Genomic DNA, 144,179 nt, shown 5'->3' on the forward strand with positions numbered 1-144,179 from the left:
AAATCAACAAGCCAGACTCCGTGTGTGATCATTGTTAAACGGTTCTTTATGTGTGTGGTGGTTTTATTGACTTTGTGTGTGCATATTTCTCGTTTTCACGTGATGACTCGAGGTTTAGCTTAGCATTAGCTTTCTCCGGAGGCTCTGTGCATCATCAAGGCCCAGCGCAGAACCAGACACTGAAATAAGTGTTCTTGTCACCGGTTTTAATCCTGGGTGTCCTCGGTAACAGAAACACTGATGTGTGTCTTTGTAAAAGTCTGCTGTAACTCCGGTTCACAACACATGAAGCTAATCCTCCATGATGACTCTGTTTACATCTTAGGGCTAGACACTGCAGGGAGGGGGTTCTGCTGAGGGGCAGTGGTTGGTTACTCGGCTGGTGACGAAAGGTCGGAGGCGTATCCTGGAGGTTCGAGGCGTTCCCTGAAGGAATCAGGCGTTTTATCCCTAAAATGGCCGCCATCAGAGTTTTTACAGATTACTCGAAAATACGTGAATGTGCCAAGGCAACACTTCAGGCATGTTTTTAATGAGGGAATGACTTAATAACATGATGTAAAGCTTGAAAAAGTCGATTTTGCATAATACCCCCCCTTTAATGCTCAAATTCTGTATACGGACAAATGCAAAAAGGTGAATATTTTATTTAAGGTGAGACTTCAACAACATGAGTTTGAACAAAGCCTTAACTTCAACATAACTCACAGTAATTAGGGCTGGGTACCGTTAAACGATCCCAGTCTGGTGTCAAAAGCAGGAACCGAAAAAAAAATCTTCTCTCTTTAGATCCAAGTTTTGACGCCGTTGGTCGAGGGACAGCATTAAAGAACTGACTCGGTTGTTTCAGCTCAAATAAATTTTTATTCCCCAGTTTTTTGCCCATTTCTATTTTTATTTTCAGTTTTTTTTCAGTTTTTTTGCCCCAATTTTTTCTACAAATATTTTCCAGCCATTTCCTCCCAAATTATTCCCCATTTCCCCCACGTCATGATTTTGAAGATGAACCCGATATTGTAAATGTGCGGATCTTCCACACATTATTGTTCTGTTTTCTGGTTCTAGACCAGTGGTTCCCAACCTTTTTTGTCCCATGTACCCCTTGAGGCATTAATTTATACTCCGAGTACCCCCTAGCTCAAAGATCCTGCCAAAATCTTAACAAATTAAGCAACTAAACATGGATTATTCAGTATTTAGTAGAGTGTAATATTCAAAACACAGCAAAAATACTCTCAAAGTCAAGCCTTTTACTCAAAATCATAATTAAAACTAACTTTTCGTTGAAAGTAATGTTGAAACTATCTCTTTCCCCCTTTTGAAATCTGAGGTAAGTCCAAGTACCCCCTGCCAAGTGCTCAAGTACCCCAAGGGGTCCCCGTACCCCTGGTTGGGAAACACTGTTCTAGACGACACATATTTTAGTATCAGAATCGGCATGGAAAAATAAAGTATAACGGTACCCGGGCCTAACACTAACAGTCACTGAAACAATGTGAACCAAACACAATTCTTCTTTTTTAACTGAAAGTCCATGTGCAAATACAACTGGCACATGGTGAAACATCCAAGGCACAGAAAGGCAGCCACAGCCCCATCAGCCTGCCCCAACCGACGGCTTTATCACTGAAGGAGAGATGCTGCAGGTGAGCTGGGCAAACACAAGAATGTCGAGATGTCACTGCGGCACTCCTGTAAAGCTCATTAAAGCGACAGTCTGTAAGTTTGCAAAGTGAGGAGGGATTAGAGTGAAATTTGAAAGCAGACAATTCAATTCCTCTCCTCTTTAACCAGGAAGCCCATCTTGGTTTGTTAAAATGAGGAACAGAATTCTCCAACGATCAAGCCCCTCCCCTTCTCTCCTGATTGGACCTGACAGGCTGGTTCACAGGAAGCGCTCGTGTCATTGGACGACGCGGGAGGATACTGGACTCTGATTAGCTGGTTTGGATCTGGGAAGGAGGGGCTTTAAAAAATATATTTACACATATTATCACTTACTTTACATCAAAATGTGAGATCAGGTGGCACACTTTAGAAAATTAGTAAAACACGTAGAAAGAATTCGACAAATTTTCGTGTGAGCCTGTAGGAGCGACTAAAGTGCAGATGTTGTTCAAGAGTGGAACCAAAACCTTCATCTGACTGAGATCAACACTTTTTTTTTCTTTCAAACTCAGCCAAAAACAAACAATGAACAGAACTTATAAAAGTGTGGACGTTACATTTTTGTTAAACATATCCTTAGTTCAATTTTAGTCTTGTTTTGCTCCTGATGTAGTATTTCTTTAAGTCTTTTGACACAATTTACTGAAAAACTAGTTACTGACGATTTGTGTTTAATTAGAATGGAACATGTGTGTTGAAATGGTTTTGAGAAAATTTCGCAATAATATCGTAATATAGATACAGACGGCATCTCTGGAATCGCCCATATATGGTCATGTTTGAAAACGGTTAAGGGGGAAAACAATTTGGAGAAAAATCTAAACTTTCTCAAAAAACGACTTTAACAAACGCTGAATTATAAATATAGTTTCTACTAAAGAAAGAAACAAAGACATGGAGAGGAGCAAAGTGGTTCAACAGCCCATAAATACATAAAAAACAGAGAATGCTAACTTGATGCTACATGTTAGCATCGGGCTAATGCTAACGGTTAGCTAGCGCTAGCTACAACTGCAGTTTTTTCACTTCTACTGAACAATAAAATATCCATAAGGGCCCGATTTACACCTGACGTTATTTATGGGATAAATAAGTTGATATTCCACCAGAAAATGGCTTAAAAGAGTGAAAAATTGTGTTTCTCTAAAGATTCTATTTTCTCCCTCAGCGAAGCCACGCCCCCTTCTATGACGAGATGCCGTCGGTATCTATCAAGATATTGAACAGTCTCCACTAAAGATAACATGTCAGTATTTGTGAAGACGTCAAACAAAACATCATCAAATAAACACCGTAAAGGTAGAGTTTGTTTGTGGTTTTTTTCACTCTCCATGTTTCCGCCTGCAGCGTCTCTCTCTGCCCCGCGGCGGCTGTGGCGGCTCTACTTGCTGGGGCAGAAGGGGCAGCTGTTGCTCTTGCTCGACTGCAGCCACACCTGGATGCACTCCGTGTGCACCGTGTGGCTGCACTTCAGCTCGAACCGGGCCACGGCGTCCACGGGCTTCTGGCAGACGAGGCAGGGCTTACGGGGCGCGGCGGGGGGGGCGGGGCCGGCGGTCGGAGCGGGGGTCTCCGCCTTCAGCCTGATCTGCTCCACCACCTCCTCCATGGAGAGTCCGGCCAAAGTCCCCCTCTCGCTCTTCACCTGCTGCAGGAACCACGTCAGCTGTGCCCTGGAGCAGCGCGGGAAGTGAACCCCCAGCTTCTCCAGCACTTTGTCCAGTTTCCCCGCTGCACCGACAGGGGGCGCAACAGCAGGGGGGGCAACAGCAGCGGGCGCAACAGCAGGGGGCGCAACAGCAGCGGGCGCAACAGCAGGGGGTGCAACAGCAGGGGGCGCACCAATGGTAGTAGCTGTTTTAACGTCATCATTGTCAGGGGCGTGCATTCGGTGGGGCAGGCCGTGGATGGGCAGCGGGGGCATGTGGAGGTGGGGAGGGGGCAGGACGAGCGGCAGGTGGGGGGGGTGGTAGTGTTGCTGCAGAAACGGGGCGTGCACCATGGGGAGGTGGCCGTGTCTCGGGGGCGCGTGCAGGAGGGGGGGCTGTCTGGGGTTGAACATGGCGGGGGGCGGGACGTGGGGCGGGGCTGGCAGGCGGGGCGCCATCTGCATGATCCGGTGGAAGTACAGCTCGGCCTAAAAAAAACAGGAGACAAGAGGGCAAAGCGTTTGATACAGTTATAGATACAGACGGCATCTCTGGAATTGCCCATATATGGTCATTTTTGAAAACAGTTAAGGGGGGAAACAATTTTGAAAATGATCTAAACTTTCTCTAATTATACAAAAACTACTTTAACAAACGCTGAATTATAAATATAGTTTCTACTAAATAATGATACAAAGACATGGGGAGGAGCAAAGTGGTTCAACAGCCCATAAATACATGAATAACAGAGAATGCTAACTTGATGCTACATGTTAGCATCGGGCTAATGCTAACGGTTAGCTAGCGCTTGCTACAACTGCCGTTTTTTCACTTCTACTGAACAATCTGCTGTGACAAAATATCCAAATGGGCCCGATTTACATTGGACTTTATTCATGTGGGATAAATAAGTTCATATTCCACCAGAAAATGGCTAAAAAGAGAGAAAAATTGTGTTTCTCTAAAGATTCTATTTTCCCCCCCTGCGAAGCCACGCCCCCTTCTATGACGAGATGCCGTCTGTATCTATACCTGCCGTCCACCTGTAGGTTGTGTTTTACTCACACAGACACGACATAGATTTTCTGAAACTACGAGGTCTGCACTGGCCTGTAGGCTGGAAACAAAAACACAACAAAAGAGCGCCAAAACCGCCACAAATATGACAGAAAAAAGTGTCAAAAAAACTACATAAACACAACAAAAAAGCAACAAAAACCCAACAAAACAAATGTTGCAAAAACATGCGGGAAAAGCAAGCACTAATTCAACAAGGATTCCTCTGTCCATAATAATAAATAATTTCTGACATAGGGCCTCATTTCCTAGTTATCCAGAGTGTTGGTACCTGGAGATATTTTTTTTGTAATTCATGCAGTTCTTATGTTTGAAGAGTTTCTTGTCGCTAGGCTAGTGCAAGGCTAGCACATTTCTATGGTATCAGCTAGCCTGCATTAAAAACAGTGTGACCCGCTCCACAGAGCACCTGAGGCAAATCACTTATAACACCAGACTAACCATAGAAATGTCAAATAATTTGAACCATTTTGCATTTAAAAGACCTTATATTTGAGCAGCCTCAGCTTCGTGGTTGTATAAGCTACACGGCGGCGGAGTGATCTGCTAGATCACATTCATGTGATGCAGGTCAGTTATATTCCAAAAATTATTCTATGGGCACAGACATTTACATGGTTAGTCTGGTGTTATAATGATGTGTTATAAGTGATTTGCCTCAGGTGCTCTGTGGAGCGGGTCACACACTGCAAAAAGTAAATATCAAGCATTGGCTTAAATAACTTGAACTGAGGAAATGTATCCTGTTTTTGTCAGTTTTCACTCATTTAGACACTTTTCCTGATCGGACCAAGTTTGCTTTGCTTGTTTGAGGACATTTCAGACCAGTTCTAAGGTAAATCTCGCTTGAAATAAGAAAGGAAAATTGCCAATGAGATAAGACCAATTTTCTTACCCCACTGGCAAAGAAAATGAAAATCCTTATGAAATAAGGACGAAATGTATCGAAACGAGTCAGAAACATCTCAGAACAAGTGAAATAATCTAGGACAAATGCCCAACAACTTCTTAACTAGTCAAAACAACTAAAATGTGGATTATTATGCTCAAATTGAGATGTTTATTCTGATCTAGTTAAATACTTTTTGCAGTGCACTGTTTTTAATGCAGGCTAGCTGATACCATAGAAATGCGCTAGCCTTGCATTAGCCTAGCGCCACGAAACTCTTCAAATATAAGAACTGCATGAATTACAAAAAAAATATCTCCAGAAATCAGCAACACTCTGGATAACTAGGAAATGAGGCCCTATGTCAGAAATCCTGAAATATCCCTTTAAACAGTGGATGAAAGACAACCAACTGTGCAACCATTTTAAATCCAGCCTCTTACTTTTTTTATGCCTTCCTGTTATTGAATGTAAATGTAAGTTTTAATTGTTTCTGTGTCACCTGCCAAGGGACTGCAGATGGAAATGAGCATGTTTGCTGTAATCTGGCATATTTACACAACAGACGTTCATTAATATGCACTGTCCCTATTAAATAAATAAATAAAAAACTCACTAATGTGCAGGAAGTAAACAAACTGGTGTGCAGGCCCAGAGGGAACGCTAATCCAACCATCGTTAACTTTGACACAGTTTTAGCCACTTTTCAAACCTCCTGGGACTATTTTTGGACTCTCAAGGATTTGAATAAAATCAACATCGCGTCTCCATGTGCAGGTCAGTCCCACGGCTCAAAATGATTCTCTCGGGTCTGTTTTATGACCAATCACAAACGCTCCATCTAAACTCGCCTTTTAACAACAAGTAAAGCAAGTCCACGGCAAAGCGAAAGTACAGGAACCTGCTCTGGCATCGGTGTCAGTGTTCCGCTAATAGCAGCAAAACGCTTCCTGTCGTCTTTTACAAAATCTAATCTGTCAACGTTCCAACAGCTGGGAGATTTTTACTGTGAAAGAGTCAGACAGAAGAACATCACTACGACAGGAGCAGCAGGTTTAGGCCGATTATAGAGAATGGACTAACACTCAGGCTGTGTCCGAATGTCCAGAAAGAAAAAAGTAGTCCACTCGAAATTTCCCACAATGCATCTTGAAAAGTAGTGAGCATTGATGGTCACTAAACGGGTCAATATAGACCACAATGCATTGCGAGAGTCGGAGAAGAGCCTGACAGCGACAGGTCTTTGAACTAAACAACACGACTGAATGAAATCAGCTGCTTCAGTCGTGTGTTTGTGTTTGTCATGAATAAACGGCCAAAATATAACCGGTACGGTGAAAAGATGCTAACGCTAGTCGCTTACCTTTAGCTTGAGCTGTTAAATGACCGACAGCTTCCCCTCGAATAATCCAAGCCATTCATGTAAAATCCATGTTAAATAAAGCGTATCTGACTTGTATTTATCCATAAATATTCCACTGTCTCATGAGTCTGGTTGGTCTTTATCGCAGAAATACTTTATTCCCGGAGTTTCGCGAACTTTTAGCAGATGTAGTGACTCAATTTGCTGGCGCTTCGGACACCGGCCTGTGACCTACTTTCGGCGTCTCTGAGCTCACGCTGGGGTGACTTTTTTTTTTTCTTTTGTGATGATAGTTTTAATTTTAATTTAAATGTCAAATAAAACGTCTGTAAAAGTGCCAAAACAGTCGTTCTGTTTCATAAAATAAACGTTTGTAACAATAAATAAATTCAGATAAAAAAATAAAAAACATATCTGCAGCCGCAGCGCACCTGACGTCACGCAGCGCGGAGAAAGTAGTGGCTTGTGTCCGAATCGCCAACAGAATCAGTGACTATATAGTCGGGCCTATGTAGTGAATGAGGGGTTAGGGACTACCCTAATCCAGACTCACCATGGGCACCTGTGGCAGGGCAGGCAGGCTGATTGGGGGCAGGTTCTCCAGCTCGTGCCGGTCCAGCTGCTGCAGGAGCTCGCTGATCCTGGTTTGCAGCTCCGCCTGGCTCCTCATCACGGCCGCCTCCCTCCGATCCCACAGCGGCTTCTCCTGTCGGTGTCTGTGAGGCAGCTCCACCCTCAGCCCGTCCAGGTACACGCCCACCTGCACAGTGTTAACGCCAGAGTCAAAAACAGACCAAACTCTCCCAGTACAACCTTTATTTATGACGATTTGTCCACTTGGGATTTTGTCTGAAATCATGGCCACACTCCTTTTACCTTCACAAATACTGACATTTTGTTTTACTCATAACTACTTTACTTTTTAAACATTTGCGATCTCTACACATGTTTGTGTTTACATAGAGCGGGGCAGGTGAGGTTGAGGGGTGTGGGGGGGGGGGGTGGGAGGTCCAGTGCCCGTCTCCTTATGTGGTACAAAGTTGCCTCGCCTTTTGCGACAGTGGCGCATCTAGTGATGTAATGTGGGAATGCAACCATGCCGGTCCGGCACAACGGGGTCGCTTAGAGTAGCGTTAAGTACAGGTGAGCATCTAGGTCTATAATTACGCAGGCCAATGTTAATTATGGAAACGTACTTCTTAAATACTGGAGTTACCGTTAGATGGAGTCTGCAGAGTCTTGAAGGACCTGCAGCACTCGGTTACAAGATAAATCTAAAGACCAACATGTCCGTGTGCCGTGTCCACACGCACTGTGCATTACGGCACTTCAACAGGCTTTTCTCAAACCGTGCAGCACTTTAAACATGTGAGTTATCCATGTATCATGAATAAAATGAGACATGTAGGTCATTGTTGCAAGAGAGGGGGAAAATGTGTTAATAGTGAGTTGGCGACAGAGTTTCCCTGCTCAAAAGAAGCAGGTTCCTGACGATAGTTTCTCTTTGTCAGCTGCTCCTCTTAACGCCTCCTCTCTCCTCCATCAGAACTCCTCTTTACTGTTAGGATCATCTTCATTTTAACTCTAGGGTCTGCAGTAAACACGTTTTCGGTCCCGGAGATAGATCGTAGTTGATTCCACGTGACTGCGACGGGCCGCGGTGACAGTGGAGAGAGAATCCACAGCTCGCTCAGATCAGCTGAATATGTGCGTAAATAATTACGTAGGTACGACTATATGTTGAGCACTAACCGGCAACATCAACTAGCGGCTAGTTGAGTGATGGTGTAACACTGTTACCACTGAAACACAGAGCAGGGGTTCCGCCTTGACATTAATGTTAAAAATAGGCAGAGAGAGAGAGATTAACACACGACTAATCAACTCGTCTAAAATGAGGTCTGTCCTAGTGTGCGCATACACCTACTTTAGTGTGCAGACGTCACAGGATATGGGTCTATCAGCGGTAGAAGTATTTGCGGTAAAAGTATTTGCAGTAGTAGCCTGTTACCTGGTTGATCCAGACGGTCACCATCTCGTCGGCTGTGTCGCGGTGCTTCTCTAGCGCCGCCCTGGTGTCCCTCTGAGCTTTAGCCTCGGTGCTGTTGTCTTCTTTCTGAGCGCGCTCCGTTTGCCGCCGCAGGTCGCTGAGGTCCTGCTCCCACTGACGACGCTCCGCCTCCTGCTCCAGCTGCAGAGCGGACAGACGCGCCTCGGCCTCCGCCAGATCCTCACCCAGTCTGCACACAGGCCAAAAAAAAAAGGTTTTCCATGAAACTCATGGATGGTATCGTGTCTCGGGGCTCTTTGAATCACTGACATTAATCTCAGAGACCTGGGCTGATTAGTTTTCAGGTTAAGCCCAGTTAAGGGAAAAACTACTGAAAAAGGATGTTCCACATTATTAAGCAGATCAACATTTTCAAGCAATATGAGAAAGAAAAAGGATCTCTCTGCTGAGGAAAAGCATGAAATAGTTGAATGCCTCAGACTAGGTATGAAAACCTTCGATATTTCATGAAAGATTAAGTGTAATCATCCTACTGTTAAGAGATTTGTGGCTGATTCAGACACACTCGGGTTTGTGCAGATAAAGGCACGATAAGGACGGTTTCTGCCAGACAAACACATCAGATTAAGAGAACAGATGCTACAAAGCAGCATACAGGCATTTGAAGCTGCTGGTGCCTCTGGAGTCTCCCGAACATCAAGGTGTAGGACCCTCCAGAGGCTGCAGTTGTGCATAAACCTTCTATCCGGGCCTCCCCTAAATGGTTAATTGAAGCTGATGAACAGAAACGGCTGCAGTGGCTCAGAAATACATGAGGACTCATTTTCAAACAGTCTTGTTCACTGATGAGGCCGTGTGACCCTGGATGGTCAGATGGATGGAGTAGTGGATGGTTGGTGAATGGCCACAATGTCCCAACAAGGCTGTGACGTCAGTAAGGAGGGGGCGGAGTCATGTTTTGGGCCAGAATCATGGGGAGAGAGCTGGTCGGGCCCTTTAGGCCCTTTTAGGATCCCTGAAGGTGTGAAAATGACCTCTGAAAAATATGTGGAGTTTCTGACTGACCACTGTCTTCTATGCCACAAAAAGAAGAGCCGTGTTTTCCCGAACAAGATCATCTTCATCATGACAACGCACCATGTCCTGCTGTAAAGAAAACCTCTGTATCATTGGCTGCTATGGGCATAAAAGGAGAGAAACTCATGATGTGGACCCCCTGCTCCCCTGACCTCAACCCTGTTGAGAACCTTTGGAGCTTCAAGATAAACATCTATGAGGGTGGGAGGCAGTTTTCATCCAAACAGCAGCTCTGGGAGGCTATTCTGACATCCTGCAAACAAATCCAAACAGAAACTCTCCAAAAACTCACAAGTTTAATGGATTTCAAAATGTTGAAGCTGCTGTCACACAAGGGGTCCTGCGCTAAAATGTAACTTGACTTGTTAAGTTGTTTTTAGTTGAAATTGCTTTTGATTTCAGTAAATATGGCCTCCTTGTATTGAAACGCTGTTGTGCATAATAATTCTGAACAGTACATTTCAAGTTGTTGATTGTATTTCTTTTTTGAAAAAAAAAAATACTGTTGTCACTGGGAGGTTTTTTCCAATCACATTCAAATGATCCTCTAACAGACTTTAAAATTATTCTGACTCATTTGAGTTTAGAAAATCTGAGAAAAAATATCATTTGCATATTGACTGTGAAGACAGTGTTGTTCAACATGTATAACTACAGTAAATATGGCTGTTAAGACATATCTTTTTGCCATTACCAAAACTAATATAAGCTTCTACAAAGATAGACATTATAAACCTGACCTTCTATTTGCCGCCCGCATTCATTCTCGCTAGTTTATTTTATTTTAAACATAGAACAAGATGGCAGCTGAGACATTATGCAGATGAAAAAAGTTTAATTTCATGCAAAAATATTTACAAGTAAGTCCCGCCCCCTCACCTGTCCCTCTCCTCCTGGGCGAGGCTCTTCTCCGACGTCATTTCCTGGATCTTGGACAGGAAGTTCTTGCGTGTGGCTTTGGAGTTGTTGAGCTGTAGCTTCACTCGCACCGACTCCAGTTTCTCCAGGAGAGCCTTAAAGACGGAAACAAACCGCCAGATCAGAACGGCTTTAAGTCTTCGTTGGTTTCAAAAATGCAATGATCGAAAACAGCCCAAAACTAAATATCCTCTAGTTAGAACTTACTGGTAATTATATTCAACCCACTAAAAACACGTACAATAGGTTACTCCTCCAGCCAGGTGTTTCTGAATGATACCTCCAGAACCAAACGTGATACGAGACTTCACGTATTTTAACACATCCGAGCATTAAAGCAGAACTAAGTAACTTTTTTACCCTCTGGGGCCAATACAAGTGTTAATGGGATGACTGTTTTTTTCCTTTATCTCCCCCGTTGTCTCTGGCCATAGAACCACAATTGCAACTTCGCTGCTACCGGTTAGACGTCTCCAATACACACTAATGGAATCACGAAGAAGAAGCTAACAGGCTAACGGGCAAAGCTAACTGCGGGCTAGCACCACTTAAAAAGTATTTACTGCCAAGCCCGAGTGAAAAAAAAATATCTCCATTGTGTAATTGGATGAACAATATCCCTCTGTGCCTTTGTCTTTTCTGTCAGTGTAGTATTTACTCTCACGGACAATTAGTGAGTAAAAAAACACAACATGCTACGACACCTGCAGTGGCGCTTATGGCCTCTAGGGGCATGAGTTACTTAGTTCTGCTTTAAAGAAAGCCCTTGTGCCTTTGCGGAGCTCCAGACCTGATGCTGCTTGACGGCCTGGTCTTTCCTCTTCTGCACGGCGCCGCGGCTCTTGTTGAAGTCCAGCTCGTCCTGTTGCTGCTGCAGTTTCAGGGCGTTAAAGTCCTGGCTCAGTTTGGAGCCAGACTCCAGCACGGACCGGAGCTGCTCCTCCCAGTCGGCGTCCGTGTTCAGGTCCACTGTGCAGCGGCCGCCGGGCTGAGCGTCTGCACCGACAGAGGGGAGCGTTAACCACCAACAGCCGGGAACAGGTCAAAGGACACATGTAGAAAACCTTTATTTAACAACAGAGAAGGCTTTAAACAAGGGGCTCATGTTAAAGTCATCCTTTCAGTCTCTCTTTTATTTTGAATTGATTTGACCAAATATTTCTTTCACGAACAACAGTGCTAGACCAGTTTGCCAAGTCTAGCTAATGCTAACTAGCATGGAGGCACAGGCTGATCACACTGGATCTACATTCCTTAAAGATATTTCACCTTGTTAAAGATGAGACAGGTGCTTTACAGATTACAACATTTGATATGATATAATATGACCCCTACATGCAGCAGAAGTCTGAAGTTCTGTCTAAAGCAGAAGCTCCATGACTTCCTTCTTCACTTCTCAGTCTGTGACTGAAGAACAATGAGGCCTCAGCCTTTTTACTGGAAACAAAGAGCTCACTGTATTTAGTGTCATGTTACTGTCACTCATGGTGTCTGACCTAAAGTCTAACTCTGAAGAAAGTCAATTCACATTTACACTGAGAAGGTTGGAAGAGCGCCCCCTTGTGTCACCCTGCATCCATATGCCCGGAACATGACAGCGGGTCAACATGACAGCGGGTCAAAAAGACCCGCGAAGGCCACACGAGGGTTAAAAAATATTTTCCATATATTATGTTTTTACTACAGATTTGAGTTTCAGAATATGATCAAATCAATCAAAACTAAACTTTATTTATAAAGCGCTTTTTATACCGAAAGGTATCACAAAGTGCTTTACAGATTACAACATTTGATATGATGTAATACGACCCCAACATGCAGCAGAAGTCTGAAGATCTGTCTAAAGCAGAAGCTCCATGACTTTCTTCTTCACTTTCCCGTCTGTGACTGAAGAGCAATGAGGCCTCAGCCTTTTTACTGCAAACAAAGAGCTCACTGTATTTAGTGTCATGTTACTGTCACTCATGGTGTCTGACCGAAAGTCTCACTCTGAAGAAAGTCAACTCACATTTACACTGAGAAGGTTGGAAGGGCGCCCCCTTGTGTCACCTTGCATCCAAATGCCCGGAGCATACCAGCGGGTCAAAAAGACCCGCGAAGGCGACACGAGGGTTATACACAATGGCCGTATAATAACCCACTGGCATAAGAAACAATGAATAACAAACTACAGAAGCAAATTAAAGGCACAGGCCATGGATTTTCCACACTGAGATATGTTCTTACCTGAGCTTAGATGAGTTGATGTGTACCTGTCTGGTCTTTGCGCGTGCGCTCAGTCACGCAATAAGACCAAAGATGTTGTTAGCATTTAGATTAGTGATATCTTCACTTTATTGCACGAACGCTGAAGTGCTCCTAAGGTGTTATTACGCCTTACAATATAGTTCCCCTTTTTTACCCGCTTAAAAAATTGACATGTTTAATTTTGTGTAGTTATACTTGGACCGTGTAGCTACTCACGTAACCGTATTCAAATAGGGGAAACGTGGAAGAGCTTAGTCGCTTCTAACTTCACCCCCGTTTGGCCCCATAGAGGAGAGGAGGAGAGGCTAAATGCTAACAACATGTTCAGTGTTTTTGCCTGACTGAGCGCACGCACAAAGACCAGAGAGTTACGCATCAACTCGTCTAAGCTCAGGTAAGAACGTATCTCAGTATGGAAAAATGGTGGCCGATTCCATTAAAATTAAATATTACATAAAATGATTATTTTATTTATTTTCTTTTTTTAGACAAAACGTAATAATCTACAGATGGAGAGTATGAAAATAAAAATATATATTATATATATTTTTGGCATAATTTTTTTTTTTTATATAAGAATTTGTTGTTTTTTTGTTTGTTTTTTTGCAACTTCATACAAAATGAAACTAGTGTTAGTTTTCACGTTCTTGTTCTTGTGTATGTTTATAGCTTAAGTGATATTGTGAGTGAAAACTAAATGACACATTAGTTCACTTCATTCCCCCGTGTTGGCTAAAGCCCCACTGTCCCCGAGGAGCCTGGCCGTTACCTTCCGCTGACAGCGCCTCCAAACGCGGCCACAGTGTCCGCTCCGCCCCGGGGTCTGCGGAGCTCAGCACGTCCGCCATCACCTCCATTAAATAATGAAAAACACTAACTTCACTTCAACCGAGCAAGAAACGAGTTCACCTGAAGACATTCGAGCATATTTCGCTTTAAAGGATCGATGTGAAGCTGAAGTTTGCGGTTTGTTTTGGTGAACGTGCAGAAGGCGGAAGTAAACGCGGTCCGTCGCTGAAAAGGCCCCGTACTTCCGGTTTGCCCTGGACAGCTCCGAAGATCGTCTATGGAGGCGTTTCACTCAGTCTTTATTATTAGGATATTTTTTAACAACATGAAAAGTTCGGTGTTTCTCTGGTTCAGGCGGGAGATTGTCATTGGGAGACTCTCCACCATTACCATTTAAGATCAAGGCATTAATTTCAACATTTTACTCTAAATACAAAATGTTATATCCTTGAATGGGTGTAACATGTTCGACCTATAACAAGTTGACACGCTGTTTTTGTCATGTAAACATTAGATGACAAAAAACAAATCCAGTTACACCCATGTGTTAAAACAGAGGTCTCCCTGGGCCTGTCATTCACACTCCAATTCCCCCCCTGCCCAGGATGGTGCCAATATTATTATTGCTTATTAGTTACAAAGTAAATGACTAATACTCTTATTTATTGGGGGGAAAAACATAATTAAATATAGAATGAAGTTTTATCTTCAAAGTACCCCCTGCTAAGCCTTCACATACCACTAGGTTGGGAAACAGTGTGTAAAAAAAAATCTTTTCAGCAGCTTCTTTCTTCCCCCTTTTTTTTCCATGAATTGCAGAATTTCATGGCAGTGGTCATTTTGTCAACATGATGACGTTTTTGTTTCGTGTGTTCCAGGCAACTGGTAACTGGTATTTTTCCCACTTGAAAATTATGACTTAAAACCTCAGACTGTCCAGGTGAATTTACCAAACCAAGTATGTAACCAAACGGCTAATGCTAGCAGTTAGCTCATACGATGCTAACAGTTAGCTTAAATGAACGATATGTGGAGAGCGCTGACAAAAAGTAACGTTCATGTCAGTGATGCAGTGGTTTTGTTATCGTTTTATCATTCACTGCTCCTCCACTGGGGGGCGCCATTATTGTCTTTGTGTCCGAACTTGTAGCAGTCTGGAGTTCTCCGAGCTCACAAATTGTAATTTCCAATTCAAGTGGCTCCAAGGCATTTTTCCAAGTGGGAGGTGGGAAATAGGTGGCGTTCACGTGGTGTTACAACTTTCTAAAGAGCCTATGATGGAGCACCTGAAAATTCTATGGCGGTAACTATGGTAATTGTCAAAATGTAGATTTCTAGTCTTAGTTTGTTGCTAATTTCTCGGTAATCCCTGGTCCAATTCACATGAAACAAAAAACTATCCCAACGTTCAGAGTCTTATGAACTATGGTCAAATTATTTCTTCATAAAGGCGTCCAAAAGTGGAGACAGAGACAATATTCAGAAACATGTGCGTGATGTTGGTCAGTAGAAAGGACAGTCAGCATAAGAATAATGTGACAGATTTGTGAAACCAATCACTGTCAAATAATGATCAGGGAAAACATCTTGATATTTCCTTTTGGGATGTTTCTTTCAAAAAGTCTCTCCCATTGAGTTGTATTGGCACCTGCTCTGCCTGAAACAGAAATCTACAACATGAACACGACCTATTTACCAGTTACCAGTTGCGTAACACACCATTAGTCTGTGGACAACATCTTTTAGTCACAACAGCTCTTTTTAGTTTAGTCTGATTTTGGTCGACAAACAAATCCTTCTAAATCCATTTTCAATCAAATTTGAGTCAAAGAAAATAGGACCATTTGATTCACTTTTTAACCTCTTAACTCCCGCCTGAACCGAGAGGATCTTTTTCCTCACGTCATCAGATTTTTTTTCCATCATTTTTTTTTATCATCATCATTTTTTGATCATCATCATTTTTGTAGCTTTTTTGTCATTTTTTCGTCAATTTTTATCACATTTTTTTTGTCATTTTTTTTTTTGTCATTTTTTTGGGTCATTTTTGTGCATTTTTTTGTCACATTTTTTTTTGTCCATTTTTAAAAATATTTTTTTTGTCATTTTTTATCACATTTTTGTCATTTTTTGTGACATTTTTGTGACATTTTTGCCACTTTTTCATCAATTTTTCGTCATTTTTTTGTTGGGTATTCAACTCATTTTTGTCACTTTTTTGTCATTTTTTCGTCAATTTTTATCACATTTTTTTTCATTTTTTTGTATTTTTTTGTAATTTGTTGTCATTTTTTGTCACATTTTTAGCATTTTTATATCAATTTTTTTTTAGCAATTTTTTTGTCATTTTGTATCCAATTTTGGTCATTGTTTGTGACATTTGTGCCACTTTTTCATCAATTTTTCGTCATTTTTTTGTCAATGTTTTCTCACTTTTTTGTCACATTTCCATCATTGTTTTCGTCTCAGTTGTGTTGCTATTTTCACAGCTTTTTTCCAGAAGCTTTTGGACTGGGGTAAAGCCAAACTGTGCTCGGTTCAGGTGGGAGTTAAGGGGTTAAACCAGTCTTGGCAGTTGTTTGAGTGCATAACCGTGGTATTAGCCCATAATCACGTAATAACGATCCTGCAGAGCGGTGCGGAGTGACACCTCTGTCCGCGCTCCCCCCCTCTCTCCTCCCCCGGTCACATGACACCGGGACCGGAGCAGCCTCCTCCTCACAGCCGCCTGCCCGCCGCTGCTCCTCGGCCACAGTCGCCCAGGTCTGTCCGCTGTCTCTCCCGCTGCACCTCCGCACACATCGGGCCATGGCGCAGGACCACAGCGGCTTCCAGGAGCTCGATGACGGGGATGAGCTGTTCCCGGAGCCGCAGGTGAGGCCCGGGGAGAGGGGGGCTCAGCAGCAGGCCGAGGATGGAGCCGCTGGGCTGGGCGTGATGCTCCGTAAACAGCGGGGGTTTGTCTGGGGTGAAACACGGGAGAAATGTGGCCCTGTCCTTGAACTGCCAAAGTCCGCTGTTAGTCCTAATGCAGTCCTGGTTTAGTCCGGGTTTCGCCCATTTTTAGCCCTCCTTTTAGGTAGAATCGATAGAAATATGCCGTGTTTACTTGTCGATCCACGTTCTGAAGTAGAAGTAGTTGTTTTTGCATCGCTACAGGAGGACGTGAGGTGTGTCAGGTGACTGTCACAGGTGAACAGCAAAGCGCAGAGCTCAGATACAGATACTTACCCACTCAGTATACAGATTTTAGCGGAGCTGCAACAGAAAAGTGTGTTTGTACAAGAATATGCCATTTTCGATGAAGGTGGAGCAGAGACCGGGGCTATTTGTCACACTTTCTTTTCTAGAGTTGGCTGAACATCAACAGAAAATACCGCAAGAGTCAGACCTGCGGTAAATGAAAGCTTTAAAGGAACAGGCCACCACACTGTGATATGTTCTTACCTGAGCTTAGACGAGTTGATCCGTACCTGTCTGGTCTTTTTGTCCGTGGAAGAGCGCGGTGGCTTCCAACTTCACCCCCCTGTTTGGAGCCATAGGAATACGCTGGGAGAGGCCAAATGCGAACAACATCTTAAGTAGTTTTGCGTGACTGAGGGCACACACAAAGACCAGACAGGTACGCATCAACTCGTCTAAGCTCAGGTAAGAACATATGTCAGTATGGAAAAACGGTGGCCTGTTCCTTTAACCCTCGACCTCACTTCATTATTTCTGTCATATTGTGATAAATAGTTAATTAACCGTCAAACACAACCAAATCGTCTGTGACAATGTGCCCCATGTGCAGTTTCTCATTATTAGCTTGAAATGTGATAAACCTATGTAACTTTTTTGCCTAAGGAGATATAATATGTTTTAAAACAGTTGGCAATGCAATGCCAGATGTGTCCATAACTATAGAAAAGATAATAATCAGTATTATTTTTTATAATCATTGTAATCCCGATTATTTGAACGATTATTTGTTGCCTAAAAAGTCTATCTTTAATTTCTGTTTTTATTCATCAAAAAAAGACACTAAATATTTTTCTTTGAACAGTTACAAAAATACAGATGATTTCAAGTTTGCCTCGATTGAGAAGAGGTTGCTGTTTCACACCTGCCCCCTGCTGGCCAGACCTCACACCTGCGAGAGAATACTGAGCCGCGCGGCCTGATGACATCATCACACAGCGCTGTTTGTTTTTATGTCAGGCCAAAGCATGAGCCGTGAAATGCGAAGGGAAAGTAGTCCCAGCGGCCTGAAATAATGTGAGTTTGCTTTGCTTCGTGAGATCTTCTGCAACACAGCCTGACTTAAGGATATGAGAGGCTGCAAAACTTATGTTGCTCTTGTTGAGCTCCTCTTTCAGCAAAAGGTGTGCACTTATCGTAAGAGCCGCTTTTAACTCATCGACTGCCAGCCATTTTCAAATCAGAGAGCTCCCCACTGCTAGAGGGTTTTCAGGATTTTGACTGTTTTTTCAAGACCCACAGAAAATGTAGGTTCAGGTCTATGTCAACACAAAACCCACCAAAAGAAAGATTAGACTCTCTTCTTTCATCTAGAAAAAAAGTTTGTTTGTACCTCTTTCCATTCTGTAGTAATCGTCCGTAGAAAATAGGTGAAATCACCCAAAATGCTGTTTTCTGACCAAAAAGCTGAGAAAATGAAAGAGCAACGCTGCCACCTAGTGACTCAATAAAATAACTTGTAGTTCTGTTATTGAGTCACTAGGTGACAGCACAACTAAGATTTTAACACCAGACATGCTCAAGGCTTTGCTGCAGCTGTTCCCAATGAAAAAACCTAATTGACGTCTATAAACGTCATTGGCAGTCAACGTTCAGATTTCAATTGCCGTCTATAGACGTCATTGGCAGTCAATGAGTTAAAGATGATTTACATTTCTTATTTTGCCGTTCCTTTACGCCGCGCTTGTAGTTGAGTGGATCAGACATTCTCACAAACAAACTGAGCAGGACGGACTTTACACGCTAATGGGATGGACAAGCGGGAGGGCATCCTTAATAATCGTTTTTTCTTGATGATGCTATTCCTGTAATCGTTTAGTGTATTAGTCAAAATCGTCATTGAATTCATTGCACAGCACTCGTTTCGACTTACAGTTGATTTTTTTGCTCAACGAGGTGTAAAATGTACGAATTCATCAAACAAACGGCCTCTATAAAAGCTCATGTTAAAATAAAGAGGTCAGAAAAACATATCAGGCACAAAAGAAAAACATTTCCCACCGTTTATGCACAATGTGACAAATAACCCCTCAGTCTGTGTGACAAACAACCCTGAGTGTCCACTTTACGAACAATGTAAGCTAGCTAGCGAACGGCTTTTGCATGTTAGCTCTAAGACGGCTCAAACCAAAGCTAGCTCTCTGTGTCTTTTGTTTATGGCACTAACATAAGGAAAGCTCTCACTACAAAAATAATCCAGACATTAAAGTTTGGGCAAAGGCATAAAAACAATTCAAATGTGTCCTGTCGTCATGTCTTCAGTCCAAATGACAAAATGATTATTGGAAGAGAACCTACTAGCTAACAGTGTGTTCCATAGGCTAACATTAGCTAAAGCCGTATCGAGAGTCACTACTGGTTAATCCATCTAAACCACTGTGTATCCAAATGTTACAATATGAACAATGACAACTTTGTTTTCCATCACAGTGATCTTTATGATGATCCAGGATTATATTCTTTAGGGTTTCTCCATCTCCATGGTTACGCATATATTCCAGTCAGGGAGATGAATATGCTAAATGTAGAGCTTTTCTCTCTTCATCAGGCACCCAAAGCACCACCCGCCTAAACCAAATGCATTCTGTCCTCTTTGGCTGTTATATAAGTCTGTGTAACACCTCATTTGAAAGCTAAGACCCACAAAACTGATCTTTTTCCTCGCGTTGTTGTTGTGTCACCTTTTGCATGTTTTTTTTCTTTTTCTTTTTTTTTTTTCATTTTTGTTGAATTTTTGTTGAATTTTTGTTGAATTTTTGTTGAATTTTTGTTGAATTTTTGTCACATTTTTGTTGAATTTTTGTTGAATTTTTGTCACATTTTTGTTGAATTTTTGTCACATTTTTGTTGAGTTTTTGTGACATTTATGTTGAATTTTTGTTGAATTTTTGTTGAATTTTTGTCACATTTTTGTTGAATTTTTGTCACATTTTTGTTGAGTTTTTGTGACATTTATGTTGAATTTTTGTTGAATTTTTGTTGAATTTTTGTCACATTTTTGTTGAGTTTTTGTTGAATTTTTGTCACATTTTTGTTGAATTTTTGTCACATTTTTGTTGAGTTTTTGTTGAGTTTTTGTGACATTTATGTTGAATTTTTGTTGAATTTTTGTTGAATTTTTGTCACATTTTTGTTGAGTTTTTGTTGAGTTTTTGTTGAGTTTTTGTGACATTTATGTTGAATTTTTGTCACATTTTTGGTTGAGTTTTTTGTCACATCTTTGTTGAATTTTTGTTGAATTTTTGTCACATTTTTGTTGAATTTTTGTCACATTTTTGTCACATTTTTGTCACGCCTTTGTTGAATTTTTGTCATATTTGTCGCGTTCACATCCTTGTTTTCTCCTCATTTTTTGTGGCTATTTTGGTGCTTTTTTCCCCCAAGAAGCTTTTTGATTAGGGTAAAGCCAAACTGGAGAAAATGAGATCCGTTCAGGTGGGAGCTAACAGTTTAAGGAACTGGCCATTCATACACCAGTGTCAGACAGTGCACGGAAGGTGGGGGGGGGGGGGGAGTGCCTTGCCCAAGGACACAACGGCCGTGTGCACCTGCGGGACGTGACCCACCGAGCCTCCGGTCACGAGGCGACCCGCTCGGCCCAAACTTTGTCACTTGATTATCGCTCTCATGCGGATCATGGGGGTTGAGTTTATCAAAAATCAATGTTTTTTATGCTTTGTGGTAGCAGTAATAGTAGTAGTAGTATCTGTAGCAGGCTGTGTGGAAGTGCGTTGTTTTTGAGGAAGTGGCTAACGGCCGGGAATGAGCTGAGTCAGAGGAACTGGGAGCTGCTTATGTCACAACCGTTAGTTACTGCGACTGCTGTTGTGCGGTATTACTCCTACTGAAGTACTCCGAGGCGCTCATGGAGGGCCAGGGCGAGCTCCCGTACCAGCAGATCCGCTTTCACCTGCCCTTCACCTCACCGCGGTCACGGGCAGAACACGCTTACATTTGTGACTGCAGTTTTGAAATAACATGGAGGTAGCGACACAGTTGGCTCGGTCACATGAGTGGCATTGTTGGAACGCTCCAGGAGAAGAGGCTTCTACTTTCTGCCTTTTACGAGGTCACTTTTAAAGCTTTTAGTTAATGAACAGCTCACATCGACTTCACTGCTCACCTGACACTCACCTGACACTCACCTGTGTACTACTACTACTACTACATCTACTACTACTACTGCTGTTATCTGTGAGATCAATAAAGTATCATCTTATCTTATATTACGACCACTACTATAGACGCACTAGTCAGGGGTAGGCAAGTTTGCATCATGAAGGGCCAATTTTCATCATAGCCAAAACACCAAGAACCTCACTATTGTAGGGCGAGGGTCAGGCCTAAAGTTAAGAAGTAAAGAACCATTTTCTGCAAATGTTTTACATCAGTGGTTCTAAAGTGGTCCGGCTCCGAGACCCGCCATTACCTTAAATGACACTCTGCGACCCAAATAAAACGGTAATTTGTCATATATCGTATAAAATATTGCATTTACCCCACGTTTTTATTGAACAAGCCGTAGCTTTGCTTTGAAGACTGAAATTATGTTCAGAACAACCCAATAATACACATTTTAACAGTTTCCGTGCAGTTTCAGATGGAAAATATTGAAAATAAGTTCCCTATTGGCTCGCGACCCACTTGTTTTACATTATATATGACCAAGTGGGATGTTCTCCAAAGACATTTAAAAAATACACCATAAAAAGACACTATTTCTCGCATTTTTAGTGTATTTGATCCCTTATATTCTCAAAATCATATTGGGGGCCAGAGGCTATGTGCTGGAGGGCCGGATTTGGCCCCCGGGCCTGACGTTGCCTACCCCTGCACTACCTTATCGTAGAGCTGCGCAAATGACACAGATGACATTAGAAAGTGAGCGACCTGTGTACTGAGAACACAGTAGTAAGAAAGGGCCACGTGGCAGAGATGAGGGTTTTTCCCTCATTAAAGGGGCTGGATGCAAGTTAGTCATTTTATACTCACTGCTGCCACCTCTGGTCTTACGCGTAACTGCACCTTCTATATTAAGCTCGTGCATGACGGCACTTCAGACCCGAATGAACACCTTTTTCAGTGACAGTGCAGGATTTTAGAGGCAGTTGTGGTGATCAGGTCTGGGCTGGAACATGTAGGGGGAGGAAAATGCTTAGTTTTAACATTTTTAAACTCCGTATAGTCCCTTTAAAGCTTGAATAAGGTAATTCACATTATAGGCTACTTTATTTACCTAGTGTAGAGTAGCCTGCAGAGGAAGATCCTCCTCCTGAGCCTCAGAGGATCACATTACGACAGGAATTCACCAGGACTCATTTATGTTTCCAATTAATCTGACTCATTGAAATAAGGGCCTATACAGAGGCATATCCTGGTATTTTGAAAGGGAAAAAATCTATTATGTGTATTTATAAGGCCTCTTTACTTATACAGGCGCATCGTGGCCTCTGTGTGGTGATGTGTGTGGTATCGTGAGGTACTTTAGGTATTTTAGTCCTAATCTGCCCCTGGTTCATCTGTGTGTGGTTTGTGATTTTTCCGTTAGATCTCTGAAGGTAAATTGTGCTGACTCTGCTAAAGCTCAGAGAGTTGGTTTCCTGTCTCCTCTTTCCTTCTTCCTCTCTCCTTCACTGCTTCCGTCCTGTGCGGTGTTGGTGAGGGCAGAGTTCAGTCCAGGACCCTCTGCAGAGGAAGGGCTCGGCTCGTGGACCTTTGAGTTCAAACTTTGTCCTGGTTTTGTTTAAAGATGTTTGTGCACATCTCTGATCTGTTGTAGGAAGAATGTTTTTAATCGAAGTCATCAGTGACTCATCAGTGACAACAGCAAACTCAGCAGAATGAATGTGGGGACTTCTCGTATCTGCGCTCAGCGTTTTAATCTGCAGCCACTTCCTGACCGTGATCTTATCACCAAGTTCCACCTTGAACTAAAAGAAGGTCAGAAAATCACCGTCAAAACAAGGCGATAGAGCCGTCGACTGGGGCCGGGGATGATGCACTAAACCAGTCTGGCCAGAGGGTCGGGTCATCAATTATATTGTTTTAGCAAATTTAATGGTTAAAAATCATTAAATATGACGGACAAAGGAAGTACGGCACGTCAGTCCAATGTCAGGTTGTTTGTTTAATGCTTATTGGCCATTAGTTTGGACTGGGGGAACCACTTAGGTTTGTTTATATGGTTAGTCTGGTGTTATAAGTGATTTGCCTCAGGTGCTCTGTGGAGCGGGTCAGACTGTTTTTAATGCAGGCTAGCTGATACCATAGAAATGCACTAGCCTTCATTAGCCTAGCGCCACGAAACTCTCCAAACAGAAGAACTGCATAAATTCCTGGATAACCAGGAAATGAGGCCCTATGTTAAAAATCCTGAAATATCCCTTTAAAATAAAGGTTTCAATCCTAGAACTATATAGAAATATATTAGAGGTGGGTTTTCCTGAGGCTGATGTCGATCTCCACCCACCATATTTTGTGTTAATATCTGGTCTATAATCCTGTGTATGAAGCTTCTGAACGTGTTGAGCTGTGACAGCAGGGGGCGCTGAGGGGCATAGGGCTGATTTATTCAGGACATTCATAGTCGGTACTTTCGACAGAGCTTGTCATATATCAGCAGATTCTAAAACTAAAAACAATGAGTCTCTATCTTGTATGATTCCGAAATTATAAGCGAAACTATAAAATAAAAAACAGGTGAACAAACTTGAGGACCCCGAGGAAGTCGCGAACACTTTCAGTTCCGGAGATATCGGCCCAATATATCGGTTGGGCTCTAGCTCAAATATTTGTCATATAGAACCAGAAATCAGAACAATAATATTCATTCATTCCATAAATTAGTATCATTTATTTGAGCTGAAACAACCTCCAGCGCTGTCCCTGATTATGTGTGAAACTGTTTATTTTTCTTTTATAAGAAATGAAATCTAAAGAGTTTAAGATGTGTTTTCCTCACAGCCCTGTCAGAATCCTTCATTAATCCGTGTTTTCCTGTGGTTTCTCCGCTGCAGCCGGCTCCGGAGCAGAGCACCAACGGCCCGAAACAGAGCGCCGTGTTGGAGGAGGATCCCGACGACCTGTTCGCAGGTGACTCCCTTATTTTCACTTTCCCACAGGACCGGCTCTTTCCCACAGGACCGGCTCTTTCCCACAGACACAGAGCTGCAGCGTCTGGAGAGTCAGGATTACACAGGCTTAAGCTAAACACCGCTCTGTGCGTTTACGGGACATCACAACATTCTAAAGAGCCTATAGTTTAAAACGGAGGTGGAGGGCAACTGGAAATCCCATGATGGTAACTATGGTAACTGGCAAACTGTAGATTTATTTGGTCTTAGTTTTCGGTTAGTATCTCAGTCATTACTGGGAGAATCTACATGAAACAAGAACTCTCTCAAAGTTCATTGTCTCCTCTGTCCGCACCATAGACTGTAGAAAAAATGGACGTCTTCTGCTCACTCCTCCCCGTTTACCAGAATGACCACGGCCATGGGGGAATTCATGGAGGATTTACAGACTCCCCCTCCCCAGCTCTGACGAAGCATGTTCCTAAAAAGGAAATATGAGCGGGATTTTCACCGTAGACTCGGCCCTTGCGTGACGTGTAGCTCGCGCTGCTCCAATGCGAACAGTCCGAGCCTCATTAAGTACGAGATTTCTAAAATTCCTATTACGAAAACCAGCCTGGTTTCATAAATTGTGATTAACCCAGCGTTATCTCAGGAGGAAGATCTAGCCTAGTCTAGTGTTGGAACAATTGAAACCAGGCTTTAAAGTTGTTTTTAACGTGTCTAAACTCCAATGCTTTTCAATGGGGGCCTAGCGGCGATATGGAGGTACTACAGCAATGGCGGAGCAATGGCGGCCCCCACGTTTGTGGTCAAAAAGCAGGGCAGCCAGCGGCCATTGGTCCGCACATATGAACTGACAATATTCAAAACATGAGCGTGATGTTGTCCAGTAGAAACGACTTTCAGGCATGAAAATAATAGGTCAGGTTTGTGAATCCGATCACTATCATTAATTTGAGCTGAAACAATCCTCAGGATCAACAGCATCAAAATGTAAAGATTGAAGATTTTTTTTGGCTACATGCTTTCGATGCTTTTGTTTTTCCGATACCAGTAGGACCTAAACTTATTTTCTGATGCCAGACTGGTATTGTTTAACGGGCCGATCTCACTGGAGGAGAATCACGGTAACGTTGCCGCAACCGGGCTCAGCAACTGGGATTGATTGACGAAGGGCAGGGGCGGACTGGCCATATGTCCATTCTGGAAGAGCACAGAGGGGTCGCTGGCTCTAGGGCCACCGGTCTGGCCTCTCACTTTACATTACCCTTACCCCCGGGCGTAACCGAGCTTTACCCAAATCTAAAAGCTTAAAAGAAAAGCATCCAAAAACAAAAATGTGCTGGAAAAGCAACAAAAAAGTGACAAAAACACGACAAAAAGTGACGAAAACGTGACGACAAAGCAGTGAAAAAAGCGATGAAAAAACAACAATAACGTGAAAAAAACCCCCGAAAAACAAGAGACGAAAACACAACGAAAAAGTGACAAAAAAGTGACAAAAAAGTGATGAAAATACGCCAAAAAGCCACAAAAAAGTAATGAAAAAGCAACAAAAACATGACAAAAATGCAGCGACAACGTGACACAAAGCTACCATCACTTTTCCAGATTTCAAATGAGGCGTTACAGTGTTGTATGCTCTGGGTTAAGGCGGGGGGTAAGAGGTTCACATATGTATTTGTGGAAGTGTCACATTTACGCTAGTTTGGGCCAGGCTGACCAGAGTCCAGGCCTGTTTTTCAGTCCCAGTCCGCCCCTGACGAAGGGCCCATCTCATCGGCCTGGAGACTCGTTACAGAGTTGCTGCTGGTCACAGAGATGTCTCCGAGACGTCCCCCGGGCATAAGGCGAGTCTCCAGGTCGCGGGGCTGCGCAATTAACCTTCATCGAATCCAAATGGAGGTTTTAGCGACTGCGATGACCACATCTCAAGCCAATCAGAACGATGGAGCCTCACGTCCTTTGGCTGCTGCCGATCAGAAGTGTCATCATGTTTGTCTGATCTGCAGTCGCTGAAAACCAACTCCATGTGTGTCTCGCTCAAACTGCAAACTCTTCTCACGCCCCTTAAACAAACAACGGGTCGGGCTGTGTCACGGAATCATAATTTGTTTGTGTAGAGGGTTTAAAAAAAAAAAAAGGCGGATTTTCATAAAACAGTTCAAACTAAACACGTTTTTCTGACTCGATTAAACGCCTCATTGCCTCTCGCAGATTTGTATCTTGTTGCTGATGAAGCTGAAATGTAATAACTGAGCACCGTGATGTTTAACAGCAGACGTTTATCTGCAGCTCCGTAGCATGAAATGAAAACATAGGCTAGACGAAAAATATTAACCTCTTACCACCCACCTAAACCAAATGCATTCTGTCCTCTTTGGCCATTATATAGGTCTGTGTAACACCTCATTTGAAAGCTAAGACCCACAAAACTGATCTTTTTCCTTGCGTTGTTGCTGTGTTGTGTCACCTTTTTTATGTTTTTATTTTATTTTTTGTCACATTTTTGTTGAATTTTTGTCACATTTTTGTTAATTTTTTGTTGAATTTTTGTCACTTTTTGGTTGAATTTTTGCCTTTTTTTTTGTTGAATTTTTGTCTTTTTTGGTTGAATTTTTGTCACTTTTTGGTTGAGTTTTTGTCACATTTTTGTTGAATTTTTGTTGAATTTTTGTCACTTTTTGGTTGAATTTTTGTCATTTTTGGTTGAATTTTTGTCACTTTTTGGTTGAATTTTTGTCTTTTTTTTTGTTGAATTTTTGTCACATTTTTGTTGAGTTTTTGTCACATTTTTGTTAAATTTTGTCACTTTTTGGTTGAATTTTTGTCACATTTTTGTTGAATTTTTGTCACATTTTTGTTGAATTTTTGTCACTTTTTGAGTTTTTCTCACATTTTTGTTGAATTTTGTCACTTTTTGGTTGAATTTTTGTCACATTTTTGTTGAATTTTTGTCACATTTTTGTTGAATTTTTGTCACTTTTTGGTTGAGTTTTTCTCACATTTTTGTTGAATTTTGTCACTTTTTGGTTGAATTTTTGTCATTTTTTTTGTTGAATTTTTGTCACATTTTTGTTAAATTTTTGTCACATTCTTGTTGAGTTTTTGTTACTTTTTTGTTGTGTTTACATCCTTGTTTTCTTCTCATTTTTTGTGGCTGTTTTGGTGCTTTTTTCCCAAGAAGCTTTCTGATTAGGGCAAAGCCAAACTGGAGAAAATGGGATCCGTTCAGGTGGGAGTCAAGAGGTTAAAATCGCATCTGTCAGATAAATTTAGTCAGCTTTTTTGTCAAAATCGTGCAGCCCTAAAAACCAACAGGTTCAGCCGAGTCTCCACATGGTCTCCGAGACGTCTCCGCGGTCTCCTCAACCCGTGAGGCGTTCCTGTGACGTCCCCGCAATGTCTCCGAGACCTGACGGACGCCAAGGGGATCTGGCAGTCTCACCTTCTCTGAACATGATGCTGGGTGTTTCCTCAGAGGCCACGGAGGAGGTGTCGCTGGACAGTCCAGAGCGAGACGTGCTGCTGTCGGACGGACCGTCGCCCGCTCTAACGCCCATCTCCCCCCCGAGCTCCGGCCTGGTCCCCAGACTGGCCCCCGACATGTTCACACACTCCTCCTTCGACGAGGTACGTACGAGCAGACTCATGGGAAGTTAGAACAGTGCAGGAGTTAGCTGTGCTGCAGGTGGACACAGAGATTCTTCACACAGCGGTCAAAGATTATTAAGTGTATAAAAAAGAAAAGACCAAACTCTCCATTTACTGTGTTTACTTTTACAGGAAGTAACCCCAACATGGCTGTGGTGCTCCCTGGTCTTTCCCACGCTTATTCATTCCCAAATACTGACACGTTTGGTATCCACGTGTAGCACGAAAGGCTGTGACTGAGATGAGGCTGTAATCCAAATATGGTCATTTCCTTTGTGGGAGACACAGGGCACATGTGCAGACAAAATGACTAAACTTTAGAGCCGTTTTCATTCCGCTCTTTATCAACATCTGACTGTGATGGGGGGCCGGGTCGGGCCGGGTCGGGCCGGGTCGGCTATAACATAGACTTGTAGGACCCAGAGCAAAAGGCCTCATTGTGAAGTAGAGATGACTCGCCTGGCACAGTCGTCCCCACTACCATATCCACAAGATACACTTGATTCCGGGCACATATTTGTTTAGCTGGAGTGGTTTGCAAAAATAGCTATCAAGTCTTCACACTTTGTTTTAATCTGAAATACCACAGGGATTCCATTTATTTTTATTTTCACATAAACATCATTGTGTAATGTGACCAAAGTAATAACTGCTTACACTTGTATTGTACTTTACAAGCCTGTGTCATTATTCATTCACTCCACACTCTGCAGGGGTAAGCTTCATTTACCACGTGGCTATAATGTGTTGCTTATGTCCTGATCTCTTAGGTCAGTGCCCCCTGCTGGACACGTGTGGTATTCTTTTTTTATTAATTTAAGTTGCCCCCTAGTGGCTGGAATGAGTATACTGGTGATTTAGTAAAAAAAAACAAAAAAAAACATTACTCTGCACAGGAATGGGCTTGAGACTTACTACATACTCAGGGATTTGTGCTCTACATGTCAGGGGCCGGGTTAAATCATCTCGTGGGCCGGATCTGGCCCGCGGGCGGTAGTTTGAGGACCCCTGCTTTACAGGCTCCACTCAACCACATTTGGATGGATTACGACTAGTGTGGACATGCGGACACACATATGTGTCATATGCACTTTATACTAGATTTCGTCACTGACAATCTTGGCAATTATGGTCTTTTAATTTTATTTAAAAAAATACACAAAATTATACGACTTTTTTATGTGTTCATTGATATATCTACATTTTATGTATTTTTTTCCCTCTTTACCCGCAGCGCCTCACCTTCAGTTTGAACTTCAGCCTCAATTTGGTGCTGATTTAGTTTGTTGGTTATGTAATATAATATGCTGTGAAATAATGGCAGCGACATCATTACCGTGTTTGGACTACTGTCGGTGTGAGAGCCTGAGATCCTCTTTTTTGGGGGGAAAGTTTATTCCTCTGCCCTCACGTCGACACACTCACCTTCTCCGACCTTTATCTGCAGTGATGTGTTGTTTCTGTGCAGGTGGAGGAGGAGGAGGGCGGAGACTCTCTGGACATCCTCATCTCGGTGTCAGACCCAGAGAAAGTCGGTCAGTTTTAGCCATTACAACAAACTTTCTTGATAAATGATGACGGTTAAAATACAAAAACCTGGTCCGCTGCAGTTTGTTTGCTCACGGCGGGACTCCTCTCAGAGATCGTTGTTTGTGTGTGACCTTTTTGAGTCAACATTATGGAGACAGTTTGAACAGAGACCGGCCCGACAGGTCTGAGCCTGGGCCGTGTCTTCAGTCATGTTTACCGTAAATTCTCTAATACTGGCCTGTATTCCATTAGCGGCCGGGTCTCTAACAGAGTAAGTAAGTAAGTAAGTAAGTAAGTAATCTTTATTTATATAGCACCTTTCACAGGCAAAGGCCACAAAGTGCTTCACAACACAGTTAAAAACAGAAGTTACATACAATATAAAAAGGGGTCAAAACAACACAGAAATCACAGCAGCCCAAAAGTAGCTAATTAAAAGCTTGAACAAATAAATGTGTCTTAAGTTCGCATTTGAAAGAAACAACAGAGTCAATACAGTGCAAAGAGGGCGGAAGATCATTCCAGAGCCTGGGAGCAACAGCCTGGAAGGATCGGTCACCTCTAGTACAAAAACTTGTACGTGGAACCTTTAGCAGGTTCTGATCCACAGACCTCAGAGCCCGGCGAGGCCGGGTTCGCGGCTGGCGGAGGCAAATTAAAGCCGGTCTCTAAAACAGGCCGGGGCTTTTATTAGAAACTATAGCGGTAGAAATATTCCCCATGCTAGGAATTTGTCTCATACTGGAGTAAATGAAAACTCACGTGCAGGGAGTAAACAAACGGGAACCCGGGCCGAGGGGGACGCTGCGGAGGAGCTGATCCGAGCGTAACTTTGACACAGATTTAGCCACTTTTCAAACCTCCTGTGACTATTTGTGGAAACAGGGCAACAAATGTTTATGACCCTCCAGGGTTTTAATAAAGTCTCCATCGCGTCTTCAAAGCACGTCTAGCTGCTCCGTGTGCAGGTCAGTCCCACGCCTCAAAATAACTCCTCCCATCAGCGCGAGCGTCTCGTCTTCTCTCGGGTCAGTCTCATGATCGATCACAAACACAAACGCTCCGTCTAAACTCGCCTTTTACACAAGATAACAACAAATAATCCGGTCCGCGGTAAAAACGAAACAGAAACCTGCAGTGACACTGATGTCAAAGCTCCGCTAACAGCAACAAAACACTTCCTGTTGTCCCGACAAAATAAAAGGCGTCAATGTTCCAGCCGCTGGGAGAGGGTTTGAAATGTTAATTAATAAATGAACCTAATATTTTAGGTGCAAATGGACACAAATCTCGTTTTTCTTCGTTTTCCTGGTCGTCCATTTTGCTCAAATAGAAATAAAGGCCTGTCTCTAATTGTGGCCTGGTTCCAATAAAGGCCTGGTCCTAGATGCCCTTGAGTAAATAAAGGCCCCGGCCTATATTAGATAATATATGGTATATCGTTTTGAAACATTCATTTGTGGACATTTGTGTGTTTCCTGCAGGCGACGGGATGAACGCCTACATGGCCTACAAAGTCACCACTAAAGTAAGGACTCATTCAGCTCTCTACACCAGTACAGCTCGATTCATTTGACACCAGGTTTATGCAAAGAAATCCACAAGTTTGACCTCATAACCTCCACCGGAACCGAGCACATTGTCTCTAGTTTAGCTTTACACAAATAGCATCGAAAACGAGGATGAAAAGTGATGAAGAAGCAACAAAAGAAGCCACAAAAAAAGATCGACAAACTAGTGACAAAAAAGCAACAAAGAAGCAACAGAAGATAGCACCAAATACTGGGCCCTGGGTACAAACTATCTTGGTGGACCCCCCCCCCCCCCTCATATTTTATGTTCTTTAACCACATAACAGTGACATTTGACAGTGCAGTTCATTTATTTTCTATTATAACTTTGTTATATATAGCCTAAAAAATGCTTCATATACAAACACATATTCAATCCAGATTTGTCCTGGATACTTTGTTTGTTTTTTGAAGAAATTGAATAACATTTAATCCCGGTAGTGATAGACATATTTAAATTGGTGGTGGAATATTCTACTGTCATTGGGCCAATTGAAATTGCTGGTTTTAGGTAGAGCATAATGATTATTATCAGACCACATTAAACAGGAGGACTGCACCAGGGACATGGGATATTTGTGCAGTAGAATAACAAATTTGTGACTTAAAATGCTATTTTACAAAAAATAATGATACCATATGTCTCTGTGCCCACAGGCCTGAACAAGCCACTCAAGGGCTTCAGCCTCATTTAGTCTCTCACCATAAATGTCAGCAAATTCTTGTTAAAAAAAGTTAATAGTAATAGGCTACATGGCACGAGACGTCCACCTTTTCGCTGGAATCACGTTGACTCATCTCCAAAGCTGCGCATTTATAATGTGAGTCTCCAAATGTGAGCGGCTAATTAGCATAATTTGTTTGGTGAAAATGGCGTGAGCGACCTGTGGCTTTTGTCACTGTGGCCTGATGGCTCAATTATAATAAATATGAGGAAAGAGAAACTTAAAAGGCTAAAACGAGGAGAGAAGGAGCTCTGACTCTGACTCTGCACCGTCCACTTCTCAGCACAGGCAGAGGCAGGACTCGCCTCACCTCATGTTTAACTGTCATTTATGACAAGAAAGTTGCCTCTAAGGTCCGCTAGAACAGGCTAGTGTTAAATAAACGCACACAAGAGCGAAGTCAGACTAAAGTCTCTCTTTCCTAGCTCTGTGTCATTGCATTGCTGAGCCCACGTCAACAAAGTCACTGTTTGTTTGTGCTAAATTCTCTCTAGCAACCATTGTATTTCTGCCTGGTTGTGTTCAATTCTTATAGTATCAATGATGATGAAATTAAGGCTATATCCACACGAAGGCAAAACGCTTATATTTTCAGAAACTTTCTTTGTAAGGATGAAGCAGCTCAGTAAATGTGTGCGTCCACATGGGTCGACTCAGGTCTGTGAAAACGGCGCAATTCATCTTCCAGGCCTGTGTGAGGCGCTGTGACGCTAACACAGATAATAGAACAAGATGTAGAGGCGCATGTGCAGGAAACTTATGTGGAATGTAAACAGTGAAAACATCCCACTCTGGGACCTAGTTTGGAAAATGTTCGTTTACAGACCCCCAAAACACCGGCTCGTATGGACGATACACTGAAGTGATAAAATATCTTTGCGTTTGGTCCTCAGCTTGACTTCGTGTGGACAGGGCCTTAGAAAGTACAATACAGAAGGCTTTTTGCAGCACTTTTGAGGGCCCCTACCCTGCTCTGGGCCCTGGGTACTCAGTACCCTTTACTCCCCCAGTCCGACGCCCCAGTGTAGTTTAAAAGGGCATAAAACACAATTTCACACGGCTTCACAGAAACCCAGTGGACTATGATCTTACACACAATTTCGAACTACAAGGTCTTGTCTTTCAAATGAGGCATTACGCTGTTGCTCTCCAGTCGAGAAGCTTTTAGATTTGGGTAAAGCTGAACTGGACACAAAGTGGGGGGTCTCCTGGAAGTGCATGCGCTGCAGCTTCAGCTTCTTACTTCAGTCCCTTGTGCCGCAGACGTCTCTGTCCGTGTTCCGGCTGCAGGACTTCTCCGTCAAGCGTCGCTTCAGTGACTTCCTGGGCCTCCACAGTAAACTGGCCTCCAAATACCTGCACATCGGCTGCATCGTGCCGCCCGCCCCCGAGAAGAGCATCGTGGGTAAGAGCCGGGGCTGACTTGTTATGAGGGGGGAACCTGCGGGTACCTCACGATCCGATACAACACACGATACATGGCTCACGATTACGATAACCCTACGATACGCCCATACTGCGATAAAGACAAAAAAAACTACATCACGATTGTAGAGAAACATGCGATTGTGGAATAAGGGAATAAATGATCCCTGACTTACTGTCATCACACTGTAGGAAGAAGTCTTGAAATAAGTGTAATTCCCTTGAAATAAGTAGGCCCGGGTACCAGTGCTTTTTTCTTTTCAATACCAGGACTTTAATGATACTTGGTTTTCTAAACCGATACCTGAACGATACCTTTTCCGATACCTATACTCAAATATTTGTCATCTAGAACCAGAAAACAGAATAATCATGTGAGGAAGATCTGCACATTTACAATATGGGGTTCATCTCCATTGTCATGTGTGGAAAATTGGGAATAATTGTTGGAAAATTGGGAGAAATTGTGGAAAAAATAAGGAAAATTGTGGGGGGGTGGAGAATGGGGGAATTTATTTGGAAGAAAAATTTGGAAAAATGTGAAAAAAAGAGAAGATTTTTTTCGGGTCCTGCTTTTGATACTTTTATTTTTTCGATACAAGACTGGTATCTTTTAATGGTACCCAGCCCTAGAAATAAGTTATTTTGTCCTTGATTTAGATGATTGATTGAGTCTAATTAAAAAGTTTCAAATTAACCCTTAATAACACCTTTAAAAAAGTTGTCAAATCAAGGGCAAATTTACTTATTTCAAGAATGTTTCACTTTTTTCAAGATAACTTGCAGTGCACTTCATTTACCTTTAAATAAACAAGAAACCACAGACTTGTTTCAAAAGGAATAAATCTGCCACAAATTAATCCTTAAAATCGCATCGTCCCACAAATGATTGCGATATAACACAAAGTGGATAGATGTCGTCACTATTTGTAACTGCTCTGGTCCCGTCCTCAGGGATGACGAAGGTGAAGGTGGGGAAGGAGGACCAGTCGTCCAATGAGTTTGTGGAGAAGAGACGCTGCGCCCTGGAGAGGTGAGGACGCCACAGGGAGCCACAGGGATCTATCCCCCATCTTTTTGAGACTAGTATTTACATTTTTGTCTCTCGACCAATTTGGGAAAAATGTCCGTCACCTGGAATAAGAAATAAATCAGTTAAAGTAATGTCGGGATAGTGCATTCAGCGATACTTGGACCAGGGCTATCAGCCAATCAGAAGTGAGTAGGCGTGTGAGAGGGGGCACTGGGCTCTCGATTAATTACAGGTCTGTCAATAAACAAAACACGTTTTTGCACCTAAATTATTCAATAATGAGAAAGAAACATGAGTTCAACAACAAATGTATTAATTGTAGTTCAAGTAACTGAGGCAAAGTGCATTTATAGATATTTAGCTTTCAAGTGTTTTAGGAACTCTGATCACTCATGTAACTTATAGAGTTCATTTAACAGTAATAATAATGCCACATTTATATAAAAGTAAAAATAATATTAAGAGCAAAAGGGCCATAAAACAGCACCTTTAGGTGTTTAACAATTGGCTTGTTGCACAATGTGGCTACGCTAGTTCCTCTGAGCTGAAGTTGTGGGCGCTAGTACTTCCTGTTTATATTAATTTCCATCAAGATTAGCTTAGACCCGTTGGAATCATCGTATTTCCTAGAGATTCTGTGGTGGACAGTGAGTTCCTGGGAGATGATCACTTCCTGCAGGTGAACGAGTTGTTGTACAGTGTAAATATAACCGTAAAGGAGACGTCTGTGTTTATAAGGATCAGTGACTTTGTCTTGAAGCTAAAGGCTAACATCAATTTCATGCATTATACAATTTGAAATATTGCCTTTTATTTAAAAAAAATGTATAGCATGTTAGCCTTTAGCTTCAAGAGAAACTATCAATCATTTATGATCACAGGTGTCTCCTCTGAACTCACATCCTACATCAAGATTTGAACACACTGTAAACGATACTACCAGGACCTCACTGCCCACAACGTAATCTTTAGAAAATATGATTATTATTCCAGGAAAAGAATACAGACAGGAAGTACTGGCGCTCACAGCTTCAGGTCAGAGGAACTAGCATAGCCATGCCGTGCAACGAGCCAATTGCTGTAAGCATAAATCAAAGTGCCATTTCTTATCCTGACAAGGGTTAGGGTTATTTTGGCTCAAAGTGAGCTGGAGCGCTAACGCTAACATTAGCATCGAGGACGGCAAGCTCTCTTTAAACACAACCTGCACACAGCCGTGCAGCTGTCTATCGTCCCATCAGGACGGGCCGAGCGAAGCATGTTGTGGGTGGATGTGCGTCAGATATACGGGCGTACCAGAAACACACAAATAGAAAGGTTCCGGCTCAGGAGTTCCGGCTTGGCGGGAAATTGTGAGAAATACGATTAAGTGCTTTAAAAAAAATTAACACATTGAAATCTTTGTAATTAATTAATCGAAATGAATGCATTAAAGTCCCACCCCAAATTGTAAAAACATTAGCGACTTTCGAAACCTTCGAAGCTAAAGCGAGTGGCTGCTCCTATGTCGGCGTGGACCAGACTCACTGCTGATGGAGGGGGCGGTGCTACAGACTGCGCTCCTTTAGTAACTTTTAAAGTGGGTTCTGTGTGACTATAGGAGGAGGCTGTGTGAGAATACGTGTGCACTCCGCTGTCCCACATTGATGTAGTGATATCACTGGGGAGGAAACCAACGCAGACACGGGGAGAACATGCAAACTCCACACAGAAAGGCCCCGTCCAGGTGGGAGTGGAACCCGGGACCTTCTAGCTGTGATGCACTGTGGAGCCATGAGCTTTGAGAAAAAACCTCCGGGACGCGATGATGACTTTACTAAACTCCTCGAGAGTCACACATTTCTTGGTTGCCCTGTTTCCAAAAATAGTCCCAGGAGGTTTGAAAAGTGGCTAAATCTTTCTGCTGCAGTTTATTAATGGAAACCCCTGGAGGTCGTGCAGCGTCTCGTTTGCAAAAGCCTTGACTTTGATCAGCCACATTTTCCCGTCTTTGTGCGTTTGACGTGCGCGCGGTCAAACGGCGTAAACCTCCGGAGCGCAGCGGCGCCGGCGGTTACTGACGTTTTATCGGGAAAACGCTGTAGTTTTAAAGGTCGCGCTCGGAGCTGAAGGTCGAGGCAGAAATATGGAGTTGATCATTACGACGACACGTGTTGCAGTTTGTTAACATGACGCTGACATTTGGCTCCGACGGGGAACGAGCGGGAAGTATCTGCTTTCTCTGACCGCGGCGAGGGGTTTACACATTCTAAACAGGGCCAGAGTGTGTAGTGTTTTGGATAGACAGATTCGTTCCAGTGCAGTAAAAATATAATGTCAGTAAAACCTGTTATTGTGGTTGTTTAAATTAATGTTTCTTGTATCAACGTTGTGTGCTTACAAGTTGACATAAAAAGAAAAATGAGATAGGCTTTGTAAAAAAAGAGGCCAAGATAGAACAAACATGAAGGAAACAATAAGCAATAACTGCTCCCCTTAGTGGTTGTTAATGGTTTTACATCCCACCTTTTGACTGCTTTGTCCAGTTATTATACATAGCTGATTAGCCGGCGTCGTGCCATTAAACTCTTAATAATTGACTTTTTCGAAAAGTCAATGCTAAAAATATTTTTTTTGTGTCGGACCCCGACCCGTGACCGGGAGTGGGTGGGACTGTGGAGCTCTATTTGTTTTAGGTTTGGTTTTCCATTTCTCCCACTTTTGTTGACCAATTGTGACCTGCCCTCTTATCACTTTCCTCCACTTATCGATAGTTGACACTGCATACTAAATATACAGTAAAGCCTAAACTGAAATTTAAAAAAAAATGTTATTTTGATTTGAATTTTTAAGTTGTTGACAGGAGGTGACATAGACAGAGGCAAAGTTTCACAGCAGTTTGACTCATTCATTTGCCATAGATACAGACGACATCTCTAGAATCGCCCATATATGGTCATGTTTGAAGCAGTTGAGGGGGACAAACAAATAGGAGAAAAATCTATACTTTTTATAATTACCACAACTATTTTAACAAATGCTTTGACTAAATAAAGACAAAGACGTGGAGAGGAGCAAAGTGATTCAACATCCCATAAATACATAGACTAAATAACAGAGATTGTTATCATGTTAGAATCATACTACATGCTAACGCCGTGTTTTTTCCACTTCTGCTGCCTCTATTTATGTCACTTCCTGTCAGTGTAATAAGGAAGTGAAACTATAAAGCTCCTCTAAGCGACCCCGTTTTGCCGGACCGGCATAGTTGCATTTCCACATTCCATCGCTAGATGCGCCACATTCACAGAAGGAGAGCCACGCCACACCTCCCTCAGCTCGCAGCACACCCCCACCACACGCCTCACCATGTAAACACAAACATGTGGAGAGATTGCACATGTTTGAAGCAGCAGAAGCTGCTAGTTAACAGCTAACACAGTCATCGAGACGTTTACAAAAGAACGTGAACTGGTAAACATCGGACCGACCTGCTCTGATGCAGCTGAAATCCTCATCAAATGTCTGTTTGTTTAATATTTCAATATCTACAGGAGCTGTCAGCTCTTTTTTTCTCTTCATAGGTGAGTTCTGCCAATGTGTGGCGTTTGAGGGTTGTGGGGAAAAAAAGTTCGGCATTGTAAACTTCATTTTAAATTTTTGTTCTAAATGCCAAAAAAAAGAGACTTACATGAAAGTCTCTTTTTTTTGGCATTTAGAACAAAAAAAAAGAGAGACTTACATGAAAGTAGCAGTTTAGCAAATAATAAAAAGTCTTAAAATGGAGCGAGCAGAGCGGGTTTCACTACTGACATACTGACAAAACAAATTCAAAAAGACATCGTTTAGGGCAGCTAAAAATAAAAGACAAGGGTTTTCAGGATAGGAAAGGTCAGTCACTCTCTGATTGGCCCTGACCCTAACCCTGACCCTGACCCTCCAACCATGACGTCACCTCAACAAAACAACGCTATCTTAAACTAATTTAAATTAACCGTAAACCTGACCGTAACCCTAAACTTAAGGATAGTAGACTTTACAGGTGTGAGCACGAATCTGACCAATCAGGGAGTCGATATGCAAATCTGGCCTTTCCCATCCTGGGCAAAAAAAAATGTGCGTCCTGGGACACAATTAAAGGAAGTGACTTGGTTGTTTCAGCTCAAAAAATTATGCAAATTGAAATTAATTAGTCTCTTATTAAATAAATTTAAATAATCAATCTGTTTTCTGGTTCTCTTTGACACACATTTTAATGTAGGTATCAAAAAAAGTATCATTCAGGTATCAGTAAACTATGCATAGGTAAAGTACCGGTATCTAAAAAAAATAAAACCGGCTGCATTAGACACAAACAACATCCCGTGGATTTTGTTCCTGACCAATCACCTGTCCTGCATGCAAGAGGCTATTTAGCATGTTTGTTTCCACGGTTCACTTAGCCGCTGCTGTTGCTAACGTTAATGAGCGAATCCTAAATGAGGCGTAACACTGAGCACGTTCATTCAGGCGGAATTAAAGAAGTCACAAGGGGCGGATACACGGCCACCAGGAGGAGCTGTTTCCCCATGATGTCCACTGACAGAGAGAACAGTCACTGGCTCTTACATCTACATTTCTCAGGGAAATAATGACACGCGGTTCATTTTGCTACACACTCTTTTCCTTTTGAATTTGAACATTTCCCCTCACGGATTCATTTGGAACGTGGTAGTGGGGCTTTAAAATGGGGTTAAAAAGTCAAGTTGACATGATGCTGCCTGTATTTCTATTTCTATTCAGAACTAAACAGAAACTATACTGTCTCTGCGCAGATACCTGATGAGGACCGTGAAGCACCCGGTTCTGCTCAAGGACCCCGACCTCCTGCAGTTCCTCGAGTGCCCAGAGGTGAGTCGTCCCAGAAAAAGGAAACGTCTCAGACACAGTCTTCTTTACCGGGGCGTAGCGATCACAACAATTGTTGTTAATGACATTTCACTCCGAGTCGTGGCTGCGCGGGTCCTTTCATTCAACTGGAGTCTTTGTTGTCCAGGAGTTTTCTACAGTTGGCAGAGTTTTTTGATTGATTGATTGATTTGATTGATTTGATTTTTGTGTCAGTGACTAGGACTGTGCAATTAATCGAAATTCGATACAATTTCGATTATTACACTAAATTATTACAAAATTAGCATAATCGGAAAATTTCAATTATTTTTTTATTTAATTTTTGTTTTTTATTTTTTTGCAAAGCAGACTTGCATTATTTCACGGCGTTGGGATTATTTTCCCTTCGCATTTCACGTGCCATGGCTCAAGCTTTTGCCTGACATAAAAACAAACAGCGCTGTGTGATGATGTCATCAGGCCGCGCTGCTCAGTTTACTTGCGCAGGTGTGAGGGCTGGCCAGCAGGGGGCAGGTGTGAAGCAGGGACCTCTGCTTAATCGAGGAAAACGTGAAATAATTTGTACTTTTATGACTGTTCAGAAAACAGAAAATATTCAGCATAGTTTTTTTTATTAATAAGTATAAAATAAAATAAATACTTTTTCTTTAAAGGCAACAAATAATCGTTTGAATAATCGTGATTTCAATTATGACAAAAATGATTGTGATTATTATTTTTTCAATAATTGAGCAGCCCTATCAGTGACTTCAATGTACTCATGCTGTAGCAGTCTTTTTTAATCAAATAAGACTGGACGGACTGGATCGTTTAAAAGCGGATTGGGTTGGGCAGACAAAGACAGTTGGAAAATATGGACCGGAGTCCTAAGAATGTATGTTTCTAATGGATTAGCGGAATAGATTTGTTAAAGACGCCTGTTATATCCATCTGTGATTAGTGATCGGGATGTCCTGATCTGCTTTTTTGAGCTCCCAATCCGATATTATGACACATGCTGGCCGTTATGGATCCGATACCAATACAGTCTTTTAATATGATTATGATTATATTTTTATATGATATATATAATTATATATCATATAATGCACATATTAATGATAAATTTTATATATTAGATCCATACATTGTATACCTAGTTTAGGATTTAGCTTTGAATTTGGAATTAAAAAGTTTATAAGAAGCAGGTGTTAGCTGCTTGTTAGCGATAGTAGCCTAACTTAGCAATAGCATTAAGGCTGTGAATCTGCTGTCTGCAGCGGCTCCAGTCTGCAGGTTTACATCTGTGCTGCGGCCGGAGCCGCTGCAGATCCAGGACTGCAGATTCACAGCTGTCTTTTGTATCGGACCTGATCCAGTCATTAAATCCAATGCAACACTCTCAAAATGCCTGGATCGGCTATCGGCTACACAGATGCTGAATATCGGATCAGGACATCCCTAATTAACCCCTAGTCGTCCTGGCCCCGCCCTGTCTGAACAATGAGTAGGTAGAGTAGGTCCGTGACAAAGCGAGTACATAGGTGAGGCGTGCGGGATACAAGCGTGTTATGTGAAACCGCGGCTAAACGAACTGTTTTCAGACCTCAGCCCAGATGACTTCTTTTGAAAACCTTTGCCTCCATCCTCTCCGTTCCTTCGCACAGTTCCTGTCTGCCTCCACTTGTCTCCCGTAGAACCTGGAGAACAAAGTGTTTGCATCACTGTTCCCATAAACCGTGACGTTTGCAGTTTTGACTGAATGTGGCGCTGATATATGCATCACTCCGCGGCCGGTCCAGCGAGCGTGGATTAAGTGCTGGAGTGTCCCGCGGGGGGCGCTGCGGCCTCAGTGCGGCGACAGTGACGGACGTCGGCGTTTGTCCCGGCGTTGGCTCTAATTAGATTGTCCCGCTGAACCCAAACTATTAGAAAACCCCACAATTGGCCGAAAACGTGTCTGAACTCGTTTCTCCCCCTCTCTCGGACTCTTTATTTGTCCCGTGTCGGTTTCCGCGGCGACCGCAGTCAAACGCCTCTCGTTTTGCGGGAACGGCCTCATTTCTCTTCATTTCTCCGTGAAAACCCGTGTGTTTTCCGTGACAGCCGTAACTCGACGCGTCCCTCGGGGGGGGGGGACCTCAGACCGGGAACAATTTCAGCCAATTTGAGTCTCAGGCGGAGTGAGCGCTCCATCAGGCCCCCCGACCCCCGCTGCCGCCATGTTGGAGCGAGTTACTGGGACAGAGTTTTACAAAGAGAGAGAATTTCAGGACAAAGAAAATGGCTCAATTCACTTTAGGCGGAAAAAACACCGACGCTCTGACCCTGGTTTGGATTAGAGTTCTGTGGTTTGGAGATTTGTTTGTCTGCTGCTGGGGTTCCCAACGGGGGGTCCGGGGCCCTCAGAAGTAATGTAGAAGGGCCTACAAAACAAGTACATCGTCTAGAAATAAACTTGAAAGGAAATGTATTTGCTAATATTCACTACTTAAAGTCAGTGTAGGTCACGTTTATGTCGTTTTTTTCTGGAAATGGAGATAAACTCTCTCCTCCTCTCTCCTCTCTGGACTGACACTAATGTTATATGAAGAGGCAAATGCCCAATTATTTCCGTTTCAAGTCAATTTCAACGACAACATTGTTGACACGTATGGCGTGTGCATTTGAACAGCCTGGTTCTGGATTGAAGACTTTAACAGGATGTTTCTCAGACGTCCTTGGACTGATTTTGACCATTTAAAAACTCTGAACTGTTTCAATCTGTACATGTAAAGCCGCTCTGCTTTGTCAAACGCGCTCCAGAGAGCGAGAGTGAAATGTCAGGTTTAATAAAAATAGTAATAATAATGTTTTTTAAATTAAAAACGCAAAAACAAGTTTTTCTGTTTTTGGCCCTCAATGTGTTACTTTACCTGTGCTGTGAGAGGAGACGCTGGACTTTGGTACAGTTTTTGTTTCATGTGGATACAGTATGTCCAGCCGCTACAGAGAAATTAACCATAAACCAAGTCCAGAATTCAGCATTTTGTAAATTATAGCCGTTTACAATGTTGGGACGTCACGTTCGCGCCTATTTAACAACAGTCACTTTAAACAGCTAGTTTTTTTATATGCAAAAGATACAGACGCCATCTCTGGAATTGCCCATATATGGTTATGTTCCAAGCAGTCAGAGGGAAAACAAAGTAGGGAGAAAAAAGTTACTTTCTTCCATTTCTCCAAAACTACTTTAACAAATAGTTAAAAATAGCAACAGGGGGCGCTGCGCTGGGTCATACTGCGTAAGAGAAGTAAAAACAGCCCTTGTTTCAGTCCCACAGCAGGATCCTCGTCAGGGCATAAACAATTAATTTGGACATGTCATTGTCATGTGAACAGACCACATGGAATTAATAAAAGATGTATACAGTGATATATACAGTCTGTATAATGTTTTATGCCCTGAGGAAGATCCTGCTGTGGGATCGAAACACATGGTTGTCCCTCTCAAATAAAGGACTTTTAAATTCACCTTTTGCCCATTTCTGCACGACTTTGCTAAGGGCCTCTAGTATTTTCTACTACTTTACCAAATGCTGAATTATGAATATAGTTATCCACCAATAAAGATACAGAGGAGCAAAGCAGTTTGTCAACCTATTATTACATAAACAACTGAGAATGCTACATGCTAACGCTAGCTACGACTGTTGTTGTTTTTTCACTTCTATGGAACAATCTGCCGTGAAATAACATCCATAAGGACTGATTTAGACTTGACTTTGTGTGTGAAAAACAAGTTAGTCTATATAGTCTATAGTTTGTGAAAATTAACTTTTTTTTCTTCTTTTTTGAAGAACAGGGACTTAAAAAGCCAATAAAAGCTAATTCAAATTGGCATTGAGCGTAAATGTCTTGGAAAATAATGACTGTAAATAATAATTGTTCAACTTAGGGCAGGGCGATAAATCCAATTAATTCATGCTTTTAAAAACAGACGATTTGAAAAATGGCTAAATCATAAAATCGAGCATTTCAGCTGCAGTTTTAGCTAAAATTGTGCCCAATGTTTCGCTCCCGTTGTGTCCCACTTGTTTCTCACGACTTCCCGTCATTCCTCTGTTTAATGGAGCGTTTACAAATCTTGATGAATCGAATTGAATGAATTGAATGATGCTTTAAAAGTATAGTATTGAGACAGTGAGATGTTGAATTGTGAACCCCATGTTCATGTATTCGAGTTGTTCTGACAGACTGGATCCTCATAACTGTGTGTTTTGGTGCAGTTGGCTCGTGCGGTGAGCACTCAGGCTCTGAGTGGCGCTGGGCTCATGAGGATGATGAACAAGGCTGCAGACGCCGTCAACAAAATGACCATCAGGATGAACGAGTCGGACACCGTGAGTGAGGCAGGAACCGTCTTCACACACAACCCTGGGCGTTGGTAACAGTGTTTGTGCTGGTGTGGTTGCAGTGGTTTGAGGAGAAGCAGCAGCACTTTGAGAACCTGGACCTGCAGCTGAGGAAGCTCCACGGCTCCATCGAGTCGCTGGTCTGTCACAGGAAAGGTGTGTGTGCCTTTCTACTATAAACACACAACACACATGAGATTCACCGGGGCCAGGACGAGGGATGGGTGTCATTAAGGATTTATCGATACTCCTTGTTGATCCAGTACTTTAACGGTGCTCTTATTGGCTCGTTGCACAATGTGGCTACGCTAGTTCATCTGAGCTGAAGTTGTGGGCGCTAGTACTTCCTGTTCATATTAATTTCCATTAAGATTAGCTTCGTTCGAATCATCGTATTTCCTAGAGATTCTGTGGTGGACAGTGAGTTCCTGGGAGATGATCACTTCCTGCAGGTGAACGAGTTGCTACAGTGCAAATATTTCCGTAGAGGCGACGTTTATGTTTATAAGGATCAGTGAGTTTGTCTTGAAGCTAAAGGCTAACATTCATTTCATGCATTAAACAATTTGAAAAATTTGTATCGGTATTTATTTTTATTCAATTTTTTTTATAGCATGTTAGCCTTTAGCTTCAAGACAAACTATCAATCCTTTATGATCACAAGTGTCTCCTCTGAACTCGTTACATCAAGATTTGAACACACTGTAAATGATCATCTACCAGGACCTCACTGCTCACAACATAATCTTTAGAAAATATGATTATTATTCCAGCAAGTCCGAGCTCATTTCTATAGGAAAAGAATACAGACAGGAAGTACTGACGCTCACAACTTGCGGTCAGAGGAACTAGCATAGGCATACCGTGCAACGAGCCAATTGGTACTTTAAAAGGCACAAAAATAGCCAATCTATAGAGGGAGATGCTACTGTATATAAAGGAAATAGCCTTTTTAATACTCTACATTTGGACTAATTTATTTCCACTTTGTGCATACACTTAGTATATGTAAGGTATAATACAAATATAGACCAGAATGTAAACCTTTCTTTTTTTTTTCATTATTTAGTAAATGAAGGATTCAGTCTCGTAAGTGTTTTGTTAATCACAGGCTGTGAGCTCTTGGACTGAGCCTAAATGAAAACGTATTTGTGAATGACCAACAGTGTGTGTGGCTCGTCTGTCTGTTTCGTTTCTAAAGCAGCTCGAGGGGTTTCTGATTAGAATAAGCACTAAATAATGCACTAAAACTACATATTTAAATAATAGAAATGTAAAATACAGTTATAGTGATTTATTCATCAGAGTGCATTGTAACATGAGCAAAAAATGCATAATATTGAGGAATTTATTAAAGATGTACATATATCAAGAGAAAGAGCAGTCCTATGATGGGACATTAAAGAGTTCTAATGAGCGACATGGACCTGCCTGGTCTGTAAACTCCTTTAACGTGACAGATCTAAACGTACATCAGTCAGACAGCTGCGATTGGAGTTCTTTAATAACAACTTAATAACAACAGTGAATGTGCTTTAACCGTGAACTATCTTTATTAAGGGATTCAATGATTTCCATAAGCCGTTCTTCTCGACATGGATGCTGCACATGGTGGTGTCACTGTGTTCTGTCTGTGCTCAGAGCTGTCGTTGAACACGTGTCAGTTCGCCCGCTCCGCCGCCATGTTGGGGAACAGCGAGGACCACACGGCGCTGTCCCGCGCGCTGTCGCAGCTGGCTGAGGTGGAGGAGAAAATGGAGGGGCTCCACAACGAACAGGCCAACCAGGACTTCTCCCTCCTGTCAGAGCTGGTGGGAGACTACGTACGGCTGCTGTCCGCCATCAAGGTACGGGAGACTGACCGCCAACACCAGAGACTGATGTCTCTCTTTATCTGCACAGCACGTTTACACCTGAGGTTCACCAACAACTGGGGAAACACAAACGATGCATGATAGAATTCACCAATTTCTATAGAATAAACATAACACCGTCTTTGTTGGGCTGCGTCCCTGAACGCCTCATTTAGGGTCATTATTTAGTCAATGAGGAGCACAAATGTGCACATACAAAGGCCTATCTCACCGGCCTGGAGACGAGTTGGAGACTGGAGTTGCTGCTTGTCACGGAGATGTGTCTGAGACGTCCCCTGGCAATAAGGCGAGTGTCCAGGTAGTCTCAGTGTAATCGAACATGTTCAATTTCCTTATTGCCAGGGGACGTCTCGGAGAAGAACATGTTGGATTTCCGCGGAGTCTCCACATGGTCTCATGCAGCTGTGGCACTGTTGTGGACACTGTTGTCCTCAACCAGGGAGGCGTTTCTGTGACGTCACTGCAATGTCTCAGAGACCTGTCGGATACTAAAGAGATCTCAACGACGTTTTTGTCATCCTCAACCTGTGAGACGTCACAGAAATGTCTGAGGACGACAAACAGTGTTCACGACATTGCGGCAGCTGCTTGAGACCTCTCGGAGACCATGCGGACTCCGCTGAAATCGAACCTGTTCGTTTTCACAGAGACTACCTGGAGACTCGCCTTCCCTCCAGGGGACGTCTCGGAGACCTCTTCAGGGTCCTCGCCAGTGCAAGGCACTAAACTCCAGTAATAATGGATATCTGCGAAAATCAGTGACAGTTTCATTTTAATCATAAATATGAGTCAGAGGACTTTGATTTAACATGGATTTGACATTAATGTTTAATGTTAGTGGCTTTTTGTGCCACGTTTGTGACGACTGTAAAAATATTGTAGATGAAAATTAAAAAAAAAAAAAAAAAAATCACATAATTATGTTAATCCACTTTGAAAAAATATCAAAATGTTTAACTATTCTGTATTTATATTTTAAAACACCCTTGGGTTTGTCAAAGATCAGTAACAACTTTCATCTATATCATTTTTAATGTTTACATAAAGTTGATATTCTGGCCTGGGGTGGGGTGTAGGTGTGTTGGGGGTATGTTTTGGGATATGTGTGTGTATTTTTTATAATCTGTGTTTAGGTGTGTTTTATAGAGAACTTCTTGATTACAGCCAAGAACAAACAAAATCACCTGACAACTCCCCTCACTATGGACAAGCACCCCAACTCATATACTCTCCAACACCCCCAGCACCTCCACACACACCTCCCCCAACGCCCCGTATAAGCATATCCCCCCAGAAACAGCCTCACTGTGATCTTAGGTTATTCCCATAGAAATGCACTTTCAGGGTAAATCTTTCAACTAAAAAAATCACAAATGTTTCTCCTCTGATCAGAAGAAACCACAGATAATGTTTAATATATGATTTTAAAGTGTGACGACAGAGCAATGAAAAACTGAACGGGGCATGAAATTCCACTAACGGAACATAAGGGCAGGAACTTTGTACGGGCCGCATTAGTGACAAATACAAAATTGTAAAAATTCTGTTTTGAAAATGTTGGTCAAAACTTTGTAACAAAAACGTATTCAAATATCTCATATATGGAAAATGTTATGGTCAAATTAACAGAAAAAAAATGGCTAAAAGTGGCTCAAAATGCCGTCTTGGATTATTCTCCTTTTTTCCTGAGGGGGGCACTATCCGCCACGCTCAAGCTAGGTCAGAGCTAACGTTAGCCTTTTCACCGTATTATTTTGAAGTGGTTTAAAACTGCTGTTACACTCTTTCTGTTCGGTTTATTAGTTTATTTTATTATTTCTATCAGAGAAAATGTACGTCTGTCTCAAATTTGTTAAATAAACATGTGTAACAAAAGGTTGGTACAATTGCAGCATTTATCCAGCAGAGGGCACAATGTGCGTTTTTGATTTCACTCCAAGTACAAGCTTTTTCTGTTCCTGTTTTGTTTTTGGCTACGCTCATTTACCTTGTGGATTAGTTTTTTTTACTTGTGATGTCATGAATAAATATGAATTCAGGCGACACACGCTAAAACAAACTCCTTTGAAGCCTGGCAGCACTTTTAAACAAAAACTATCCCAGGACGTTCGGACACAAGACAAAATGGCGTGACCTCAACATAATGCGCTAAAGAGAAACGTTCATAGTTTTAGCATTTTAAATTCACTTTCAACCCAAATATTATTACTGTTGTATAGCCTGAATGGCATTGGCATTACATCAGCTCCCCCTAGTGGTGAAACATGCACTGACGGTCATTCCCACTGTTGTTACACCGACCTCCTGTGACCCCCTGTGACCCCCCGTGACCTCCTCTTGCATCTGTGTTCCCAGGCCGTGTTCGAGCACCGGGTGAAGACGTGGCAGAAGTGGCAGGACACTCAGATGCTGCTGCAGAAGAAGCGAGAGGCCGAGGCCAAACTGCAGTTCACCAACAAACCGGACAAGCTGCAGCAGGCCAAGGACGAGATCAAGGAGGTGACGCCGCCAAAAAAACACACTCACAAACTCTCACAAACACAGTGTCCACTCAGACTGAAGCAGATAATGCGGTTGACTCTGAGGCAAAACATGTGAACTTCAGTGGCACCGTTTGAAAGAGCATCGTTTAGTTTAACTCACCAAAGGAACAGGTCCGCGCTATGATGTTCCTCCGCGATGTCACACAGCTCCCCGGAGGCGCACAAGGACCAGGGAGGGGTCGTCTCTTGTTCCCAACACAAAGACCAAAAGTCTCTATCACACTCTGTTCCAAAGTTATGTCCGAAAATCAGTGATGTTGTGAATGGCAGTGGGTTCAAAAATGAAACTGCAGTTGGGCCAAAACTATGGGCCTCATTCATGAACATCTTCTTAAAGGAACAGGCCACCGTTTTTACATACTGAGATATGTTCTTACCTGAGCTGAGACGAGTTCTTTAGGACCTGTCTGATCTTCCCCCGTGCCTTCAGTCACGTAAACACAGCGCAGACGGCGTTAGCATTTAGCCTCTCCCTCTCTCCACTATAGCTCCAAAACAGGACAAGATAGAAGCTACCAAGCTCTTCCACGTTTTCCCTATTTAAATATGGTTACGTGAAGTGTTCCACTACAAAGTATAATTACACAAAATTAAACAATGTGGATTTTCTAAGCGGATAAAAGGGGGGACTATATTGTAAGGCGTAATAATACCAGGAGTAGTTCGGCATTCGCACAGTAAAGTGAAGAATATAGTCTTCTAACGCCGTCTGCGCTGTGTTTACGTGACTGAAGGCACGGGTGAAGATCAGACAGGTCCTAAAGAACTCGTCTAAGCTCAGGTAAGAACATATCTCAGTATGTAAACACGGTGGCCTGCTCCTTTAAGAAACTTCTTAAAATCCGTACATACGAAGGCAGTGTCAGGAAACTGCAGCAGATTCACCACACGTTCTTAAGTCGGAAGATCCTATACTCTGTGTCTGAAGTTGGTGAACGCCGACTTGGAAGTGCGTGTTTGTATAGACTAATTAGCATATGCCACGCCTCTTTCACCAAAAGTATGAATGGCGACATACAAATCCAAAACTCATAACCAACCAAACCCCAACCCCAGAACTCAGCCATCTGTGCCCCGCACCCAAGGACCACCTCATCTTTGGGCGACATTGCTCTCATTCCAAAATGTTTCAATAGATATAACCTGTTTTCCTTCAGTCGAGGGCGATATGGGCAAAAGATAAAATCTCGATTTTTTTCCACTCCGTTTGGACGATTACGGTTTTAATCGATTTTATTTGAAATAAACTTAATAAGTCTCCTGATCTTTCATATGAAGAAAACTGCTCAGTGTCCTGCTCATTAATATTTCATAATGTAGCTACAGTTAGGCCCATTAACATAATATAACCCTTTGTTTAAAAATGGTTATTTCTGTTTTAAATATTCCTCGTCTGCTCTCAAAAGTAAAACCTCTTAAAGCAGTACTAAGTAACTCTTCCCCCTAGAAGCCATAAGCGCAACTGCAGGTGTAGTAGCAAGTTACGATTTTTTAACTTATTAATTGTCTTGGAGAGTAAATACTACACTGACAGGAAAGGCGAAGGCAGAGAGGGATACTGTGCATCCAATTATACAATAGAAATATTTTTTTTCACTCAAACCTGGCTGTAAATACTGTTTAAAGTGACGTTAGCCTGCAGTTAGCTTTGCCCATTAGCATGTTAGCTTCTTCTTCGTGATTCTATTAGTGTGTATTGGTGACTCTGGTCCGGTGGCAGTCAAGTTGCAAACATGGTTTTCTGTCCAGAGACACCAGGGGGAGATGAAAGACCCTCCAATCATCCCATAAACACTTGTATCACCCCCACAGGGACTAAGGGGAGGATTTATTAAGGTAAACACGTTACTTAGTACTGCTTTAATCAACCATGGAGTTTTCAGAAGTGTTTTAGTTTTATCGTCCTCATGCCTCTGCTGTGATTGAACCGTCTCCATGGAGACTCAAGGGAAAGGGGCGGAGTTAAATGGTCCGCTCAGAGCAGAGTGAGCGAAAGGCACAGGAGCAGACCGGAGGAAACTCCAGCGCGTCCTCTTAAAACACTTTGGCCTTTGTGAAGCCGCAGATGGTCAGGAAGTCTCTGCTTCTCCACTGGAGTCATTTCACTGCAGAGCGTCTAAATAAGCTGAGAAAATGGCCGCACTTGTTGGGGGGACATGGAGCGGCGGACTCGATTTTATGATTTAGCCATTTTCCAGATCGTCTGTTTTTAAAAGACTGGCTCAAGGTCAGTCCTTTAAGAAGATACAGCGGCGAGACGTTCCACTCACGCAGCTCAATGTGTCGCCTTTGAAATCACAAGCTTCTCAGATCAAGGGTTCGTCTTTATCAAATAACGTTTATGCAGCACATTTACTGCTATAAGTGAACGGCGGTATTCAAAAGTTCTAGCAGTATACATTGGTATTTTACTTGCCATTAATAAAAGTGCAAGTGATATTACAGGCTTATTTCTGAATAAACAAGGTATCTGGAATTTATTATAATTATATTTACATATTTACGTTTTCTGGAGTTAAATAAGATTTGATTATGTATACATGCTGCGTAAGACAGAACTGGAGACTTTCTCCTCCAGAGTGTTCTTAGGATTTGTTCTTACAGAGGAACGTTTTCAGCTAAGAACAAGTTTTTGAATGCCAGAAACCTTCCTAAGAAGGCGTTAAAGGGATATTTCAGGATTTTTGACATAGGGCCTCATTTCCTAGTTATCCAGAGTGTTGCTGATTTCTGGAGATACTTTTTTTGTAATTCATGCAGTTCTTATGTTTGAAGAGTTTCGTGGCGCTAGGCTTGTGCAAGGTTAGTGCATTTCTATGGTATCAGCTAGCCTGCATTAAAAACAGTGTGACCCGCTCCACAGAGCACCTGAGGCAAATCACTGATAACACCAGACTAACCATGTAAATGTCTGTGTCCATAGAATAATTTTAACCATTTTGCATTGAAAATACCTTATATTTGAGCAGCATCAGCTTCGTGGTTGTATAAGCTGCGCGGCGGCGGAGTGATCTGCTAAAATAGTCCCTCAAAATGCGATCATTCATGTGATGCAAGGTCGGTTATGTTCCAAAAATGATTCTCTCGACACAGACATTTATATGGTTAGTCTGGCGTTATAAGTGATTTGCCTCAGGTGCTCTCTGGAGCGGGTCACACACTGCAAAAAGTAAATATCAAGCATTGGCTTAAATGACTTGAACTGAGGAAATGTATCCTGTTTTTGTCGGTTTTCACTCATTTAGACACTTTTCCTGATCGGACCTCGTTTACTTTGCTTGTTTGAGGACATTTCAGACCAGTTCTAAGGTAAATCTCGCTTGAAATAAGAAAGTAAAATTGCCAATGAGATAAGACCAAGTTTCGTACCCCATTGGCAAAGAAAATGACCTGAAATAAGGACGAAATGTATCGAAACGAGTCAGAAACATCTCAGAACAAGTGAAATAATCCAGGACAAATGCCCAAGAACTTCTTAACTAGTCAAAACAACTCAAATTTGGATTATTATGCTCAAATTGAGATGTTTATACTGATCTAGTTAATTTCTTTTTGCAGTGCACTGTTTTTAATGCAGGCTAGCTGATACCATAGAAATGCACTAGCCTTGCATTAGCCTAGCGCCACGAAACTCTTCAAATATAAGACCTGCATGAATTACAAAAAAAAATATCTCCAGAAATCAGCAACACTCTGGATAACTAGGAAATGAGGCCTGAAATATCCCTTTAAGAGGCACATTTGTGCATAAGAACGTGTGGTGAAAACACTGGCGCAGTTTGGTCTGGAACATCCTGTCTTCAGCTTTATCTTGACTCTGTTTTTGTAACTCTCTCTCTGTGCGTTTTCTGTGTTTTTGTTGTTTTTTTATTTGCCGTCTGCTCGCTCGTCCGTGTCCTCCCCCCTCCCCCCCCCCCCTCCTTTACTTTTCCACTTTTTCCCGCTGTTGCCCGGGTTGTTTTTTTGGCGGAGGCCGAGCGGAGCGTTCTTTATTAGCGCGCGTTGAAGCTGTCAGCGGCGTTTCCCCCTGAGCGCGGCCCGTCAGGCAGCAGCAGGAGCCCTCGCTCACACTCGCACACACGTCGTCCACGTTTCACTCTCTCCGAGCGTCTCACGCCCCCTTTCACTCACCCAGAGACGGGCAGAGAGGTGTGCTGCTCAAGGGCACGGCAGCAGTGTGAGCCCAGTGTGTTCTCCCGGAGTCCAAATCTCCATAAACTTCAAATATTCCAAGTTTAAGGTGAAAACTTTGAAAGATTGAGTTGTATCTCCTCTCCTATTCACCTGCAGTGTCTCGCCTGCAGAGGGCGCTCCAACCAAACATGGAGATGTGAACCGCGCACTCTCAGGGATAAAAGAAGTGATTTTTTTAGCTGTAAAATATCTCCGTCCGCCTCCTCTGAAGTGTTTCCGACCGCAGCAGTGAGTTACAACCCTCCACTTATTCCCCCCCGTCTGTCAGACAGCGCGCTCTTACTCTGACGGGACGGCCCCAAACAAGCCTTTATTTTGACGGGAGTCGACAGAAAACACTTCTCGCCTTTTTTTTTTTTTGCAGAAGCAGGAAAAACAGTTTTACAGAGATCAGACCAAAACAAGGAGACGTCACACAAACCGACTCGGGGCATTTAAAAGTATTATATTATATTCAAACAGGCAGTTCTTGGAAAGTTCATTGAAAATACCAAAATGATGCTTTAAAACATAACAAGCTGCAGTTTGGCAAATTGACCAAATGCTTTCGCCAAAAAGTGTCTTGTTTTGTCCAATTCTTATGCACAAACATGCGTCCACTTATTAAGATCTTTCAAATTCTGAATTCCACATGTAGCCCAGACTCAGAGAGGCCTCGTTTAAAAGCTCTGATCGTCCCGTTTCTCAGGCAAAGAAAACGCCTGGAAAAGAGTCTCTATCACTTTTTGTTCTGAATATATGGGCAATAGTCATCTGCCAGTTAATATCGGCGATACTTGGACCAATATTTTTCAGGGTGTCTTATGTATCGCTCGGGCCTTAATCTTTTTGTATTAATAGGCGAATTGAAAAGGAAAGTGGTTCTCAATAGGGAAGCACTGTCTGGTGCGCCTTGGGAAATTATCCAATTTCACCTTGTTAAAAAAAAAATAATAATAACTTAACTCAAAGCGCTACACCGTTGTCATTATTCATTCACTCCAGACTCGGCGGTGATAAGCTACTGTTGTAGCCACAGCTGCCCTGGGGGTAGACTCACTCATTCACCCAGGCTTCCTGGTGTTTCCAAACGGTCTCCCATCCAAGTACCGACCAGGCCCTTCCTGCTTAGCCTCAGATCTGACCGATCAGGCAGAACAAAGGCTCTACATTTCAGAGATTAAACCTCAGTGAATATGGACATGCTGTATGTCATTCAGAGGCTCACAACCTGGAGAATGTAATCCAGTTGGCAGCATGCTAATGCTATTGGCAGCATGCTAATGCTATTGGCAGCATGCTAATGCTATTGGCAGCATGCTAATTAAGGCTGAAACAACCGATCGATTAATCGACAACGATTATTGAAATAGTCAACAGCTATTTTAGTGATCGATTAATCGTTTTCCAGCAAACACGAACTCAAATAGAGCAAAAATGACATGAAAACATTGTATTTTTGATGGAAACCTACTTTGTTTTTAAAGTTAGGGTATGTAGTGTTTTGTTCATTGAAAGTTTCATAAATATATATCTGTGTCTCGTCCAATCAGAGATCAGAATTGGAATTGGAGCCTCCAAAAACACTCACTTTAAGTTTGCTCCATCAACATGTCCTCAAGCGATGCCACTTTAGCTTTAGGCGGTAAAAAAAAATACAATCTTCATACACTATTCACAGCAAAGCAATTAACTGTAAAAATAATCGGTAGATTCATCAATTACTAAAATAATGCTAATGCTAGTGGCAATAATCAAGGTCAGAAACAATAATATACATATCTACCTAGTGTTAGGTACATATGTATTTATTGTATTTATTGTATTAGTACCACAATACAATAAAATAACCACTGCTGGAGCGGCCAAGTGTGTGAGTGTATCTGAGTTTATGAAATAACACATTTGTAATGATCAGATCACTTTATGAGTTGTTTTTGTGAATGTAAACTAAATAACCTCTCATATACCCAAGGTTAGTATAGTTTAAAGTTAAGTTTATTGATGGAATGCCCCTTGAGATGTGCCATCTCGTTTTCGAGGGGGGTGTAGAAAGTCTGGTGATCCTTGTTAAATGTTTTTCCATGAGTGTATTAATACTTAACATTGATATTTGCTCTGTCACATCATGACAAGAAAAGATCAGACTTTAATGATCTCAAAATGGAGAAAAGAGGAACATTCACTTTTTCACTCACAGCAGCTACTTTAAGAAAGTCTCTTGTTATCGGTTAATATCGGGAGATACTCAGACCCCCAGTATCGGTATCGGAAGCTAAAAGCTGGGCGGGTGCATCTCTAGTCGTGTGACGTATGTTTGTGTCTTCACCGCTTCACTAACACCTTCCAGCTGCAGGATCTGTGTCACATTTTACTGCTGCCGTTCGTGGGACTTACACTTTTCCTGCTTCATTGTAGAATTTTAGAAGCTACAAATCCTTTATCTCAATGTATAAACGAATCCCTCAGGACGTCACAGGGAAATGCTGTTTCTCCTTTGAATAACCGCAATATTAAAATCTGACATGGATTTGTCCCAAACCTCGCTCACTTGTTTCCCCTGTTTTTTCATTTGAACTTGTGTTGCTGCGTTTCATGCTTCCCGAAGGAGATAGAGGAGGTAGGACCCGCACGGCTCTCACTAACACTCTCTTCATTTGCTCATGTTGGCCCTCAGTTATCAACATTGTGCACAAAAGTGGAGTATGTTTTGGTGTGTTTGCGGCGTACGGCAGAGGCGGTTATGAACGTTTTATGGCACGAAACACAGAACATTCTCTAACCAGGAAAACACCGTCATTTCCGGACTATGAGACGCTACTTTGTTCCCACCCTTTGAACTTTGTGTCTTATACAACGGTGTGCCTAACTTATACATTTTTATGATCATGCTGAATATTGTGTCATCCTTCTGGCCTCGTCCACCTCTGACCGCAGTGTTTACTGCACACCAGAGGAGCGGGGCAGCAGGATGCCCTCCCGCGCTGAAGCTAACGTGGCTGCGAGTGCAAAATAAATGTGTTTAATTCTCTCACCGCTCAAATATTATGGAGAGTCCAGCGATGCACGGGTATTAAAAGCCAGCCTGAAGGGGTCACCACAAACCCAGGTCAGAGGAGCTTGGAACAGGTGAGCGCAGAGCAAACCCGAGAGGAGAGCGTGCGGACAGCGGACCCCGCTCAAAGCGGGACAATTTCCCTATAGGACCAATAAAGTATGTCTTAACCTTAAAGGGATATTTCAGGATTTTTGACATAGGGCCTCATTTCCTAGTTAGTGTTGTTGATTTCTGGAGATATTTTCTTTGTAATTTTGTAATTTTTGCATTCATTCTTTTGTTTTCAAGAGTTTCGTGGCGCTAGGCTAGTGCTAGGCTAGCGCATGTCTATGGTATCAGCTAGCCTGCGTTAAAAACAGTGTGACCCGCTCCACAGAGCACCTGAGGCAAATCACTTATAACACCAGACTAACCATATAAATGTCTGTGTCCATAGAATAATTTAAAACATTTTGCATTTAAAATACCTTATATTTGAGCAGCATCAGCTTCGTGGTTGTATAAACTACGCAGCGGCGGAGTGATCTGCGAGAAAATAGTCCCTCAAAATTCGATCATTCATGTGATGCAGGTCAGTTATATTCCAAAAATGATTCTATGGACACAGACATTTATATGGCTAGTCTGGTGTTATAAGTGATTTGCCTCAGGTGCTCTGTGGAGCGGGTCAGACTGTTTTTAATGCAGGCTAGCTGATACCATAGAAATGCGCTAGCCTTGCACTAGCCTAGCGCCACGTAACTCTTCAAACATAAGAACTGCATGAATTACCAAAAAAAGTATCTCCAGAAATCAGCAACACTCTGGATAACTAGGAAATGAGGCCCTATGTCAAAAATCCTGAAATATCCCTTTAAGCGTGTGAGGCGGGGGAGCTAAGGCTACAGCAGCTCCGGTGTAAAAAAAAATACACACAAAAAAACACCATGAGCGTCTCTGTGCCTCCGCTGCCCAGGCTCTACAGCGGAGGGTTCTCTGGTCCGGGCTGATCCTCAGCACTCTGACCTGTGGCGTAGAGGAGCAAGTCGATGAGGATTGTATGCAAAACATTTTTAAACGTTTCCTAGCGCACCGTACACCCACGCCCAAATTGCTAAATGACAAAACAGCCGGTGATCTTCGTACACCTCACACACTCTGACTCTGCCGTACGTAGGTTTGATAATTGAGGGCCACTGAAATTCCGTTTGTGTTTTTGGAGCTCGCCTTTCGCCCGTGACCTCACCCTCTGCATCAGCCACATCTGTTCACCCCGTGTCTCACTCCCATTGCTTTCATTAGACTCTCCATTTATTCCCGTTTGCGGTTTGCCGAATGCAGCGGCTCGAGCGCCGGTGGCCCCCGTTGTGCATGTTTGGGTAACCGCAGTGTCGCTTTGTGTTGCAGCTGGAGCTGAAGGTGTCGCAGGGCGAGAGAGACTTTGAGCAAATCTCCAAAACCATCCGCAAAGAAGTGTCGCGCTTCGAGGTCAGAGATCCCGGTTTTCACCCGCAGGGGGCGCCGGCCTTCTCAGCGACACAGACGTTGCTCCGTCAATTGGAAAAATACGCGTTAAAGGTGTTTTTTGTGATTTCTCCTCCGCAGAAAGAGCGAGTGAAGGACTTTAAAGAAACCATCGTCAAATACCTGGAGACGCTGCTTTGCTCACAACAACAGGTGACGCTCCGAAACCCCCGTGGCCCGGCGGTTAGGGCGGGCCGCATACGTGCAGGGCTGACTGTGATCTGTGTGTGTTTTCAGATGATCAAATACTGGGAGGCGTTTTTACCGGAGGCCAAGGCCATCTCATAGACTCCGCCCCCACGCTGCACCTGTCACCGCCCCCACCCCCCGCTGCACAGACTGTGACTCCGAGAAAAACTGCATTACCCACAATCCCCCAGGGGCCTCCTGCCGGTCTGGGGTCACGTGTTTTCGTTGCTAATGATCGAAGAGAGAAGGCAACACCGCGCCCTGTACCCGTCCTCTCTGAGTGAACTGCATTTCACACTTTTACCCGACGTTTAAGGAGCCGATTTCCCCTCCACGTCTTCGTTTTTACTCTGTCAGAGCAAAAATCAGACCAAACTCTCTCTGTACCACGTTTATTTGTCACTTTGAGCCGGAGATTTATCCAGGAAGTGACTCCAACATAGATACAGACGGCATAGTGTCATAGAAGGGGGCGTGGTTTTGCCGAGGGGGAAGTAGAATCTTTTGGAAAACACAAATAGAAAACACAATTTTTCACTCTTTTTAGCCATTTTCTGGTGGAATATGAACTTATTTATCACATACAAATAAAGTCAAGTGTAAATCAGGCCCATATGGATGTTTATTCACAGCAGATTGTTCAGTAGAGGCGAAAAAAACGGCAGTCGTAGATAGCGCTAGCTAGCCGTTAGAATTAGCACGGTGCTAACATGAAGCATCATGTTAGCATTCTCCGTTGTTTATGTATTTATGGGCTGTTGAACCACTTTGCTCCTCCCCATGCCTTTGTATCTTTATTTAGTGGAAAACTATATTCATAATTTGGCATTTGTTAAAGTAGTTTTTGAATAATTTGAGAAAGTTTCTATTTTTTCCCAAAATTGTTTTTCCCCTTAACTGTTTTCAAACATGACCATATATGGGCAGGGGCGGACTGGCCATATGTCCATTCTGGAAGAGCACAGAAGGGCCACTGGCTCCAGGGCCACCGGTCTGGCCTCTCACTTTACCTTACCCTTACCCCCGGGCGAAACCGAGCTTTACCCAAATCTAAAAGCTGAAAAGAAAAGCATCCAAAAACAAAAATGTGCTGGAAAAGCCACAAAAAAAGTGACAAAAACACAACAAAATGTGACGAAAACGTGACGACAAAGCGATGAAAAAAGCGATGAAAAAAACAACAATAACATGAAAATAAAACCCTGAAAAACAAGAGACGAAAACACAACGAAAAAGTGACGAAAACACGGCAAAAAGCCACAAGAAAGTCATGAAAAAGAAAACAAAAACAAGACAAACAACGTGACAAAAAGTTACCATCACTTTTCTAGATTTGAGCTTTCAAATGAGGCGTTACAGTGTTGCTCTCCAGTCAAGAAGCCTTTGGATTTGGGTAAAGCCGAACTGGAGAAAATGCTCTGGGTTAAGGCGTTAAGAGGTTCACATGTGTATTTGTGGAAGTGTCACATTTACGCTAATTTGGGCCAGGCTGACCAGAGTCCAGGGCTGGTTTTTCAGTCTCAGTCCACCCCTGTATATGGGCGATTCCAGAGATGCCGTCTGTATCTATAGCTGGAGTTTCCCACGCTGCTTCATTCACAAATACTGACATGTTTGGTATCCACGTGTAGCACGAAAGGCTGTGACCGCGATGACGCTGTTATCCAAATATGGTCATTTCCTTTGTGGGAGAGGGTTTGGAAAATTTTGAGCATTTTGAAAAAGTTTGGAAAAAATGTAAAATTATGGAAACATTTGGAAAATGTGGGGAAAAAATGAAAAAATGAAGGGAAAAAAATGGCTTTGAACCCAACAGAACAAGGAGAAATTAGAATTTTGACAGTAGCTTATTCAAAATCCCTCTGAGCAAATCTTTGGAGCTAAAACGTCACAAAATAAAACCACACATTTAAACCTGGCTCTGTCCAATATGTAGATTTTGATTTTTATATGAAAACATAAAATGACAGAAACCTTGCAACACATTTTTCCCTCATATTTGTGTCACTAATCTGCAGCTACATTTCCAAATTAATACCTTTATGTTTGATTTTTTTTTTTTGCCTTATATCTAATGATTTACTCAGCTTTAACTCGCAGGAACAAATGTGATTTTTTTGCAACAATCCCCAAAACCAATCCCCAAAGTAAACCTTTCACTCAGAGAGGCCGTGTTCCCGCTCCGTCCTCGTCTTTATTTGTATTTATTGATGATTTTTTTCCTGTCGATCAGTGAATGTTTTCAACTTTGGCGCCTGGAGCCGGACTGAACCTGCTGAATCCGGACCATTTCCACCAGTCTTTCTGTGATTTAACGGCACCTGGATCATGATTTTTATTGTTTTTTGTCGTGACGCTGCACTGTCGGGAGAGTTTTAAATAAAGCTTTATGGATTTTTTGAAACACATTCCCGAAAAGTTTAATAAAACAAATCTATCGACCAAATGTGCGTTCTGCTGTCCTTGGAGTGATTGCAGTGCTTTTCGGATCAGAGTGATACTGCGTGAGGCCCGTGGCGTCTCCGGCAGGGCCTTCAGTGTTAGCCTGGGTTCACTCACACATATACACTGATCATCAATAAGCGTATGGATAAAATTCAATCAATCAATCTTTATTTATGGAGCACTTTTCATACACAGGTGCATCGCAAAGTGCTTGACATTTAAAAAGACATTAAAGGGATATTTCAGGATTTTTGACATAGGGCCTCATTTCCTAGTTATCCAGAGTGTTGCTGATTTCTGGAGATATTTTTTTTGTAATTCATGCAGTTCTTATGTTTAAAGAGTTTCGTGGCGCTAGGCTAATGCAAGGCTAGTGCATTTCTATGGTATCAGCTAGCCTGCATTAAAAACAGTCTGACCCGCTCCACAGAGCACCTGAGGCAAATTACTTATAACACCAGACTAACCATATAAATGTCTGTGTCGATAGAATCATTTTGGAATATAACTGACCTGCATCACATGAATGATCGCATTTTCTATTTTCTAGCAGATCATTCCGCCGCTGCGTAGGTCAGACTGTTTTTAATGCAGGCTAGCTGATATCGTAGAAATGCACTAGCCTTGCATTAGCCTAGCGCCAAGAAACGCTTCAAACATAAGAACTGCATGAATTACAAAAAAAATATCTCCAGAAATCAGCAACACTCTGGATAACTAGGAAATGAGGCCCTATGTCAAAAAACCTGAAATATCCCTTTAAAAACATTATCGCCCGTCAAACTCTCCCAATATATACAGTTATCATGATACACACTCACACACAGGATCAAAATCAAGTACATAAGGCATTCTCTGTTATTTATGTTTAATTGTCTGTTGAACCTCTTTGCTCCTCTCCATGTCTTTGTATCTTTATTTAGTAGCAAACTATATTCATAATTTTGTATTTGTTAAAGTAGTTTTTGAATAATAAGAGAAAGTTTAGATTTTTCTCCAAATTGTTATCCCCCTTAACTGTTTTCAAACATGACCATATATGGGCGATTCCAGAGATGCCGTCTGTATCTATAGCTGGTGTTTCCCACACATATTCATTCACAAATACTGACATGTTTGGTATCCACGTGTAGCACGAAAGGCTGTGACCGAGATGACGCTGTAATCCAAATATGGTCATTTCCTTTGTGGGAGAGGGTTTGGAAAATTTGGAACATTTTGAAAAAGTTTGGAAAAAATGTAAAATTATGGAAACATTTGGAAAATGTGGAAAAAATTTGAAAAATAAAACAATAAAAAAAAATGGCTTTGAACCCAAAAGAACAGGGAGAGATTAGAATTTTGACAGTATTGACATATTTTTTTATTTGTCAAAGTAGTTTTTGAATAATTAGAGAAAGTTTAGATTTTTCTCCAAATTGTTTTCCCCCTTAACTGTTTTCAAACATGACCATATACGGGCGATTCCAGAGATGCCGTCTGTATCTTCATGGGGTGAGGAGCTCAGTTACCCGAGAGGAGCTCGGAGTAGAGTCGCTGCTCCTTCAGCTGAGGTGTCTCGGGCATCTGTTCCGGATACCTCCTGGTCGCCTCACTCATGAGGTGTTCCAGGCATGTCCTAGTGGGACAAGGCCTCGTGGAAGACCCAGGACACGCAGGAGGGACTATGTCTCCGAGCTGGCCTGGTGTCGCCTCGGGGTCCCCCCAGAACAGCTGGAGGAGGTGTGTGTGGATCGGGAAGTCTGGGCATCTCTGCTGAGACTGCTGCCCCCACGAGAAAGAAAATGGATGGAAGGACAAAAGTTTCCCCTAGAAATTAATTCCAAACTTGTAACTGTCATGTCTCTATGTTTAATGTTTGCTCCCTTTCCCCTGCAGCGCCTTAAAATGTCCCTGAAAAGGCTTTAAAAAGCATTAAATTACCTACTGCTGCTGGCGTGAACCCAACTCCTTTTGGTCCGAGTTTTCCTTTTTCAAAACTACTTTTTAATTATTTTTCCCACCCAGAGACACAGGACAAACCCCAAGCTTCGTTAACCTTCAGAGCTTTTATTTTGTTGGTATCTCGCCTGTAAACTCGGCCGAGGTTAATTCCCGCCGTTGTATCTGAGATCTTTTCTGGTCCGAGGCGCGGTTTCCGATAGCGATAGCGCGGCGGGATCCATCATATCGCGGCGCGTATACAGTGACCCGCCTGATGAAGCGCCGCGCGGCCCGAGATAAGGCGCTAATACAAGGGTGTCCAGGCTGGGCCCATTACTCCTGCAGTGTCAGGGGCGGCCGCCGGGCGAGCGAGGGAGGAAAGAGAAGAATAAAGGGCCGCGCTCGTTTGTCAGGGGCCCATGACAACCAGCTAACGGCTAATTTAGCTCCAAGAGATCAGGACTCAGACGGAGCGACTCCATTATGGTTCTGCGGCAGAGGATCCCCTCCGAATGTTGCTCTAATAAAGTTTGGACTGGACTCTCACGCGGCTTTGAGGGAAATGTCCGGCCTCCGTCACAAACACATGAGCTCACAGGCCCTGGACGATCGGGAGCCGTTTCAGGCCTTGTCCACACGTAGCGGGGCATTTAGAAATCCACCCTCCGTCTGGGTCTGTAAAAGTACAGCATCCACAGCAAACCGCGTATCTGCGCTGGCAAGAGCGACAAAAATGTGATGATGAAAAGTTGGAAAAGTGACGGCAACACGTGAACAATGCAGGAAAAAGATCTGTTTAGATCAATTCACACTAACCTATAGGCCAGGGGTCGGCACGTTTTCATGGAGGGCCCATTTCCTTCATGGTAAAAAGACCGAGGGCCGAAGCTGCCCAAACACTGGGAAAATGACCATCTTAAATGAGATAAATGACACTGCAAAAAGTGGATTCTAAGTAAAAAATGTCTAACTTTAAGAAATAAGTTCTTATTTTTCCCTAAAAAGTAATGTCTTGCCGAGCAAAGTTTTCTTGAGAAAAAAAATCTTATTTTAGGAAATAAAATCTAGCCATTTCTTGTTCAGATATATTTGCTAAAAGAAAATGCTATTTTTTCTTGTAACAAGAAAGAAAAACTTTTTGGATCTTCTTCAGCTTTAGACAAAGAATAGTTTTTTCTTATGTTAAGAAAAAATAAGATCACAACAACTCTTAATGTAAGAACTGCTTCTCACAGATAGATAATACATTCCATTCTTTAAAGTGGGCGGCTCGGTGGCACAGCAGTTAGAGCCTCCGCTTCACAGCTCAAAGGTCCCGGGTTCGAGTCCCACCAGGACGGGGCCTTTCTGTGTGGAGCATGTTCTCCCCGTGTCTGCGTACGTTTCCCCTACCACTAAAAACATGTACAATAGGTGAATCCTCCGGCAGGTGATTCTGACCATCAGCCTGGCTCCATATCATGGAGACGGGTCCTCGGGCGTGGGCAATACTTTCCTTAAATATTAGTATTTATTAAGAACATTTTGCTCAAAAATGTGTGTAATTTAGAACATTTTACTTAAATCAAGCAACATTTAAGTAAAATACCCCTAAATGTTTCACTAAATAAGAAAGTTTTCCTTAAATTATTCCATTTTCTGAGGACATTTTGCTTAATTCGAGATATTTATTTGCTTAAATTTAGTGTTTCTTTCTTGTTTTATGATGAGAAAAATATTCTAGAAATAAGATTTCTTAGCAAGAGAAAAATGCTGACCCCATTGGCAGAATATTTTCCTTAAAACAAGACCAAACGTCTTATTTTAAGATTTTTATCCTTGTTTTTAGGATGGCACTTTTTGCAGTGAAATCATTTAAGTAAAAGTTAATTGTGTTGGATTTGAGTCGGTTTGAACTAATCTAAGATAAGATACAAATGCTTCATTTTTCACTTGAAATGATACGGAAAAATCTGACTTAGGGAAATAATGACTTGTTCCATTGGCAATAAGAGGTTTTATCTGATCTAAATTCAAAACTAATCCACTCAAACTGTAGATTAAATCTCCTAATTCAGGTAGATTTATGTCATTTATTCCTTATTCTTCATTATGACTTTTTCCATTGCACTTCCTATGCCAGTGTTGGACACACTATATGAACTAATAGGTAGTATTGACAGTATTTCTCCCATTTAACTGTAAAAGTATTATAGTACTCTCTGATTTGTGCAATAATATTTATCAAAATCATCTTGGGGGCCAGAGGTTCTGTGCTGGTGGGCCGGATTTGGCCCGACGTTGCCTCCCCCTGCTATAGGCCGTAAGCTCCCGTCAAGGATTTTTTTAGATTTGGGTAAAGCCGAACTGGAGAAAATGCACTTGGCACTTGGCCCACTCCACACCCTGGCTTTTAATGCACCACACTATATAGGGCAAAAAATAAAATAAAAAATAAATTAAAAAAATAAATAAATAAAAATAAAAATAAAAATAAAAATAAAAATAAAAATAAAAATAAAAATAAAAATAAAAATAAAAATAAATAAAACAACCAACACTTGTACATAAAAATATTGTAGTGGCAATAGTAATGACAACAAATGTTTTATCAGGATCTCAGTGTCTAGTAAACAAGATCCCTCTTAATCTCTGAATATTAAATATGCCTGTATAATAGTATAATATTGTAATATTATAATATTCATTCGCAATATCTAGGATGTCATCAAAAATAATAAAACAAATTATTATAATGATGGTAATAACATTCATAATAATAATAACAAATGCATTTGTTTTGTATGATCATAATTCATAATTCTCATTTTTGATGTATGCAACAGCATAAATGTAAATCTTAAACGCAGTTGTATGAGCCTGGGTTTGGAAAATCGAATACATTAATTTTCTTATTTTCTTATTTTCTTGTTACTTGTTTAGTATCTAATAGGAAATGCTAGCTATGGAGTCTATGCGTTCCACTCATGTAATTTCATTTTCCTTTTATGTGCAAACTTCTTCTTGGTTGTGGGTACAGTCCTCATGTATATCTGTATATGGTAAACGTTTATTATGTTGAATGTGGGGTAGGCGCTCATAAGCTTCTTGCTTCAGCCTACTCCTTTTGAGCATCTGTGACTGGTTGTATATGTGTATTTGTAAATCAGGTAAATGTAGTTGCTCAAATAAAAATTAAACTAAACTAAACTAAACTAAGGCGGAGGGTAAGAGGCTAATTGTTCATTTGCTCTCATAAGCTACAAAACTACATCGTAGGCTGTCTGAGTTTAATTTCATGACAATATAAAAGGTACAGACTAAAAGTTGACGCTGTATTAACATCATAAAAGCAAATATCACTGACGTCATGTTTCAGCTGCTCACTTTAAAAACGTTAACCGTCTCCCCTGTGGATGATCTGAAGCCACAGGTCACTTCCATGGCTTCTACTTCACAGTTTATAACGTTTTTTTCATCTGGAAGTTAAAAGTTCTCAGACGATCTTTCCTCATTCATTTCAATGGACCCAAAAAGGGGCGGTAACCTTTAGATGTGGCGTAGACATGGCTCCCATCGATGCCGCTGGAGCGACCCGTGAGGGCAGTGCTGCACTCGGGGACCCATCTCCAGATGTGAAGCCAAGCTAATGGTCAGAAACACCTAACCTATTGTACATGTTTTTAGTGGTACGGGAAACCAGAGGAAACCTACGCAGACACGGGGAGAACATGCAAACTCTGCACAGAAAGGCCCCGTCCAGGTGGGAATCGAACCCGGGACCTTCTTGCAGTGAAGCACGAGCGCTAACCGCCAGAGGTGGGAGTAAGTCACTAAATGCAAGTCTCGAGTCAAGTCCAAGTCTTGACGGTCCAAGTCCCAAGTAATCCCAATCGGTCATGGGGTCAAGTCAAGTCATAACTTTTGTCAAGTCAAGTCAAGTCAAGTCTTGCTTTAGCCGGCAGGTCACCTCAGGTCACAAACGCCGGCGTGTCTACTTTTTAAAATGTGTTTAATCTTGAAAATAATAAGTGCTTTCTCAAGATATGGCGATTTTGAAATTTTAGGCTAAAATCAAACTTTTTAAAATCTCATGGATTTAAAGTCTGATTAATATTTAATCGCCACAAAATTCAAACTATATATATTTTAAATGCTCCAGTTTATGTACAAAATTACTGGGACAGCATTTTAAGGAAGGGGGCCCGGGGGGGCCGACTTAAAAAAAATGAAACAGAGTCTTTTAAACATGAGCTGCTTTTCCCTGCAGTCTGAAACATAAATATAAAATAATATTTTTATTTTTGTTAGTTTCTGGCAGTTCTTCTGTCAGTGGTTCCCTGTAATGCCCCAGCCCCTGTATACTCGGATTCGCCCCTGCTCAAAGTAGATTCTGCGTAGCCTTCAGTCCCGCTGTCACTGGGCTGTGTGCGGATGCGTAAAATAGTCACTAAATGCTGTAAACTTTGTGTGAACGCCTTAAAACATCGAAAAGCCCCGAGATTTCTGTTGATTAATCAGCTCTTACATCGTGGTTCTGGAGGCTCCGTCTGCGCTGGAGGTCCAGCCCATTGTTTCAAACGTTTTCCTGTCCGTAAATCTCCACCTCTTCACTGTCTTTAGAAAACTTTTAATGCATCCAAAGAAACACGACGTATTTCCTCCTGCCTTTTTGCGCTGTATTGATTAGACACTCCATCTAATCAATCAAATAAATAATAACTATAAAGTCACAGCGAGTCATTGAGAGTCATTGGCCTCCAGTCCAAGTTAAGTCTCGAGTCACAAACAGCAAGTCCCAAGTCAAGTCAAGTCTTTTTGGAGCTTTAGTCAAGTAAGTCTCATCCATCCATCCATCCATTTTCTTCCGCTTTATCCGGGGCCGGGTCGCGGGGGCAGCAGTCTCAGCAGAGATGCCCAAACTTCCCGATCCACACACACCTCCTCCAGCTGTTCTGGGGGGACCCCGAGGCGACAGGCCAGCTCGGAGACATAGTCCCACCAGCGTGTCCTGGGCCTTCCACGAGGCCTTGTCCCACTAGGACATGCCTGGAACACCTCCCGCGGGAGGCGACCAGGAGGCATCCGGAACAGATGCCCGAGCCACCTCAGCTGGCTCCTTTCGACGTGAAGGAGCAGCGACTCTACTCCGAGCTCCTCCCGGGTAACTGAGCTCCTCACCCGATCTCGGAGGGTGCGCCCAGCCACCCTGCGAAGGAAACTCATTTCGGCCGCTTGTATTCGCGATCTTGTCCTTTAGTAAGTCTCAAGTCCTGAAAATTGCGACTCGAGTCAAGTCATGTGACTCGAGTCTCCCGCCTCTGCTAACCGCTGCGCCACCGTGCCGTCCACAAACAGGCCCCCGCGCGACATCAGAGCAGATGGTGACGTTTGACATAGAACTCTGGTTATTTATGTCCACACTGTATTTTTTTGAACCCCTCGCTGATTTTAGTCCTGTTTGTTTTAATATCATGTCTATGTCTATACCTTCTGTTTGCATCTAACTGCTTTCTCTCTGTTATTGCCCTCATGTCAATTCTCTTTTGTGTGGACAGCCAATAGATCAAAAAGTCTGGTATTTCCCTATTGAAAATTACAACTTACGTCCAAGTGAATAAACTTGTATATAAACAAACAGCTAATGCTAACGTTTAGCTAATACGATGCTAGCGTTAAATAAAAGTTTCTCCAAACCAGATGTAATGAAAAACATGATGTTATGTTGAAGGCTGTGACCAAAAGTAACGTTCACTTCATGATGCTGTTGTTTTGATACAGTTTTATCAAAACTGTATCCACTGGGGGGCGCTGTTACTGTCTTTGTGTCTGAACTCGGAGCAGTCTGGAGGCTTCTGAGTTTACAAGTTGTAATCACCGCTTTGAGCGGCTCCGAGGCATTTTTGCAAGTGGGAGGTGGGAAATTTAGCAGTTACCGGTTGCCTGGAACGCACCATATAGTGTGTTATACCATGGTCTGGGTGAAGACCTTGGTATAACACAGCTGACACAGCTGAATCAGATAAAGGTGTAATTAGTGACTGACAGGAACGTATGAGATGGATTTTGTGTTAATTTCAAAGTTTTTGGCCAAAACAAAACGTTTGATAAATGTTTGTAGAGGAGAGTGAGCAGCTAGGTTAGCTACTGTTAATAACATATGAGCTTTACATTTCTATTGAAAACGGCTAAGGCTATTCATCATTTTCAGGCGTACATAAAATGATCCTGCATTTAAGCATATTTGTCTGGATTAGTAAAGTCAATCATAAAAGTTTGAGTTGGGGGGGCCCAGGTGTGAGCGACTCCACCGCAGCTGTTTCCATAAACAGTTGAGCTCGTTGAGCTAGCTAGCTAGCTTCAGGTTAAACAGCGTAAAAGTGAAATAACTCCTGCCCACGAGTGCCGCATATCGGTGTTTACTTCCAGGGAAAAGTGTTTCCGGGTTAGTCCTGTTGTGTTGTGATTCTGTGCTGATGTTGTGTCGTTGAGCCTGACTGAGATCCTCGTAATAGCTGCGGAGAATGACTCGCTCTGAGACGAGCCTTCAGTGACCGGCTAATAACCCACACAAAATAGTCCCGTAGTCTGGCATATTTAGTGAGTTTAGTCAATGAAAAAAACATTTATTATAAATGTTACGTTTGTGGGACCCTGGTATAAGCGGATTAAACAACGAGGAGCCGCTGTGCGTCGTGGTGTTCTTGACTCCGCGTCGTGCATTATAACCGTCTAATGCACGGCTCCTCCTTGTTTAATCCTTACTTAATAGATACAGACGGCATCTTTGGAATTTCACAGATATGGTCATGTTTAAACCAGTCAGAGGGAAAACAAAGAGCAGAAGCTGGACTTTTTCTGAATACATATTTCCTCTTACATAAAGAGACAGAGACATGGAGAGGAACAAAGGGGTTCAACAGCCCATTAATACTAAATACATGGACAATGCTAACCAGGAAGCTAACGTTAGCTTCATGCTACGCTAGCTAACAAGTGTCGGTTTTTGCTTCTACTGAACAATTTGAAAGGAAATTCCACATGGACGTTGGCCTGACATTATCGGTGTGTGATAAAGATGTTTATAGCCAGAAAAACTGCAAAAATTAAGTAAAATTGTGCTTCCCATGTGGCGTTTTCTCCCCGCTCGGCTAAGCCCCGCCCCCTGGTATCACAGGACGTTCTAGACCGGCGTCAACGCAACATATTTTTGCACCAGTTTGATCCAAAATGTTCTGCAGGTCTGGCCCGGGACGAGCTGTGAGTGACAGTGTAAAGGACACAAAAGGCCGGACTAAGAAGAGTTCGGGCCCCGGGGGAGGTCCAGGGGCCGTGTGTGTGTGTGTGTGTGTGTGCGTGTGTATGTGTGCGTGTGTGTGTGTGTGCGTGCACGCGGCAGGTCAGGATTTGAATAATCGTTGGCGGTGACAGGACGCCGCTCACGACGCGATCAATGTTGTTCTAAAAGCGCTGGGTAAAAAACAACAGACTGTCTGAAGTGTCTCCCGTGAAGATCTACGAGGCCTCACCGCGGGCTGTCAGCGGGACCGGGGAGAACAGGGGAGGGGGGGGTTCAACCTTTTTCATCACGGACGTCAATGACAAGTGTCAACCAGCAGAATTCAGGCCTTTGTGGGAATCAGAGCTTTGGCTTCTCCAGCGGAACGTCACACTTCAGCCATTAAAAACTACAAATACTTTACTCCAGTAGTATTTGTACTTATAACTTTTACTCATTTGAAAGACACATATGAATAGGTAACACTTTATACTCCACTTTATTATAGCCTTAATAAATTATGAGGTAATACTTAATTCATCATGAACACTTTATTAACACTTAAAGCAGAACTAAGTAACTCTTGCCCCTAGTGGTCATAAGCGCAACTGCAGGTGTCGTAGAAAGTTGCGTTTTTTTACTCATTAATTATCCGTGAGAGTAAGTACTACGCTGACAGAAAAGTCAAAGGGACAGAGGGATATTGTACGTCCAATTACACAATGGAGATACATTTTTTCACTCAAACTTGGCTGTAAATACTGTTTAAGTGGTGCTAGCCCACAGCTAGCTTTGCCCGTTAGCATGTTAGCTTCTTCTCCGTGATTCCATTAGTTCTATTGACGGAAGTGAGCGGGGAAGTCTTTAGGAGTTACTGCGCGGACGTTTTGCTCCTCGTATCATTACGCCTCACAATATAGTGCCCTTTTTATTTGCTTATAAAACCGACATGCTACATTTCTGTGTAAATATACTTCGCATGAAAACACTTCACGTAACTTTATTTAAATAGGGAACACGTGGAAGAGCTTGGTAGCTTCTATCGTGAGCTTTTTTGGAGCTATATGACATGTGGGAGAGGCTGCGTATGTGCTCCGTTTGCGTGACAGAGCGCACGGACAAAGACCAGACGGGGATATATTAACTCGACTAAGGTTAGGTAAGAACATATCTCAGTATGTAAAAACGGTGGCCTATTCCTTTAAGTACTAATGACTTCATTCATCATGAACAAGTCATTAGTAAAGTGTCACTTAATAACTGGCCATATGTCCATTCTGGAAGATCACAGAAGGGCCACTGGCTCTTGGGCCACCAGTCTAAAACGACAAAAAGCCACAAAAAAAGTCATGAAAAAACAACAAAAACATGCTGCAACAATGTGACAGAAGGGTACAATCACTTTTGTAGGTCTTAGCTTTCAAATGAGGCGTTATGCTGTTGCTCTCCAGTGGAGAAGCTTTGAGATTTGGGTAAAACCGACCTGGAGGAGATGCACTCGGTTAAGACGGGAGGTAAGAGGCATTTACGCTCATTTGGGCCGGACCGGTCAGAGTCCAGGGCCCTGTTTCAGTCCCAGTCTGTCCCTGAGCATTTCTGCACAGACTTCACTTCTCTCAGCTGAAAATGTATCTTTTATCTTCAGTTTTGAACTTGCACTGACTCGTCTCTTCTGCTGTATTTTATTGCTGTTTTATTGAATTGTAATGATTTTATTCAGCTCAATTTCTCTTAGTTTGATGTTTTTTATGATGTGTAGGACTGCACTTTGGTCAGCTGTTAGATGTGCATGATAAATAAAGCTGGCCTGGACTAGATCTGGTCCAGCCCTGGTCCAGTCCTGGTCCTGACCCGGTCCAGTCCTGGTCCAGTCCCGTCTCGTCCCGTTGACTGTTATTTATCCGCCCGCTCTCCGTATCGACACGTGTCACTGCGCCGCAGATTCATGGCTTTATGCAAACGCCTCATCGATCCCGGCGTCCCGACTCGTCAGCCGTCACTCCGCCACGCGCCGCCGGAAAAACTGGGTCTGAGCGGAAAAATGTCACAGAAACAACAAACGCACTGTCACCACGGAGGACGGGAGGGCATCTGGCACAGGATCACACAGGATCACAGGATCACACAGGATCACACAGTCACACAGCAGCAGCTTTAGAGCAGAGACAGTCGGACATGTTCTCACCCCCCGCCTTAACCAAGAACATCTTCTCCAGTTAGACTTTACCCAAATCTAAAAGCTTCTTTACTGGAGCTCACAGCCTAGGCCAGCGTGATGCCTCATTTGAAAGCTGAGACCTTCCACAGAGCTGATTGTCAATGTCAGTGTCACAGGAAGAAACTTAGATTAGTTTTCACTCTGATCGGGCCCTTGTGAAGAGAATCGAATCAATTTGTGAAATCTGAATCGAAACCCAGCCCAGTTACAAACTACTTAACTGCCACTAGGGACAATTCAAAGATTACTCAAAGATGCGCGAGTGGCTCCAAACACAGATTCAGGTCTGTTATTGATGAGAGCACATTGCAACATGGTAAAAAACTCGAAATAGTCAATTTTGTAGAGTGGTCTGAGCCCAATAGATGAAGAAAAGTTCCCTGAACAGGAGATTCTGAATAGATACAGACGGCATCCCTGGAATCGCCCATATATGGTCATGTTTGAAAACAGTTAAGGGGGAAAACAATTTGGAGAAAAATCTAAACTTTCTCTTATTATTCAAAAACTACTTTAACAAATGCTGAATTATGAATATAGTTTTCTACTAAATAAAGATACAAAGACATGGAGAGGAGCAAAGTGGCCCATAAATACATAAATAATGGAGAATGATAACTTGATGCTTCATGTTAGTGTAACGCCCCCTATGGGTCGATCACCAGGGTACAAGGAGACCAAGACAGAGAAGTTTAGGTTTGTTTATTTCGTAAAACCATCCATCCATTTTCTTCCGCTTTATCCGGGGCCGGGTTGCGGGGGCAGCAGTCTCAGCAGTCTCAGCAGAGATGCCCAAACTTCCCGATCCACACACACCTCCTCCAGCTGTTCTGGGGGGACCCCGAGGCGACACCAGGCCAGCTCGGAGACATAGTCCCACCACCGTGTCCTGGGTCTTCCACGAGGCCTTGTCCCACTAGGACATGCCTGGAACACCTCCCGCGGGAGGCGACCAGGAGGCATCCGGAACAGATGAGCCACCTCAGCTGGCTCCTTTCGACGTGAAGGAGCAGCGACTCTACTCCGAGCTCCTCCCGGGTAACTGAGCTCCTCACCCGATCTCGGAGGGTGCGCCCAGCCACCCTGCGAAGGAAACTCATTTCGGCCGCTTGTATTCGCGATCTTGTCCTTTCGGTCATTACCCAAATCTCATGACCATAGGTGAGGGCGGGAACGTAGATCGATCGGTAAATCGAGAGCTTTGCCCCGACTCAGCTCCCTCTTCACCACGACAGACCGATACAGCGACCGCATCACTGCTGACGCCGCACCGATCCGTCTGTCCATCTCACGCTCCATCCGTCCCCCACTCGTGAACAAGACCCCGAGATACTTGAACTCCTCCACTTGAGGCAAGGACTCCCCACCGACCTGAAGAGGGGAAACCACCTTTTTCCGGTGGAGAACCATGGCCTCAGACTTGAAGGTGCTGATCCTCATCCCGGCCGCTACACACTCGGCTGCAAACCGCCCCAGAGCAGCTGGAGGTCCTGGTTCGTTGAAGCCAACAGAACAACATCATCCGCAAACAGCAGAGATGAGACTCTGAGGCTCCCAAACCGGACACCCTCCGGCCCCTGGCTGCGCCTAGAAATTCTGTCCATAAAAGTAATGAACAGAACCGGTGACAAAGGGCAGCCCTGGCGGAGACCAACACGCACCGGGAACAGGTCTGACTTACTGCCGGCAATGCGAACCAAGCTCCTGCTGCGTCATACAGGGAACGGACAGCCCTTAACAGAGGGCCCCGGACCCCATACTCCCGGAGCACCCCCCACAGGGCACCACGAGGGACGCGGTCGAACGCTTTCTCCAGATCCACAAAACACATGTGGACTGGTTGGGCGAACTCCCACGAACCCTCGAGCACCCGACGGAGGGTATAGAGCTGGTCCAGTGTGCCACGACCAGGACGAAAACCGCACTGTTCCTCCTGGATCCGAGGTTCGACTATCGACTATTTCGTAAAACCACAACATCTAAAATTGTTTGAGGAGGAGCAGGTTAGTCAGATGGGGTTCAGCTTGAGGAGTAGGAGGAGTTTAGAGAAATGGCGGGCCAGTTGGTTTGGGGTCCAGGCTTTGGTCGGCAAGATGGGGCTCTGCAGCATAACGGCTGGCACAGCTGGTCTGGTGCTTGGTCCCCAGCGTGCCCCAGTTGGTCCTTGCAGAGGAGCCGACTCGTTGCGGACAGCCTGGACGACCCTGAACACCAAGTGTGAGAGAGTGAGAGAGGGAGGGCAGAAGGTGCACAGGTGCTTTATAATCGGAGTCCCGCCCCTAATACTACCCACTTAACCGAAAAAGCATGACCATTGGCCCACTGCAAAGCAAAACACACCCACAAGAAAACCCACACCCAACTTAAAGTGGTAGTAAGCATGACCTGTTGCACCAGCATCGGGCTAATGCTAACGGTTAGCTAGCGCTAGCTACAATGGACGTTTTTTCACTTCTACTGAACAATCTGCTGTGAGTAAATATCCATATGGGCCCGATTTACACTTGACTTTATTTATGTGTGATAAATAAGTTCATATTCTCGTGGCCGTGGGAACCCAGGGTGCTGAGGGGGCTGCAGCACCCCCTGGTGGATAGTTTGGGAACTGCAGGCAATATCAATAAATACAAAATATGCGCAGAAAAAGCGTTTTTTTTTGGGGTACATTTTGTCCCTGAGCACCCCATAACTAAAATATCTTCCCACGGCTCTGTATTCTCGTTTCTCTAAAGATTCTATTTTCCCCCTCGGCGAAGCCACGCCCCCTTCTATGACAAGATGCCGCGTGTATCTATCCAAGGTAAAAAATGTAAATGTGCAACCTCTCTGTCCCCGAGAAGGCTAGCGCCCCCTGTAGGTGAAAACAGCAGCTCTCAGTGTGACAGTTCAGGAATCTTTTTAGAGCTTACGAGCCTGTTCACTGTATGTGACATTAGGAATTTCAGTGGGAGGGGAAACCGGAGTCCTCAGAGGAAGCCTACGCCCTAGTGATGGGAATCTTAGGCCTCTGTCCCACACCTGCCACGATCCGATTCATTCGACCTCTTAACCCCCGCCTGAACTGAGCACATTTTCTCCTGTTCGACTTTAACCAAATCTCAAAGCTTGTAGTAAAATGAGACGAAAACGAGCATGCAAAAGTCACAAAAACCCAACGCAAAAGTGACACAAAAATAATGAAAAAGTGAAGAAAAAAAAGTGGGGGAAAAAAAGTGAAAAAAAGAAAAAAATCTGACTAAAAAGTGATTTTAAAAAAAAGTAACAAAAAGGTGAAAAAAATGTGACAAAATCTGACTAAAATCTGACTAAAAAGTCATTTTAAAAAGTTACAAAAAGTGAGCAAAAAATGATGAGAATAAAGTGACGAAAAGGTGACAAAATTACAAAAAACTTAGCTTTCAAATGGGGCCTTACTCTGGCCTATTGGCTGCAACCTTTTAGATTTGGTTAAACCTGAACTGGAGAAAATGCACTTGGGTAAGTCGGGGGCTAGGAAGTTAAAATACATCTCATCACCATGACCACGATGCATCTGGATCCACACATCTGTGACCCCCACCGGCCCCATATCAATCCATGTAGGCCTATATCACCATGCGTCTCAGTGTTTCGGGATCCATGCTTGATGCAAGGATTCAACAGAACCAGCGAAATGGTTCAGCGCTTTCTGTGATCGCCGCTCGCTACTTTTCAGAAACTGTAAGTGCGGCAGAGAGCGAACCGAAGCCGCTCAAACATCTTAGTCTCCGTTTAGTCCGCGTTTTGTTCCCGTCGTGACGTTAGGGCCGCTGACAGTCCTTAAAGGGCAGAGCTGAGATCGAACAGACTCCATCACAGCTCTGTGCCGCTAATGCATACAAATCACTGGACTACAACCAAGATGGCCGCCCGATCGATTCCCCACCTCTGTGTCTAATGCATACAAATCAGAGGGAGGGGATAACCGCTCTGCCACGGGAAGAACGGGAAGAACGGCCCGGGCAGAAAGGACCAGAAGGTCGAGAAAAATGAAGAAAATGACGACAACAAAAAAACGAGAGAAGAAAAGAAAGTGACCGAAAAACTAATTGAAAGAATAAAGGAAACAAAAAACGAGAGGAAGAAAAATGACAACGAAACAAAAATGAATAAATTAAATCACAAAAAAAAAAATATAGAAATGTTTGAAATATGACGACAAAAAAAAGAGTGAAAAATTCAAATAAACAAAAAAACATGAATAAAGATAATGCTAAAAACTGCATCATTATAGCATTATTTGCAACCGTCCTCTCTCCTGGTACAGTGGCTTCTTTTTCTTTAGCTGCATAAAACATGGAAGGTACAAACGAGGAGGTATCCAGGCAAGACTCGCAGGGACGGAAGCCACACATGCCTACGTTCACTGGAGAATAAAACAGATTAACGGATTAATGGTGAAAGACGGTTGGGGCGCGGAGGGAGCTGCACAGGAGGAAGATGAAGGTGGAGGAGGTGACTAGTGCAGGACGCCACGCTCTGAAACAGGGACAAACCCGGGAGGTGCTGCGCCGTTTCAGAGGATCAGAGGAGACTGAAGGCAGCCAGGAAGGTTTCCTCCGGGTGCCTAAACTCCCATCCATCCATCCATTTTCTTCCACTTGTCCGTTGCCGGGTCGTGGGGGCAGTTGTTGGAGTTGCCCAAATCACACTGCACCAGCCCCTTATGGCTCCTCCTGCAGGTGGTGGGTCCACAGAAGGACGGCCTCATGGTTCTAACCGGGCCTGTTGGTCTCTCATAAGGGGCTTCTGATCCGCTCTTTGTCTGACCCGTCACCTATAGGACCTGTTTGCCCTGGGAGACCCTACAGGGGCACGAAGCCCCCGACAACAGAGCTCCAGGATCATTCGGGCGCTCAAACCCCTCCACCACGTTAAGGTGGCGTTTCCAGGAGGGGCCTAAACTCCTAAACCATCGATATAAGAGAAAACCACAGGGAGGATAACAGGAGGATCACCGCTCTGCTACAGGAGGATCACCGCTCTGCCACAGGAGGATCACCGCTCTGCTACAGGAGGATCACCGCTCTGCCACAGGAGGATCACCGCTCTGCTACAGGAGGATCACCGCTCTGCTACAGGAGGATCACCGCTCTGCTACAGGGAGGATAACCACTCTGCCACAGGAGGATCACCACTCTGCTACAGGAGGATAACCACTCTGCCACAGGAGGATCACCACTCTGCTACAGGAGGATAACCGCTCTGCTACAGGAGGATCACCGCTCTGCCACAGGGAGGATCACCGCTCTGCCACAGGAGGATAACCGCTCTGTTACAGGGAGGATCACCGCTCTGCCACAGGAGGATAACCGCTCTGCCACAGGGAGGATCACCGCTCTGCCACAGGAGGATAACCGCTCTGTTACAGGGAGGATCACCGCTCTGCCACAGGAGGATCACCGCTCTGCCACAGGAGGATAACCACTCTGCTACAGGAGGATCACCGCTCTGCTACAGGAGGATCACCGCTCTGCCACAGGAGGATAACCGCTCTGTTACAGGGAGGATCACCGCTCTGCCACAGGAGGATCACCGCTCTGCCACAGGAGGATAACCACTCTGCTACAGGAGGATCACCGCTCTGCTACAGGAGGATCACCGCTCTGCCACAGGAGGATCACCACTCTGCTACAGGAGGATAACCTCTCCGGGGTTGGTGGAAAAGTGTTTTATTGCACATCGATCGTGGTGTTACTCCGGCTCTGTGGCTGAACTCCATTAAGCCTCTCGGAGGTGAATGTAAAACAGCCGGGACGTCCACACGACCAGAGAGATTGTTTTTCACTTTTAAAGGTTGCGGCGCAGAGTTGCAGGTTTGATTCCCCACAGGCCGAGAGCCGAGTGCGCTGCTAATGAGACAATGAGACCCCGCGCTGCCTTTTATTAAAGTTAAAGGCAGAGCTGCTGGTCCAAGTACTCGCTTTCACTACATGAAGTACAGATACTACTGCTCAAATATTACTCCAATTGACCAGTTAAATTTGCTCAGACATATTTTTAGTGAAGCGAAAGTATTGAAGTATTTGCTGAAGAAAATACTTAGTTGTCATTTGTTAACAAGTCAGGCTGATGTGCGACATTTGCACCATATAATGATTCACTGATGTTCTGGTCAACACAAATACTCTCTATGTGACGGTTCACCTTTATCGTCACATATGTAACGGCCGTGACGGGAAAAATACCCATTTCGTCACATTTTGACGAAAAAGGTTCATAATTAGGTCTAGTCCCTTTAAGTATTCAAAGTAGAAAGTACAAACATGACAGTTTTTCGCATTAATTTTCAAAATTACTGTGGAGAGACCCGGAGCTGAGGCAGATCCATGACGGTGAGGCGGATTCACCGTGATAGTGCGCCCTCTGCTGGTAGGAACAGATCCACGACAGTGTTATTGTTAATGTTTTATGTTTACAATTATCGTCAGGGTTAATTTAGGGACGCTAGGATTAGGGATAGGGTTAGGTTTAGATCAGGGTTAGGGTTAGGTTAAGGTCGTTAGGGTTAGGTTATGGTTAGGTTTGTTAGGGTTAGGATTATGTTATGGTTAGGATTGTTAGGATTATGGTTAGGCTAGGGTCATTAGGGTTAGGTTAGGTTAGGTTAGGTTAGGTTAGGTTAGGTTAGGTTAGGGTCATCAGGATTAGGGTTAGGCAAGGGTCACTAGGATTATGTTATGGTTAGGATTGTTAGGATTATGGTTAGGCTAGGGTCATTAGGGTTAGGTTAGGTTAGGTTAGGTTAGGGTCATCAGGATTAGGGTTAGGCAAGGGTCACTAGGATTATGTTATGGTTAGGATTGTTAGGATTATGGTTAGGCTAGGGTCATTAGGGTTAGGTTAGGTTATGGTTAGGTTTGTTAGGATTAGGGTTAGGCAAGGGTCACTAGGGTTAGGTTATGGTTAGGTTAGGGTTGTTATGATTAGGTTAGATTATGGTTAGGTTAGGGTTGTTATGACTAGGTTAGGTTATGGTTAGGTCAGGATAGTTAGGATTAGGGTTAGGTTAGGGTCATTGGGATTATGGTTAGGTTTGGGTCGTTAGGGTTAGGTTATGGTTATGGTTATGGTTATGATTGTTAGGATTAGGTTAGGGTTAGGAATAGGATTAGATTAGGGTCGCTAGGATTAGGTTTTGGTTAGGATTAGATTAGGGTAGTTAGGATTAGGTTAGGTCATGGTTAGGATTGTCAGGATCAGGGTTAGATTAGGGTCGTTTAGAAACAAAAATAACAAGCACTTCCTATGCTGTTCGAAGTTATGTTATCTTTTTTTTATGTTATGAAAAACTTGACCTAACTCAGTCACTAACTCCTCACGTGTGTTAAGTAGATCAACATCCACCTTCCTGAAAGCTGACTGATCCAGATCCGCTTTCTCCAGCAGACGCCACACTCTCATGGTGGATTCGCCTCGGCTCCGGGTCTGCAGCTTTCCCCTACATGTCGCTTTGGCAGACCGGCTCTTTTAACAACTGAGATCTGGTTCAAATGGTTGAAAAAGAGCCGGTCATGAACGTCACAGACTGTTTTGAGGCTTTAGCATCAAACTAAAGAACTAACTCATTTCATTCATTCACTACTGGGAAAAACAAGTCAAGTACAGGGGCTTTAACTTAACGCCTGTAACTCACATTTTATACATTTCAGTAAAAGTCAAAGTTGCAGAATCCCGTTCACTGTGTTTCCCTGAAGGCGGCGGACACAGGTGCATGGTGGGTAATTGTACCCCCTCTCTCACTCCGTCTTTCCGCTGAGTCGGGCTTTTAAAGGTTAGCGCTCATCCTCCCGTCTGCGCTTCACCTGCAGCTCAAAGAGGACTACGCTACCCACAATCCCCCTGGGTTCCACGCTACCCACGATTCCCCCCGGGCTCCCCCCGAATTCCTGGAACAGGCCTCGTACGGAAGAGCAAAGTTTGCAAAAGTCAGCACAGCTTTGTAAAGCCACACGAGGGGCAGAAAGGTCAAAGTGCAAAGGCCGTATCAATATTGCACATGTGCGCCTTAGGCTGTCTACAATAAAAGGACGCTCTGAAAGTGTTTCGTTTTGTTTTATTGGGGAGGGACGGGGGTCAGAAATCCAGTCAGTCTCTGGTTTGACACACATTTACCTCACACAGTGCAGTACGTCTGCTTCATGAAGGACGAACAGCATTTTGATTGATATGTCCCCATTGAGCATGTTTGGGACGCTCTGGATTGGTGTACACAGTTTGACAACGCTCTCCCCCTCTCTTTAACCCCCCCTTCTCTCTCTCTCCTTCCTCTCTCCTCTCCCCAATTCTCTCTCTCCACTCTCTCTCCTCACTCTCTTTCCCCTCTCCCCCCTTTCTCTCTCTTCCTCTCCTCTCTCTCTCCTCCCGCTCTCCTCTCCCACTTCTCTCTCTCTCCTCTCCCCCTTTCTCTCTCTCCCCTTACTCTCTCTCTCCTCCCTCTCTCCTCTCCCACTTCTCTCTCTCTCCTCTCCCCCCTTTCTCTCTCTCTCCTCTCTCTCTCCTCACTCTCTTTCCCCTCTCCCCCTTTCTCTCTCTTCCTCTCCTCTCTCTCTCCTCCCTCTCTCCTCTCCCACTTCTCTCTCTCCCTCTCCTCTCTCGTCCCTCTCTCTCTTCCCCCTCTCCTCTCCCCCTTTCTCTCTCTCCTCACTCTCTCTCTCCTCTCCCCCTTTCTCTCTCTCTCCTCTCTCTCCTCTCCCCCTTTCTCTCTTCCCCCTCTCCTCTCCCCCTTTCTCTCTCTCTCCTCTCTCTCCTCTCCCCCTTTCTCTCTCTCCTCACTCTCTCTCTCCTCTCCCCCTTTCTCTCTCTCTCCTCTCTCTCCTCTCCCCTTCTCTCTTTCTCCTCACTCTCTCTCTCCTCTCCCCTCACTCTTCTCTCTCTCTCTCTCGTCCCTCTCTCTCTTCCCCCTCTCCTCTCCCCTTCTCTCTTTCTCCTCACTCTCTCTCTCCTCTCCCCTCACTCTTCTCTCTCTCTCTCTCCTCCCTCTCTCTCTTCCCCCTCTCCTCTCCCCCTTTCTCTCTCTCTCCTCTCTCTCCTCTCCCCCTTTCTCTCTCTCCTCACTCTCTCTCTCCTCTCCCCCTTTCTCTCTCTCTCCTCTCTCTCCTCTTTCCCTCTTTCTCTCTCTCCTCACTCTCTCTCTCCTCTCCCCCTTTCTCTCTCTCTCCTCGCTCTCCTCTTTCCCTCTTTCTCTCTCTCCTCTCCCCTTCTCTCTTTCTCCTCTCTCTCTCCTCTCTCTCCTCTTTCCCTCTTTCTCTCTCTCCTCTCCCCCTTTCTCTCTCTCTCTCCTCTCTCTCCTCTCCCCCTTCTCTCTTTCTCCTCTCTCTCTCCTCTCTCTCTCTCCCCCATCTCTCCTCTCTCTCTTTATTTGTGCACATCCATCATCTCCCCGTACTGACGAGTGAAGTCCAAACACGCATTCATCACAGCACTTTTCCACAGAATGCACTCGGTCTGAATTCTGCCATTGACATTGACAGTTACGTCTGCACAGCGCCACCTACTGTTCACAGAGTGTGGCTTATTAGGCTTTTCACATGAACCAAACACACGGACAAATGGACTCTGGAGTCTTTAGAGAAATGGAGTGGAGTAATAATAGTCAGTACAGATCCTCCAAAACTATAGTCAAGTAAAGTACTGAAATATATTTGTTTTGTTACTGCCTCTGCTCATGAGTGAATCAGTGAAAGGAGGAGCCAGAAGCCCGTTTTTTTGTATCGTTTAACACCTGGTGCTGGTCCTGGTGAGTCTGACTCCTGTAGTTTCTCCAAATACGGGCCGGTCCTAGCGCTGATCCGTGTGGTCCCTCTGAGGTGCGGACTGCCTCATTCATCACTGTCCCGGACCGTGGACTAAGCACAGACCAGACGTGGACCAGGACTAAACTAGGATCTGACCTCCTCTCCCTTTTTTGTCACGTTATTGTTGCATTTTCATCCTCATTTGCGTCTCGTTTTCATCGCTGTTTTGGCACTCATTTTCAAGAAGCTTTTAGAAGAAGCCAAACTGTAGCAAATGTCCATGGTTCAGACGGGAAAATACATTTTATTATAGTTCTGTTTTCTGGTTCTAGACAACAAGTACTTTAGTATAGGTATAGATAAAAGTATCGTTCAGGTATCAGTATCGTAAACCAAGTATTGCTAAAGCACTGGTACCTCTGCTGACCCGGCATGAGTGAGTTCTTCAACCCAACGCTGTCATTATTAAACTGCACCGAAGATTCTGACCTGTTTTCCACAACAGTATTTCACACAAATCCCAGAGAAAAGCCGCTCTATTCCTGAAGTCACTGAAAAATAGCTTTATTTTTTTTATTTTTTTTTCATACAGGAGCTGGTAGTTAACCCCAGAGCTCCAGCCCAGACCAGGGGCCGCAGAGAGGAGCCGAGCCCAGACACAGCGCACCTGGGCCGGTCTAAAAATACCTCCAGGCTCCGCGCGATGGATGTCTCTGTCTGCAGCTAATAATACTAATACTGCTACTTCTGTTCCTACTGTAACAACTACGGCTGCCGCGCTGTAGTGGCCATTCTTTACTGGAGACAATGGAGGTAATGAGGTTCAGCCATCACCTCATCTGTCCCTGTCCCGCAATCAGAAGGTAAACAATATCAACAACAGCACACCGAAGGCTGAGCCGACTCCAACTGAACCGACTCCAACTACAGCCCCTCCACCAACAGCCACTCCACCTACAGCCACTCCAGCTACAGCCACTCCAACTACAGCCACTCCACCTACAGCCACTCCAACTACAGCCACTCAAACTACAGCCACTCCAACTACAGCCACTCCAACTACAGCCACTCCAACTACAGCCACTCCAACTACAGCCACTCCAACTACAACCACTCCAACTACAACCACTCCAACTACAGCCACTCCACCTACATCCACTCCAACTACAGCCACTTCACCAACAGCCACTCCAACTACAGCCACTCCAACTACAGCCACTCCAACTACAGCCACTCCAACTAAAACCACTCCAACTACAACCACTCCAACTACAACCACTCCAACTACAGCCACTCCAACTACAGCCACTCCACCTACAGCCACTCCAACTACAGCCACTCCAACGACAGCCACTCCAACTACAGCATCTCCAACTACAGCCACTCCACCTACAGCCACTCCAACTACAGCATCTCCAACCACAGCCACTCCACCTACAGCCACTCCAACTACAGCCACTCCAACTACAGCCACTCCAACTACAGCCCCTCCAACTACAACCACTCCAACTACAACCACTCCAACTACAACTACTCCAACGACAGCCACTCCAACTACAACCACTCCAACTACAGCCACTCCAACTACAACCACTCCAACTACAACCACTCCAACGACAGCCACTCCAACTACAGCCACTCCAACGACAGCCACTCCAACTACAACCACTCCAACTCCAACCACTCCAACTACAGCCACTCCAACTACAACCACTCCAACTACAACCACTCCAACGACAGCCACTCCAACTCCAACCACTCCAACTACAGCCACTCCAACGACAGCCACTCCAACTACAACCACTCCAACTCCAACCACTCCAACTACAGCCACTCCAACTACAACCACTCCAACTACAACCACTCCAACTACAACCACTCCAACTACAGCCACTCCAACGACAGCCACTCCAACTACAGCCTCTCCAACTACAGCCACTCCAACTACAGCCACTCCAACTACAGCCACTCCAACTACAGCCACTCCAACTACAGCCACTCCAACTACAACCACTCCAACTACAGCCACTTCACCAACAGCCACTCCAACTACAGCCACTCCAACTACAGCCACTCCAACTACAGCCACTCCAACTACAGCCACTCCAACTAAAACCACTCCAACTACAACCACTCCAACTACAGCCACTCCAACTACAGCCACTCCAACTACAACCACTCCAACTACAGCCCCTCCAACTACAACCACTCCAACTACAGCCACTTCAACTACAGCCACTCCAACGACAGCCACTCCAACTACAGCCTCTCCATCTACAGCCACTCCAACTACAGCCACTCCAACTACAACCACTCCAACTACAACCACTCCAACTACAGCCACTCCAACTACAGCCACTCCAACTACAACCACTCCAACTACAGCCCCTCCAACTACAACCACTCCAACTACAGCCACTTCAACTACAGCCACTCCAACGACAGCCACTCCAACGACAGCCACTCCAACGACAGCCACTCCAACTACAGCCACTCCAACTACAACCACTCCAACTACAACCACTCCAACTACAGCCACTCCAACGACAGCCACTCCAACTACAGCCTCTCCATCTACAGCCACTCCAACTACAGCCACTCCAACTACAGCCACTCCAACTACAGCCACTCCAACTACAGCCACTCCAACTACAGCCACTCCAACTACAGCCACTCCAACTACAACCACTCCAACTACAGCCACTTCACCAACAGCCACTCCAACTACAGCCACTCCAACTACAGCCACTCCAACTACAGCCACTCCAACTACAGCCACTCCAACTAAAACCACTCCAACTACAACCACTCCAACTACAGCCACTCCAACTACAGCCACTCCAACTACAGCCACTCCAACTACAGCCACTCCACCAACAGCCACTCCAACTACAGCCACTCCACCTACAGCCACTCCAACTACAGCCACTCCAACTACAGCCACTCTGACGACAGCCACTCCAACTACAACCACTCCAGCTACAGCCACTCCAACTACAGCCACTCCAACTACAGCCACTCCAACTACAGCCACTCCGACTACAGCCACTCTGACGACAGCCACTCCAACTACAGCCACTCCACCTACAGCCACTCCAACTACAGCCACTCCAACTACAGCCACTCTGACGACAGCCACTCCAACTACAGCCACTCCACCTACAGCCAATCCAACTACAGCCACTCCAACTACAGCCACTCTGACGACAGCCACTCCAACTACAGCCACTCCAACTACAACCACTCCAACTACAGCCACTTCACCAACAGCCACTCCAACTACAGCCACTCCAACTACAGCCACTCCAACTACAGCCACTCCAACTACAGCCACTCCACCTACAGCCACTCCAACTACAGCCACTCCACCTACAGCCACTCCAACTACAGCCACTCCAACTACAGCCACTCCAACTACAGCCACTCCAACTACAACCACTCCAACTACAACCACTCCAACTACAACCACTCCAACTACAGCCACTCCAACTACAGCCACTCCAACTACAGCCACTCCAACTACAACCACTCCAACTACAACCACTCCAACTACAACCACTCCAACTACAACCACTCCAACTACAACCACTCCAACTACAACCACTCCAACTACAACCACTCCAACTACAACCACTCCAACTACAGCCACTCCAACTACAGCCACTCCAACTACAGCCACTCCAACTACAGCCACTCCAACTACAGCCACTCCAACTACAGCCCCTCCAACTACAACCACTCCAACTACAACCACTCCAACGACGGCCACTCCAACTACAACCACTCCAACTACAACCACTCCAACGACGGCCACTCCAACTACAGCCACTCCAACTACAACCACTCCAACTACAGCCACTCCAACGACAGCCACTCCAACTACAACCACTCCAACTACAACCACTCCAACTACAACCACTCCAACGACGGCCACTCCAACTACAACCACTCCAACTACAGCCACTCCAACTACAACCACTCCAACTACAACCACTCCAACGACAGCCACTCCAACTACAGCCACTCCAACGACAGCCACTCCAACTACAACCACTCCAACTACAACCACTCCAACGACAGCCACTCCAACTACAGCCACTCCAACTACAGCCACTCCAACGACAGCCACTCCAACGACAGCCACTCCAACTACAGCCACTCCAACTACAACCACTCCAACTACAACCACTCCAACTACAACCAACTACAGCCACTCCAACTACAACCACTCCAACTACAACCACTCCAACGACAGCCACTCCAACTACAACCACTCCAACTACAACCACTCCAACTACAGCCACTCCAACGACAGCCACTCCAACGACAGCCACTCCAACTACAGCCACTCCAACTACAACCACTCCAACTACAACCACTCCAACTACAGCCACTCCAACGACAGCCACTCCAACTACAGCCTCTCCAACTACAGCCACTCCAACGACAGCCACTCCAACTACAGCCACTCCAACTACAGCCACTCCAACTACAACCACTCCAACTACAACCACTCCAACTACAGCCACTCCAACTACAGCCACTCCAACTACAGCCACTCCACCTACAGCCACTCCAACTACAACCACTCCAACTACAGCCACTCCAACTACAACCACTCCAACTACAACCACTCCAACTACAGCCACTCCAACTACAGCCACTCTTACTACAGCCACTCCAACTACAACCACTCCAACGACAGCCACTCCAACTACAGCCACTCCAACTACAGCCACTCCAACTACAGCCACTCCAACTAAAACCACTCCAACTACAACCACTCCAACTACAACCACTCCAACTACAGCCACTCCAACTACAGCCACTCCAACTACAGCCACTCCAACTACAGCCACTCCAACTACAGCCACTCCAACTACAGCCACTCCACCTACAGCCACTTCAACTACAACCACTCCAACTACAGCCACTCCAACTACAGCCACTCCAACTACAACCACTCCAACTAAAACCACTCCAACTACAACCACTCCAACTACAACCACTCCAACTACAACCACTCCAACTAAAACCACTCCAACTACAACCACTCCACCTACAGCCACTCCACCTACAGCCACTCCACCTACAGCCACTCCAACTACAACCACTCCAACTACAACCACTCCAACTACAACCACTCCACCTACAGCCACTCCACCTACAGCCACTCCAACTACAGCCACTCCAACTACAGCCACTCCAACTACAGCCACTCCAACTACAAACACTCCAACTAACGCCACTCTAACTACAGCCACTCCAACGACAGCCACTCCAACTACAACCACTCCAACTACAGCCACTCCAACTACAACCACTCCAACGACAGCCACTCCAACTACAGCCACTCCAACTACAACCACTCCAACTACAGCCACTCCAACTACAGCCACTCCAACTACAGCCGATCCAACTACAGCCACTCCAACTACAGCCGATCCAACTACAGCCACTCCAACAACAGCCACTCCAACTACAGCCACTCCAACAACAGCCACTCCAACTACAGCCACTCCAACTACAACCACTCCAACTACAACCACTCCAACTACAACCACTCCAACTACAGCCACTCCAACTACAGCCACTCCAACTACAGCCACTCCAACTACAACCACTCCAACTACAGCCCCTCCAACTACAGCCCCTTCAACTACAGCCACTCCAACAACAGCCACTCCAACTACAACCACTCCAACTACAGCCACTCCAACTACAGCCACTCCAACTACAACCACTCCAACTACAGCCACTCCACCTACAGCCACTCCAACTACAGCCACTCCAACTACAGCCACTCCAACTACAACCACTCCAACTACAGCCCCTCCAACTACAGCCCCTTCAACTACAGCCACTCCAACTACAACCACTCCAACTACAGCCCCTCCAACTACAGCCCCTTCAACTACAGCCACTCCAACAACAGCCACTCCAACTACAACCACTCCAACTACAGCCACTTCAACTACAGCCACTCCAACTACAACCACTCCAACTACAGCCCCTCCAACTACAACCACTCCAACTACAGCCACTCCAACTACAGCCACTCTAACTACAGCCACTCCAACTACAGCCCCTCCAACTACAGCCCCTTCAACTACAGCCACTCCACCTACAGCCACTCCAACTACAGCCACTCCACCTACAGCCACTCCAACTACAACCACTCCAACTACAGCCCCTACAACTACAGCCACTCCAACTACAGCCCCTCCAACTACAGCCACTCCAACTACAACCACTCCAACTACAACCACTCCAACTACAGCCACTCCAACTACAGCCACTCCACCTACAGCCACTCCAACTACAGCCACTCCAACTACAGCCACTCCAACTACAACCACTCCAACTACAGCCCCTACAACTACAGCCACTCCAACTACAGCCACTCCAACTACAGCCACTCCAACTACAACCACTCCAACTACAGCCACTCCAACTACAACCACTCCAACTACAACCACTCCAACTACAGCCACTCCAACTACAACCACTCCAACGACAGCCACTCCAACTACAACCACTCCAACTACAGCCACTCCAACTACAGCCACTTCAACTACAGCCACTCCAACTACAGCCCCTCCAACTACAACCACTCCAACTACAGCCACTTCAACTACAGCCACTCCAACTACAACCACTCCAACTACAGCCACTCCAACTACAGCCACTCCAACTACAACCACTCCAACTACAACCACTCCAACTACAGCCACTCCAACTACAGCCACTCCAACTACAACCACTCCAACTACAGCCCCTACAACTACAGCCACTCCAACTACAGCCACTCCAACTACAGCCCCTTCAACTACAGCCACTCCAACTACAGCCCCTACAACTACAGCCACTTCAACTACAACCACTCCAACTACAGCCTCTCCATCTACAGCCACTCCAACTACAACCACTCCAACTACAGCCACTCCAACTACAACCACTCCAACTACAGCCCCTCCAACTACAGCCACTTCAACTACTGCCACTCCAACTACAGCCACTCCAACTACAGCCACTCCAACTACAACCACTCCAACTACAGCCACTCCAACTACAGCCACTTCAACTACAGCCACTCCAACTACAGCCACTCCAACTACAGCCACTCCAACTACAACCACTCCAACTACAGCCACTTCAACTACAGCCACTCCAACTACAACCACTCCAACTACAGTCCCTACAACTACAGCCCCTACAACTACAGCCACTCCAACTACAGCCACTCCAACTACAGCCACTTCAACTACAGCCACTTCAACTACAGCCACTCCACTAACAGCTTCGTTTTATTTTCAAAGTACAAAAAAACAGCCCAACCTCTCTAAAATTGAAATGACTCCAACATTGATGCTTCCCTCTGACAACACTGTGTAATCCAAATATGGTAATTTCCTTTGTGGGAGAAGCCTAACAGGAGTCTTATGTTAAATGGGGAAAATAATTGTTGTAAAAAATTACAAAAATTGGAAAAGATTTGGAGAGAAAAAACAAATAATGTCCACATTGAAAACAGCATATGCATTAAGTTTGTGTGTCACTGAAGTTCACATGTCATATTTTAGTCCCTTTTACTTTTCATTTAGTTTTTTTTAGCCACAGGTTTAGTCTCATTTAGTCTCACATCAACAATTACTACTAAAACTTCATACTGTTTCTCTCTGCAGCAAGTATTTGTTTGAAAGGTGTAAAAGTCGGATACTTTTACGCCCCCCCCCCCCCTTTACCTGTCCCGCACAAAGCGCTGACTCCGTTGATTAGCGCCGCCGCTATCTGCTAACAGGATCGGGCCGATGGATCTGATTGGCCGCCGCGGCTCATCCATCTTTGTGATTGGCTAATAAGCTGAATCCATCACTGCCTCGGCCGCCGTTATTATCACAAACGCCTCCGATAATGAGTCTCAGAACATCATGAGCGCGCCGCCGACGCCAGGGACGGCTCAGAGTGGCCAAGGACCAGAACAAAAACATGTAAAACAGCTTCACAGATCGCTCCAGTAAGGCCAGACACTGCAGGTGAAAGGGGGAAAACACAAATGTAGAGATATATCAGTCAAGTCTAAAGTTGAGGTCTAAAGTGTGAGGAAAAAATGTGTTGCAAGTTCTCTATATCTTTATATAAATATAACTTTTTGTGCTTGTGTTTTCATTGATGGGATTATATAAAACTGATTTCACAAACAATTCGATTGTGGACAAAGTGCAAAAGGGAACTTGACCAAACTTATGGAGCTGTTACAGCCCAAGCATTCTCAATAGTTTATGTACTTTTCCATCAGCCACAGCCCAGTGAAGAGAGGGAGACAGTTGTGAAAGTCTGCTTGAAAAGCCTTTTTTCTACACGGGTGCTGCAAAGAGACTTGTGGCCTTATGGCAGATCATGCAAAAAAAAAGAGAGACTTTCCCCAAATCCGTATTTATTAGCTGCTATAGCTCCTAATAAATAAAGAAAATAATGGGTAAAATTGTGGCCAAAATATTATTTATTATTATTATTGACTTTATTCCGGCCCCTCCTGGAACCGCCACCTTATCGTGGTGGAGGGGTTTGAGCACCCGAATGATCCTGGAGCTCTGTTGTCGGGGGCTTCGTCCCCCTGTAGGGTCTCCCAGGGCAAACAGGTCCTATAGGTGACGGGTCAGACAAAGAGCGGTTCAGAAGCCCCTTATGAGAGACCAACAGGCCCCGTTTGAATCGGGAGGCCGTCCTTCTGTGGACCCACCACCTGCAGGAGGAGCCATAGGAGCTGGTGCAATGTGGTTTGGGCAGCTCCAACAGCTGCCCCACAACGGACAAGTGGAAGAAAATGGATGGATGGATGGTTGGATGGTTGGATGGTTGGATGGATGGATGGATGGATGGATGGATGGATGGATGGATGGATGGATGGATGGATGGATGGATGGATGGATGGATGGATGGATGGATGGATGGATGGATGGATGGAAGGATGGATGGATGGATGGAAGGATGGATGGATGGATGGATGGATGGATGGATGGATGGATGGATGGAAGGATGGATGGATGGATGGATGGATGGATGGATGGATGGTTGGATGGATGGTTGGATGGATGGATGGATGGATGGATGGATGGATGGATGGATGGATGGATGGATGGATGGATGGATGGATGGATGGATGGAAGGATGGATGGATGGATGGATGGATGGATGGATGGAAGGATGGATGGATGGATGGATGGATGGATGGATGGTTGGATGGATGGATGGATGGATGGATGGTTGGATGGATGGTTGGATGGATGGATGGATGGATGGATGGATGGTTGGATGGATGGATGGATGGATGGTTGGATGGATGGATGGATGGATGGATGGATGGATGGATGGATGGATGGATGGTTGGATGGATGGATGGTTGGATGGATGGATGGATGGATGGTTGGATGGATGGATGGATGGATGGATGGATGGTTGGATGGATGGTTGGATGGATGGATGGATGGACTTTATTCCGGACACTAGACTAGATTAAAAGAAAAGACACACATAAAAACAACACATTTATCTCCTGTTTAGGCTCAGAAGCCAGTGAGTCCATCTACGAGAAGAACATCGCACTGAGCTCAGTCCAGGGTTGGTCAATGCAGTGATGATAATGTTCACTGAGTCCGTAAGCCTGCACATGCACCTGTACATGAGATGACGCAGTACAGCAGGGCTTATAAGTAAGTACTTTATTTGTCATAGTACAACTATACAATGAAATTGTGTTCAGCTGTTAGTCCTGAGCCGCTGTGGGCCGACCTGAGCAGCCTGTTTCTGGAGGTCGGGGGAAACCGGAGTATACTGTCTTCAGTCTTCAGTCTCCTCTGATCCTCCGCACAGTGCCTCCTGGGTTGGTCCCTGTTTCAGAGCGTGGTGTCCTGCACTGGTCAGCTCCACCTCCAGTTAATCCGTGTTAGTCTCCAGTGAGGTGAACGTCCATTCGCCAGAACGATAGCAGGAACAGAAGGTTTGTGTGGCTTAGCTGTGACGGGGGGGTGGAGGAAATGACCATATTTGGATAACAGTGTCATCTTGCTAAACGTGGATACCAAACATTTGAGTATTTGTGAAAGACCAGGGAGCAACACATGTTACTTCCTGGATAAATCTCCAGCGCGATATCATTAAGGAGAAAACTGTTGAAAACTGGTGAAGATGGAGCTCAGAAGGTCCAGCGTTACTTATTTCCGGAGTCAGTGAATCTCCCACAGTTTTATTTGCTCCGCCTGAGGTTATGAAGAATGCCGTGGCGCTCGTGTTCGCCCCGCGCTCTCCTGAACATCACGTCCTCCTTTTTACTGAACCTGATAGTCGCAGAAATAATGAGTAAAAGGCGAATATTCCCGCGCTCCGCCGGGGCCCCTGAACTACCCCGAACTCTGTGAATTATTTTTCTTTATTAAGCGGCGCGTTTTCCTGCGGGACAGCGAACACAGCACATTAATCTCAGCCTGGCGCTCGGACGGAGAGGGTCCCGCGAGTCCACGCCGCGCCCGGACTGCAGCTAATTACTCACCCGGACGTTTTAGCACGACAAGAACAACGGACAACAAGCGGCAGCCGAGAGAGGGGCGAGGGAGGGGGAGAGAGAGAGGAGGAGAGGAGGAGAGAGAGGGGGAGAGGAGAGAGGGGAGAGAGGGGGGGGGAGAGAGAGAGGGAGAGGGGGAGAGGGGAGAGGAGGGGAGAGAGAGAGGGGGAGAGAGAAAGAAGGAGAGGGGGGAGAGAGAGAGGGGGGAGGAGGAGAGAGAAGGGGAGAGAGAGGGAGAGGGGGAGAGGGGAGAGGAGGGGAGAGAGAGAGGAGGAGAGGGGGAGAGAGAAAGAAGGAGAGGGGGGAGAGAGAGAGGGGGGAGGAGGAGAGAGAGAGGGGGAGAGGAGGAGAGAGAAGGGGAGAGAGGGGAGAGAGAGTGGTAGAGAGAGGGGGAGACAGGGGTGATTGGTGATGAAGAACAAATAAAGTAATTTTAAGGCAAGACGCTGCAAATGAAGAAAGGGGAAAAAAATTAATATAAAGACTTAAAAAAAAAACATTTTTACTCATAACAACATTTTCAGCCACAAAAATCCAGTTAATGGATAGAGCCATGTGAAACATATGGTTGTATTTTGTGATATTGCTACACAAAAGTGTGCTGGTTTGTGAATCCAGTCACTGTCAAATAATGATCAGGGAAATTGTTTGGACATTTGCCTTTGGGAAAATTCTTTCAAAATCCATTTCTCTCCCGTGGAGCTGCTCCGACTGAATTGGAATTCTAAAACATGAATGCAAACCATATATATCGTTTTCCAAATTATTGTGCAAACGGCCCTAAAGTTTAGTCACTTTATTGCACATGCGCCTTGTGTATATTTTAGGGCCCGGCCGATATGGTCCAATACCAATATGAAGGGGGTTGGCCAATATAATTTAATTTGATGTCATATTTTTTAAACATGTAGCCTAAAGCTAAACTTGTATTATACTAAAGGTTTCAATCATAGAAACATGTGGGTGAAGCTTCTAAATGTGTCAGTGCTGAACTGTGACAGCAGGGTGCGCTAAAAACATGGTAAGTCTCTATCTTATATGGTTAGGAAATGATACGCAAAGGTCTGCTACATAAAATACATACAATAGGTGAACAAACAGATTGTCACCGCAATGTTTTTTCTCCCCCTGAGGAAAAGGAAATTGTGGGAAGCTAACTTAAAAGTTCCGACTGGGCTCTTTCCAAAGCAAAAGGCGGAAAGTCTCTTTCACGCTCTGTTCCAGAGATATCTGCATTTATATCGCCCGATATCAGCTGATGGCCCCAAAGATCGGCCTGACACACAGGTCGGGCCCTAGTGTTTCTCCCGTCTTTAGCCGCTGCTGTCTCCCACGAAGGAAATGACCATATTTGGATTACAAGCGCCATCTCGGTCACAGCCTTTCGTGCTACACGTGGATACCAAACATGTCAGTATTTGTGTGGGCACCGCCATGTTTTCTGAGAAACTCTGAAGTGATGCTCTATAAAAACATCATCAAATAAACAATGTGAAGGGGGAGTTTGGTCTGTTCTTTTACTCTGTCTTCTTCTATTGTTTTTTTGTCCCCACAATCATAATTGAACAGGGCTTTAACAGTGGACTCTATGGGACACAGAGACTTTCGGCCCTGGTCCTGACTTCTTTCTTATCGTGAGGCCTTCAGTGAGAATCTCCCGCGGCAACAAACATTCATCCTTGTCGTTAAACTCCTGCGTTCCCGTTTCCATCCGTCCCCTTGTCTCTCCTGTCCGTTCAGTCCGGTCTGCGATTCGTAAACCAGGACTGATGAGCCGCTCTGTCGTTAGCCTCTGCAGACGGGGGGGGGGGAGGCCCATTGCTCTTCATTTGGCGCGCGATGCTAACGCTAACGCCGCGCCGGGGGGTCAGGCTAATTGACCTTGTGTCCCGCGTTAGCCGGCGATCGCTAACGTTAGCCCCCTGTCGCCACGGTGATGGATGCGGGGCAGGAGCGGAAACAGGAGGCGAAAAAGCACAAAAACAGAGGGACAGTTAAGGAGAAGTGTGTGTCAGAGGGAGACTTTCTGTGTCTAAACCAGAGCAAAAAGTTTAGGAATCCAGACAAAAGCGAAAAGGTGAACTAAAGGTACAAATGCTGACCAATCAGAGAACACCTTTCAGTTGTCTTCATTATATACAGCAGCCCTCGAAAGTTTGGAAACTCTTTGTGGGCCAGATGTTGTGGTGCGCAGACGAGTACGCAGACGGGTGCCGCTCCTTGCAATCTTCAGTGTCATACCTGGCAGTGGCGGCTGGTGATGTGAAAACTAGGGGGGGCTGTTGCCTCTATCTATACCTTCAATTATATTTTAGAAGATACTTATAAAAATTGATTTTAACTTAAAAAAGAAAGTTATCTTAGAGGCATTTAATATTATTATTTTATGTAGAATATATTCAAAACTTATTGTTTAGATTTATTCAACAAAAAAAATGAATAATTTCTGACTAAAGTGTAACGATAGTCACTATACATATTTGTGTTTCGCACCACTGATTTGTGTTGTGCACCAACAGAACCAGAACAAAGGCAGGAGGTGTTTCCTCTTTGATTTCATGAACAGTTTTAGTCCCAGACCTGCTGTAATTTCATTATGAGCCTCAGAGCCACAGGTTTAAACCCGTATAAACCGTCAGACAAATGATCCGCTCAGAAATAATGTGCAGCTCACGTTTAGAAGAGTGTCCTCCTCCTCCTGTAGCACCTGGAGCTTCTCCTCTGTTTCCCTCAGTGAATGAATGACGTTCCCCTCTCCTGTCGTAGCTCCTCCTCATGGTCCTGAATCTTCTCTCCATCAAATGTCCACGTCCTGGGACATAACTGTCCAAGTCGGCGAGGGTTGTCCCAAAGTGTGAGATAAACAAGCAGCAGCTAAAGCAGATGAGCTAGTTAGCATCGTCATGCTACCTCCAGGAAAGTCCGTTTAGACGTGACATCTGACTGAAGAAAGTTGTCCCAAGTCCATGAGTTTGACTAAATCCTTTCACCTCCTCTCAGGAAACAACACGAAGCTTCTCCGTCTCTCAAATGAGAAGTTTTTCCTCCGATCGTCCGTGAGCTCAGAGCTGCTCCAACAACGAGCTCCTCGTGTTTGTTTACAGCAGACGCTTCCTCGTCTTTCACCTGTTAAATCTCCGATGGGCGTTTGGCCTCAGCGCCCATCGGAGATTTATTATTGCGCGTCTCTGATTGGTTGAATTAATGATATTTGGTGACGTTTTTATACCATAGTAGAGCGCCATTGGTTAGATCGCCCGGGCGCTGTTCCTGCCGCCCCAAGCACAAAACTACACATTTATGACGCTGTTACAGCACAAGGTGAACCAGGCAGACAAAATGACACCTCCTTCACCTCCGCTCCCCCTCACGCCAGTGTAAAAAAAACACCTGTACATAAGAAAGTTATGATTTTGCTAAACTTAAAACTTTTTATTTTATTTGCAAAATTGATAGGACCATAATGGACCAGCCGCCACTGATACCTGGTGCAAAAAATGGGCAGGCCAGGTGGTGCCTGGTACCCCTCCCCATGCTTTCCCCAGACCACTACTGCAAAAGGAGGTGGATTGCGAGGGGGGCAGCACGCAATGTTTAATAAAGATGAAAGAAATAAAAGTGTCCCTCCCGCTGCTGCAGACACTCGCTGCAGATCCAAGATGAGCGGGCGGGAAAGAGAGGCAGCAGCCTTGCGCTGGACACTGTTCGAATGCGCAAAGTTACCAAATGTGAAGGATTTAATTGATCAGAAACTGTCATATTGTTACAGAGTTATGCAGTAGTTGCAAGAAAACTGTAGCGTATTGTAACATTTGAGCTGCAGCTGCAGGATTCTTGGAGCGGCTGAATTGTAAAAAGAAAGAAAGGTTTGCTGTGCGCCCTGTTTGTGACATGCACTCCTTTCTTTTGGACTGAGCTGTGGCCGACACGAGGAGCAACAATGTAAAAAACTACGACCAACGCTGATGCTCTTCCTCCATCAGGAGGTAAAGACTGACACACGATGGTAACGATGTCTCTTTGAAACGCAGATTAGACCTGGTGTTGTGGCACTTGAAGGCGTGTGTGGTTTATTTATGGAAAACTGTTGTTGTTTTGGTGTTAGGGGCGTGCACGTTGATCTACTGTATCAAAGTCAGCCCGTGCGTAACCTACCCTCAAACAGACTTTTCAAGGTAATCTCGCTTTTATTGTTTTCATTTTGACGTCGATTCTAAAGAAGAAGACAAGGCAGATGTAAAGAGGAACAATCTTGCAATGTGTTCCTTTATTTACAAGAGCTCAGCACCTGGCACCACTAATTACCAGGCCTAGATAGGGCCGGGACAAGAAGCAGGAGGAATCAGCCACAGCGACACCTAGAGGCTAGGCAGGCATTCTGGCTGCCAGTGTTGGGAAAGTTCATTTTCTACATGAACTAGTTCAAAGTTCAGTTCACAAATTTCAAAATGAACTAGTTCGTTCATAGTTCATAATTGTTTATAGTAAATAGTTCGTTCATAGTTCCAAAAATGAACTAGTTCATAGTTCTTTTTTTTTTTTTTTTTTTTCTGCGAGCTATCATTCAGGCATGAAAACGGGTCAGGGGTGAAATAGGTGAGAAGTATATTTCCCCTCTCAGGGAAATATTTTTATATTCCATATCTTAAAGCAACAATCCGATGTATTTTGAGATGCATTTTTGCCACCCTTGGGAGTGGCCCCCCACACACCACTTTAAAGGAACAGGCCACCGTTTTTCCATTCAGACATATGTTCTTACCTGAGCTTAGATGAGTTGATGCGTACCTGTCTGGTCTTTGTGTGTGCCCTCAGTCACGCAAAATGACCAAAGATGTTGTTAGCATTTAGCCTCTCCCAGTATATTCCTATAGCTCCGAACGGGGGTGAAGTTGGAAGATACCACGCTCTTCCACGGGCACACAGACCAGACAGGTACGCATCAACTCGTCTAAGCTCAGGTAAGAACATATCTCAGAAAGGAAAAATGGTGGCCTGTTCCTTTAAGAGCTTAAACTATGAGGGATTATGGGACACAACTCCAAATCTGTTTTGACTGACTGAGCCAGAGAGCCGAACAAAAACTGTGACAACCAAAACAAACAAACATCACCGTCCGAGATGAGCCCGATGAGGGGGGCGTCGTCCGCGAACTGGATCAGTTTAACGGACTGGTTTACAGCAGTTTGTGCACAGGGAGAAGAACCTGGGGGAAAGTACACAGCCCTGAGGAGTTCCAGTGTTTGTAGTCCGAGTGTCCGAGACGATCCGTCAGGAAGTCAGTGATGGTGTTGAAGGCAGAGCTGAAGTCCACAAGCAGGATCCTGGAGAAGGTCCTGTTCGCCGAGACGTATTGAGGAGGTAAACGAAGCAAAACCGGCGACTAAAACAGGATGAAAACACAAAAGATATGACGAAAAAGTGTGAGGAAAAATCTGTTTTGTAGGTCTTCGATGTCAAGCCCTGATTAGAGCCTCTTTGGACCTGTTTCCCGTGGACAGTCGTCATACGTCAACGTATCTCCGTCTGCCTACAAAGGGATCTAAACTGACCCTTTTCCTCGATTTGTTGATAACTAACGAAACTTTTCATGTTTTTTTTCCCCCATTGCATTCTTCTTCTAAAAATTGGAAAACTGTGAAAGTCGATGCTAAAACGCTCTGTGATTGATAAACACCAAGACACCACAACAGTGTTTCCTTAACTTTGCGAAAGGGGTGAAACAGCACCCCCAATTTGACGCTGGTGGCCAAAAAGTGTACTGCATCCATATTTACCATTGAGAATGAATGGAAGAGAGTTGGTATTAACCACACGCAGCGCAAAAGTAGGTCACTCTCTGGTGGCCAACAGAATTGTTTCGGCGGGCCAAATTTGGGCCCCACTTTGGTCACCCCTGGTCTGGAATGATGATCTGATTGACCGCGACTGTCGGAAAAATGAATGAACAATGTTGCAGTCTGTGGTGTGAATGCGACCTTAGTCTCATTAACCACTTTTCGCTTTAGTTTTAGTCTCATTTTAGTTTTTACCATTGCTCGTACCGCCCCCCCCGCCCCCCCCTCGCCGCGGCGCGTTCAGGGCCCGTCCCCGCGTTGGTCGAAATCCAACTTACAAAGCGCTGATTAACCCTCTCCGCTCCGTTTGACAAATGAACCCGGGCGCCCGCTCTCCTCGCCGCATCCATCACGCGGCCGCCCCGGGGGGTGGGGGGTGGGGGTATGGGGGGGGCTGGGCGCGGGTAAAGCGCCGCGGCTAATAAAGCGGACACATTACGGAGGCGAGGACCGCACAGCGAGGCATCCATCTTGGAGGCGAAGGAAGACGGAGACGCCGTTTGTAAAAACACAGCGCGGAGGGGGGAGCGGGGAGCGGGGGGGGGCAAGGCAGATTCATCACAAACCGGAGTCGATCGGAGGCATAGATATGAGCAGGAGACGGAGGGGGAAATCCAAACCGATGAGGGCAAAGGGAAGAGCGCATCAGTCAGAGCCGGGTTTAGCGCCGACGGAAGAATGAGTTTGTCACCGTTCAGAAAAGGATTCCTTTAGTTCGACCTGTTACCAGAGGAGTCAGTCACACATTTACCACAGTTTGTGTTGTGTAATACAAGGCACACTCCAGGACAGCAGGTGGCGCTGTGCAGATGTACTGTCAATGGCCCCGACTCACAACAAAGAAGAAGGTTTGTCCCCGCGGTGTTTTCTACAGCAAATACTTCAGTGCTATGAACCGAGGCAGTATCTAAAATCCAAATCTAAAAGAAACAAAATGGCATAAAGAGTCTAAAGCAGGGGTGTCAAACTCATGTTGGGTCACGGGCCGAAATGAAGCTCCCACAGCGGGTCGCGGGCCACATATAATAGAGAAAGTTTTTCCAATAAATGAATAATAATAAGCTGTGATTTGGTCGAAGCCCCAGCTTAACTGTAGCTTCATTAACGGCTTACACTTGTATTGCACTTTACAAGCCTGTGTCACAAGTTCCTCAAAGTACTACATAGTAGTGTTATTGAAGCCACAGCCGCCCTAGAACAGACTGTCCATTTACCACGTGGCTATTGCTGGGTTGCAGGTGACATCACAGCGTTCTAAAGGCCTATACTATTATATAGAGTAAAAATTATTTTGTCTTTGAGGAAATTTTTGGTCTTGTACAGAGAGATCATGGACTCAGTGACTGATATTAATGATCCATCCTTCCATTTTCTTCCGCTTATCCGGGGCCGGGTCGCGGGGGCAGCAGTCTCAGCAGAGATGTCCAGACTTCCCGATCCACACACACCTCCTCCAGCTGTTCTGGGGGGACCCCGAGGCGACACCAGGCCAGCTCGGAGACATAGTCCCACCACCGTGTCCTGGGTCTTCCACGAGGCCTTGTCCCACTAGGACATGGTTATTCTTTAAAAATTCATAACTCTGCACAGGAATGGGCTAGAGACTTTTTTTTACATACTCTGGAATTTATGCTCTACAGGGCAGGGGCCAATGATCTCGTGGGCCGGATGAGGCCCGCGGGCCGTATGTTTGACACCCCTGGTCTAAAGAGTGATGAAAAAACAAAAAAGTGATGAAAACATGACAAAAAATGATTCAAAAACACGAGAACTCAACAATAACACACGACTAAAGAGCGACGAAAGCCACGAGGGTGCCACAAACAAGTGACACAAAAATTAGATGAAAAAATGACCAAAACAATCAAAAAAACAAAGAAAAAAATATTTAAAAAAATATACATTTATTACATAAAACGGCCCATTCAATAAAAGATTAAAAACAGATAAGACACCAGATGTCCAAAGATAAAGGGCAGTTATTATTGTCCAGTCCCTCTGAAAACCTCATGACCGCGTCCTCTGAGTCACGGCCACCAACAGCAGCCCATACGAGCGATCGCGATGTCGTCACATCCGTTGGCCGTGGTAGGCATTTTACATTTTCATATTTGATAAACATTTTATTAAAATCCTATAATCAGCAAAAACAATGTCCATAAACAGGGCATTGCTTCTCTTGCGCTGTAACAGATCTATCATTTTATAAAACCGAGTTAGAGGCCTGTCTGCATCAGCTGCCTACCAAACATCCAGCAAAAATTGCGGAAGTAAACAATAACAGCGATCGCTCGTATTGAAGTACTTTGACCAACGTATAGTATTTTCAACTATACTAGCTTTGTGAAAGTATAGTCAGCGTTTACAGTATAGCGCTTTGGGCCTGATGAAGGTAGGAAAGAGCTGTATAAATTGAGACCATTTACATATTTTTTTAGAAACTTAGCTTTCAAATGAGGCACTGCACCGGCAAATAGGCTGTGAGCAAAAACACAACGAAAACATGCCAAAAAAAGTGACAAAGACGTTAGAAAAACTCAACAAAAATGGTATAAGAACAACGAAGAAGCAATGAAAACACAACACAAAAAGAAAAGAAAACATAACTAAATAACAATGAAAAAGCAACAAAAACACACGATGGAAAAGCAGCAGCAACACAATGATAAAAAAAGCAACAAAAACCATAAGATCCATTTTGTCAGTCTTAGCTTTGAGAAAATGCACTGGGTTAAGGCGTAATTATAATCATCTGATCTTAAATATTCCTCATGTACAGTTTGAGAACCTCTGCTCTGCTGGACAGAACCGTTGTTAATCCTCATAACGGTTTCTCGGAGCATGTTCAGAGTCCTGTTAGAAAAGTTTACACCTGGAAGTTGGAACTGGGTCAAAAGGAAGCGCAGACAGAAATAAAGAAGTGTCTTTGGGATTATTTGGTTCTGGTCCAACAGACGAATGAGTTTGATTCCGACCAAAGTGAGACGTGACTTTTACCTCCTGACGTCCCAGACATCTCCTCAGAGGACCTCCTCTGCCGCTGCTGGTTCAACAATAATAACTACACCATATTTAGTCAGGCTTTTGCTGCAATACAATACCAACTTTGGGCCTTTTCCTTTGTATCTCTCTAAAACTGAAGAATCAGGTTAGAAATCCAGCAGTAATCATTAGACCTGAACATATTATTATTATTATTCTTTTTTCATACAGGTGGTCTCTTGTGACTCTCATTAGTCAGACAGACCTGAGATAACTGTCAACAGCAAGACAACAGTAAAACAATGACAGCAACATTAACATAATAATCATAATAAAAGGTATAAAACTTAAAAACAAGAGCAGTCAGATGGAGGATACTCCTTTACAAGAGATTTAAACCAGGGGTGCCCAAAGTGGGGCCCGCGGGCCAATATTTGGCCCACCGAAACAATTCTGTTGGCCCGCCAGAGAGTAATTGGTCTCAAATGGTCTCAACTTATATAGCGCTTTTCCACCTACATTAGGCACTCAAAGCACTTTACAGCAAGGATCCACTCACCCATTCATACACCCATGCACGCAGACACTGGGGGCAATGTGGATGAAGTGCCTTGCCCAAGGACACAACGACAGTGTACACTTCAAGGAGGTGGGATTCGAACCCCTGACCTTCCGATCACGAGACGACCCGCTCTGCCATCTGTGCCACTGTCGCCCTAGTGACCTACTTTTTGCGCTGCGTGTGGTTAATACTAACTCTCTTCCATTCATTCTCAATGGTAAATATGGATGCAGTACACTTTTTTGCCACTAGCGTCAAATTGGGGGCGCTGTTTCTTTCCTTCAGCAAAGTGTCTTGGTGTTTATCACAGCGTTGTAGCATCAACCTTTCCAGTTTTCCAACTTTTATTGCAAAGGTTGTTGACATCAACAAAGGTACATGTTAAAAATTGACGTATAAAAGAATTTATGCTGAATTGACACTTTCAAAATGATGAGGTAGAGTTGTTGTTTACATTTTGCACTATATTGCTACAATAATTGATTTTGTTGTACTGAGACTAGGCCTTTGCCATAGTTAGCATTTGTTTTAATGTAGCATGGTATATGCGTAGATAGAATCAAATGCAAATGTATAGGCACCGAAAAATTAAATAAAGTAACTATTATTATTTGCAGTTATATGTGTTTCACGCTTGACATCGCTGTGTTTGGCCCGTGACCCACAGGCACTTTTTCATTTTGGCCCTCAGAGACAAAACGTTTGGGCACCCCTGATTTAAACTGATAGTCTGAAGTCTTCTGTGCCTCATTCCAGACATTTGTTGCAAAGTAACAAAAGGCCTTCTTCCTCTGTCTTCACACGATGTGACTCAAGAGTCCAAATGTCCTCAGAGCTCAACTGGTCAGCATTTGACCTGACATTTATTACATTTAACAAATAATCAGGCAGGACACTGAGAAGAGCTTTGGAAGTAAACAGCTGACCGTGCTGCTTCTAGAGATCGTCTTCCACAGTGGTGGGTCCTACAACCATTTCAACCTGGATAGACTCAAAGAGACAAAAGCAGCAGGGAGAAGCCTTGGACAGAAGAGGTGGAGACGGGGCGGAGGTGGGTCGCAGCACAGATGGGAAGCGAACAACCATGATTGCTTTTTCTCCAGTTCAGCTTTACCCAAAATCTTAAAGCTTCTCTACTGGAGTGTAACGTCTCATTTGAAAGGAAAGACCTACAAAACTCCTCTAAATGGAGCTTTTCGCTCTCGTTGTTGCTGTGTTGTCAACACTTTTCTGACCGTTTTTTCCATAGATTTTTTAGTGTATTTTCGTCACATTGTTGCCACATTTTCATCGCTTTTTGTCACTTTTTTGTGGCTTTTCCGTCACTTTTCCAATACGTTTTCATTGCATTTTCACCTTTGTTTTTGTCTAGTTTTCGTCACTACTTTGACCATTTTTACCAAGAAGCTTTTCGACTTGGGTAAGGCCAAACCAGAGAAAATGTGCTTGGTTCAGGTGGGGGTTAAGAGGTTAAAAATCTTTGCCTCTGTCTATGTCACTTCCTGTCAGTGTCCAATAAGGCAGTGAAATCGCTGCTTTTGTCTGTTTGACTCTATCCAGGTTGAAATATAATTGTGTTGAGTGTTTTATGTCACATGCATTTGAACCATTCCCTCTAATAATCCACAACCCCCCCTACTTCAACATCAAACACCTTGTTGGTAAATCGTTGATGTCGCTCGTCCCTAATGAAACTATGCACGTTTTCATCCTAACCGTGCGGACGTCAGGTCAGTGATGATGTGGGTAAAGCCCCCTCTCTCTGTGTGTGTTTTTGAAGCGCTTTAGTGATGAGTGACACTGGGGAGCGAGTGCGATGAAGCAGGGCCCTGTCAGCCGCCGCCGCCGCCGCAGCAGCTTGTTAAAACCGCGGACCGCTCCCCCCCCGCAGCCCCCCGTTAACCACTCTGCAAAACCTCCCCGCGTCCCGAGTGAAGACATCGATTTACCGACGCTTAACCAGCAAACGGACACCTCCCCAGGGGCCGGGAGACGGGTCGAGACGGAAGGCTGCAACAGAGGTCCTCAAACTGGGACCAAATCTAAAGAACGGCCAGAGCCAGGTTTGATTTTGTGACATAGAAAGATTTGCTCTGAGGGAATTTAGATCTGGTTTAGTTTTTGAATACGCTACTTATTAGTGGAAGGAAATCTGTTAATTTATTCTTTTCTTTTTTTTGTTTCAAATTTCTCCTTGCTTTTGGCAGGATTAGGTTGCATTCACGTTCTCGAATGTGATGTAATCTCATATGGAGCAAGGACAAATAATACTCATGTTTGAAACAGCCAGGGGGAAAACAAAGAAGAGAAAAAAACTTTCTCCAATTTCTCCACCATTACTAAAAAAAAGTAGATATTGATATGTAAAGGCGCTAAGCTAAAGCTAACCATAGATATTGATACGTAGAGGCGCTACGCTAAAACTAACCATGAATATTGATACGTAAAGAAGCTACGCTAAAACTAACTATAGATATTGATACATAAAGGAGCTAAGCTAAAGCTATCCATAGTTATTGATACGTAAAGGAGCTACGCTAAAACTAACCATACATATTGATACTTAAAGGAACTAAGCTAAAGCTAACCATAGATATTGATACGTAAAGGCACTAAGCTAAAGCTAGCCATAGATATTGATACGTAAAGGAGCTAAGCTAAAGCTAACCATAGATATTGATACTTAAAGGAACTAAGCTAAAGCTAACCATAGATATTGATACATAAAGGCGCTACGCTAAAACTAACCATAGATATTGATACGTAAAGGCGCTAAACAAAAGCAAACCATAGATATTGATACGTAAAGGAGCTAAGCTAAAGCTAACCATAGCTATTGATACTTAAAGGAACTAAGCTAAAGCTAACCATAGATATTGATACGTAAAGGCGCTAAGCTAAAGCTAGCCATAGATATTGATACGTAAAGGAGCTAAGCTAAAGCTAACCATAGATATTGATACGTAAAGGCGCTAAGCAAAAGCAAACCATAGATATCGATACGTAAAGGTGCTAAGCTAAAACTGACCATAGATATTGATACGTAAAGGCGCTAAGCAAAAGCAAACCATAGATATTAATACGTAAAGGAGCTAAGCTAAAGCTAACCATAGCTATTAATACTTAAAGGAACTAAGCTAAAACTGACCATAGATATTGATACAAAAGGCGCTAAGCTAAAACTGACCATAGATATTGATACATAAAGGAGCTAAGCTAAAAGCTAACCATAGATATTGATACGTAAAGGAGCTAAGCTAAAAGCTAACCATAGATATTGATACGTAAAGGCGGTAAGCTAAAGCTAACCATAGCTATTGATACTTAAAGGAACTAAGCTAAAACTGACCATAGATATTGATACGTAAAGGAGCTAAGCTAAAGCTAACCATAGATATTGATACTTAAAGGAACTAAGCTAAAGCTAACCATAGATAGTGATACGTAAAGGCGCTAAGCTAAAGCTAGCCATAGATATTGATACGTAAAGGAGCTAAGCTAAAGCTAATCATCCATGCAGCCGCTGGGTCACTGAAAGGTCAGACACGCATTAAAGGAGCTATATCATGCTATTTTAGCCATTCCAAAGTTAAGTATAGGCATTTATATGATATATTGTACCTCTACCACTATGGAGCACTCATTTTTGTGATAAATATAAGTGTTTTCTGGAGGTATTTTTCGAACCCGGAAGACACAACGCTTCGATTCAGTTAACTCTGCCCCCTCTCTCCGCGCATACAACTTTACCGTAATATAAATAAACAACAATAAGTGAAGTCACTTCACGATGCAGTTATACGGAGTTGTCATCTGCAACACAGCTTCATAAATGGCTAACACACAAGCTAATATGCTAACACACAAGCTAACCCGCGTTTGGATTGACTCACCGCTCTGGTCCATCGCTGTTTACATTATGGGACTCGCGTTGGTTATAAAAGTGAATCCACTTTGGTTCTGGTGAAGGTTCACCAAACATCCATCAGAGACAGTCACAGAAAAACAATATTTTGGTGATAGTCGCTGAATCCAGGAGAAAAAAAACGCTGAGTGGCCTCTTCCTGAAAAAGGTTGAATAAACTCCTCGTCCTCGTAGCCAAACGCGCTTCTTTTTCTCCGTGACATGATCGTTAGTTAAGAATAAAGAACAGGTGTGTCAGAGGAGGTAACGAGCTCCATCTTCAGCTGCAGCGCAAACATGACTGATCTGTTCAGACGCGATGTGTTTGTTTTGGCCACAGCTGACCTGGAAGCACCTCGGGCACATCCTTTTTTTTTTTTTTTTTTTTACTCTTTGTTTCTCTCTTACGACAGAAATAATGAAAACGCTGTTTTACAAATTAAAATCAGGCCGTAAGCATAGAATTAAGACATTACATTACAGACGTCGAGCACTTCCGTTCCGCTGTGACGACACAACTGAACACTCAGTCGTTCACCAGGAGAGGGAGGAGCAGCTGCTCAGAGAGCAGGATTCAGGAGGATTACTGAGAGCTGCGTGAATGAAGCCACAAACCACTCTGGGGGTGTTTTTGATAAGGAAATAGCATAACAACATGGCTAAAAGCAACAAAAAGTCGATTTTGCATGATATAGGACCTTTAATCATCTTCTTTCTACATAAACAGTTGCACATGAACAAATGCTAAATTATGGATCTATTTTCTACTAAACAAAGATACAAAGACATAGAGAGGAGCAAAGTGGTTCAACAGCCCATGAATTCATAAAAAATCAATCAAACCAATCAATTTATTTAAAACCAGGAAGCTTGCAAAGCTAATGTTAGCTTTATGCTACATTAGCTAATGAGTACCGTTTTTCACTTCTACTGAACAATCTGCTGTGAATAAACAACAAACAGTTCAATATCGGGTTCATCTCCAATGTCAAGAAATGTGTGAAAAGTAGATGAAATTGTGGCAAATATGGGACAAAAATAGGGGGAAATGTGAAATAAATTGGGGGGAAATTTGGGAAAAATGGGTGGAAAATATGAAAATATTAGCCTGGCTTTCACTGGCCAAAATACCACAAGTGATATTTAGTCAATTCATTTTCTCGTGTCTATCATATGTGTATGCACGTGGCCATAGCCCAGGGGTGTCAAACTCATTTTGGGTCACAGGCCGACACGGGTGGAGGAAGAATCTCGAAAAAATCAGGAAAAAATTTGGAAGAAATTGGAGAAAAATTAGAATTTTGGGGGGTAATATTTATTTGGCTTATGGTCTTTAAACATGTGAGGACAGTGTTGTATTTCATCTGTCGCAGCTCCTTCCACATCAAGTGCTTATGACGAGCTGACCCCCCCCCCCCCCCCCCCCCCCCCTCTCTGCTGTGGGGGAGGGAAAGCGTTGGCAGCCGCGGCCCGAGCAGGCGTGACGCGGGGAGTGGCCACTAGGGGACAGCGCGCGGTGATTAGGCTGAGGATGGAGCAGAGAAGTGTCCCACGGCGCGTACTACCCCAGCAAACATCCAATGGGCACTAACAAGCCCCGGAACACAGCCTGCCCCCCCCCCCCCCCCCCCGCCTGCCCCCTACACATCCATCTGCCGTCTGCAATTCTGCGCTCTATGGGACGCTCTACAACACACAACTGTACAGGACGCTCTACAACACACAACTATACTGCACCATCTACATAAAGCGTCCCTTTAACGATGATCACATGTTTCATTTACAAATGGCCGTTGCCGATTGTTTAGCACCCGGAGCTAACTAGCATCTTAGCAGCTAGCTCCAATTATGGATTGTATTACGCACTAATAACGTCAATAAAGTATTCGTAGCCACATAAAGCAGCCTTGAAGATGATCACACACGGATTCGGGATTGACGCATTTGTGGTTTATTGCAGACTTTTTATCAACAATGAGGCCGATTGCACATGCTAACCGGGCTAATCTAGACTAGCCATTGTCTCCATGCATCGCCCTTTTATCAAGCGCATGGGCTGGCTTTAAAGGAATAGGCCACCGTTTTTACATACAAAGATATGTTCTTACATAACCTTAGACGTGTTAATATATCCCCGTCTGGTCTTTTTCCGTGCGCTCTCTCACGCACACGGAGCACTTACGCAGCCTCTCCCATATGTCAGATAGCTCCGAAAAAGCTCACGATAGAAGCTACCAAGCTCTTCCACGTGTTGCCTATTTAAATAAAGTTACGTGAAGTGTTTTCATGCGAAGTATATTTACACAGAAATGTAGCATGCCGATTTTATAAGCAGATAAAAAGGGGGACTATATTGTGAGGCGTAATGATACAGGAGCACAGCGTCCGCGCAGTAACTCCTTCCCCCGCTCACTTCCGTCAATAGAAGCTGCGTGACTTGTACAGAGCGAGCAGAGAACAGTTGAAGAAGCATAGATAACTTGTGAACAATGCCTTTTACGTGCATCGTGCCGGGCTGTGATAACAAGCAGAAAGTATATAGTGCAGTAATGTTTCACCGATTTCCAACTCACCCCGGACGACGACACAGGTGGTTAGCTGCTTTGAACCTAGACAAAACAACCCTGGAAGGTTTGAAGAATTGGCGTGTTTGCTCCGAACATTTTACAGAAGAGGACTATACCTCGTCAGGTTTTCGCCTAAAGAATTCTGCCATACCGACGATTTTGAGATCACGTGTACAACAAAGAAGATCATCATCAAACCCTGTAAGTGTCCTTATATTTGTTGTGTCTGGAATAAGCAATAACTTTATCCTAACGTTACTTGAGTGAAGTGAAATCCGGTTAGCACCGGATTTCACTTCACTGTGAAATCAGTGGTCTTCTGATACTTGCAAAAAGAAATGACAGATTGATTTGCATTACGTCAGAGCTCTTAAATAACAATGAAGTAGTCTAACGTTATACCATAAGCCTGAACATTTCGGACAGTCCGTTGTGTAACACTTGTGTCACCAATACACAAACCGTCTCTTCCTTGACTAATGGTATGGGAAGGGGTAGTTTATCCCTGGTGAAGCACTGAGTACACTACTGTCTGTTTATGTATTAGATGTATCTGTTATGTAATGCACTGTAACAATACTGCCTTACTGTGATGATTGGAAAAGCCGTCAAGTGTGATAATACTTAGTTTTTTGTTAGAAATAAGTAATCTTGGGATTGTAACGTTTGTCTGAATTCTGTCAATTGTTTCACAGGTCAACTTGACAGAATTACTGCAATATCTGCCTGAACAAGATGAAACCTTTTTTGAGAGTGTTCCTCATTCAACCCCCCAGAAGCAGAAATTTGATGAGCCTACAGCTACATTCAAAGTGCCCATGTCGGTACAGCTATCTAGTCCCTCACATCCATCCAAACCAGCGTTTGTCATGGCTCCCACATGGACAAAGCTATTGGTAGGCTAATGAATCTTACATTTTCACATGAAGGTATGATTCCACCGCGACATACATTTACTTGAAATCTGTTTTTTCTTTAGAACACTGCATCTTCATCCACGACGATCACCATCTATAGTCCACGGAAAAGCCTGATATATACGGTAATTTACCTCTATTGAACTACTATGTTTGCTATTGATCCATCATACAATATATGAGTGAGTGAGTGAATACATACTGTTGCGCTTGAAAGTTTTCATACCCTGGCTGATTTTCTGACAATTTGTTGGCCTATTTTCAAAAAATATAAAAGCTAAAAACACATTTAAAAGTTTTTTTTTTTTAATAATTAAAAAGTACCCAAACGACCCAGATCTAAAGTTTACACAACCTTTCTGTGGTAGTTGTGGAGAAGGTTCTGTACATAATCCAATGCTACAGTGGCCCATTATTCTTGATCATAAACTTTTTATAAGGGTCATTTTGGGTATTTTATTGTTCATTATGAATTAAAAAGTGCACACTGTTGTTTCATAAATGGCTTCACACAAAACAAAAACTGTGAGTGAATAACCCAAAAAATATTTTTGTTATTCCAAATTCTTTGATCAATGGTCTACAAATAAATAAATATTATGCAAGGCTATGTAAACTTTCAAGCACAACTGCATATGTGGGAAAAGGATTGTGTTGGGATTAGTGTAAATTTGGATTCATATCAATGCCATGTGCAAAAAGCTAGACATTTATTTTTCTGAAGACTTGCCAACAACTTTACTTTATACTGTCTTTTGGATTTGTGTGGTAGGCTTGTATGGTTTTTGGTATATCATGCCCTTATTATTTTCCGAACTTTGTCTGTAACCTTGTAGATGTAACAGTAAGTAGTGTCTTGAGAATATAATGACTTATGCTATTTAAAAAAAATATATATATATAGTAAAGATCAACTCTATGTGGCACTAGTGTCAATAAATATTCTTCTTTGTCTAAAACAGGAACCACAACACACTGGAGCAACTGCGATGGATGTAAGTGCAACATCAGTGTTTGATGTCAGCATGACCTCAGAGCCGGCTCTTGATCCTGCAGACACTAGCTTTGCGCCAGATTTGAGCCCCTCCACCTCCACCACTGGAAGTTCCTCAAGCCTCTCCAGCCAACCCAGTGGATTCAAGGAGAGGAAGTGGACTGTCAATGAGTCGAAACTATTGGAGCTATTTATGATATGCCCGAAGTGTGGTTCTGCAATGTGTGACCTAAATCAAACAATAACACAATTCGGCAGCAGAATACATATACATTGGCAATGCAACAATGGCCATATGGGACAATGGGAGTCATGTCCCAATGTACGTGGAATGGCAGAAAACAACCTCCTTGCAACAGCTGCCACTGTCTTTACCGGTTCAACATATACCGACATTGCAGACTGGGCAGGACTTTTCAACTTGCAGTTGCCCCAGAAAACAACATTCTACAATATACAGTCAAGTTACCTTCTCCCAGTGATTGAAGAAGCATACATACAACAGGAGGACATTATCAAAGCAAAATTAATTTTCTTATCCGAGGATGGTGAGGGAGTGCAGCTATGTGGTGATGGCAGAAGTGACAGCCCTGGGCACTCAAGCAAATACAACACATATTCTTTCATGGATGACTCCACTAAACAGATTGTGGGGTTTGAGCTGATGCAGGTAAGATTTCAAGTTATTTTCAAAAATGAAAGCTCAATTCAGTAATATGATGTAGATGTCATCATCCATACATTTGTGCTCTGTAGGTGTCTCAAGCCTCAAGTTCTGTCGCAATGGAACCATTGGGCTTCAGGAAAGGCCTGGAAAAGATCCTGAATGAGGGCATAGATGTTAAAGTGATCACCACAGACCGGCATCCCTCGATAAGAAAAATTATGAGAGAAGAATATCCTCATATCATCCATCAGTTTGATCCCTGGCATGTAGCCAAAGGTTAGTTGACAGTTACTATATCCTATATTTTCTTGTTATTCTATGTATTACCTGTGTTTCACACAGGACAGTAATGGGCTGCAGAATGTGTGCGATGCACTCGCACTGTTTTGACCAAATTTCACCCACATGTCTTTATAGCTAAATTGGTACTGATAAAGAACAAAAAGTAATGCAGGCGCAAACGAAAATGAAACATCTCTATGTGTCATTTATTGTCAAAATGAATGGTGGGCCACTAAGCTATGCAATGAAAGGAGAAACGCTGGTATTATGTACCACAGGAAATAAGTGACCAACCGTTTTTATACTTGTCTTTCCTTTTACAGGATTTTAAAAAAAAAATGGTTGCGGCATCCAACAGGAGGGAGTGCAAAGATCTTGCTCCTTGGGTCAGGAGTGTCAGCAACCACATGTGGTGGAGCTGTTGCACCTCCAAAGGAGATGCAAAGGTACCCAAGCATAAAGACACCGCTCAAGTGAAATTCTGTATTGTATTACAGATAATTCAAAGTGTGCCTCTGTTCTCATGTTCCCAGGAGCTGCTCAGACGATGGATGTCTCTCCAACACCATATCACTGGGGTCCATCGCTGGGAAGAGAATGGCACGGAATACAGATGTTTCCACCAAGACTTGTCTGCACAGGAACAAAGAACTAAGAGGTGGCTAAATGTGAACTCCCCTTCCTTCAAAGCTCTGAAGTCAATGATGATGGACACACGTTTGCTGAAAGACCTACAACAGATGACACTGTTCAAACATACAGGTATGTGTAAAATGTTTTATAAAATAATAGTGATATGGCTAAAGTCATGTGTGTGTGTGAGAATTGGTTATGTTTCACCGGTACTAAATTACAAACCAAATAATGGCACAGTAGTTGCAAATAACACTCAACTTTTCCTTCTCCTTTTTCCATTATAAAGCCTTTATTTTGATTTGTTTTATTTTTCAGGACAACTTGAGGTGTTTCACAATGCTCTGTTGAAGTACTGTCCAAAGCGACTTCATTTTCAGTACCCAGCAATGAAGGCACGCAATATGCTTGCTATCATGGACCACAATGAAAATCATTCCACAGATCGTGAACAAGCATCAACAGCAGCTGGTGGGTACTAAATGAGTCCAAAGTGATGTAATAACATACATGTTACTTCCATACTTGAACATGATGTTCACATAAGGCACTGACATGACTAACTACTGTTATTTTAACTTTTTCCAAGAAGATACATGACAGATGCAGTTGTAACTAATGTGTGACAACATCACGAATGTAGAAATGATAACCTGTCTATAATTTGAACATGTTTGATTATAATTTTTTTTGTATTACAGGAGACCCAAGAACAAATGTTGTCTTCAAAAAGCAATCGCAGCAATGGGTTTCTGTACCAATTTATACGGAGACAACACAAATGTTTAGAGATGACCTCATGGAACGAGTGCTCAAAAGAAGACTTGACCCTTCAGTCAAATTCAAAGCCACATCATCCCATATCCAAGTACCTCACCTGTCTGCCAACATTGCATCAGTACCGAAGCCCAGCAAAGAGGAGGCCATACAGTCACACACCTCAAGATTCAAAGGTCCATCTGAGAAAGAGTAACTGGGTTCTCATTGAAAAACCCCTGGAACGGAGTTGAACTTGTTCTTACGTCTGAGAATGTGTGCGTGTTTTCTTCTCTGGTCTACCCTTGGTTTTCTCTTCCCGTTTTACAGACTTTCGGATACACAGCTGAAATTGGGTATAATTGGTTGCTCCTTCTCTTTCTTCCAATAGGCCCTTTTCAGAAAAGCCTTTTTTCCCAGGGTTACTGTAAACCTTTTATTTTTATTTTTTCACTTGTAAATAAATGTTTAGTTTTTGCAATTTTCTTTGAGTTTTACTTTGTTTTATGGGCCTTCACTACCAAATCTCCCTTTATGTGTTTGCTGACCCGAGACAAGGACGTAGCACTTAGCGAGTGTATAAGGTAGTGTAGGTATTGTGTAATTGTAGGCAATCTGTTTTTATATTCACAAATATATATATTTGGTCTTATTGCGACTTCACTGCGTTTTGATATGACAGGCCACATGTTTTTCCAGGCAGGAATTTTACTACGTATAATATTCAATTGAAGATAAACAAAGATGATGTTGCATGAATAATTATATCAGAAGACATCAGATGTAGGTAAAAAAAAGAGTCACTCTAAATGTTGTACTTTTGAAGCTTTATCTATACAAATGTATACAACATTTTAGAAATGTAGCCATCCCACTTCTGTGAATGTAACGCCATAAGCGTGCTGATGCATGAGTTACTTAGAAGGAATTGTGATAGTGGGATATCAATAATTAAAAAAAAACAAAAAAACAAGTAGTATAGGATTCTGACATTCAGCAGCAGAAGTGCAATTGTCCCACAGCACTGTCAAGGGCCAGGCCTACATGTCCATCGCCTCTTCCACTTCTTTATAGCCAATGTAGACACTGGTCTCAGACGGATACCTCCGTCTAATCGCCCAGACCACACAGGATGGCAAAGGTTTGCAGCGTCCTCTTCCCAAAGTTTCACCCTGTAGGGCCCATTCCAGGATTATCCGGTAGGACACCAACCTCTTCTGACTGAGAAAACAGGGATATGATAGATATATGCACTAATACATGGCAACATGATAAACGTATTTCAATGGTTTCATTTAGTACTTACTCTGGGGATAGCTGGCCATCGGGTCCACCTGGTGTGGGTCGTTTTTTCCAATTTACTTTGTCCAGGCGAAAGAAAAAATCAACTACTGCTGGATGAATCATTGCTTCAAACGCATCGTTTGCCGTGACACAAGGCCTTTGTCCAGGCTCTTCCAGGTGAACAATGACGCCCGTGGCCGATGGCAACACCTGGTCCCACTCTGAACAACACAGACTCTCCATTTCACTTGGCATCTTTTCGCAACAGTCACATTTGCACCACCAGTTGCTATTTTCCCGTGTTCTTTCTTCGATGGCTCCAGTCTGCTGTAGTTCGTATCTTTGTTCCCTCTCACGGTCCAAAAAGGCAAGTTCCTCTGCTGTATATTCTGGCTCAAAAAGATATGGCTCTGGATCCGCAGTAAGCCATTCCTCCTCATCAACAAATTCCGCCATCACAAATTGTTCATTTCAGTTATGTCACTAAAACTTGATGCTTCCTCAACTGTACTCAAACTAGCCAGCCGATAGCTCTCTCTCACTACTGCACGTACTACAAGTCACGCAGCTTCTATTGACGGAAGTGAGCGGGGGAAGGAGTTACTGCGCGGACGCTGTGCTCCTGTATCATTACGCCTCACAATATAGTCCCCCTTTTTATCTGCTTATAAAATCGACATGCTACATTTCTGTGTAAATATACTTCGCATGAAAACACTTCACGTAACTTTATTTAAATAGGCAACACGTGGAAGAGCTTGGTAGCTTCTATCGTGAGCTTTTTCGGAGCTATCTGACATATGGGAGAGGCTGCGTAAGTGCTCCGTGTGCGTGAGAGAGCGCACGGAAAAAGACCAGACGGGGATATATTAACACGTCTAAGGTTATGTAAGAACATATGTTAGTATGTAAAAACGGTGGCCTATTCCTTTAATACCGGGGAGACCATAGGACATGGCAGTGTCAAAGAGGGACAAGTTTGCCCCAAAATATCAGTTGTTTTTCAGGCATGATACGATACCAAGATACAGCTATGCTTTATTTTCCGCTCCGTCAGCGCTGGCCGGATCAAGCTCCACAGTTCAGACCACATCAGACAGGACATCCAGACAGGACATCCAGATTTTCAAAGTAAAATAGGGCTGACGTCTATGATCACGGATCTTAAAACCTCGTAATTCCGAGATTTAAACTCGAAATGTTGTGTTTTAAACACAGAATTATGACTTGAAATCTTTTGATTTCGACTTCCTGTTGGGCTTTTATTTTTTAACATGGCGGAAACGGGCTTCCATAAAAACCTCTTGCATGTTTAAAAAAAATTAAAAATGGTAAAGCTACTGTAATATGCATAGGCTATAGTATATAATGATATATATTATAGAAAAATATTATAATACAAAAAGACTGTATCAGATCGGTATTGGCCAGAGATGGTGTCAAAATATCGCAATGGGAGCTAAAAAAAAAGGATCTGCTCTGGAGAACTGAACTAATGCTGAGACCAAGAAAAAAGCTCATTCATTATCAATGTATGAAATATTACTGGAACTAAATAATCCTCCTGAAAGAGGAGGTTTAAGTAGCTGGAACTCTTATCTCTCCTACGCCATCAACACTTTCCCTTCAAGGCCAAGCCCCGGAGCTAAACCAGATTAGGACTGAGCTCTCTAGGTCATATTCTGCATAACACTGACTTTCAGACTGTAAATAACCGCACACACACACACGCACCCTCCCTAACCACGCCCCCGTCGCTCTGCATCTGCCTCAACATATTTCTTCAGCCCCGCCCCCGGTCAATGGCCAGTCATCGTGTATTTCCCATGTCTTGATGTTTCTATATATGTTGCCTTAACTTAAAATATATAAATAAAGTTGCCTTGCCTTGCCTAAGCTTAAAACCTTACAAACATTGCGTGCTGGGTTTTTTTTACCTACGTCCTTCAGGGCACAGCTCATGTCCTGTGACCATTCTCAAAGATCGCCTTGTTCAGGTTTAAATGCCCTGTCCTTGAAAAGTCTGTATCTCATGACGTCTTGATAAGTTTATAGAACAACACAATCTACTCAATGAATGTCAGTATGGTTTCAGAAAAAATAGAGGAACTGCCCTAGCATTAACAGAAGTATTTGAGGAAATAACTAATATCATTGACAAAAAGTTATACTCGGTAGGAATATTTATAGACCTTAAAAAGGCATTTGACACAATGAATCATCAAATACTACTGCAGAAAATAGAAAAAAATGGCATTCGTGGAGTTGCACTGAACTGGGACAAATCATTCCTCTCAGATCGGAAACAGTATGTTCAACTCGAGGAATGCACGTCTGAGATGCAGCATATTACTTGTGGGGTGCCACAAGGATCAATTTTGGGTCCGATGCTCTTCTTACTATATATAAATGATCTTTGTTATATCTCCTCTAAATTGAAATTCGTACTATTTGCTGATGATACAACGATCCTGGGTTCAGGAAAGGATTTACAGCTTCTTATGACGGAAATCTCAACAGAAATAAATAAACTGAAAAAATGGTTCGATAATAACAAATTGTCTATGAATATTATGAAAACTAAAATGATGATTTTTGGTAAACGAATGAAAGATACTGAAGTAAAACTAAAAATTAATAATATGGAAGTAGAGAGAGTTTATGAATGCAAATTTCTGGGTGTGATTTTAAGTCATAATGTAAGCTGGAAACCCCATATAACAAGCATACAATCAAAAATGGCAAGGAGTATATCAGTAATGCACCGAGCTAGACATCTGCTAAAATATAGAGCCTTACATATCCTATATAATTCATTAATTCTCCCATACATCAGCTACTGTACGGAGGTTTGGGGTAACACTTATAAAACTCATTTAGATCCACTCTACAAACTTCAGAAAAAAGCCATAAGAATCGTTCATAACGTTGGTTTTAGGGACCAAACAAATGTGCTGTTTTTAACGTCTCATGTAATGAAAATTGAAGACTTAATTACATTTAAAACTCTTGTTGTAATGTAAAAAGCAAGCCGGAATCTTCTCCCTAGAAACATCCAAAAATTGTTCAACAGTAGAGAAAGGCATTATAATTTAAGAGGAGAATTTGTGATGAGAAAACATTGTGTTCACACCACCTTTAAAAGTTTGTGTATCTCCCAAGCAGGAATAACACTGTGGAATGAGTTAGACAAAGAGGCTAAACGGAGCAAAACACTCGGACACTTTAAAAGAACATGTAAAGACATTATCTTTAAAAAAGTATGCTAGCGAAGTATCATAATTACTATTACATTCTTAGACAGGCAGACACTTGCGTTTTTGTGTGTGGTTGCCTGGATATGAATATCAAAATATAAAGAAAGTTAAGACCCTAAAGCATTATTTTGCATTGACAACAGTAAGTTTTTGTGCGTTTGGAAATCATTTTGTGTGAACTCAAAGTGAGGTCAGCACAAAATACATGTTTTCAATATGTTCATGGATTACATACCAATGTGATGTATACACGTCTTTTTTCTTTCCCTTTCCCTGTCAATCTTAAGTGAGTGACTATGGACAGATAGTTTCTGTTTCTACATGGTTATACGGAGCTTGTACATTTGGGTATAGTTGGTATAGCAGGGCTGAGCGATATTGTATATATTTTTGTAGGATCAGAACGAAAGAGAGATGTGCCTTGGCATAACTCTTATGTACCATATGGTGTATTTATTTATTTACGACTGTAAATGATAAATCCTTTATTTTCATTTTTTGGTAGACTGTAAATGATGAAATTCTTTGACATTTTGTACGATCATAAACGATTTATATCAATATGTAAGCACAGACTCATGCATCGGTTTCCTGCATGAGTCTAGTGGAAAGTTTATGTGATGATGACTTGAATGAGAGATAAGGGGTAGGTTTACTATAAGTTCTTGAACTTCTTCCTACTCCTTTTGAGCACAAAGTCTTGTTTTGTATTTTTTTTCTTTCTGTAAAATGTTGACATACTTTTTTCTGCTCAAATGAATAAATAAATGAAAATGAAATGATCACTTTCCAATTTGACTAAGTGAAGTATTTGATCTGCATTTCACCAAGACAGCTGCAGTACAGTCGACCTTCCTGGTGCGATGTAATGTTTCAATGTAATGTTTGTTGTCATGTTTATGGGGCAGTTACGAGGCATCTGAAATGATTGTAAAGTGACAGTGCTTCCAGTAAACAGTGGCACTGTTCCGGTTGTATCTGAAGAGCCGGTGCTGATAAGAGTTTCAAGTCCAGGAAAGCTGTATTCCCTAAAACTCCTCACACGTTCCATTTTTGAACACATGATGAGTTAATAATAAAAACTTCCTCCTTGAAGCCTGGCCCACTCTACCCTAAGATTGAAAAAACATGCCTTTACACACTTCACTTTCATTGATTACTTTTTTTTTTTTTTTATGTTTGTTGAGTTTTTTTTTTAATTAAGACAAAACAAAAACCACAACATATCACCACGTAAGTAGATCCATACAAGACATTAAAAAAACAAACAAAAACAAAAAGAGAGACAACAGTAATAGTACATGTTAGAGTCAACTCAGTTCCATTCAGAGCTCCAGATCACAAACATGCAGGTAAATGGGGTTTAACCTCTTAACTCCCGCCTGAACAGAGAACATTTTCTCCAGTTCAGCTTTACCCAAACCCTGTTGGCCAGTGTGACGCCTCATTTGAAAGCTAAGATCTACAAAACTCATCTAAATGGAGCTTTTTCCTCACGTCAGCAGATTTTTTTTCCATAATTCTTTTTTGGGTATTCAACTCATTTTTGTAACTGTTTTGTAATTTTTTTTTGCGTCATTTTTTTTTAACTTTTTGTCACATTTTTGTCCATTTTTTGTGACATTTTTGGCACTTTTTCATCAATTTTTGTAATTTTTTTGTAATTCTTTGGTCAAATTTTTGTACATTTTTTGTGACATTTTTGTCACATTTGTCTTTTTTTTGGTCACATTTTTTCGTCAATTTTTCGTCACTTTTTTGTCAAAGTTTTCTCACTTTTTTGTCACATCTTCATCATTGTTTTCGTCTCAGTTCTGTCGCTATTTTCACACCTTTTTTTCCAGAAGCTTTTGGATTGGGGTAAAGCCAAATTGGAGAAAATGTGCTCGGTTCAGGTGGGAGTTAAGGGGTTAAGAGTGTGTTCAATGTTATATGTAGGTAAAAACATAATCTTACAGCAGCAAACCTTCAAATACAGGTAGGATATCTCTATAATAATGTTATAATTTAAGACATTCCAAGAATTTGGACCATTCGGATTGCACTTTTACATTTCTCTTTGCTAACATTATTTTGAAAGATATTGTTTTTGTAAATGAACCGAGCCATTCTTTAATGTTTGGCATCTCGGTACTTTTCCAGTTTTTTAAGATGAGTCTTAGAATTGACACAATACCTGTACACAGAATTTTGAATTTGACCTTGTTTAGCCCATTGACCAAGTGTTGGTCCTACAATAAAGTTAGCCTTGGTGATCTTGGCAGAATCGTTTTGAGACTCCTCTCCAGGCAACGTAGAGCACCATCCCACAGGGGGTCGAGAACTGGGCAGTCCCACAGTGCATGGAGAAGAGTACCTCGAAAGGTCCCACATCTCCAACACCCCCATTTCGATAGGGTGTAATATATCCTGTTCAATGCCTTGAATAGAAAACCTCTACCTTTAGCTTCAGTGATTTACTATTCTTTTCCGTGTATCGCGACTCATTCCACAGTCGAGGACTCTCTGCCATATTAATCTCACACCATCCTTTAGCCTCCCAGCGCTTCTGCACAGTATTGATTGCATTGCTTATTGACATTTCTTCAAATGAATGTACCAAAACTGAGAACTTGTCTCACAGCCTGTCCTTTCAGGTATTTTACTGTAAGAGTGGAGCGGGACGATACGGGACCTTTAACAGCATACAACAGAACATAAAGGCTTCAAATTGCATTGATGAATTTGAGTTTAAAGGAATAGTTCACAGTTTTTCCATACTGAGATATGTTCTTTTCTGAGCTTAGATGAGTTGATGTGTACCTGTCTGGTCTGTCGGTCTTGTGTCTGTGGAAGAGCGTGGTCGCTTCCAACTTCACCCCCATTCGGAGCCATAGGAATACACTGGGAGAAGCAAAATGCTAACAACATTTGTGGTCTTTTGCGTGACTGAGGACATGCACAAAGACCAGACAGGTACACATGAACTCGTCTAAGCCCAGGTAAGAACATATCTCAGTATGGAAAAACTGTGAAATATTCCTTTTCCTGAGCCGCTCCATCGTCTTCATCAGGTGACCTCCCACCTGATGAAGACGATGGAGCGGCTCATCCTCACCCACCTCCGCTCTGTGGTGAGCCCCACCCTTGACCCGCTGCAGTTTGCTTACAGACCCAACATCGGAGTGGAGGACGCTGTCATCTACCTGTCGGAGCAGGCGCTCACGCACCTGGAGCACGCCGGGAACGCTGTGAGGGTCATGTTCTTTGACTTCTCCAGTGCCTTCAACACCATCAGGCCGGCGCTGCTGCGGGGGAAGCTGGAGGACGCGGGAGTGGATGAACATCTCACCGCATGGACCATCGACTACCTCACGGACCGACCACAGTATGTGCGGCTGCGCAGCTGTGAGTCTGAGGTGGTCGTCTGCAGCACCGGGGCCCCACAGGGCACCGTCCTCTCACCGTTTCTCTTCACCATCTACACATCGGACTTCACATACAACACGGACAGTTGTCATCTCCAGAAGTTCTCCGACGACTCCGCCATCGTGGGCTGTGTGTCTAAGGGGAACGACCTGGAGTACCGGTCAGTCATCCTAGACTTTGTGGACTGGTGTGAGCGCAACCACCTGTGCTTGAACATCAGTAAGACGAAGGAGATGGTGATCGACTTCACGAGGAAGCCACTACCGCACACACCGCTGAACATCCAGGGGGAGGACATTGAGGAGGTGGACAGTTTCAAGTGCCTGGGTGTTCACCTCAACAATAAACTGGACTGGTCCCACAACACCAACGCCCTGTACAAGAAGGGCCAAAGTCGCCTCCACCTTCTGAGGAGACTGAGGTCGTTCGGAGTGAGCAGGCAGAGGCTCAGGACTTTTTATGACTCTGTGGTGGCCTCTGCTCTCCACTACGCTGCCGTGTGCTGGGCCCCGGGCAGCACAGAGCGGGGCAAGAACAGACTGAACAAGCTGGTCAGGAGGGCCAGCTCCGTCCTGGGCCGCCCCCTGGACTCTGTGGAGGAGGTGAGGGACAGGAGGGTGTTAACCAAGCTCACCTCCATCATGGACAACACCTCCCACCCACTGCACGGGACTGTAGAAGAGCTGTGCAGCTCTCTCAGTGGCAGACTGAGACACCCTCAGTGCAGGACGGAGCGCTACCGCAAAGCCTTCATCCCCACTGCTGTCAGACTGTACAATAAGACTGTGAAGTAACATGTGCAATAATCTATGTATCAGCTGCACTTTATGAACTCATCTTCTTGACTCCGACTGTAACAAGTGAATTTCTCCTTTGTGAGATCAATAAAGGTTTATCTTATCTTATCTCTTATCTTTAAAGGAACAGGACACCATTTTGTTCTTACCTGAGCTTAGACGAGTTGATACGTACCTGTCTGGTCTTTGTGCATGCACGTGGAAGAGCGTGGTAGCTTCTAACTTCACCCACGTTTGGAGCTATAGGAATACAGTGGGAGAAGCCAAATACTAACAACATCTTTAGTCATTGTGTGTGACTGAGGGCACGCGTAAAGACCAGACAGGTACGCATCAACTCGTCTAAGCTCAGGTAAGAACATATGTCAGTATGGAAAAAACGGCGGCCCGTTCCTTTAATATGTATTTTATATGAACTCAAATAACGGAAGTTTTAAATCTGATAATATCCTATGAATCTTTCCCCATGTGCATTACATTGAGGATGTCTTTAACCATTGGTGCCATTGTAACACTGAACACAGAAGGCATAACCCCCTGCCTGGTACAATCACATGTTCTAAGTCTGTAATGACCAGTTGCCAACAGAGCAGCATTACTTCCTCCTTGTAATAAGTATTTATTCATCTGCCAGGAAACTCCAGGCGTGTGTTTATGAAAATAGCGTGTGCGTTTGCCACCTGTGGTTTAATCATTACAGGGCCCACTCCTTGCTGGTAGATAAGGGGATCCTCTTGTGTGTCACGGGTTAGTTCAGTCTGTCGGCTGTAGTCGCAGGATGAGCACCGTTAAGAGTTTCTCAGTGGGCTACAATCCCATCAATGAGAGCAACGTTTTCAGCAGCGGGGACTATATTTCAGGACAGGTGACGCTGGAGCTCACCAAGGACACAGACGTCAGAGCTCTCAGTGTGAAAATGAAAGGCAAAGCGGAGGCAAGCTGGACCGAGGGCGCCGTGGAGGACTTGGAATTTTTCTTCAGCAAGGAGAAGTATTTCAGCGTGAAACAGTTTCTCATAGAGGAAGGCCAGGGTGAGTAACAACACAAAAGTACTAACCAAAATGACTAATAATACTGCACAGGATGAACTGACTGAAGTATTGATTTAAGGAAGCACTCGTGTGAGCCAGGGCTGCAACGTCTACCCCTTCACCTTTCACATCCCTGCACAGTAAGTTTATGTTTTCATCATTTAGGATTAACTGTGGGGGATTCCCTGTTTAAAAAAGAAAAAATAACCACACAAAATCGATTCGTGTGACTGAATGATTCTTCCGTACTGTAATGAAAAAGAGAGGAAAAAGATTGTTCATTTTTCTGATGTATACAGTGAGAACCATTATGTTTACATACACTTCATAAAAACACACATTTGCATTTTTTTTTTCATTGTCTGACATGAAACCAGAATTAAATAGACGACATCATCAGCCAGGAAGTTGAAGCTTGGGCGCAGATGGGTTTTCTGGACAATGGACAATGACCAAAACATATGGTCGATACTGGTCACAAAGAGGCTTAAGGAAAACAAGGTCAATCTTTTGAAGTGGTCATCACAAAGTCCAGATCTCAATCCAGTTAATGTAAATGTATATATGTATGTAGAGCTGAAAAGGCATAGGCTTGCAAGGCGGCCGACAAATGTGTCTCAGTTACAACAGTTCTGTTTGGACGAATGGACCAAAACTCATCCAACTACTGTGAGAAGCTTGTGGAAGGAAATACAAAACAGAGTTATAGTTGTACAGTTTAAAGGCAATGCTACTAAATATTAATGACATGTATGTAAACTTTTGGTTTTGTAAAAAGTAATTCATTTTTTTTTTAATTCTATCTCTCATTCTTGTGGAATTTCACAAATATAAAAATAAATATATATTTTTTTAAAGTTCTAATTGATCTAAAAAAATAAAAATAATTCTGGTTTCATGTCAGACAGTGAGAAAAAAAATGCAAATGTGTCTTTTTATGAAGTGTATGTAAATGGTGCAGACTGGTTGCATCGCTTCCATTAGTCTACCCCAGGGCAGCTGTGGCTCCAATACTAGCTTACCATCACTGTGTATGGAGTGAATGAATAATGCAATGTAACTTTGAGCGTCTGGAAAAGCGCTATACAATAATGCATTATTATCATTATTATTACGTTTTGTAATATTGTCACGTATCATTTTGCAGAGACCTGCCTTCATCCTTTAAGTGTAATAATGGTGTCATACGGTACACACTGGAGGCCAGTCTGAGCCGGCCCATGAGAAAGGACAGCAAAGCTAAGGCTGAGTTCAACCTGGCTTCCAAAAGCCACTGGTCCATTCAATCATCTCTGAGGGTAACACATGGTCTTATTCATGATGCCTTTGGTTGATTAGATCAAATATCAAATGTAATTGTGTAATTGTGTTATAGGTTCCACAACAAGGTGCAACAGAAAAGAAACTGAAGCTTTTCAACTCTGGACACGTGGCCATGGATGTGAACATTGACAAGACTGGATTCCACCAAGGTTAGTATTTCTGAACCAAGCAGAACATAACTGTGAAACTTTACATTGTCTGGGACCCGGGACATGTATGTAAAGCTGGGGTACCTGACTTTTTACTCTTGTAAATTAGATTTGGATTTGCCATCACAGAGTTTGTTGCAAACAGAGCAAAAAAAAATGTTTTGTTGCTTGGGTGAAGACAGACAATCCTGTATTGATCTCATAATGAAGATAGAAGTAGAATCTAAAATGAGTGCAATATATTTTGGGGGTGGTCCCCCCTGCGTCTCTTTGTCACCGCTCACAGCTGCACACGAGCGTGCTCACGTTTAGGCTGCTAATACGTCATAATCACAAGATTCAAAAAGGCGTTTTTTATTCCATCACGCCTGGTTTCATGGCATTTTAATGAGCGCAAAGTCTCTTATTACTCGTCCTTGTCTTGGCTTTACAGATATAATATGCAGTAGAATTTAGATTTCAGGCATGGGCCCACATACGATTTTTTTTTTTTTTTTCATGTCTAGTATTTTGAAAAGAAATCACATAAAACCCTGAAATATTGAATTTTAAAGTGATTGTAAGATTGTGAAATGAGGAGAGACTGACTTGAAAAGTAGACAAACACATCCCCATGCTGTCAAATTAGTGTCTGCTGCAACATAAACGTAGAGGAGGTGTTGTAAACGTAGGTTGTCAGTATTGTAAACATAAAGAGAACATTTTAAATGTAACTCTACATCACGAAACTAGAAACTCTAACACACCTTATGTGTGATGTTGGGAGCTCTGTGATGAACAAAAGTGAAATAAATCAAAAACGATCAAAAACTTGTGAAAAGTCACATCTGGACGTTTCATATGTATTATTGCATTTCTTCTTTTTTTTATAGTCCGCGGGGCGTGGTGTTGCTCAGCTAACAGCTGTAAAGAGAGATTTTAACGTTTTAACGAGCTTTTTTAAATGGTTTAAATCGGTCAAACTCCAAATGACAAACTCCAAAATCATAAACGAAAAAGTATCGTAAATAGATGATAATATATAGGATAGTGCACTTGATTTCAGCTCATAGTGATGAGCCCACCCCCAAATAAATGTATCATAGCAGTAGCATTTGCCTCTTCCCATAACGTCAGTGCCTGAGAGGAGAGAGGAGTTAATCAGAAAGGAGAGTGTTTCATAAAACATGCGATATCTCTGTTTCTAGAATAAGAAAATCAGTGATTTTGATCAAAACTAGCCTCTGTTTAGCTTAGATTTCTCAGGAACATGTAGAATTAAACTGTTTTCACCTACGGAGAGGAGAAAAACTATGGCTTTCAAACCAGCCATGGCAAGGCAAGGCAAGTTTATTTGTAGAGCACAATTCATACACAAGGCAATTCAAAGTGCTTCACAGTTGCATAAATATAAGAAAACAAATACAATCAATAAAAACATCAACATAGAATTAATCAATTACAGTAAGAGGCAAGAGTGCAGATAAAATACTTTCAGTCATATGCATTTTTAAGTCTTGTTTAGATTCGCTCTGTCTTGACATGTGTCCATAACTATAACATAGAATACACTGTGGTGCTACAAATATCATGAAAAATTGTCCAGATTATTGGCACTCAACAGCTAAAGCCCAAAAGCAGCGCAGCACTCAATGTGTTAAAACGATTTGGTTCTTGATGTACTTACACTTACGCTCCTGTTCACTTCCTCAAACAACGTCTACTGCACATGCAAAGTCTACCATAAAGCCTCTCCTTCACTTCTAAATGTACTAAATGTAACTCCATAATCTCTACACTGTAACGGGGTCATGTGACGTGAGTGCTGTTCTCCCAACACATCAAAAGAAATAAGAAACAAACGTGTATGTGCGTTCAACAACATGTGACTGCTTTATTCTGCAGGTGAAGGAATAGAAGTAGTGGCGTCCGTTCACAACAAGTCATCGCGGGACGTGCGCCTCAAGTATTGTGTGTACAGGCAGTGCACGCTTTATGCAGACGGGGAAACCACACAGCTGATTAAAAATCTGGTGAAAAAGGTTGGAGCTGCTGTCCCGCCCTCTGCTGATCAAACTGTCACCAAATTCATCCCTATTCCTGCCAACACCATCCCATCTATCTCTAACTGCAGCATTATCACAGTGGAATACGTGCTCAGGGTGTGTACTCATGCTTGTGCTTATCTCAGCAGAAGATTTATGTTAATGTGGAAATATTTTGCTTTTACAGGTGTATCTGGATGTCAAGTACGCGACTGACCCACAGATTAATTTCCCTATAATAATACTTCAATCTGCAAAGAGCTTTGATGAGGAACCCCCGCCTGCATATCTCTCCTGTGGATTTTGAATCTTTTCACTCTGTCCCCCCCTCCCTGCTCAGCAAAACAAACATTGGATGTTGGAGCAGAAGCTGGCGCAGAACAATGTGTGGAACATGTGGAGAGGACTGAAGAACATCTCCAGAGTTGGACAGAGGGACAAGCTGATGGAGACCAGCCCAGTGTGGATGAATTCAACAAACATGTCAACCGGTTTGATTCTCCCCCCACTCCCCGCTCCCACCTCTTCACACGTCTTGCTGCGTCCAGCTCCGTCCTGGGCTGCCCCCTGGACTGTGTGGAGGAGGTGAGGGGCAGGAGGGTGTTAGCCAAGCTCACCTCCATCATGGACAACACCTCCCACCCACTGCACGGGACTGTAGAAGAGCTGAGCAGCTCTCTCAGTGGAAGACTGAGACACCCTCAGATCCTTCATCCCAGGGGCGGACTGGGACTGAAAAACAGCCCTGGATTCTGGTCAGCCTGGCCCAAATTAGCGTAAATGTGACGCTTCCACAAATACGTATGTGAACCTCTTACCCCCCGCCTTAACCCAGAGCATTTTCTCCAGTTCGGCTTTACCCAAATCCAAAGGCTTCTTGACTGGAGAGCAACACTGTAACGCCTCATTTGAAAGCTAAAATCTAGAAAAGTGATGGTCACTTTTTGTCACGTTGTCGCTCCATTTTTGTTTGTTGTTTGTTTTTGTTGCTTTTTCATTGTTTTTTTGTGGCTTTTTGGCCTGTTTTCGTCACTTTTTCGTTGTGTTTTCGTCTCTTGTTTTTCAGGGTTTTTTGGTCAGGTTTTTGTTGTTTTTCCACCGCTTTTTTCATTGCTTTGTCATCACGTTTTATTTTTTATTTTATTTTTATTTTAGATTTTTTTTTTTTTTTCATTTTCAGTTCAGTTCAGTTCAGTTCAAATGTTTTATTCAGCCATGGCGTTATTACAGACACAATAATAACAACAGCAAAGTCTTCAATGCTGAACAGGAGCATGAGGAAGACATTGTCTTATCATTTTCGTCACATTTTGTTGTGTTTTTGTCACTTTTTTGTTGCTTTTCCAGCACATTTCTGTTTTTGGATGCTTTTCTTTTAAGCTTTTAGATTTGGGTAAAGCTCGGTTTCGCCCGGGGGTAAGGGTAAGGTAAAGTGAGGGGCCAGACCGGTGGCCCTAGAGCCAGTGGCCCTTCTGTGCTCTTCCAGAATGGACATGTGGCCAGTCCGCCCCTGCTTCATCCCCACTGCTGTCAGACTGTACAAGACTGTAAAGTAAAACTACGTGCAATAATCTCTGTATCACTCTATCAACCAACTGTAACCTTGCATTTTTTATCATCTGTTTATTTATTTTTGTATTATCTATAGTGTGAGTGTTTTCTTGAATGTAAACAAGTGAATTTCTCCATCGTGAGATCAATAAAGGCTTATCTTATCTCTTATCTTAGGCTGCTGCACTTTGACTATTGACTCAAATTAAGCTCAGTTGTGATCAAAAGAAAGCTTGTGTTATTTACCTTTCTGAGGCTCTAATTTAATGTGAGTTTACCCTCCATTAGTTTCGACTTTATGGACCGATGTGTATGAGATATGGGAGTCGTCTTCTTTGGCCTCAAGTTCATTTAGGAAAAAGAGCAAACTAAATTAACAATGTAGCCTAATACTTGTCGGACCACCATGAGCATGCATGACATTTGTATAACAATATCCCAGACCCTCTTGTTTTCTGCATAGAAGTACAAGACCTATACTGTATGTTGTGTAAAACGTGCCTCGCCCTGTCCCCTTTTCTCCTGCCAGGACATGTGTAGTGTAGGATACTTACTTAGGCTAAACAAAACTGCTTTCCAGGTCCTGTTCCTGCAGGGCGGGGAACCACACGCTCCCGTATCCAAGCTGAGGAGACGCTTTCAGAAATGGGAAGCAACTGACTGACGCCCGCCCGGGAAGAAAAACAGCAGATATAGCGTTCAACGACAAGTAAGTGAAGCATCAAGCATCACTTAACCTCTTAACTCCCGCCTGAACCGAGAGGATCTTTTTTCTCACGTCATCAGATTTTGTTTTCCAGCATTTTTTTGTTGGGTATTCAACTCACTTTTGTAACTTTTTTGTCAATTTATTGTCATTTTTTCGTCAATTTTTTATCACATTTGTCACATTTTGTCACATTTTAGTAATTGTTTTTGTCTTTTTTTTTGTCTTTTTTTGTCATTTTATTGTCATTTTTTCGTCAATTTTTTATCACATTTGTCACATTTTGTCACATTTTTGTCTTTTTTTTGGTCTTTTTTTGTTGTCTTTTTTTGTCATTTTTTTGTCACATTTTTGTCATTTTTTTTGTCACATTTTGTCACATTTTTGTCATTTTTTTTGTCACATTTTGTCACATTTTTGTAATTTTTTTTGTCACATTTTGTCACATTTTTGTCATTTTTTTTTGTCACATTTTGTCACATTTTTGTAATTTTTTTTGTCACATTTTGTCACATTTTTGTCATTTTTTTGTCACATTTTTGTCATTTTTTTGTCACATTTTTGTCATTTTTTTTGTCACATTTTGTCACATTTTTGTCATTTTTTTTGTCACATTTTGTCACATTTTTGTAATTTTTTTTAAAATCTTTTGTCACTTTTTGGAATTTTTTTGGATCAAATTTTTGTCATTTTTTGTTACATTTTTGTAATTTTTTGTCAAATTTTTTATCACATTTTTGTCATATTTTCGTCAATTTTTTGTCAATTTCTTGTGACATTTTTGTGACATTTTGCCACTTTTTCATCAATTTTTTGTCACTTTTTTGTCACATTTCCATCATTGTTTTCATCTCAGTTTTGTCGCTATTTTCACCGCTTTTTTCCCAGAATCTTTTGGACTGGGGTCAAGCCAAACTGGAGAAAACGTGCTCGGTTCAGGTGGGAGTTAAGGGGTTAATTGAAGACGAAAGACAAAACTGTAACAACAACTAGCAAATTGTACTGCTACTATACTATGCTACATTAAAACTAAGATACCCGAAACTGAAATCTGGTGTTTTTACTTCCTCAGAAAACGACAGTGACAGACTTCTTGCTTTAGAGCAAGGACAAGTCATTGATATTGCTTTTTTGATAGCTTAACTAGTAGAAGCCAGTCATCGCCCTCGTCCTGCTTTGAAGCCCCAGCAATCATGGTTCGTTCGCTTCCCAGTTGTGCTGCGACCCGCCTCCGCCCCATCTCCACCTCTTCTGCCCCACGGCTTCTCCCTGCTGCATCTTCACGGGTCTTCCATACCACCACCAGTGTCAAAACTAACATACATGTCAATAAATCTTCCTAGTCGCTGCTTTTGTCTGTTTGAGTCTATCCAGGTTGAAATAGCAGAACAACCGAAATGCAAAAACTGTACAATAATGTCATATACAGGAAGAGCTCTGAGTAATAGGCTTTGTCCTGGATAAGTACTAGCAATGTTCTGGTTATTCAATTATTTAGACACTCCTAGTTTGACAGTCAGGTATAACAACTCGTGAAGTGAAATGAAATGTATACATGATTTTGATTTTTTTTTTATGAATAAAAAACTGAAAAGTGGGATGTGCAAAAGTTTTTACCCCCTTTTCTTTTAGTGCAACCAATTGCCTTCAGTAGTTGCCTGATGATTTCTGAATGATCACATGTTGATCCAGTGACTAAATAGAGTTGACCTGTGTGTGATCTAATGTCAGTTCAAATACAGCTGCTCTGTGATGGTCTCAGAGGTCTGTTCAGAGACTATTGTGGAGCAGAAGCATCATGAAGTCCAAGAACACACCAGACAGGTCCAGGATGAAGTTATTGAGAAGTATAAATCTGGGTTAGGTTATAAAAAGATTTCCAAAGCTTTGAACATCTCTCAAAGTACAGTTAAATACATGGAAAGAGTCTGACATCACTGCAAACCTACCAAGACCCGGCCGTCCTCCTAAACGTACTGACCGAACAAGGACAGCACTGACCAGAGCTGTTACCAAGAAGCCTATGATTAGGTTAGGTTAGGTTAATTTATTTGTACCCGTGGGTAAATTCGTTTTGCAATTCTGAGAACTAGTAGACACATTAAAACACATTGACCCTGGATGACCCTGGATGAACTGCAGAGAGCTGTAGCTCAGGTGGGGGAAACTGTCCACAGAACAACTATTAGTCCTGCACTGCACAAATTGCACAGATAAAAACAGATTCTGGATTTCTGACTGATGGACCCAAAGTGTTATATGCACTTTAAGAGAAATGTGAATTTTCACCATCTTTCAACAGGTCTTTCAAATACAAGTCAGAAGTTCTCGACACAAATACTACTCAGGAGAAGAATAGATCCTTCAAAACTCGACTTCAGTTCAGTTCAGCACTTTGTTACTGGCACGTGAATACTATTACTTCACTGATCCTTTTCCCCTAAAAGGATCAAGAAAACGGTGACGGATCAAATGAAATGAGTAAAAAGTAAAGTTCTTTGTCTCTGAGTCCACTGTATCAGCGCAGCCGTTCAGTTTTCGCTCAACGAACTCGCTCTCGTGTGAGTTTTTCCCGTCGCAGCGGGACGCAGCACTTTTCTGCTCCTCCATCTCTTCTTCATGCGTCCACGCTCCAGCGCCGCCTCCCGGGTCAGCGAGGGGGGGGGAGGGTCACAGCCGGGGGGCCCCCAAACCGAACTGATAAAATCCACTTTCTCACTCCATCTGAGGGATGATGTCTGGCAGAGCGGCGCAGACACTTTACATAAATCAATGGGAGGAAAGGACGGTTATGCCCAAAACAGGAGGATTATAGATTTAAAGCCACACTGCGGAACATTCCACCCAGTAAACAAGATCAAACACATGGTTTGATTGAAAGTGTTTTTAATGCTGAAAAATGCAGGAACCAAAAAACATTTTTCCAAGTTTTGATGCTGTTGGTTCAGGGACAAGATTTAAGGGAGTGACTTGGTTGTTTCAGCTCAAATAAAAGACCCCCCCCCCCCACCAAAAAATATCTCATAATCATTTTCTGCTCATTTTTTATAACTAATATTTTCCCGCTTTCCCCCATTTCCCCCCCTCTTTTATTCCCCAGAGGACACCTTTACACGCTAATTTGAATTTTAAAGGTGCACTATGCAACAAACAAGTTAATATTACAGCGTATTTGCTCCTATGATCCTTCAGGATAAAGTTTATTTCAGGTTTTTCAGGGTTTCAGGTAGGTTTTCTGAATGGAATGTGTGCGTAACCAAAGGCCATCCCGCCTTTGCTCTGCCGATCCGTCAGACCTCTGAAGCTCAGCAGGAACACCAGGAAGACTGGGTGAATGTGGTGAGTGAGTGAGTGGTTGGTGGTGGTCGGAGGGGCCGATGGCACAGACTGGTTCCCTCTCTTCCATCAGTCTACCACAGGGCAGCTGTGGCTACAGCAGTAGCTTACCATCATCGAGTATGGAGTGAATGAATAATGCACAAAAGTATACAGTGACTTTGAGTGTCTGGAAAAGCGCTATAGATACAGACGGCACCTCTGGAATCTCCCATATATGGTCATGTTGGAAAACAGTTAAGGGGGAAAACAATTTGTAGAAAAATCTTTCTTTAATTATTCAAAACCTTTAACAAATGCTGAATTATGAATCTACTAAATAAAGATACAAAGACATGAGGAGGAGCAAAGTGGTTCAACAGCCCATAAATACATAAATAACGGAGAATGCTACATGCTAGTGTCGTGCTAATGCTAACGCAAGCTAGCGTTAGCTATGACTGCAGTTTTTTCGCTTTTACTGAACAATCTGAACATCCATTCAGCTGAAAATGTGAAACTAATATATGATATCCAAAAGGCTTCGTCAGCGAATACCCTGATTGAAGATGGACAACTCCTGTACGACTGAGAGCTTACACAGACATATCTCAGTATGTAAAAATGGTGGTCTGTTCCTTTAAGTTGAATAACAGAAGTGAATGCACATTTTCATGATATTGTAATTATATGACGATAGACGGAGACGGTTCAATCAGCAGAGAAAATCTACCAGAAACCTAAAAAACTGTTGATCTTTGATCCTCTTTGGAGCCGCTGGATGGAAGGAAAAAGCGGCATGTTAACCACTGGGTCACTGACAGGTCAAATATGCACTAATATGAACGGTGTTTTTTGGCATAAAATGTTGCAGAATGTATCTTTAAGTCAAATCTTCACAGGCCTGTACATCCATTAATCATTTCTAACGGGGCTTTGACCTGAATGTGGTCGGCGGGAAACATCTGGATCTTTCATAATTCGTGATGATTGGTGGCTAATGCTAACGGCTATAGGAAAAATACATTGAGCAGGCTAAAGCTAGCGGACTCTCTACTGTCTCTAACTGTAGACTCTAGGGTCATGCGCCGCTTCTCCTTTTTATTTCTATGTGTGAGTTCTTGTGAGTCAGTGGCCGCACATCTGCACAGCGCCACCTGCTGGTCATGGAGTGCTCGTTAGCAGGCTTTCCACATGAACCAAACACATGGACAAAAGGACTTTGCAGCCAAATGTAGTGAAGCAGGAAGTGTTATTTTCATCCTTCAAATGCAGTGGAGTAAAAGTAACGAGCTCTCCACACAAATACTACTCGAGTAAAGAACAACTGTAGTACATTTACTTCATTGCTGGCCCCCTCTCTGGCCTTGACTAACTTTACCATGTTTAAATGGACCAACAGTAACATTATGAGCTCTGCCAAGTCGCAGACGCACGATCAAAGCCTCTTCTTTGTAAAGCCGCCCCTCTTCCTCCTCTTCCTCTTCCTCCTCCTCCTCTTCCTCCTCCTCCTCTCCTCTCGCCTCTCTCCAGCTCTGCTCATGTCCCAGTGAAACTAATTAAAGAGCGGCAGGAGACATGACGGACAGGAGCGTCAGAACGGAGCGTCTCCCAGAGTTTAACTGCTCCCCGCTGCCCATTGTGCATGTTTGAAAATGCTTCACATAGTGCACCACCTGGCTGCCAGGCTGCGGGAAGTTAAACATTCACGTACAGAAAGCGTTCGCTGTAGATCACTGGCATGAGGATAAAAGGTATTGTCGGGTTTCTGTCTTTCTATGGTTTCAAAATAAGGCATTTCATTTTAAATATGAAAGTGGACAAAATGGCGGATATTTTCAGTGATGAAATCTGAACAATGGACAGAGCCAGGTTTAAATGTGTGCTTTTATTTTGTGAGAATGTCAATGTCAATGTCAACTTTATTTGTATAGCACGTTTACAACAACACTAGGTGCCCAAAGTGCTTCACATACAGGTACACAATATAAAATAACAGTACAAAACAACAAGAGAAGCACGCACAATAGAGTCATAATACAGCTCAACTTGAATTGAACGCCAACACAAACAGATGTGTTTTAAGGGCAGTCTTAGGGGTTTTGTTATTTGTGGAAAATCTGTAAAAGTTCAAATCGCTTATTGGGTTCAAAGAGTCACACCTCCCTCCGAGTGTGAGTGTGTGCATGGGCGGAGTTTTCTGGATAGCACCTGCAACAGATCTGCAATCAAGCTGATTCAAAGACCATGCTCTCCAGCAAGACTCTGCCAGATTGTTCCGTCCTGTGAGATGTTCACTACCTGCTCCGCTCCGAAGACTCCAGACAAGACTTAAATAAACCAGTTGCATTCTTTGATTTCTTGTGTCTATTTTTTGGGTTCTCCATTTTGAGCTCAATAGAGTTCGGGAATGTGATGTCATATCGCTAAGCATTATGGGATTAGCAGCAATTGTAAACTAATGGAGATTTTAAAAGTTAAACACTGGAGTTATTGTTCACATTAAAACACTTGGACACCACAGATGTGCAACATGTATTCACCAGCAGTAACTCAGCACCTAATGCAGCTTTTTTCTCCACTTTTTAGCTAATGTTAGTCAATGGAAATTTACCAAACTCTATAAATCCGGCAGGAAACAGTAATTTCCAGACAATATATAAAGACGGCATAAGATGAATGCCCATCTCGAGTGCGCATGCGTGAGTCAATCATGCTCCTAATTTCGGCCCAAACAAACCCACTCTGTCATTGAAATGTATGAGTGAGTCCAGGTAGCGGAGCCTGAACTCTGAAGTGAGAAGAGCCATAACCGTGACCCAAAAGGCTCACGGGCATTTGTTTAAAGACTACAAGTGACATTTCTTGGAAATATTTATATTGTCAATTTCTTGAAAGTGAGGGAAAAGTCAGGATGGCGGCTCCGTAGGCAGGAGCGGACCATTGCGGACCATAGTGGCAGGGGCGTCGGACTGGGGGGGTAAAGGGTACTGAGTACCCAGGGCCCAGAGCAGGGTAGGGGCCCTCAAAAATGCTGAAAAAAGCGTTCTGTATTGTACTTTCTAAGTTTCCTCATAATTGATACTATAAGAACTGAACACAACCAGGCTAAAATACAATGGTTGCTACACAGAATTTTGCACAAACAACAATGATTGTTATTATCTCAGGGCCCTGACACCCCTTTAAAAATGTGCCAAATGGTTCAGCCCACACCGGTGTTCAGCACCGTGCGCTTCAGCTCAGCGGTGACTTGATGAGGTGGACTCTGTGATGTAATGACACAGAGCCAGGAAAGACAGATATTAGTCTGGCTTCGCTCTTATGTGCTTTTATTTAACACTAGCCTGTTCTAGCGGAGCTTAGAGGAAACTTTCTTGTCATAAATGACGGTTAAACATGAGGTGAGGTGAGTCCTGCCGTCCTGCCTCTGCCTGCGCTGAGAAGTGGGCGGTGCAGAGTCAGAGACAGAGGCAGAGCTCCTTCTCTCCTCGTTTTAACCTCTAAAGTTTCTCTTTCCTCATATTTATTATAATTGAGCCATCAGGCCAATACAGTGACAAAAGCCACAGGTCGCGCACGCTATTTTCGCCGAATTAATTATGCTAATTAGCCGCGCGCATTTGGAGACTCACATTATAAATGCGCAGCTTTGGAGACGAGTTAACGTCGTTCTAGTGAAAGGTGGAGCTCGAGCCATTTAGCCTATTCCAACATAACTTTTTACAACAGCAATTTACTGACAATACACTTAAAGGTAAAGGCTTCAAATATGTGAGAGACTAAATCAGACTGAAGCCCTTGAGTTTTTTGTTCAGGCCTGTGGCCACAGAGACATCATAGTATCATCATTTTTTGTAAAATAGCATTTTAATGCCTATTTTAAAGTCACAAATGTGTTATTCTCAGCACAAATATCCCATGTCCCTGGTTCAGTCCTCCTGTTTAATGTGTTCTGATAATAATCATTATGCTCAGCCTAAAACTAGCCATTTCAACTGGCCCAATGAAAGTAGAATATTCCACCCTAATCTAAATATTTATGTCACTACAGGATTAAAGGTTATTCCATTTCTGTAACTGAAGCCAAAGTAGATGCAATTTCAAGTCAAACATTGACTTGAAACAAACAAACAAACAAACCATAAACTAAGTACCCATTGGATTGGATATGTGTTTGTATATGAAGCAATTTTTGGCCAACCCATTTTTCACTTAGTTAAGGTATAATAAAGTTATAATAGAAAATAAATGAACTGCACTGTCAAACCACTGATATGTGGTCAAAGAACATAGAATATGAAATGTGAATTTCATATGGGGGGGGGGGGGGGGGGTCCACCAAGATAGTTTGTACCCAGGGCCCAGAATTTGGTGCTACGCCCCTGCATAGTGGACCATAGTGGACCATAGCGGACACGGGGACGACAGGACCTGACCCGACACAGACACCGTCACTTTTCAAATCATTTAAATTTCGTCTTGGAACCACCGGGAAAAGTTTCAAAACGGTGTTGATAAATATAGTGGGTACATTTCCGTCTGTCAAATTAGCGATGGATTAGCCATGTTGTACACCAGCTGATCACTCATAAAATAGTACAAATAAAGTCAATTTAGAGGCATAGCCTATATGTGGATCTCTCTGGTTAAAATAAAATAAAAAAATCTGTGTACTGTCCACTTTCTTATTGACAAAAAAAATAAGGGTTCTATGTTTTTTTTTCTCATTCCAGTTTAAATGTCCTGAATGTCGGTGACTTGAGGCCACAGTTTCAGACCCTGGACTTTGTCCAACAGTCGCCTTCAAGGGTCAGAAATGTTTTTCTCACATAGGAGGAAGGAAATATCTTTTGGCTTTTTTTGTGGCGTATTAACTCATTTATCACATACAAACAAAGTCGGGTCCATGTGGATGTTTATTCACAGCAGATTGTTCAGTAGAAGCAAAAAAAGTAGTAAAGCTCACGCTAGCTAGTGTTAGTATGTAGCAGGCTGCTAACATGAAGCATTATGTCAGCCTTTTCTATTTATGTATTTTTTTATTTATGTATTTAAATAAATACATAAATAATATGTATTTATTTTGAACCATTTTGCTCCTCTCCATGTCTTTTATCTTTATTTAGTGGAAAACTATAATCATAATTCAGCATTTCTTAAAGTAGGTTTTGAATAATTAAAGAAAGTTATTACGACCCTGGGTCAAGAGCTGCAGTCAAAAGGAGGAGCAGGACGCAGCGAAAAGGGTTTAACCTCTATCACAGAGCATTTATTCAAAAAGGAGCCATATAGAAATGTGCCGGTGTGGTGGTGTGGCATGTCCGAGGCCAGGTGGATCAGAGCCAGAGGCAACAGGCACAGGTTCTACTATAAGGAAAAATCTTCTTTCTTTAGATCCAAGTTTTGATGCTGTTGATTCAGGGGCAGCATTGAAGGAACTGACTTCCTTCTCCCCATTTATTCAGACATTACTCGACATTGCTTCACAGAGCGAAGGTCCCAGGTTCGACTCCCACCCGTGTGGATTTGCATGTCCTGCCCATGTTTGCGTAAGTTTTCTCTGGTTTCCCCTACCACTAAAACATGTACAATAGGCCCGGAAGAGTGCAAGTGCATGAGACCCATGTGTTTACCCTCCGCCTCAACCAAGTGCATTTGCTTATAGATTTGGGTAAGGCCAAAATGGAGAAAATGCGCTCGGTTCATGGGGGTTAAGAGGTTCACATGCACTGTCCAAATAAACCAATAAAAAAAGACCAAGAATGGAAAACCACTCTGCCAAACAAGACAAAAATATGAGAAAATTGTTTTTTTTTAAAAAGGGAAAAGAAAGAAGAGGATCTGATGTGAATGAAGTGGAAGGGCTGAATGGCCGGCGCTCGGCAGTTTCTCTGTGTTTGAACATTTGGTTCCCCTCGCGCCGTAATCAGCCGCGACGAGCCAAAGGCCGCAGCCGTGTGTTTGTGCGCCGACTCCGTTCTGTCAGGCGGTCCCCGAGGAGCGAGGCATGATGGGACGGCAGGACGAAAAGGTCAGCGCGGGAGAGGGAGAGCCTCCTTTCTGGAAAGTTTAATTGCTTTTGTTTGCAGCTCTGTCAGTGACATTTGGCTCGTGACAAAAGCCAAGAGTCTCTTTTTCTGCTTTGGACTTTTTATTCGGCGTCTTCTTAAAGTGCACATCTCAAACTTTCACTCCCCGGACCGGGTGATTATACTGAGGGAGAGTAACTTATCTTTTAAGTCCTTTTCATGGAGTGACCCCTGGACCTCGGGTAAAGAGTCAAAGTTTCTGTCCGTGTGATCTGTCCGGGCGGGGGTTTGGAAGGTAAAGATCCCCCCAATTGTGACCAAAGACGCCACATTGAGTCACTTTAAAGCTTTATTAAAACCATTACACCTTCGAAGCTTTAGTCTCACAAAAAAGTGTGCAAGAGAAAACAAATCACGTTATTATGCTATTAAGTGTATTGCCTAGTTTCTGATCCCATCCATCCATAATGTGAGCTCTACTAAAGCCGCAGAGGACAGAGGGAGTAAGAATGAGTCTGTAGTTGATAGAAAGGCGCCCTGGTCGTGGTCTTCTTTCTCTACTGTCTGGTCTCGACTACTGTCGGCCTAAAAATTCCAAACTGAAAATGTAGTGCTGATAAATGCGTTAATGTGGCTAAAATACTGATGGCATTGGGGTCATGGAAATGTTGTTACGGGTCGTGGAGAAGTCATCTTATGGCAGGGGTGCCCAAAGTCAGGCCCGCGGGCCAAATTTGGCCTGCAGAAACAATTCTATTGGCCTGCCAGAGGGTGACCTATATTTGCGCTGTGTGTGGTTAATACTAACTCTCTTCCACTGATTCTCAATGGTAAATATGGATGCAGTACACTTTTTGGCCACTAGCGTCAAATTGGGGGCGCTGTTTCACTCCTTTTGCAAAGTTAAGGAAACACTGTTGTGGTGGGCCTCTCCTGGAACTGCCACCTTAAGGTGGTGGAGGGGTTTGAGCACCCGAATGATCCTGGAGCTCTGTTGTCGGGGGCTTTGTGCCCCTGGTAGGGTCTCCCATGGCAAACAGGTCCTAAGTGACGGGTCAGACAAAGAGCGGTTCAGAAGCCCCTTATGAGAGACCAACAGGCCCAGTTAATCGTGATGCCGTCCTTCTGTGGACCCACCACCTGCAGGAGGAGCCATAGGGGCTGGTGCATGTGATTTGGGCAAATCCAACAGCTGCCACCACGACCCGGCAACAGAAAAGTGTAAGAAAATGGAAGGATGGATGTTGTGGTGCCTTGGTGTTTATCACAGAGCGTTATTGCATCAACTTTCCCAGTTTACCAACTTTTATTGCAAAGGTTGTTGACATCACCAAAGGTACATGTTAAGAATGGACTTATAAAGAATTTATGCTGAGCTGACACTTTTCAAAATGATATGTTGCATTTTCTTTGAGTTAACAAATGAATAAGGTAAAGTCACTGTAGGTGCTGTAGATACAGGTGTTGTTTTTTGCACTATAGTGCTACAAATGTTGATTTTGTTAAAACTAGGCTTTTGCAAGAGTTAACATTTGTTTTAATATAGCCTGCTATTTGCATAGATACAGTATAATCAAATGCAAATGTACAGGCTACTGAAAAATTAAATAAAGTAACATTATTATCTGCAGTTATATGTGTTTTGCGCTTGACATCGCCGTGTTTGGGCACAACCCCAGTGTCCGGGGTCCCTCTGAGCCTGACCCCTCTCACACTGCACCTGTCCACTCCGCCGCTTTGACCGGATCCACGCCGTCGGCCATATTGACTCCCGCTCGTCGCCACAATTAGGCCCAGAATAATGTTATTGACTGACGGTGACACTTGGCGGACTGAGTGGCAGCTGAGAGGGGCCTCTTACTTTTACTCCACTACATACACAAAGATAAATATAACACTTCCTTCTCCCATACGTTTCTATAAAGGCTCCAAAGTCCATTTCACTAAAAGCCTAATAATGCACACTCAATGAACCGTAGGTGATGCTGTGCAGACGTACTGTCAACGCCACCGACTCACAACGAGGAAAAAGGTTTGTCCCCATCGTGCTGCCACATTTTCATCAAAGATATTTTTATCCTTTTTTTGGGGTCAATTCTTTGTTTGGGACTTTACACACAATTGTAAATACATTTCTTCACAATAAAAATGAAGCCCGGCTCATGGTGACGACCGACCTCCAGCCTAAAAGCCCTGTTCCTCTTTTGGACATCCACAAAAATATACATGCGCTTCAACTGTGTGACGCCTTAGGAGCGCTGAATTGCACAACATCGGCGATTTTCAGACATAACTTCGGAACAGAAAGTGATAGAGATTTGTGTGTGGCTTCAAAGTAAGGTCTGCTTCAACGTAAACGTAAAGGAGGTGTTGTAAACGTAGATCGGAAGTATAGTAAACATAAAGAGGAAACTGTAAATGTAACTCTAAAATCATCAAACAGAAAAGTTCACAAGTTACGTTTACAATTCACAATTTCAGTGACAGGATGTTGCGTCATCACCCACCCATCCATCCATCCATCCATCCATCTTCTTCCGCTTTATCCGGGGCCGGGTCGCGGGGGCAGCAGTCTTAGCAGAGATGCCCAAACTTCCCGATCCACACACACCTCCTCCAGCTGTTCTGACCCCGAGGCGACACCAGGCCAGCTCGGAGACATAGTCCCACCAGCGTGTCCTGGGTCTTCCACGAGGCCTTGTCCCACTAGGACATGCCTGGAACACCTCCCGCGGGAGGAGACCAGGAGGCATCCGGAACAGATGCCCGAGCCACCTCAACTGCTCCTTTCGACGTGAAGGAGCAACGACTCTACTCCGAGCTCCTCCCGGGTAACTGAGCTCCTCACCCGATCTCGAAGGGTGCGCTCAGCCACCCTGCGAAGGAAACTCATTTCGGCCGCTTGTATTTGTTACGTTTGTTACTATGAGCTGAAATCAAACACACACAGGCTGTGTATGCATGTCCATCCTAGTCCCTAACCCCTCATTCACTACACAAAAGTACTGTATATAAAAGTATATACAGTCACTGATTGTTTCGGACAAGAAGCCACTACTTTCTGCGGGATGTCATGCGCACTGCGGCCTGCAGAATTGTTTTTATTTATTTAAAATCAGAATTCATTTCTTGTTATAAACATTCATTTTATGAAACAGATGGACAGTTTAGGCCAGGGGTGTCAAACTCATTGTGGGTCGCGGGCCGCATATAATAGAGACATTTTTTCCAATAAATGAATAATAATAAGCTGTGATTTGGTCAAAGCCCCAACTTGACTGTAGCTTCATTAATAACAACGGCTTACACTTGTATTGCACTTTATAAGCCTGTGTCATTGAAGCCACAGCCGCCCTGGGGCAGACTGTCCATTTACCATGTGGCTAAATAATGTGTTGTTTATATCTTGAGTTCAAATTATGTCAGTGCCCTCTGCTGGACACGTGTGGAACTCTTTACTTTTTTTAAAATTTAATGCCCCCTAGTGGCTTGAATATCGTAGAACGCTCTGGTTATTCTTTAAAAATTAATAACTCCACACAAGAATGGGCCAGAGACTTACTTTTTAAAACATTTTTTACATACTCTGGAAGGTGGCAAGGGCATCTGTTTTGGATGCCTCCAGGCATGTCCTAGTGGGACAAGGCCTCGTGGAACACGCTGGTGGGACTATGTCTCCGAGCTGGCCTGGTGTCGCCTCGAGGTCCCCCCAGAACAGCTGGAGGAGGTGTGTGTGGATCGGGAAGTTTGGGCATCTCTGCTGAGACTGGTGCCCCCGCGACCCGGCCCCGGATAAAGCGGAAGAAAATGGATGGATGGATGGATGGATGGATGGATGGAAGGATGGATGGAAGGATGGATGGATGGAAGGATGGATGGAAGGATGGATGGATGGATGGATGGATACTCTGGAATTTATGCAGAGTATCCATTTCTTGAGACCCCTGGTTTTGGCACTTTTACAGACGTTTCATTTGACATTTGAAATTAAAGCTCTCATGACAAAAGCATCAGGAGCAGCTGAAACTCCGGCATTAGTTACAAAGGGAGAAAGTAGGTTCAGCCCGGTGTCTGAACGCCAGCAGAATGAGTGACTACGTCTACTATAGTAAGTAAATATAATAATGTATTTCTGCGATAAAGACTGACCAAACTCATGACACAGAGGAATATTTATGGACACATATGAGTCAGAATCGTTTCATTACACATGGATTTTACATGAATGAAGAAAACAGCTTGGATTATCTCTTTTTGTCCAGGAGAGTGTGTTTGATTTCAGCTCATAGTGATGATGTAACGTCCTGTCACTGAGCCCGCCCCCATTAAAAAGAGTCAGAAATAAATGTATCATAACCGTAGCTTGTGAAGAACCGACTGAAAAGTAGAAGTGTAAAGGAAAGTCTTTGCTACATTATTTTTCTATCTATGATTCACATTTACAGTTTTCTCTTTATGTTCACGATACTGACGACCTGCGTTTACAAAACCTCCTTTACGTTTACGCAGCAGCAGACCCTCATTTTGTGTTGGAAAATATACATTTCAATCTTTCAAACGGCCCGTCCATGGTCCTCCTACACCTCCAGGGAGCTCTGGAACAACCAATGGCCCTGTTACACTGCAGCTGCTATCAATGCTTCCTCTTTTACTTTTTCGTTGCATTTCTTTTCATCATCTTTTCTTAAACGTTTAACATCTTCACACTCTGAATGACAAAATGTGTTATTTACATAGATTATGACATTGTTCCTACAGTCTGACCACCTGGGCGGGGCCTTTCTGTCTCCTCATGTCTGCGGAGGTTCCTCTGGTTTCTTTTCAACACATATGGAAACAGATTTACTTTCAACTCTGAATACTATACTATTTCATGTGACGGAGCTTGTGCTTTTCTCGGAGTAACATTTGTCCTGTAGTGTCGGGGCTCCTCCCGGCTCGGCGATGCTGGTATAATTGGTCCTGTGCTGATCCAGGGGGAGCTCTTGTCTCTGGTTAAATGGCTGTTTTTTTGGAGGGGGGAGGTGTTGGTAATAGTAACAGCATTGATCGTTGGCTGTTCCCTCTGCGCCCCCTCCACCCTCTCTCTCTCCTGTCTCTGCTTAAATCCTCGACGTGCAGGACCACACTCAGACGGAGCAGAGCCGGTTTCAGAACCATTTAATACACAAGTGTTTTCCCTGATCGTTTATACCCACACAACCTGACCTGCCTCAGCTTAGTCACACGCTGAGCAGCGCCTAGAGGAATAAAAATAGTAATACTAATGCATCGGTTTTATACAGCGCTTTTCTGGACGCTCAAAGACGCTGTACATTGCGCTATTCGTTCACTCCATACTCGGTGATGGTAAGCTACTATTGTAGTCACAGCTGCCCTGGCAGTTGTAGACTGGCCATGTGTCCGTTCTGGAAGAGCACAGAGGGGCCACTGGCTCTAGGGCCACCGGTCCCGCCTCAACCGAGCTTTACCCAAATCTAAAAGCTAAAAAGAAAAGCATCAAAATAGCGAGAAAAAGAGGATGAAAAGTCGACAAAAACGTGAGAAAAACACGGACAAAAAATGATAGAAAAAATCATTTAAAAAAACAACTAAAATATGACAAAAATGTGGCGACGTGACGAAAGGTTTCCATCACTTTTGTAGGTCTTAGCTTTCAAATGAGGCGTTACATTGTTGATCTCCAGTCGAAAAGCTTTTAGATTTGGGTAAAGCCCAGTATAAAAAAAAACATGAATCTGAAAGGAATTCCGTGGAGTATGGTGCACCACAAGGTTCAATTTTGGGACCATTATTATTTATATGAATGATTTTGCTTCTGTTTCTACGACTACCTTTCCCGTTCTTTTTGCAGATGATACCAATCAAAATAATAATTAAAAAAAAGCCGAACTGGTTAAAATATGTTTTTGTGGAAGTGCACAATTACGCTAATTTGGGCCAGGCTGGTCAGAATCCAAGGCTGTTTTTCAGTCCCAGTCCGCCCCTGTGTCCTGGGGTAGACTGACGGAAGCGAGGCAACCAGTCTGCGCCATCGGCCCCTCCGACCACCACCAACCCCTCACTCACTCGCTACATTCGCTAGGCTTCCTGGTGTCTCCCATCCAAGTCCTGCCAGGCCCTTCCCTGCTTAGCTTCCAAGGTCTGACGGGATCAGGTAGAGCAAAGGCGGGACGGCCTAAATCCACGAGAACAGGGTCAAACTTCAAAAGTGTAACCACGTGCTTTGGTAGGAAACCTCTTAACCGCCGCCTTAACCGAGCATGTTTTCTCTGGTTTGACTTTAACCAAATCTAAAAGCTTCTTGAACAAAAGCGTGACAAAAACGAGACATAATTGAGGATGAAAACGTAATTAAAAAAAAAAACGCAGTGAAAACATGACTAAACGGGCGACAAAAAAGTGATAAAAAAATATGACAAAAAAGTGACGAGAACGCAAGGAAAAATCTCAGATCAGTTTTGTAGGTCTTAGCTTTCAACAGGTGAAAAAGGCTCTCAGATTTTATTCTAAAATTGTTCAAATGTATTGATTTTGAAACACCAAAAAGTGTGTAATAAGCTATTGAATGGATCACCGCTGATTTTCCAGTGCTTATTGCATAGGAGCAATAAGACAATGTCTTCATCATGCTATTTTTCACCCATGTACTGCTCATTTTAATGTATGAAGAATGAACATCCATCCATTTTCTTCCACTTGTCCGTTTCCGGGTCGTGGGGGCCGCTGTTGGAGCTGCCCACATCACATTGCACCAGCCCCTATAGCTCCTCCTGCAGGTGGTGGGTCAACAGAAGGACGGCCTCATGGTTCTAACCCGTTGGTCTCTCATACGGGGCTTCTGAACCGGTCTTTTCTAACCGACCAGTTTGCCATGGGAGACCCCACCAGGGCCACGAAGCTCCCGACAACAGAGCTCCCAGGATCATTCGGGTGCTCAAACCCCTCCACCACGTTAAGGTGGCGGTTCCAGGAGGGAAGAAATGAACAAATGACTGAAGTTTGATCGATGTCATCTTTGGTAAGTTTGAATCACAGTTTTACTTCAATGACATCACAGTATTCTGAAGAGCCGATACGATTGTTAAGTAGTGACGTCACGGCTCTACTTCTGGGTCTGCATAGACCGGCAGATGTGCGAGAAACTACAAAAAAACTCTTCAATACCACAAACAATATTTCTGAAACTCAACGGAGAGTGACTGAACATACTTATTTCTCTGACTCATTAGCAAAAACTGCCGCACCTACTGCTATAAAAGTAATATTTACCAATCCGGGTTTAGCGGAGAAAAATGCTAACGTCCGAGTCGAGGCAGCAGCTACGCTAAACCCGGAAGTAGCGACTTTAGTAAATATGACTTTTTTAGCAGTAGGTGCAGCATTTTTGGCTAATGAGTCTGAGAAATAAGTAGGTTCAGTCACTCTCCGCTGAGTTTCAGAAATATTGATTGTTTTTTTAAAGAGTTTTTAATATTTTTTTCTTGCATATTTGCTGGTCTGCTATTACCCGGAAGCAGAAGTCGTCACACTTAACAAACGTATAGTTTAAAATGGAGGTGGTAGCTATGGAAACTGTCAAACCGCAGATTTCTAGTCTTCGTTTGTTGCTTATTTCTCTGTCATTCCTGGACCAATTCACATGAAACAAAAACTGTCCCAAAGCTCAAAGTCCTCTCTTCCAGTGCATATGGAAAATGGAAAAATGGAAAATGGAAAATGAAAGCGAGGCCTTATTTGGGTCGAGGCTTGTCATGACGTTGAGCCTGGGCCCTGATGATTCACATGCCGAAAACCGCTGCCTCACACACGGTCCTACAGCAGCGTCCGACTCTCACTCGTCCACCCTCCGCCTCACTCGCTCTGTGGAGGTCCGTCGAGGCTCATCACCGGCAGAAAAGCGCCTCCGATCTCGTCCAGGTCCTGGTTTTTGGAGGCTCTTTGACTCTGGGACATTGTGGACGGAGTAATGAAGTCCCCCGAGGACGTTAAGACAAAGACAAAGCAGCGCAGGCCTGTCCCCGATCGAACCTACAAGCGCAGGAGGTCTGAACTATATAGGGCTACGAACCAGGGCTAAACTGGGACTGAAGCATCTACACCAGGCAGGTCCACACCGGAGGCCGTTAGTTTGAGGAAAGTGATGGTTTCAGGCTGGTCTCAGACAGGGCTGCCCTCTCTCGCCTGCTCTGTTCGTCACTCTTATTCTTCTGCGTTAACAAAAGGTTCAAGGTAACTTTATTTAAATCATAATGTCAATGAGCTGCGGTGGTAATAGTACCGGGTTTCATTACTCTGCTTTGGAAAATACTGAAGAATTCAAAGTAGAAAATTCCCAAAAAATGTAACTTTGATGAAAATGTGTCCTAAAGCGTAGGTACCTTGTCTTGCCTTGGTGTTGAAGGCAGTGCCTCCAAACTGACTTCCTTCCAGTCCAAGGTAAGTGTCCTGCCTTGGTCCAAATAGAGCTGCTCACGGAGCACACTTCAGAGGTACAGGAAGTGACATCACACAAAT

The 144,179-nt window shown here is 43.4% G+C and overlaps 4 protein-coding genes across 5 annotated transcripts; 3 read left to right on the plus strand and 1 right to left on the minus strand.

Annotated features, from left to right (window-relative positions):
• Positions 1 to 3,002: 3,002 nt before the first annotated feature.
• rnf214 (ring finger protein 214) lies at positions 3,003 to 13,896 on the minus strand. The gene is made up of 6 exons (XM_079568020.1): positions 13,669 to 13,896; positions 11,443 to 11,648; positions 10,614 to 10,747; positions 8,658 to 8,886; positions 7,200 to 7,406; positions 3,003 to 3,805 (listed from the first exon to the last, which is right to left on the minus strand). Exons 1-6 carry the CDS (start codon positions 13,754 to 13,756, stop codon positions 3,050 to 3,052), a joined length of 1,620 nt encoding a protein of 539 aa, XP_079424146.1. The 5' UTR covers positions 13,757 to 13,896; the 3' UTR covers positions 3,003 to 3,049.
• Positions 13,897 to 16,385: 2,489 nt separating this feature from the next.
• Positions 16,386 to 56,861, plus strand: snx2 (sorting nexin 2). Its single transcript, XM_079568172.1, has 15 exons — positions 16,386 to 16,562; positions 23,945 to 24,020; positions 27,486 to 27,637; positions 29,127 to 29,193; positions 30,673 to 30,716; positions 32,748 to 32,889; positions 33,864 to 33,942; positions 38,736 to 38,811; positions 43,059 to 43,172; positions 43,247 to 43,340; positions 44,826 to 45,031; positions 47,414 to 47,557; positions 56,219 to 56,299; positions 56,417 to 56,488; positions 56,573 to 56,861. Exons 1-15 carry the CDS (start codon positions 16,497 to 16,499, stop codon positions 56,621 to 56,623), a joined length of 1,464 nt encoding a protein of 487 aa, XP_079424298.1. The 5' UTR covers positions 16,386 to 16,496; the 3' UTR covers positions 56,624 to 56,861.
• A 49,677-nt stretch (positions 56,862 to 106,538) lies between these two features.
• LOC306972817 (uncharacterized protein) lies at positions 106,539 to 111,420 on the plus strand. 2 transcript variants are annotated; one of them, XM_079569523.1, is made up of 9 exons: positions 106,539 to 106,737; positions 107,232 to 107,432; positions 107,516 to 107,578; positions 108,416 to 109,117; positions 109,204 to 109,390; positions 109,720 to 109,842; positions 109,930 to 110,158; positions 110,348 to 110,500; positions 110,731 to 111,420. In XM_079569523.1, the coding sequence occupies exons 6-9, from the start codon at positions 109,735 to 109,737 to the stop codon at positions 111,000 to 111,002; spliced, it is 762 nt and encodes a 253-aa protein (XP_079425649.1). In that variant the 5' UTR covers positions 106,539 to 106,737; positions 107,232 to 107,432; positions 107,516 to 107,578; positions 108,416 to 109,117; positions 109,204 to 109,390; positions 109,720 to 109,734; the 3' UTR covers positions 111,003 to 111,420. The 2 variants fall into 2 exon arrangements, with proteins under 2 accessions (XP_079425649.1, XP_079425650.1); XM_079569524.1 differs by lacking the exons at positions 107,232 to 107,432; positions 107,516 to 107,578; positions 108,416 to 109,117; positions 109,204 to 109,390.
• An 8,889-nt stretch (positions 111,421 to 120,309) lies between these two features.
• On the plus strand, positions 120,310 to 124,365 carry LOC306974222 (arrestin domain-containing protein 3-like; the record flags this gene model as incomplete). Its single annotated transcript, XM_079571397.1, has 6 exons — positions 120,310 to 120,566; positions 120,646 to 120,702; positions 121,710 to 121,860; positions 121,938 to 122,034; positions 123,919 to 124,175; positions 124,246 to 124,365. 6 exons carry the CDS (start codon positions 120,310 to 120,312, stop codon positions 124,363 to 124,365), a joined length of 939 nt encoding a protein of 312 aa, XP_079427523.1.
• Between the last annotated feature and the right edge of the window lie 19,814 nt (positions 124,366 to 144,179).

The sequence above is a fragment of the Gobius niger genome (assembly GCF_951799975.1).
Source record: "Gobius niger genome assembly, chromosome: 1".
NCBI classification, from domain to species: domain Eukaryota; kingdom Metazoa; phylum Chordata; class Actinopteri; order Gobiiformes; family Gobiidae; genus Gobius; species Gobius niger.

Excerpts from the sequence above, each read along its gene's own strand:
- rnf214 (XM_079568020.1), bottom strand. The coding sequence starts at position 13,756 with ATGGAGGTGATGGCGGACGTGCTGAGCTCCGCAGACCCCGGGGCGGAG. Across the intron at positions 10,748-11,442 it reads AGGCCGTCAAGCAGCATCAG|GCTCTCCTGGAGAAACTGGA; the intron begins GTCTGGAGCTCC and ends TCCGTCTTTAAG. Across the intron at positions 3,806-7,199 it reads CCCTGCCACAGGTGCCCATG|GCCGAGCTGTACTTCCACCG; the intron begins GTGAGTCTGGAT and ends TGTTTTTTTTAG.
- LOC306972817 (XM_079569523.1), top strand. The coding sequence starts at position 109,735 with ATGGTTGCGGCATCCAACAGGAGGGAGTGCAAAGATCTTGCTCCTTGG. Across the intron at positions 110,159-110,347 it reads GACACTGTTCAAACATACAG|GACAACTTGAGGTGTTTCAC; the intron begins GTATGTGTAAAA and ends TTTATTTTTCAG. Across the intron at positions 110,501-110,730 it reads ACAAGCATCAACAGCAGCTG|GAGACCCAAGAACAAATGTT; the intron begins GTGGGTACTAAA and ends TTTGTATTACAG.
- snx2 (XM_079568172.1), top strand. The coding sequence starts at position 16,497 with ATGGCGCAGGACCACAGCGGCTTCCAGGAGCTCGATGACGGGGATGAG. Across the intron at positions 24,021-27,485 it reads TCCCGACGACCTGTTCGCAG|AGGCCACGGAGGAGGTGTCG; the intron begins GTGACTCCCTTA and ends GTGTTTCCTCAG. Across the intron at positions 38,812-43,058 it reads AGTTCCTCGAGTGCCCAGAG|TTGGCTCGTGCGGTGAGCAC; the intron begins GTGAGTCGTCCC and ends GTTTTGGTGCAG.